The following is a 144,179-nucleotide window of genomic DNA, read 5'->3' as shown; positions in this document are numbered from 1 at the left end:
TCATTCTAATCCAATTGGTTGCGTGTGTGTGTTTGGTAGAGGTGCACAAATCGGTTTTTTTAAAAAAACCGGTTCGGTTATTAACCGGACCGGTTTTTTTCGACCAGGAAAAAAACCGGTTCGGTTAATAATCGGACCGGTTAATAACCGGTTTTTGTGTATGAAAACCATAACCGGTCAAACCGGTTAGGACCGGGTTGGGAACCGGTTAGAACCGGTTAATAAACCGGTTTTTTTATTAACCGGTTTTTTGATAACCGGTCTAACCGGTTAACCGGTTTTTTTTTTTTTTTTTTTTTTAATAACCATTATTTTTTCACAGTATAAACAAACCGGTAACTACAAGGCAAACCGGTAACTACAAGCATTAAATCGTTATCGCATATTCGTAACTCAAAAATACATAACTTTCATTTATAGCTTTTACATTAAAAATACAAACATTAAATCGTTATCGCATATTCGTAACTCAAAAATACAAACATTAAAGAATGCTTAGACACGATTACATTAACAACTTGCTGTTTCTTACTCATTATTTTCATCGCTACCCGATCCCGAGCTATTCCTTAGGTAATCGTCGTACGCGGCTTCTTCATCGGTCATTGGTTGAGTGTGTCCTTGATTGACCTCGTCTTCATACAAGCCCGCCTCATAGTCCATTTCCCCCTCGAGTGAGCGTTGATGTTGTGCCCTATCTAAAGAGTCCAAGTAATCCTTGTAGCAAATAGACATCTCTACAGCTGGTGGAGTGAGTCGAGTCCTCCTAATCGATATAACCCTGCCAGAAACAGAAAAAGCAGACTCCGAAGCTACCGTGGAAGCTTGGACCGTTAGTAAATCTTTGGCCATGGCGGCGAGGATCGGAAACTCATCCTCCTTACCTCTCCACCAAGCCAGCAAATCAAGACTTCTAAATTCATCTGGAGTCATGTGTTTCACAAAGTTGGTACCACCATACCTTCCAAGTTCACTGCTTGGGGTGTTTACCTTTTGACGTTTACCGGCGTCTTCCCAAATCATGTAGTACATCCCCATTTCAAGGTCGGTTTGGGATTGGGATTGGGCAACAGCTCTTAACGAGTCATGAATTTGGGAAGACGACCCGTATTTTGTAAGGTAAACATCATACATGTTAGACAAGGTGGTGTTGAAAGCATTCTTTAAAGTTTGGTTATAATAGGGGTTTTGATCGTCGTTTAACTCTAGCTCATCACAAATTTTTTCTATTAAAGCTTCAACACCACCAACATTTATGCAAGGGTTTAACGCAGCAGCACATGTCAAAACAGCGGGTAGTTGTTGAAAATATTTTCTAAATTTTTCTTTCATTTTTACACCCATATCAAAATAAGGTGCACCCCTACAATGAAGTTCACTCAACTTTGTGCACATGACATCAATTTTTGGTAAAGCAATGGGGCTTGTTGGATAGTAAACCCCGGATAAACTAGTTGTGCAAGATTTAAAAATTTGAAGGACCTCCGTAACGATCTCAATCAATAACCAGTTTCTAGGATCGTACGGTGCACATTTACCCCTACTTGACATTATTTGATGAAACGCAATTAGTGATTCTTTTTGTTGGATGGCTTTCTCAAACATATCACAAGTCGAGTTCCATCTTGTTGGACAATCCCAATTGGGCCCCAACCATTGACAATTAGCTTCATCACAAAATTTTTTGTATCTTGAAAATGTTTTATTGTTGCTAAAAACATCTCGTAACATTCTTTTAAAATTGTTTCTTTGCGTTTCGATCACGTTTAACCCATCTTGCACGGCCAAGTTGATAATATGTGCAATGCATCGGCTATGAAAAAACGCTCCATCACAAATAGGTTTATACTTTAATTTTAAATGGCCAACCGCGGCCGTATTGTTGGACGCGTTATCAAACGAAATTGAAAAGATTTTATCTTCAATCTTGTATTGTCGAATGACTTTATCCAAGAGTTTAAAAATATTTCTACCCGTGTGCGGGTAATCAAACAATTGAAACGCAACGGTTCGTTTCATCATTTGCCACGACCCGGGGTCAACCCAATGAGCCGTCACACAAATGTATGAGTCGGGCGAACCATTAGGTACCGACCACACATCCGTTGTTAAGTTTACACCAGTTTGTAAGTTTGAAAAGTATGAAATTAGTTCGGATTTAGCGTTTTTCCAAGCTTTAAGACAATCTCTTCTAAGGGTCGAACGACTTACGTGTTGGTAGCGTGGTTGAACATACTTTTGCATCATCTCCGTGAATTGAGGGTTGTCGAAGTGGTTGAAAGGAAGTGTATTTTGAATCACAAAGTTTGAAAACTTTTGACGTACCGCTTCAAGGTCGTACGTAAACACCGTTCCTTGATTCGTCATCTCCGGCTGCGAACTACTTCCCGATTCGTCCTTCAAGGCCTTGCAAAAGGGCCTTTGTACATGCTCTCTTAAAGTGGAGTTTGCATCTTTGCCATAAAACTTCAAAAAATGTTTGCATCGAGCTTTTTGGGTACCGTTAGACATTTCGCATAGGTCGAAATGTTGCCAAACATCTTGGTTTCGTTTCGTGGGGATGACCCGAACGACCGTTTCTCCCGTGTTCGAGGCACCCATTTTGACGGATGAAGCAGCACTTTGGGAGGCCATGATAATCGACTACGAAATAAGAGCGTATGGAGTGGTAATGTGGTATAATTGAGCGTGAGATAACAAAATAATCGCGTATGTAATAAACGTTTAGAGCGTTTGGAGTTGTATAATCGAGTGTGATCTAACCAATACCCAACCTAAGCTATATATAGATGTTTGTGGGGGTAAAATGGGGAAAAAAAAAAAACGGTCAAAAATTATAAAAAACGGCTATATGGCCGTTACTCAACGGGAAAAAACCGGTTTTTAACCGGTTAACCGGTTTTTTTATAACGGTCAAAAACCGGTTTATAAAAAAACCGGTTAACCGGTTTTTTAAAAAACCGGTTATTAAAAAAACCGGTTTTTTAATAACCGGTTATTAAAAAAAACCGGTTTTTTTTATAACCGGTTATAAAACCGGTTTTGGCTCCAAATTGTGTAACCGATATATAAACCGCCGGTTTGTAAACCGGTCAAACCGGTTTACAAAAAACCGGTTTTCTTAAAAACCGGTTTCCGGTTTAAACCGGCAAACCGGTTCGAGGACCGGTTTTTTTGACCACCTCTAGTGTTTGGTATGGCTAGACCTTTGTTCGAAACCCATGGTGCACGATTTTGTTATTGTTTTTGGAGGAAAATCTGTTAAAAGAACGAGGATCCAAATTGCATTTATTTAAAAACCACATGGTTGTAAATTGCAAGGGCATTTGTTTTTTTTTTACAGTAAAACTAGCGTTTGACTTGACGGTGGACCCAAATTGAAAAAAATAGGACCACGACAAGGGTCTTATCTACGAAAATGCCACCACGATGTTGAAAGCTACGTTTTGGATTTCACCACAGGGACGATAACCGCAATTAAGTCTTTATTTTATTTTTTGTCGTAAGTGAGTAAGCAAGATAGAATATTGATCAAAAGGAAATATCTTATTTCATAACTGTTCTTCCCAAAGGAGGAACTTCTTGATATTTACATCATTTCCCCTTAAAAGAGATATTACTCAAACACCATTAAGATTACACAAAGAGAAAAGAAATTAACTTTTGGGAGAGAATATGATGCCTCTTTCCCTTCTAGCCCATTACATTATATAAAACAAGAAAAAATGAACCTAAAGTTCTTCTTGTTACGTAAGTGCTTATGTAATTCTTCAATCAATGAACCCATGTGTGGGGTTCAGTTCACGTGTCTTTTATAATTTCATCTATGTAGATGCCATTTTGGCTGCAGTCATCACATGTATGTTTTTCCTATTGTGTGAGCCAGTTCTTGGCAGAATAATTTTTTAGTGGCAGGACCTACATCAACTTTGTTGAAGATGATTTGATGCTTAATAGTCTCTATTGCTTGTTTTACATGAGCTGGAATGGGCGTTCCACTATGACTAATAATTATAAAGTTTTGACCGCAATAATTAACTTTTTTTAAAGCTTTTGATAGTAGTTTGCTGAAGGATGTTTAGGATTTTTAGATATCCATTTACTGTAATGGAGACTCAATGACTGATGTCTTATTATTCTTCCATAATTTTGGAAGATTGAACATTTCTTACCTTAGCTAAACCAATTTCTAGCAAGTGTAAGGCAGGAAATTTTTTTCCTTGATACCAGTTAGGTAATATAAAGGTGCATTTGATACAGATTTTAGCATCTTTTGCGGCTGCAATCTTTTTTCTAAAGGTTTTTATGGCCTTTTCATTCCTTCTGAAAACAAGTTAATTTCTTGTAAATTTGCTGAAGGGTATATGCATTTAGTTAACCCTGCAGAAAATGCTAGAGAAACTAGATTTAGATTAGCTCATTGACAGAAAATGTATAGACTTTTTGTTGCCTTATCTTCTGTAAATACAAATTCGGATTCAAAATCTTCTGGACCAATGGCCCTTGCTTTTGACCAAACTGATCGGAATTCGTCTAGACTGATCAGATCGATTTCTTCTTGCTGAATTTCTATTCTTTTTTCAAATGGAGAATTTGAAAAGGTTACCGGTGAGGGTTTCTTTATTTTTACTACAAGCATCGAAAAGATTGTAAACTTTAGATGTATTTCCTTCTTTCTGAATTTTGTAGAAAACCTTGTGGCTTCTTGTCAGCTTGCAACAATGAACCAGATTTCTTAAAGGGAACTGAAGTATTTTGGACGTATTCTGAAATGATAGCCCGGTCTTCATAAATTCCTCTGTGTTCTCCATAAAAAATAACATAAAATCGTGACTTTTGACTTCCTGGAGATGCTACTTTTTTAGCATAAGTGGATTTAATAGTACGTTTTTGGGAAACTATCAACCATAAAAGGATTTGATTCATCTTTACCGGAGCCGTTTGCTTATAGACTAGAAGATGACCGTGACTCATCTTTTGCCTTGTTTATGCTTTTTCCCAAAGCTTCTGGGATCAATGGACTTGACGTTTCTTTACTTTTAGCCGTTTGTAAAGGAATAGATTTTGTTTTTAAGCTTTTATCTTCTTTTACATAATTTACAATTTTGGCGTTAAGAATTTCATCGTATAACGCAATTTGCTGTTGAACTGCTTGTAATTCTATTAAAAGAGTTTTTTCTTTTAGTAGTAGAGCCTTAATTTTTTTTCTTTTACATCTTCCATCACCTTTCTTTTATATGTGTTTTTTAGAGTGATAAATTTTTAAATGAGACGCATTTCTATTTATAGAAAAAAATTAAGTCATTACTTACGTATTTTGAAAATCTTGTGTAAACTATCAGCTAGTACATAAATTTTTACTTTTAGGAAATATGTAAAGTTTTTATTATCTGTTCTGACAAAAAATTTTACAGAAGTAAGATAAATAGAAAACTTTGAAATATTGTTTTTTACTGCCATTAATTCTTTTTCGTTACTGTGATAATTTTTCTCAGCTGGGTTGAAACTTCCAGAAGAGTATTTACAAAATTTCTCTTCATCAGCTGCTTTTGCTTTTAAGACCCCTCCCCAAAAATCATTTGAGGCATCTGTTTCAGTTATAAGGAAGTCTTTTTCTTTTGGAAGATAAAGTTTTGGAAAACCTGTTAAGTTTTTCTTTATCTTTTTTATATAATATGTATCGAATTTTTTCCAATCCCATACGTAGTCCTTTTTTAGTTTTACCTATAATGATTTTCTGAGCTCCGCTAGCTTCGGAATGTAACTTTCTGCATATGTTAAAACACCTAGACATCTTTGTAGATGTTTCTTATCTTCTAAAGTATCTAGGAACTTATGTACATTTTCCAATAAATGTTTTCGTGGGCAATGAGTTCCTTGATCTGTTTCAAGACCTAAAAAGTTTATCTTTATTTTAAGAAGATTTGCTTTCTTTTTTGACAAAATAATTCCATGTTTTTTAATTGTTTTTAGAACTGATAAAAATGAAAATAGTGGTGGTCTTCAGAGCTAGAAAAGATTATAATATCATCTATATAGACGGTACAATAATCTTCTAACTCTCTTAACGCATTTTACATATGTCTTTGAAATATGCTAGGTGCTTATTTTAGACCAAAAGGAACTACCTTCCATTGTTAATGACTGTCTGGATATGTGAATGCAATTAATAACTGAGATTCTTTATCTAACAATATCTGTTAGAAAACACTTTTGTCTAGACTAGAAAATATAGTTTTACCTCTTAAGAGGGCTAGTAAGTCTTGCATACAAGGAAGATTATGACTATCTCCTATGGTATATGCATTGACTGCTTTATACTTCACAATCATTCACTTTTTTCCTCTTCTTTTTTCAGCCTCATTTTCTACTAAAAAGGCTAGGGACATATGGAGAGATTTACTTGGAACAATTAATTTTAGCTCAAGTAATTTTTTAATTTGTTTACTAAATTCTTCTCTTTCACGTGGACTGTATTTCATTGGTTTTACTCTGATTGCAGGTTTAGAATCTATTAATTTTATTGACCCTCTCATCCAATTTTGGATTTTTCTGAACATACTTTTTCAAGTAGTGCTTCAATTTTTTGATATTTTTGTATTTCAAGAAGATATCTTTCTTCTAGTTTTATAACTTCTTGGGTTAACTTGTACCAGGATTTGTTTCATTTTTGAATCCTTTTTCATTGATTCGAGAAATTCAGGTTTTCCTACTCGAAGCGCTTTAGTTATTTTCTTGGTTAAGGTGAAAGGATATTCAGTCTAGCCATTGTGTAAAAGGACCATATAATTGATAGAAGTTATTTCGAATGAGTAAATCTATTCCAGATTCTTGTTGATAAATAGTAAGAACAGGGAAAGGTTCTCCTGAAAAATAGACTATAAGGTTTCTAAAAACCTTGTTTAATTTTATTGTTTTTTCATTTGCAATTGTTGCTTTGATGTCTTCAGGAATAACATATTTACTTACCAAGCAAAGACTTGCTTATGTGTCAACATAGCAATGTAAAGTTATTGTTTTATATCCTTTCAAGAAAAATTTTCCTTTGATATAAATAGAGTTGGGATTAGTTATATTGGAATAAACCAATTCCTCCTGTTTTAAAAGATTTTGAAAAAAATGTAATTTGTTTGTCTCACTTCTTCACCACTTAAAGGTCATCGTCATTCCGAGCTATCTGAAGTAATATCGGAAGAAGAGTCATATTTAATTGTTATTGAATATTATCAAGGATAATAATGAATACAATCCCACGAATCATGACTAGTCAAAGATGGAGATATTTTCTCCATAAGTTATGCTTACATATAATTGTAATTAAATGTATTTCTAGAATTAGCTTCCAATTCTTGTATATATATATATATGTCTTATTGTAATAGACAAAGTGTGTTTGATTCTATTCTTCTTCTAATATTGTGATTGTTCATATTCTTCATATAATCATGGTTTTATTATATATTCAAAGTTTAATATGGTATCAAAGCTCATATCTCCAACGAGAAGTTCTTGATCCTGTGGCCATCAATCTCATTTCCTCTTTCTCTATTCAAACAATCTCTCCTACTATCACAATATTACTCATTCAAACACCACCACCACCACCACTACCACTATTCCCCTCTACCACTAAAATATTTTTCGGTGACACACTGTTCCGTCGAACCACTGTTCCCTACCACCTCTAAAATACTTCCGACCGACGCACTATTCCGGCGACCCACTGTTCCCCTCCACCAATAAAATATTTTTTGGCGATGCACTGTTCCGTCGACCCACTATTCCCCTCCACCAATAAAATATATTCCAGCGATGCACTGTTCCATCGACCCACTATTCCCCTCCACCAATAAAATATTTCTCAGCGATGCACTATTCCGTCAATTTTCGGCGACGCACTATTCTGCCACTATTCCCCTAAAAAAACCCACGAATCATGTCTTTGCTTCATCAACTTTTCTTACATACCACAACATCTGCTTTTATTCAAGATTGGACTTGTCCTACGGTCGTCCATCTTGCGGGGGCATATCAAAGATAATAATGAATACAATCCCACGAATCATGACTAGTCAAAGATGGAGATATTCTCTCCATAAGTTATGCCTTACATATAATTGTAATTAAATGTATTCTTAGAACTAGCTTCCAATTCTTATATATATATATATGTCTTATTGTAATAGACAAAGTGTGTTTGATTCTACTCTTCTTCTAATATTGTGATTGTTCATATTCTTCATATAATCGTGGTTTTATAATATATTCAAAATGTTAATATATATATATCCTTCTTTTATTGCCTTAAGAATAAGCTTTGCAGTTTCTGAAATTTTTTTTTTCTGTTAGGACATTTGTTGGCATAATGTCCTTCTTCTAAACATATCCAACATCGACATTTCTTTTTTTCTTGCGGACAGATTTTTGGTTTTTCTTTTGAAAAATTTTACAAGGGATAAACTTTCTTTCCTTGGTTTTTCGAAACTTTTTTTTGTTTTGTATTTTCTTTTATATTCCTTTTTAAAATATTTTCTATCTTTAAGTTGATAACGTCCAAAAGATAATTGTGGTGTTTTAGTTAATGTTCTGCAACTGTTTTTATTAAATCTTTTTTAATTGTTTTTGTTTGTTAGAGAAATCACAATAGACTGTTGTTTCTTCTTTGACAATTCTTGTAGCAAATTCGAGAGAATACATGGTTAAATTTGTTCTTTTCTTTATTCCATCTTTCTTTGGCTTTTTCGCCCACAATGGCAATTTTCATTAAGTAGGCTTCTATACAAGAATGATATTCACCTCTGTGCTTAACTTATAAAATTCTGCTCAAAACAAACAAGTAAAATCGTTTAAAATACATATATATCATAATTGAGCTTTTGTAAGACTTTGTCTTGCCTTTTCAAATAATATTTGATTTTTCATGGTCTTTATTTATGAGGAAATCAAGACCTAAGAACATCATATACATGGCATTGATAATTTGTCAAAAAGATCTTCACCATGTAAATCTTCATTCCAGGCTGTGTCTTCTGGATTAGATTGATAATGAGACTAATCTTGGTGTTCACTTATCTATAACTTCTTTTCTTTTTTCAAGATCGAAGATACAATCTATTTTAATGGTGTCAATTGCGGTTGAGCTTATGTGACATTCGTAATATTTCTTTTTTTTCTTTCATTTCTTAAATATTTTAAAATATATTATATTTGACCCTACTTCATTTTTTTTATAAAACTAAGATTAAAACGTAGAAAAAAATGAGCTGATTCCAACCATGTGTTCAAAATTTTATAAAATACTATATATTAGAAGTTATCACTTATTAAGGAAGAACTAGATTTAGGCTAAAACTAATTACAAGAATATAATAATAATAATAATAATAATAATAATAATAATAATAATAATAATAGATATTTACCTTATGTGATTAAACTGAGTATGCATGTACGTGGAACAAATTCAGAAGTCACATGTGCGTGGAGGTCATTTACAATTTGTTGAAACACCTCAACTCTTCAAACTCCTTTTTTTACAGCCACGTTGCAAAGCTATACCTATAATTTCTTTGGAGGATAAGTAAAGTTCCCCTATATGAACACATATGTCATTCATTTTATACACATAATTTAATCAAAAATACAAATGCATAAAAAGGCAATCTAGAAAGAGAGGTAGAGAAACCAAAATTAGCGGTGTTACGACTGAAAGCGGTGACGGTGCTAAGCACGGGTCATAATTGGTCCAGTCTACTTACCAAAAGTTAAAAAAATATATTCAGTAAAGAGGAGCTAAATAACAAGAGTTTTTATACTCCCAAAAAAAATATATTCAGTAAAGAGGAGCTAAATAACAGGAGTTTTTATACCATGTGAGTACATTGACTCAAAAACTAACGCGAAGGAGTTAAGCATTTTACATACGATTTAAAAATCAAACACATAGATTGAATGGTTTCAAAACGTTTGATGCGTAAAGGTAATCTACTAAAAAGCATTCAGGCTATAAGTGCACGTATAGTTGGATTCAAGTTATACATGTATTACGGATGAAAGGCTGTAACATGGCTCGTAAGAGACTCAGTTGTAGGCATACATAAAACTACGGTTAATCTGGGTATAATGCTAGTGTGCTCCGTGGTTGTATACTTGGGTGAAATAGTCCCGCTAAGTGTGTAGATGTAGTGCTCAATTTACGATTAAAAGCGTTTTAGATTCTTGCCAATGATTAAAACTTTTTTCTCTGTTAATGATATGCACCAGCTTTTCGCTGACGTATTATTTTAAAAATGTTTTTAGGTAATCAGTGATAAGTGATGATAGATTAACAAGGAAATAGCTCATGGAAGAATAGGAGAATATGTGGGCTCGTTTTGTTAAAATCCTTGTAATATGAAAACACCGTCATGTAATAATACGGGTATTTTAAGTCCCGAGATTATATATATATATAATATTTTATTAAATCAATTTCCGCTGAAATAAAACGAACTCTGATATATTTTCAATACCGATACCAACTATTGGTCATACGTCTAGGCCTTGAGGCCAGGTGTGACACGTTGGTATCAGAGCCACATGTTTTAGCGAATTAGATATTTGTAAAATATCTAGGCTTTTAACCAAAATTATTACGGATAAGATAGATGTTGGTCGCCTAAATTTTAGACATGGTGATTAACACCTACTTTTTTTTCTTGTCTATAGAATGTCGAAGAAAAGAAATTTGAATATCGAAGTTAATAGTGGACCCTCATGAAATACGAGGGGGAGATTGAAAAGAACCATCAAAAACAATGATACGAATGCTACCCCTCCTGCAAATGATCAGTTTGTCCGAAAAGAAGAGATGCAACATCTTATTGCTAAAGGAATTGCTGAAGCTTTCTCAGCTATGCTCAAGACTATAAGAAAACAAGAATTTTCGGGCAAGAAAGTATCCAACAAGTCAAAGAAAGATAAAGAAGAGCAAGTCAGCTCTAATGCTATCAGTGACTCTGAAGAAGATAAGCCAAAAAAGAAGGCTAAACACCTAGGGTGTACATATCGTGCATTCCAAGGATGTAAACCAACAGAGTTGAGTAGAGATGAAGGTGTGGTGACAACACTACGTTGGATAGAGAAGATTGAGAAGGTATTAGCCATTAGCAAATGTGCTAACGGGGATAAAGTATTGTATGCTTCAAACTTGTTTAAAAATGAAGCGTTAGAGTAGTGGTACTCTGTTATTCAACCCAAAGGCAGCACTGATGCTTATGCTATGGGGTGGAAGGAATTTAGTGGCATGATTACCCGAAAATTTTGCCCTAAGTATGAACAAGAACAGATGAAGGAAAAGTTTCTGAATTTGAAGAAGGAAGGTTCAGACCTGAAAGAATATAACTCCAAGTTCTTCGCATACTCAAGGTTGGTACCTCAGTTGGTAACACCAGAGTCGGAGAAAATTAGTCAATACATCTGGGGTTTGAACAGTAAGATTAGAGATGTGGTGAAGGCAACAATGGAAACCACAATGGATTCAGCTACCGAGTTAGCTGGAGTTCTAACTGAGGGGATGGTTAGAACACGAAAAGGAAAAGAGAAGAAGAAGGTAACCAAGAAGGTTGAAGAAAGTCTAATGGTGTAAAATGAATCAAAGAAGTCTGATATGAGAACGGGAAAGAAGGGATTTCAACCTTCAATCCCATCATGCAAGATTTGCAAGTAAAGGCATTTGGGAAGATGCCGATTTGAGAAATTTTGCAACCATTGCAATATCAGCAGTCATTCAACTGAGGATTGCTACACTAAGAAGAAAGAAGTCACATGCCTTGGTTGTGGGGAAAAGGGACACGTCAAAACTGCAAGTCCGAAGCTGAATCAGACTGGAGGTAGCGGCACTAAAACCCATGGTGGTGCAAGGAAGGGAAACGTGCAGGATTTTGTTCTCAATACCCGTGAAGCAGCAGAAATGCCGGATGTCATTACTGGTACATTTCCTGTAAACAATACGTATGCTAGGGTTTTATTTGATTCTGGCGCAAATCAAAGTTTTATAGATTATAAATTTAGTAGTCTATTAAATAAACCCTTAGTAAAGTTAGACCGATCCTACGAAGTCGTAATGGCAAATGGGAAGCTAGTCAAGATATTCGAAGCATTAGAAGACGGTGAGATTACCTTGGCAGGACATATCATACCTGCTCGATTGTTGCCTATGACACTAGCAGGCTTTGATATAGTACCAGGTATGGACTGGTTAATTGATAATCAGGCCCGTATAATTTGTCATAAGAAGATCATAAAATTCACCCTTTAGAAGGGGAAATAATTCAAGTCGAAGGAGACAAGAGTGCTGGTCATGTTAGTATAATCTCGATGATTAAAGCAAATAAATGTCTGCGTAAAAGATGCTTAGCATTCATCGCATGTGTGACTGAAGAGCCAAAGCAAAAGAAGATCGAAGACGTGCTAGTAGTTGCTGAGTACGCGGATGTATTCCTAGAGGAACTACTAGGAATTCCACCAGATAGAGAAGTGGAGTTCAGAATTGATCTATTACCGGGTACATCTCCGATTGCTAAATCTCCGTACAAGTTAGCTCCAACTGAGATGCAAGAATTAAAGAAACAATTAGATGAACTATTGGAGAAATGATTCATACGACCGAGTTCTTCACCTTGGGGAGCTTCGATCTTATTTGTTAAAAAGAAAGACGGATCCATGAGGATGTGCATTGATTATAGAGAACTGAACAAAGTGACCATCAAGAATAGATATCCGCTTCCAAGGATCGATGATCTATTTGATTAACTACAAGGAACGTGTCATTTTTCAAAAATAGACATTCGTTCAGGTTATCATCAATTGAAGGTTTAGGAGGAAGATATTCATAAACAGCATTCAAGACAAGATACGGTCATTATGAATTTACGGTTATGCCCTTTGGATTGACAAATGCTCCAGCAGCGTTTATGGACATGATGAACCGTATTTGTAAACCGTATTTGGATAAACTTGTTATCGTTTTCATTGACGATATACTTATTTATTCCAAATCTGAGAAAGAGCACAAAGAGCATCTTAGTATTACTTGAACTTCTGAGAAATGAGAAATTGTACGCTAAATTTTCAAAGTGTGAATTTTAGCTTTCAGAAGTACAATTTTTTGGCCATGTCATAAACGCGATTGGTATTCAAGTAGATCCAGCTAAGATAGAAGCTATAGCAAAATGGGAAATCCCAAAATCGCCAGCCGAAGTAAGAAGTTTCTTAGGTTTGGCATGATATTATCGAAAATTCATCAAGGATTTCTCACGTATAGCAGTTCCTTTGACATCATTGACTCGTAAGTCAGTCAAGTTTGAGTGGGGACTAAACAGAATAAAGCATTTGAAACTCTGAAAGAAAAACTAACAAATGCACCTGTTCTGGCCTTACCAGAAGGTATTGAAGAATTTGTTGTCTTCTGTGATGCGTCGTACACCGAAATGGGTAGCGTATTAATGCAAAGAAAGAAAGTTATTGCATATGCGTCATGTCAGTTAAAGACTCATGAAAAGAACTATACGACTCACGATCTGGAGTTAGGCGCCATAATATTTGCACTAAAGTTATGGAGACACTATCTCTATGGAGTCAGATTTATAGTTTACACTGATCATAAAAGCGTAAAGCATATTTTTTTTATCAGAAAGAGCTTAACATGAGACAAAGACGTTGGATGGAAGTCCTAAGTGATTACGATTGTGAAATTATTTATCACGAAGGTAAATCAAATGTTGTGGCCGGCGCTTTAAGCTGGAAAGAGCACGAGAAACCTAAAAGAGTACAAGCTCTAAGGTTAGAACTTCAAGTTGATTTTATTAATCAACTAAGGAAAGCTCAAAAGCAAGTGTTCGAAGAAAACAATATTCAAGCTGAGAAGAAAATGGTACCATTGATCTACTAGTCAAGGGTGATGATGATATTCTCAGAATGGGAAAGAGAACATGAGTGCCGGCTATAGGAAACTTACGAGAAAGAATTCTCGAAGAAGCACATAAATCTAAATATATGATGCACCCAGGTAGTGACAAGATGTACCAGAATCTAAAGAATAATTGCTGGTTGATTGGCATGAAGAAAGATATTGTCATTTATGTTGCAAAGTGTTTAACTTGCTCTAAGGTCAAGGCCGAACATCAAACGCCATCAGGCTTATTGCAACAGTTAGAAGTGCCTGTATGGAAGTGGGAAATGATAACCATGGATTTTATTACCAAGCTTCCACGAACCTCTCGTGGGAACGATACAATTTGGGTTATTATTGACAGATTAACAAAACCTGCGCATTTTCTACCCATGAAAGAATCTTTGAGTATGGATAGATTAGCACACCTATATGTTGATAACATAGTGTCCTTGCACGGTGTGCCATTATCCATTGTATCAGATAGAGATATTTGTTTCACGTCCCAGTTCTGGAAGAGTTTTCAAAATGCAATGGGTACACACTTAAATCTAAGCACAGCCTATCATCCGCAAACAGATGGGCAAAGTGAAAGGACAATTCAAACTCTAGAAGATGTGCTCCGAGCTTGTGTGATCGATTTGGGAGGCAGTTGGGATGACCACCTACTCCTAATAGAATTTTCATACAACAAAAGTTATCACACAAGCATTCAAGCATCGCCGTTTGAAGCATTATACGGTTGTAAATGTAGAACACCGGTATGTTGGTCTGAAATTGGAGAGAATCAGTTATCAGGTCCTGAGATTGTTTAGCAGACAAGTGATAAAGTACATCAGATTATAGAACAATTGAAAACGGCAAGGGATAGACAAAAGAGTTACGCTGATAACGGAAGAAAACTATTAGAGTTTCAATTTGGTGATAAAGTATTACTTAAAGTTTCGCCTTGGAAAGGTGTGGTCCGATTTGGCAAGAAAGGCAAACTAAGTCCACGTTTGTGGGACCATTTGAGGTTAAAGAAAGAATTGGACCAGCAGCTTATCGATTACAACTACCAGAAGAAATGAGTGGAGTACACGCATGTCTCGAATCTGCGTAAATGTTTAGTAGATGAATTTTTAGCTATACCATTGAAGCATGTAGAAGTTAACGAAAACATGAAATTCGTAGAACAACCTTTGCAAATAGAAGATTATAAAATCAAGTTTCTAAAAAGAAGAAGATTGAAACTTGTAAAAGAAAGATGGAACTCTCGACGAGGTCCAGAATATACATGGGAACTGGAGTCAGAGATGAAAAAGAAATATCCACATTTATTCCAATAAATCTCGAGGACGAGATTTTTATAAAGGTGGGGAGGATGTAACATTCGTAATATTTCTTTTTTTTCTTTCATTTCTCAAATATTTTAAAATATATTATATTTAACCCTACTTCGTTTTTTATAAAACTTAAATTAAAACGTAGAGAAAAATGAGCTGATTCCAACCGTGTATTCAAAATTTTTTTATATAAGTTATGAAGGAAGAACTAGATTTAGGCTAAAACTAATTACAACAATATAATAATAATATAATAATAATAGATATTTAACTTATGTGATAAAAATGAGTATGCATGTACGTGGAACAAATTCAGAAGTCATATGTGCGTGGAGGTCGTTTACAATTTGTTGAAACCCCTCAACTCTTCAACCTCCTTTTTTACAGCCACGTTGCAATGCTTTACCTATAATTTCTTTGAGGATAAGTAAAGTTCCCCTATATAAACACATATGTCATTCATTTTATACACACAATTTAATCACAAATACAAATGCATAAAAAGGCAATCTAGAAAGATAGGTAGAGAAACCAAAATTAGCGGTGTTACGAACTGAAAGCGGTGACGGTGCTAAGTACGGGTCATAATTGGTCAAGTCTAGTACGGGTCATAATTGGTCAAGTCTAGTTACCAAAGGTTAAAAAAATATATTCAGTAAAGAGGAGCTAAATAACAAGAGTTTTTATACCAGGTGAGTACATTGACTTTAAAACTAACACGAAGGCGTTAAGCATTTTACATATGATTTAAAAATCAAACACACGGCTTGAATGGTTTCAAAACGTTTGATGCATAAAGGTAATCTACTAAAAAGCATTCAGACCATAAGTGAACGTATAGTGGGATTCAAGTTATACACGTATTACAGATGAAAGGCCGTAACATGGCTAGTAAGAGACTTAGTTGTAGGCATACGTAAAACTACGGTTAATTTGGGTATAATGCTAGTGTGCTTCGTGGTTGTACACTCGGGTGAAATAGTCCCACTGAGTGTGTAGATGTACTACTCAAATTACGATTAAACGCGTTTTAGATTCTTGCCGATGATTAAATTTTTTTTTTGTCTATTAATGATATTCACTTGCTTTTCGCTGATGTATTATTTTAAAAATGTTTTTAGGAAATCAGTGATAAGTGATGATAGATTAATAAGGAAATAGCTCATGGAAGAATAGGAGAATATGTGGGCTCATTTTGTTAAAATCCTTGTAATATGAAAACAACGTTTTGTAATAATAAGGGTATTTAAGTCCCGAGGTTATATATATATATAAATATATATATATATATATATATATATAATATTTTATTAAATCAAATTTCCGCTGAAATAAAACGAACTCTGCTATATTTTCAATACCGATACCAACTTTTGGTCATACGTCTAGGCCATGAGGCCAGGTGTGACAGCTTCCATTATTAGAATTTGGTATACCTTTGTGGTGAGGCATGAAAAATTTTGTATTTACCTTTTTGTAGCTAGTATAGCTAGTGCTGGCACGGTTTGTCATGCTATTGCGAATAGGAGTTTCTTCTTTGAAAGAGTTTTCTTCTTCAGTTTTAGGTTTCGAAGAGTTTTCTTCTTTAGTTTTAGGTTCTTTTATAGTAAAAACCTTTTCTTTATTTCAGGAAAATATTTTCTCTGAAGCTTTTATTTTCAGAAAAATTTTGTTCACATTCTTTATCACTTAAAGACATTAGTTGAACATGCTCATTTATTTGTTGAGCTGAGTATGTTTCAAGTTGATTATCAAAAATTTGCTCTAGTTTTTGAGAAGCAGTACTCATATTTTAGCTTTGTTTAACTCTTGTATTTCTCTTTCAAGACTATGATTTTGTTTTATTAGCTTGGCTATACTTTTTAATTTGTCTCCAGGATGCATGTCCACTCATCGTGAAGAACATTAAGTTTTTTGGATGATGTAACATTTTTTAATTTGAAATTTATTTTTAAACAACTCTTTATTAGTCATTTAATTTGAAAGTTGTTCTTATATGACATTTATTATTCATTAAATACAAAAGGCCATTTTAATGCATTTGGACTCTTAGAGCTTCCTAATGATGGATTTCCTACATTAAAGTTAGGAAATGAATATTTTTGAAATCTTCCTTTTTCGTTAAAGATTTGTTATGCTGTTCTTTCATTTGATGTTTAACGTCATCTATTTTATTGATTTTTTCAGAAACGTCTTTAATAATTTTTGCGGCAATAGCCTATAGATTTTCATTGGTAGATAATTTCTCTATTTTATTAGTTAGTTCTCTAATTAATTCTTTTAATTTAACAAGAGAAGTCATGTTATTGCAATTAGTGTTTTTCTTGCTTTGAGATCAGCGATCCTTTTCCTAGAGGCAATTATCCCCATCTAAAGATATTTATATTATGGGTTTTTATGTTGTTTTTTAACATATAATCTGCTCTTACTTGTACTTTCTAGCTAAATTTGTAAGTACTGAGGCTTCCTCAAAACTGATTGTTTCGTCTAAAGCTCTAACTGCTTCTAAGATTGGTCTTAAAGACATTATAATTCAATAACCTCTTTAAGAATTTCTTCATACTTATCTATTCTTTCGGACATAGATCATATTAATTGTGCTTATGTAGAAGTGGAAGTGAAGAGGTAGGTCCCAGCAGAGCCCAGTTGGACCCGCAAGACTCACCTTTAAGAGGGACGTCTGCGCAGAAACCAACTGGGTCCGCAGGACCCACCATGCTCAGAGACGTGACGTCCTTACGCGCAGTACGCAAGCTGTTCCCGCAAGAAAAGCCTCCCAATGGTGAAGTACTCTGCCTGTTCCCGCAGCTGCGGATACAAGCCATCAGGGAAGGCTACCTGCGCAGCAAAGCTACACGCACAAGGCACTTAACTCTTAAATAATTCAGTAATGTCACCTGAAGGAGTGAGCAAGCCGGGAACACTCCCGCACAAAGCCGGGAGAACTCCCGCCCAAATGAGCCAGTCCGTATGATACTGGAGGATCTTTTGTACTGTACCTGACGAGGTATGGACAAAAGATCTGACCAAGGATACGACAGCTCACTGACAACAGTATGACGAGCAGCACGCTCTTGTACTGTATGTCACTATTAGCCGCTGCCTACTCACCAACCTGTCGGAGGACGTGCATGGCATGGCCTGTAGTTGGTGGAACAGGAATAGTACACAGCCGGCCTGGTCACTATCAGCTGCTGCCTATCCACCAACCACCAGCATGGTATGTGCGTAGCCCACAGTTGGCAGAACAGGAACACTATTCAGCCGGCTGTACCTGCTTGGAAACCTACCTTCGGCTATAAATACTCCAACACCTTGGAATGGTAGGATTATCTTGTATCTTATCTCATATCTCATATCTTGATATATTACTTGATATCTGCTCTAGTCATTCTCTTAATATACACTTATATTCAAGAGCAATCTAGTCTGATTCTCACGCCGGAGGGTGGTCACAAGGAGGTACCCCCCCTTCTCAGTGACGAGCTCACGGTGTCTGTTTTGCAGGTTATCAGAAGAACCATCTTTGCCGGATCTAACCCCTCGTGGGAAACATCTACTTAACCCCCAGATTATCCGTAATATGCCCGGGGTCGGTTAGTGTTTCTTCATTGGCGCCATCCGTGCATAAAAGCTAGAACTTAATTTTTTTTCAGTTTTCTCAAAACTTCTGGAAAGATGGTTAAAGTTACTCCGGTCCCAAAACCAACGAGTGACCAAGAAACCCCGGTAACCACAACCTCAGCTACTGGGGGGAATACCGGCGACTATACAGTTTTTACGAACACTACCCCGGTTACCCAAACCGGGGCAAGTGCAGTAAAATTTACGAACACTACCCCAGTTACCCGAGTTGGGGCAAGTGCAGTAAATAATCTCTCACTGGGATTCACCGATACCCAGTTAGAGAGACAACGGACGAGGCTCCCCCGCCAAACACTCGATGAAGTTAAAGCGTGGGCGGAAGCACGTCAAAAAGAATTCCAAGCTGAGTTGGATGAACGCTTACGTTCACTCCAACAGGCTGATGAATTCGGAGAGTACTTGGACGATGATTCGGAGGAATCCGATAGTGACGCAAACCCTCGTCATAGGGCGAAAGGGAAGCGTAAGGAAACGGACTCCCAACCGAGAAGGCATTTTGGAGAAACCTTCAAACCAAAAAACGCGGGTGGAAACCCACGTGACTTCTCCAAAACATTTAGACCAACTGCTGCAAAGGCGGGAACGTCCAAATTTGCAAGGGACATTGCGGAAGCAATCGCCCCGAAAAGTGCCAAACAGATGTCCAACATCGGCACTTACGATGGTATATCTGATCCAGACGATCATTTGAACAGATTCATAGCGGGGGCAACCGTCAGTAGTTGGACGGAACCTACGTGGTGTTACATGTTCCAAATGACGCTTGTTGGGGCAGCTAGAGCGTGGTTCGATCGTCTACCGGTCCACCACATCTACGATTGGGCAGACTTCCAGCAGAAGTTCAGCCAACACTTCAGCCAACAAAGAAAGTATACCGAAGAGCAATGGACAATCCTCAACTGCATCCGAGAGGAAGATGAGTCTTTACTAGACTTCATCACGCGCTTCAATTCAAAGAAGTTAAGTCTGGGCACTATTAGCGAAGATCTTGTTCGCGCTGCTTTCATCCAGGGCGCGGAAGACCCAGAGCTCATCCGCACCTTAACGGGTAAAGATGGCATGCCGTCCACATGGGATGCCATCATGACAGCAGCTAAACGCTTTGCGGAAACGGAGAAGCAACTGGGTAGAGACCTCCCCAGAGCACAAACCTCTACACCCAGAAAACAAGAGAAGACAACGTCCTTACCGCCAGACTAAACAAAAAGCGGAAGCTAGGCATTTGGCAGTCAAGGGTAAACTTTGACACCTCATCCGGCTTGCAACATCGGTTAGGCGGAAGGGATAACGTACAGTCGAACCAGAACTCCAGATGGACGCCACTCACCAAAAGCGTCACCGAGATATTCGCCACTGAGAAGCTCCCATGGCCAAAGGCTCCAATAATCCGACATCGTCACAATGCTGATCAGAGCAAATACTGTGACTTTCACAGGACAAAAGGACACAACACTGAAGAATGCACAGACGTGAAGGACATCGTAGAAGCATTTGTCAGAGATGGGACGCTCGCGCACCTCGTGGCGTAACGAACGCTGAGCAGGCTGATGCGTGTAGAACCCCAGTTGGGGAAAACACGAATAAAACTGCAGCTTCAATGTTGGAGACTACATACTGCGTAAACAACGAGATTCCGAACCAAGTGCATATCAGCTCGAAAGGCTCGATGACACTCCCAAGAACATGGAAGGGAGCTCAGTTACACAATCTGCATGTAGATCAATTTCAAACTTGTAAAAGAAAAGGCCCAGAGCCACTTCTAATGGAAATGATTCTCCTTATCACATTGACGCTGATGGTCTTACATTTATACTTATGAACTTTCCACACTGATATGCCGGTATTCACCGCATACATAAGTGGGGAAAGAGGTCGTTGCGTGTGGAAGGCGGCAAAAACCCACATAAACACAAAAAACGGCAAACCTTCACGCAGGTCAGTCATAGGTAAAGTTTGGTCATCCCACTAAATGAAAGCGCCGATCTTACCCGCACAAATCATGATAGAGGAAACCGAACTAACCCATTGACAACCACGCGTCGAACGGTTAATTTATTCAACACTGATATGCCGGTTTTCACCGCATAAATAAGGGTAAAGAAATCGTTGCGTGTGGACGGCGGCAAAACCCGCGTAAACACAATAAACGGAAAACCTTCACGCAGGTCAGTTATAGGTAAAGTTTGGTGATCCCACTAAATGAAAGTGCCGGTCCTAACCGCACAAATCATGATAGAAGAAACCGAACAAACCTATTGACAACCGCGCGTCGAACGGTTAACTTATTCAAAATACTTAGAAAATTTCTAACGGAAGGATGAGGAAAACCTCCACGCAGGACAGATATATGTGAAGTTTAGCATCCGACCAAGTGCAAGTGACGGTCTTACCCGCACAATCACGAAGGAGGAAGCAAAACTTCAACCTATTATCTACTACGTTCAAAGGTTAACTTATTCAAAACACTTAGAAAATTTCTAACGAAAAGATGAGGAAAACCTCCACGCAGGTCAGATATAGGTAAAGTTTGGCCATCCTAAGTGCAAGTGACGGTCTTACCCGCACAATCACGAATTAGGAAGCAAAACTTCAACCTATTATCTACCACGTTCAAAGGTTAACTTATTCAGAATACTTGGAAAGTTGCTAATTTAAACTAAAGTATGCATGAGCAAGTCATATAACGTTTATAAAGCAAGTCATCCACTGAAAGTAGCGGTCCTACCCGCACAAAGATTTGTATTCCATAATAATTCAAAGTATTACAAGAATGGCCGGGTAACTACCTGCCTACATGAATATAAATCTATACAATGTAAACCTATCCTAACAGTGGGAAGGGATCTTAAGGTTCAAGCTTCAGGACCACTCCCTCCAAACCCACTTGTACCCGCACCATCAGTTGGCTGTGGCGGTTCAAGGAAGGTCTTTAGAATGGTTAGCCCATCATCAGCAGCAGCAACTTCGTTCACCTTCTCCACCACTGGATGCGGGAAGGCAGCATACTGGTTCACTGCTTGGTCATAAGCAGCTTCAGTATCCACATCATATAAAGGGAAGTTGGAAGGCGGGATGCCCTTCTCAACGAACCCTAGACCAAGCAGAAAGCCAGCCTTTTCCCCATCCTCATGAGAAGCGTTGAGGGCTGCGCTCATGGCATCGTCGTATGATGTGTCCATGAAGACCCGTTGCACAACCTACAAGAAAAAATACAAGTATCAAAACCTTTTCTATGTACAAAGAAAAGCGTAAAGATATTATGAAATTACGCATACCTGAGACAACGCTTCTCGAAGAAGCCATTCCTTGGCAACCAGAGCCTCTTGGAGGGCAGCTTGAGCTTGGTTACGGGCGCGTTCGGCTTCACTTTTGTTAAGGTTGGCAAGAAACACTTCCTTAGCAGCAGCCTCTTCAACGCCCTTTAGCTTCCGCTCAGTGTGGTCAAGCACGCCCCTCTGGTCCAAGATCTCTTGGAGCTTCTTGGCGTCTTCCATAGCCAAGGCATCATGAGCCTGCTGGAGCCTCTCTAGCTTGGCTTTAAGCTCCTCATTCTCAATGCGTAGAGGCTCAGCAACAGCTTCAGCCTTGGTGGCCCTCTCAGTTGCGTTCCGTGCAGTTTCCTTAGCCAGCCGAAGCTGTTCATTAACAGCTTGGGCAGCCTTGGAACGGGCCTCAAGACGGGCCTGAACTTCAAGTTCAAGGGCCTGGAAGGCCTTCTCCTTTTCCGCAGCCACTGCGGCAAGCCTCTTGTTCTCCTCCCGGATGGCCCGCGCCTGAGCCACTTCCAGGCTACGCGCCGTCTTTAACTTGTCATTTTCACGACAAAGTAACTCGACGCGCGGCTGCATCCGGGCAAGGAGAATCCGCAGTTCATTCGACAGCCTACCCTCCTGGTAGCTGGACATGGCTTCCCCCAGCGCACCGGCGGGGGCGGCGTGGCACGCCCACTCGACGCATTCTACAGGCGTCCGAAGGGTTGTTCCTCGGCGGATGTTCCATCGTGGAACATACACTTCATTGGAATCCGACACTGCAAAAGCAAAAAGCAGTTAGGAAAAGATGATAATATATATATATATATATATATATATATATATATATATATATATATATATATATATATATATATATATATATAAAATAAAGGCCAAAATAACCCTACGCACCTGTAGGGTCGACGACAGGCCTGTAGCCGCCAAACCCATCACCCGAACCTAACGGATATCCATCCAAGAGGTCAGGCAGATGGGAAGGAGGCAGAGATTGGCTTGACGCCCCAACCCCGGACATACCTGAAGGACCGGCCGTAGTCGCCGGCGCCGGAGGAGGCATAGCGGAGGCCGCCGCGGTAGAAACCAGCGGAGGTGAACTCACCGGAGGTGAACTCACAACCGCGGCTGCGGAAGAATCCACAGAAACACTCACCGCCGGCTCAGTGAATGAATCAGTAAATATGGCACTGACAGCCGGCGGGGACGTCGTCACAGTTGGAACAGTTGGCTCAACCGGGTGAGCAACTGAACCAACTGAAGCAGGCGCAGTCGCCTGGGTCATCGCCTCAGGTAGGTTGACCAAACCTATCTTCATGGGTCCAGAACTGCTACCTCCCGCTCCACCCTGGAATGCGGTAGCATCCACGCCTGCACAAAGAAGATAAGTATAATGGTGGAAAGCTATGCAGTAAAAAGTAAAGGAAGATTATACTTACGGGTTTTCTTGAGCCTAAAGGTGCGAACAGGCGGGGACGAACCCGATGAAGCCGGCCTCTTCATACCGGTCACCGTCGTCGTCCTGGGCTGCTCGGAGGTGACAGTCGTCTCAGCCTCCGGAGCAGTGGTCTCAACACCACCTGGGTTCCCCGCTACCTCCTCGCTCTCGGTCTCCGAATTTGACCGGTTCCCCGGATCGGCAGTGGAGGCAACCTTCGCCTTCCCCTTCCCGCCGGCAGCCTTCTTTTTCCGCACCAACAAAGGACCATCTGCGGATTCCTCGTCAGAAGATGACAGGATTAGAGGAATTCCCGCAGAGGTTTGAGCATTGAGAGGGCGAGGGTCAAAAAGTTCTTTACCTGGCCGCCTGGCGCTCAGGATCTCGTGGCCTGGCGGGTAGACCTCCACGAACCGATCCGCCGTTTGCTCAAGGATGGGCAACTCGTTCTCATCTAGAGCACGGGTACCCATCCGAGCGGGACCATCACTCTCCCGCGGCTGCAGGAGAGACTGCAAGTCGTTTCCCTCTGTAAACAAAAAGAAAAAACGGTTAGAACAAAAACCCTAAATTAACGGATAATATGAAGCATACCGTAAGGGACAGAGTTCAAACCGTATTCGAGGACGATGGGAATCTGGGACGCCTCCTTCCACACCCGGCTCATCCCGAGCATCACCATCCCGGACTCCGCAAAGCGGTACACCGGAGTCTGGATCCGGGAGATCTTGGCGAACCATCCCGCCTCCTGGTAGTTGAGGGCGTGAAGGGCGGGGAGTGCTCTCCCATTCTTAAACGTCATCGCAAGGGGGACGACGCGAGCGGAGATATAAAAAAACTCCTGCTTCCACGACCGAAGACTGCGCTCGGTAGCGCAGATCTTCAAACCCTTGATCCGATTGACCAAGGTGTACCACCCCTAGATGCACCTCCAGGAATAGAAGGTCATCAACCGATCAACGTGGGGCTCCACGCCCAGAATGAGGCACACCCACTCAAAGTGGCGGATCTTGGCGATCGCCATCGGGTGTACCTCCGTCAGATGCACACCGTGCCTCTCCAAGACACGGTATACAAACTTCGTCAATGGGAACCTGAGATTCCCATAAACGAAAAATGCAGCGTACACCCCTATCTTGCCCTTGGGGGCATCATACACCGTCTGGTGTGGCTCCGGAAACTCAGGCTCGAACGGCTCGAGCATGAACTTCCGGACGACGTACTGATAGAGGTCGGCCGGAAGAGCACACTGGCACTCGCCAGCAGTACTCTTGTCATCCTTATCGGAAGTGGACGACGGATTCTCGACGAACACGTCAGACTCCTCGGCAAAAGAGGACATTCTGGAAGGATGAAAGGCAACGATTTCAGAGAATATTCGCCGGAAATCGCTTAGAAGGAGAAGATAGAAGTGAAAGTGTGGATTACAAAGGACCCTCTCCCCCTCTATATACTCATCGCAATAAATGCGATGAATTTAATGCGGAAGAGAGAGAATTCACAGGTGCAATGAAACTATGACTCGTGGCAAAGACCAAGCTGGCAACAGCTGTCGAAAGGACGCATGCCATAAATTTCGCGGCCACACGCCTGAAAAAGCGTCTGGAATGACCATGTACTGTCACGTCGCCATAACTTCCTGCACGTCCTGACACTGTCAAAAGAAACCGTCGGATGACGTTTCAACAGTTTGGACTGTTCTTATCCTTTCACCAACTCTTCGAATTTCAAAAAGATTCAAAAGTAAGCGGGAATATACCCCTTACCTTGGCAACCAAGTAACTATAAGACAGGTGCGAGTACAGTGTTAAGGCAAAACCCTTCACATACTTAGCACCTGCAGGGAATTGAAGCCAAGAATACCTCGGCAACCAAGTAACCATAAGACGGGTGCGAGTACAGTGTCAAGGCAAACCCTTCACATACTAGGCACCCGCAGTGAATTGAAGCCAGGAATACCTTGGAAGTAAAGTAACTATAAGACGAGTGCGGGTACAGTGTCAAGGCGAAACCCTTCACATACCTAGCACTCCGCAGGGAATTGAAACCAAGAAGGATCTTCTGGGCTATGCTTGCGGAAACGGGAATAACATCCCCGCATAGCGGGAACGTCGAGAACTAGATTGTTTGAAGCTCCAAGATGGAATTGGTTGTTTAAACATAATTGATCACTATATTCATAACTACCAAAACCTCATGGAGAATCTACACAAGTGGAACTCAACCCTCCTGACTTGCGAGGAGGTTACAGACCTACCCGCATCATACCCAAAGATCAAGCAGAAAAGTCGGGAATTTCTGCACGTGACATTAGGACTTCCGCGGGAAGAATCCCCATGGAAAACCTTAAAACTAAACCCTTTTCAAAACCCTTTGCTTAAGTCCAAAAGTTCACCTCACTTATTAAATTCATGAGAAGAACATTGGACTGGGGGGACTTGAAGAGGTAGGTCCCAGCAGAGCCCAGTTGGACCCGCAAGACTCACCTTTAAGAGGGACGTCTGCGCAGAAACCAACTGGGTCCGCAGGACCCACCATGCTCAGAGACGTGACGTCCTTACGCGCAGTACGCAAGCTGTTCCCGCAAGAAAAGCCTCCCAATGGTGAAGTACTCTGCCTGTTCCCGCAGCTGCGGATACAAGCCATCAGGGAAGGCTACCTGCGCAGCAAAGCTACACGCACAAGGCACTTAACTCTTAAATAATTCAGTAATGTCACCTGAAGGAGTGAGCAAGCCGGGAACACACCCGCACAAAGCCGGGAGAACTCCCGCCCAAATGAGCCAGTCCGTATGATACTGGAGGATCTTTTGTACTGTACCTGACGAGGTATGGACAAAAGATCTGACCAAGGATACGACAGCTCACTGACAACAGTATGACGAGCAGCACGCTCTTGTACTGTATGTCACTATTAGCCGCTGCCTACTCACCAACCTGTCGGAGGACGTGCATGGCATGGCCTGCAGTTGGTGGAACAGGAATAGTACACAGCCGGCCTGGTCACTATCAGCCGCTGCCTATCCACCAACCACCAGCATGGCATGTGCGTAGCTCACAGTTGGCAGAACAGGAACACTATTCAGCCGGCTGTACCTGCTTGGAAACCTACCTTCGGCTATAAATACTCCAACACCTTGGAATGGTAGGATTATCTTGTATCTTATCTCATATCTCATATCTTGATATATTACCTGATATCTGCTCTAGTCATTCTCTTAATATACACTTATATTCAAGAGCAATATAGTCTGATTCTCACGTCGGAGGGTGGTCACAAGGAGGTACCCCCCCCTTCTCAGTGACGAGCTCACGGTGTCTGTTTTGCAGGTTATCAGAAGAACCATCTTTGCCGGATCTAACCCCTCGTGGGAAACATCTACTTAACCCCCAGATTATCCGTAATCTGCCCGGGGTCGGTTAGTGTTTCTTCAGAAAGTGAGTTCTCGAATCTTAAAGAATTTCCAGAAAAAGTTATGTCTAGGTTTAGACCCTAAAATTGTTAATTTAGTTTCTTCAACTGTTCCTATATATGAGAATATGTCTTCAATAGTTATACTCTCTTTTTCTTTGTACTCTATTGAATGAGTACTGTTGGTTATGGCATATGAGATTACATAATTAATTGTAAATACTTTATCTACTGGTTCCATAAGATCGATTCTTTCGCACTGATGTATGAAGCACAAAGTTTTATCAAAATCTTTTGATTCACGATGTAAAGCAAATTTAGGATATGTAGTAAACATAAATTTACCATATGCTAAATTTCCTTGTACTGCTCTTAAGAGAGCATCTTGTTTGTTGATAATTCAGTTATCAACAATAGCCATTTTAATAGGAAAATTAATTCCATCCATGAATTATGCCTTTAAAAGGATTTTTACTGCTCCTATATACACCATATTCATAGATCTTCTTAATTCGAGTTTAAGTCAAAAGTCTTTTTGCTATTTCTCCTTTTGTTAAGAGTGACAAAAATACTTTCCCCAATGTATCCTTTATATATACTGAAATTCTTTAGTGTTAAAGCAATAAATTATTTTATTTTTTCTTGAAAAAGTCTTTGAAACTAGACTTTGTAAGCTATTGGGTTGATTAAAAACTCGTCTTGTGTCAAGCTTCAACTTAAGCTTGTTAATTTTAGATAATTGATCAGAATTAATGACTGAAAACCTTTTTCATTTTCGTTAAAGTTTATAACTTCAGTAGTCTGTTGGTATGATTATTATGAATCATCACTGATTAAATTTTTTACTTTTTGTTTTTTAATTAAGCACAAGCTTAATATATTTTTATTTTTAAAAATTTAGCACAAGGCTTTGATACCACAAGTAAAGGTGAGCATAAACTGAGTAAGACCTGCGAGACAAGATGTTATTTATAATATACTAAGTTCAAAGGTCTAAAGAATACCATTAAACGGGCTTGGGTCAAGTCTCAAGGGTCTAAATATCTAACTATTTTATGTTTACACAAATCGAGTAAAACTTGCAAGACCCAAATCAATCCAAACCAGTTATTATTATATAATATAATTTAGAACTTTGGTGTCGCCAAGCCCCTCATTGGGCCACTTGGCGGCACCATATTAGTCAAGCATTTTGTTTTACTTCTGGTACTATAACGAAAACCGACCGATTGAATATTAATGTTTTTATAGTTCTGGTATCGTAATAAACGAGATGGAAGCCGACCGAATTGACGTAGACTCACCGCGTTTTGTTTAGTATGGTATCGTGAAGAATGTAACGAAACCGACCGAATGCCAATTGTATTTGTTTGTTTTAGTTCCGGTACAATAACGACGTGACAGACCGTATTTGAGTAAACACACCGCCTCAACGTTCAGGTTTGACAATGCTCGGGTCTAATAAACGCCTGAGTTTTGCCGACAACGGCGACCCATCGATCCACCTCCATTTTCATATATACTTTTTGGTTTTATTTTTTATTTTAGTTCTGGTATCATAACGCATGTAACCGAAACCATTCAAATTCGCATCAAATAAACGTTTGTGTTTTATCACTGTGCATAGACTGATAACGCTTGTGTTTTATCTCCGTGCGTGTTTTATCTCCGCGCGTGTTTTACCAACCTGCCCGGCGCAACGCACCGGGTTAATGATAAATTTAATTAAAGTAGACTATGATATATATTGTAACTATGAGAGTAATATTAATAACATGTTTTACCACCGGGTTAACACTAGTTAATGATAAATTCAATTTTTGTACCCTTAATAATATTAGCCAATATGATAATGTTTAACTTATATTATATAATTATAAAAAATAAATTTGAATTAAATATAAAAATTTCATGGTTGCAAAAGTCGCTAGGCAGACCCTTGGCGGCCGACTGAAGAGTTGGGTGTACTCGGAATACTCGAGGAGTACTCGGACATTGTAAATATAATAAAAATTAATTTTTATATTAAGTCTATGTCAAATATCATTAGTTTACTAATATTTGTAACAAAATATGTGAATATTAACATAAATAAGAGAAATATATTTTAAATAATAAATTATTCTAAAAATTGCTAATCATTAATTAAAAAAAGTGTATTTGTTCTTTAATATTATAGAAACACGAATTATGTTTTATTTTTAAGTCAAAATCGACATAAGTTCACCAACTATATTTGATTCTGGTTGAGGTTCACCGCCTTTGATATATTTTTAGTAACTAGGCGGAGTAATAGAAACTCTCCTCGGTGACATACATTGTAGCGAGTACAAGAGGAGTACTCGGCCTTACAAACCTACTTTTACAACATTTAAAAATTCAATTAATTATTAAATGAAACATGGAAAATTAATTTATATATTAAATGGACAACAACGTATGTAATGCATTATTTAATGCCATACAATAAATTCTTTAAATAAAGTTACTTGTCAAATTCATCACATAGGGATACACTCTATTTCGATCCAGTGAAAACCTTCACGTAAGGCCAACGCCCGTGACATTTGCATGAAGACATGACAGTGCGGTGAGATAAAATTTGTTCAGTTTAAGGATCAAACTAGTGAACTCCACTTAATCCCTTAGTCTTCCATCATCACGCAGTGAAACTAGATGATGAGGGAATGAATCGAGCATGTATACGTCACATGGTACATCAAGTCCCTCCCTTATCACTTCACCACCAGCGCATTGGCTAAATTACTACTATTAATACTATTCATTGAATTATAAATAAATAGTAGAAAAATATTTATAAAATTTAAGAATAGTGATATGTGCATTTTAACTTTTACATCATTGTAGATGTAATTGGTAATTAATATAGTATATAATTTATTGGAATGGTCGGCCTACCTATTCTTTTCAAGGCCCAATTACACGTCCAATTCTCTAATGGCCAAATAATGCAAATATAAAAATATCACGCCATACTTCATACATAATTACAATACCTAATTCTCCTATTGTTATCTCATCAGAGACATCTATTCAGTGGAGCACCGCCACAGCCGACAACGCTAATTGGCAAACTTTTGGTTGCCATTGTTAGAGGATAACAACCACCATCATCTGAGGTTAGGAATTATATTTGCGTTACTAATTGTCAATTATTGTATCTTGGTTTGAGTTATTTCTGTAATGAGAATTTTGTTTTCATCTTATAATTAACTTTCGATTTTGTTACGAACATGCATACTTATTTCTAATTGGTTTCATCATATAGGGAACTAAGGAACTGGAGATCGTATGTATCAATCATTATAACATGTTGATTATTTATAGCAGTACATCCATGAAAAATTCATATGGTAATATTAAACTTCATAGTACATTATTATGAAATTTATATTCAACTACCTATTAGATTTGTTGCACTATGTCACCACTTAGGATCGATTGTTAGTTCACCTGCTCTCAATTAGAATTCTTGTTTAAGGTTGTGTAATTATTGTTATATTTAAACTCGTATTTAAGTTGCTCTTCACCTAATAAAAATCTATCACATATGAATTTGCTTGTTTTGCATAAAAATCATTTAGTGTATATAAAATGATTTTCTTGTGGGTAATAAAGTTTTTATAATGGCTAGAGAAAGTAAGTTTTATTATTACTTTGAATACTACTATCATATATGAAAATTAGGTTGACTTATGCGTATCAAAATTCAAATCATGTCTTCTAGGGCTAGCTTGTGGATTAAGTACTGAAATTCCCTATCGTTAATGCAGTAAAGTTTATACCGCATTAAAACTGTAACACATTCGATTTTTTAGCTGATTTAGAGTTTTAGTCTAATTATTGTTACAAAATAATAGGGATATGAAACTCGTGTTGGGCCGAAACACGTTTTTAACCGATACTCAATCTCAATCGACCCCGTTCTGATCCGAAACTCGTGCTGAAACCAAATCCGGTCAGAATCCCAATTCAGCCGAATTCGTGCTTATCCGAACCCCGTCCTGACACGAAACCCACTCCGTGCGGAAACTCGTGTTGGCTCGAAACCCTATCTGAACCAAAACCGAAACCAAACACGTTCTGATCCGAAACCTGTCCCACATGGAAATTTGTGCCTGTCTGAAACCAATTTAGAGCCAAATCCCGATCCACACCGACTCATTTGAAATACGATAGGGATCCCGGATTCTTAACCGTTTCCACACCCCTAAACAAAAGTAAACAAATCCTTCCAAGTCCATGTGGCATGTGTTAAGGTTTGTAAACAAGGTTGAATCCCAACACTCAAACTGAGAGAGTGAAGAGAGATGGAAAGTACGGCGTGTTTCCCAACCACCAAAACCCAAATCAAAGACCACCGCTAACTACTCTCATTCCTCCACTTAAATCCAAGATCCACAACTTATTCCGACCACCGTACAACTACCAAACACATCCCTTGAGATTCACCTAACAAAAGTAAGCTTCCAATATTTTATTGTTTTAGAAATTTGATGATTTTGTTTAGGCTGGCTGTTGGGAAGTAATCTCCAAAACAAAACAAAACAAACATTAATTAATTATTATATTAAAATATAATTTAACCCCGAATTTCTTTTCAGGTTTTAATCTTTTAGTTTACTAGTTGTTTCCAGTTATTTTGTTTGCATAATAGGAAACAGGATCAAATACATTTTTTTATTAACATGAAAAGAGTGGGAGAACCAATTTGCTAATTTGCTGTTATCATTAGGCTTATTTTTGTAGGTGTTTGCTGTTATTTTTTGTTCGTATTTGCTAATTTTCAATTATGAGACGTTATAAGTATTTGTTGATTTATATTTTGTTGTTATTATTAGATTTTTTCTTTTGCTGTTATAAGTATTTGCTGTTATTATGCTGTTCTTGATTTTGATTATTTTGTTGTAATTTTTAGGTTTTTTTCTTTGTTATGGTAAATCATTGTTTATGTAGATTGGTATTGTACTTGGTGTTGTTTCTTACGTTCTCTTTTTTTTTTTTTTATAAATTGGTATTATTTCCTATATTCTCATGTTAAGATTAAAATGTACATGAACCTTTCACTGCATAATAGAACCCAAATTTCTCTTTAAATATGGTGGATGTCACAATTGGAAATAGATGTTGAAATAATTTTGAACTATTGGGTTTGAGTTTTAGGAAACAAACAAACAAGCAATGAGGTCCAAGAATGTAGACCAACTTAGCAGCATGCCCGAAGACATTCAATCGCGCATACTGTCTCTAATGCCTACAAAATTTGCGGTGCAAACTTGCGTTTTATCTAAAAGATGGAGGTACCCTTGGATGAGCATCACAAATCTTGACTTTGATGATATACCACCCCTCGGTTTCAGTAACCTGGAGACATTTGTGGATCGGGTACTAGGGTGTTGCAAATCATCTCAAATTGAATCATTACGGTTAAACTTTTCTAGGACCCGTATTCAAGAGTCAAGCGTTTCGAATTGGATTGATAAGGCAATCACGTTAGGCGTTCGTGAGCTTGACATACAATATACGTTATTCGAGTTGCCTTCAAGCCTTTTCACTTGCACGACACTCACAAAGTTAAAAATATGTCTCGGAAATATTTGGGAGTGTGTGCCTGTGGTCAATCTTCCTTGCTTGAAAATTCTTGATGTTGCGGTTTTCACTTCTCCTTTTGCCAGTGCGTTTAAACTCATCGCCGGCTCACCGATGCTTGAAGATTTATCCTTGCAAGTTGTAATGCACTATGGTGAAGAAGATTTCATATTCGATATACCTACCTTGAAAAGATTGAAACTACACTTGTTTCGTTCTGAACATACTAACAAACTTGTTTTACGCACCCCTAAACTTGAGCATCTGCTTTTTGATGGGACACTGTACTCGTTATTCGTAATGGAAGATGTGTCATCTTTGGTTGAGGCATCTTTTTCGTTTGAAGACAAATCATTTAATAATCACATAGTTGAGCTTTTAAAGGGAATTAGTAGAGTTAAGTTACTCTCTCTTAAAAAGGTAAGAGATACGCAGTCTCAAGACTCATCTTTGCTTCTCATATCCGCTTCACCTCTGCCCGTCTTTCCGATTATGGAGCGCTTGAAGTTGAAAGGTTTTTGGCATTTCGAACTAATCTCCACTTTTCTTCAAAGTTCACCCGAGTTGAAAGAAATATATATCGAAAAGGTACTTGATATGTTTGTTTGAAAGATATATATTGATGAGATTGCACTTGTCTAACTTGTTTGTGTTAATGACGAAAGCTTCAAGGTTCTCGTTGGATTGCACCAAAGTCGGTTCCCGCTTGTATGCTAGCGAAACTTACAGCCATTGAGTTTTTGAATTTCAAATGGCGGAAGTGTGATGTACCATTTCTTAAGTTCTTGTTGGGGAATGCAAAGGTGTTGAAGACGGTAACAATCTGCTTGGAAAAGCCAAGCATAGAGGAAGAAACGCGGTTGGATCAACAGTTGCATAATCTTCCTAGGGCTTCGAGGTGTTGCGAGATCCATTTTCATAGAAATTGATTTCCATTTAATGGTTGGTGGCCTTTGTGAAATGAACATCAGTGGTTGATTTATTAGATGGGTGTGTACTGATTACTGTTGTTATTTTGTTGCATGCTTACATGAACAGGTACTGTTTTTAATCATTACATTATCTGCGAATGTGATTAGAATTTAATTATTACTGGTTTTTAACAAATCAATTTATATGTTGATTGAACTTGCTCTTCTTGTATGCTCGAGAAAGTCATGGTTATGTCGGAATTTTTTAACCATTTACACTATTTATAAAATAGTAATGCTCAATGATATGTTTATGTTCGTGTTGAATTTTTAGGGTGTGGTGGTCAATGGTAATGGTCAACAAGATGCTTCTATGGGTGTTGATTTATTTGGGTGCACACGGAATTGTCGTGGGGTGGGGTTGGATAGGGTGTGGTCATCGGGTGGGTTCGGGTAGGATGTGGCCCTGCTGGGAACACCCACACCACCCCATGTGCTTTGCAGTGAAGTGAAAACTCCCTGAACACGGTAGTGACTCCGAGTGGTGTTGATTTATTAGGGTGCACGAAATGGTCACCGGGTGGGGTAAGAGAACACTCCCTGAGCGCGATATGTTCCAACTGTCATAATTTAAAAGAAAAAAACAATTAAAATCCAATCTATAAAAGTAACATGGTTCTTACACAAATCCATCCTAGCTCAATTCTCTACATACGGCCGGCCCATAAACATAAGAAGGTAAAGTTATGGCTTTGGGCCTCAAATTTTTAGGGTACAACCATATAGTATTAGCTCCGGCTCTTTGTGCAAATTAGTTTTTTTTAATTAAATTTTTTTACTAAGGAAACAAACATCCATTAACAAAACCAAAATTATTTTGGTTTTTTATTTACTTGTTTGTTTAAATAGTTGTGAATCAAAGTTGGAGGTGCATATTCCGGTTAACCGATAACCGGTTAATTTTCTAACTGGTTAATTATTTGGCCGGAAATAACCGGTTAGTCGAGTGGGGTACTAACCGGTTTTGAGGCAAGAAACCCCGGATAACCGGTTTCGGGTATAACCGAACTGGTTAACAGGCGAATAACTGAAAAAAAAAACGGTTTTTTCTAAAAATAAAAATAAACGGTTAACCGGTTTGTAACCACTTTCAGAAATCAATAATATAAACCGGTTTCTAACCGGCGGTAGAACCGGGTATAAACCAGTTGGTGGTGGATTGGTTACTAACCGGTTAGGTTTCCGGTTAAAAATCGGTTAACCGGTTAACTTGTGCACTTCTAATCAACGTGAAATAAATTTTTTAAAGCATGAACCAATTTTTTTTTGAAAGGGCCCTTGATTCTTTATTCGTTTTGGTCTACTAAAGTTGTTGGGTCGGCCTTGTCTCAACACTTTAAAAAACATCTTATTTTCTATAAAAATATGGATCCTTCACGCAAGGTTAGAAATGCGGAGATACACAAAGCCGGTAGTTCTTGTGATCCCGAATCAAATCAGTGTTGTCTCAAATGCCGTCTCAATTGGGGTTGGGTAATATGCACATCAAGTATCACCCAACTACCAAAACTTAACTAAACCAATAACAACCCTGACCCACAGTCACCAAACCCGAACCAATCTTTGATATTTTTCACCTTTTGTTGAACTCTATGTTCGACTCCTACAACCCACCCCAATACCAACACCCGCAACAATACCTGCATACGCAGCAACTCTTAACTCCCAAACTATTCTAACTACAGCCAACACCAAGAGTTGGATGAATCCGACAACAACGAAGAGTTGGATAATCCTTATCCGATAAATGAAGAATCCGACGAATCATCGGACCCACCCTTACGAAAAAATAGAAAATAATACTGGGAGAAAGAAGATTAAATCATGGTCGAGTTTTAAGAAGTCACGTTAGCTAGGGGTTGGGCAGCGATATTGGAGGACCTAAAGATGAAAATCAACAAAAACACGACTTATTTTGAAAAGCAATCCTTGAATGGCCACTCAACTTGGTTCAACCATATGTATCGTACATCAAATTAATTCAAAATTGAGTGATTTACAACAAAAAAAGTAAAAAAAAAAAATTAATGGTATCTTCAACAAAAAGGTTAAATTTGGGGGTCAAAAAAGTGGTTAAGACGAGAAGGATATCATCACGGCGTCACTTTTTCGTGTATAGGAAAAAGGATTGCCAAAAAAGGTTTCTTCATATAAAGGCATGGGAGGTTGGTAAGACTCATATTAATAAGGAGCCCCATTCTGGAAAGACCCAATCGTCCAAATGAACAAAGACATCGGCTTCGAATACGTACACAACATCTACGGATGCCAAATATCCAAACATCTGTCAGGATTTGTGAAAACCTAATCTATTCTCTATATAAACTAATGTGATGTAATTGTAAACTTTGCACCTTATCAATGATATAACCTAGTTGCAGCCCGTGGATGTAGGTCCCCCACTGGGACCGAAACACGTAAAATTCTTGTGTCGTTTGTCGTTTATATTTTCTGTTTTATTGCGTGATAATCGTGAGTGCTTGTTCGTGTGTTGTTCTGCTGCGCCACTTTGTTCCTAACAAGTGGTATCAGAGCTAAGGCTCGTTTAACACACGGGATACGACTTAGCATAAGTTTTGGTTCAAACCAGATCTGTGATTAGGGTTCGATTTTGTGGAATTAAATCGTGAAGCTCTTGAGATCGCAGGATATATTTCTAGTTCGTGTTCATCTGTGAGATCGAAGTTTTTTATCGAGTGATTCCGTGAAAACAAAAGGTCAGTCACCTGGTTCAGTTTCTATCGCAATTAGGGTTGGTGGTTGGTGTCGGTAGAACTTGCCAACAAATATCGTCGAGAAATTCTTGGAGTCATCGGATTATCGAGGCATGTAGCAGGTGTGTTGCTTCTTTGCCGCCGAGTTTGAAACCCATTGCCGGTCAAGGCCACAGTGCCGATGTCTTGTAGTTGAAGATTTGGGGTCATCGAGGTTAGTGGTGGTCGTGAGACACGTTTCGAATAAGATTTCCTGGTGGTGTGGTGATTGTAGACGGCTTGTAATTGGGTGATATCAATTTGTGTGGTCAATTTTGGGTTGCCATCAAAAGTAACTTATTTTATGTGGTGATGGTGTTACGTGACATCACTAACAAAAGAAAAAAAGGTGATATCCTATTAATTTATTTGATCTAAGAAAATAAAAAGGTTATTTGTTTTTGTTTGATCAAGATAGTACCAGGTTAAACTTTATGAAGTTGTTGATTAGGGTTTTGTTAAAAACTGTTGGATTCGTCAGGTAAACGGTTAGAGTTTCATGTTTTCAAGTTTGGGTTTTGACATTTATTATCAATCGGAAAATTTGAGGAACCAGGTTTGTGATGTTTCAACATTCGGGTTAGATTCTTCTACAGGAGATGAGTCTGAGGTAACTGTACTTTATAGTTTATTTTTTATTTACTTGATTTATTGGTTATTGTAGGAACAAATCGGTGTAATTTGACAGTGTTCGGAAGAACAGCCGTCAAGTCAGCTCCGTGCCATTGCTGTCTATTCACTGTTTCTGATTTGTTCCCGTTTGTTATTGTCATAACTGAAGATGGGAAAGTTGTGATCGGAATATTTGATGGTTTGGATTTTGGTTGATTGGTTTGTCATGGGAACTTGGATATGGTACTGGTGATGGATAAACCTAGAGAAAGTTGTACCAGTGAGTGCGCTGGTGACGACACAAGTGAAAAAAAGGTTAGTGGCAAGTCATGTGATCTATTGCTCGTTTGGATGATCTTTCAGTTAGGGTTTGCGTTAACTGATCGTGTGTACGGTCATAGAACCCTTGGTACCGTTTGCTTTCTGTTGAAAGCTCGAATGTTGTTAGCTGGTCTGGAACTGTGAAGCTATTCTTGTTCGGTGGTGATCAGTGGTTTGACATTTTAGGAATCTTTATACTGGTACTGAGTGAAGGTTTTCGCTAGGGAAGTACGAGTGGAGATTCGACTCATGAGTGTTGTTTTGGAATTGGTGGGATAACAGAGACAGTGGGAGCTGGGCATAGTTTGACTTAGTGGCGCTACATGAAGGTGTGAGACATTCTTTAGAGTCGATGTCCATAAATGATAAATTCTGCTTATGAGAATGTGTCGGTGGTGATGCATTGGGGCTCTGGAAGGAAGTGAAGACTCTTGGGTTCGAGATTCTGTTTTGCTTCATTTTCTTATTACCTACTTCAATGAAGCATTGGCGAATCTATTATTGAAGACTTTTCTGGAGTTGTAAAAGTCTTGGCTCACTACATCGGGTAGAGCTAAGTGGGTTCATAATGCAAGCATGAATCCTGGAGCCACAAGGATGTTAGCTTGAGCGTATTCGGAGGTTTAAACTTTGACCGGGATTTGGTAACAGTAGGAGCACTGGGGTGTTCAGGTACAGTTACACAGTGACGTTGGGGTTTTGAGACCGGAATTCCGAATGAAAATTCTCTCTTGGGTGCTTGCTGTATTATGAGAGTGTTTCTTTCTTCTGGAAGTCTCTGGAGCCGGTTGTGTGAGTAAGTAGGTGCCGGTTGAGATTGAAGATGAGTCATTGGCTAGTTTTGCCATGAATGGGTCTATGGCGACCGTAATTTGGAGCTGGGTGCTTCAATGTGCCTTTCGGGAAACTGATGCAAAGGCTGGCTGCTGTAACTAGGTGGATTGGATTGTTGAAATATTAGCTTGTTCATGGGGAACTGAAAGCTTGAAGAACTTTTGTTGTTGAAGTTTTAGCTTGTTCTTGAAACTGGAGACTTGGTGGATTTCTGTTGTTAAAGATTACTGGAGTTACTGGATACTTGGTTTGTTTGGAAGGTTGTTGCGGTTGTGCAAAGCCTTCAAGTGGAGATTGTTAGGATTTGTGAAGGCTTTGAGACCTTGGGCCCGGTTATGACCCATGCTAGGTTTCTTGGGGCCCAAGCTGAAAATCTAATCTATTCTCTATATAAACTAATGTGATGTAATTGTAAACTTTGCACCTTATCAATGATATAACCTAGTTGCAGCCCGTGGATGTAGGTCCCCCGCTGGGACCGAAACACGTAAAATTCTTGTGTCATTTGTCGTTTATATTTTCTGTTTTACTGCGTGATAATCGTGTGTGCTTGTTCGTGTGTTGTTACGCTGCACCACTATGTTCCTAACAACATCGACATCAACTTGCGCCTCATTGATGATGAAGACCGGTTCCCGCAAGAGGCAGAAAGACCGGCCCCACAAAGGGAAGATGTGCATCCTCAAGCGGTGATCCAGATTTGATAGAAATCATAACCGACTCATAAGGAAAGAGCTGCCAAGCTTGATCTCAAACAAACTCACGTCACAAGTTATGTTATTTTAATTTGAAAATAATTTAGTTAGATAAATTGAGATGAAAGATTATCATTTCTGCATTTGACAGATGAACTGAGGTGATTTGGGATGTAATGATGGAAAACGTGGCACCTGTGTGGAGGAGAGAGAGAGGGTGAAAGATGGTTCGGGATGGGTTTGCTATAAATAAGTTACTTATTAATACTCGTCAATTACCTTGCAAATTATTCGAATGCTCATATACCATGTTAATAAGTAACTTATTAAGATTAGTCAATTATCTTGCAAATAAGTTACTTGAAAGGAATATCTAAGACGATGTGCTTGTGAAATTTAGAAGTCATCGGTGTTAGCTGCTTGTTTTAGAATGCATAACCACAAAGTCGTTAGTTTCTGATTGGAATAATAAGTAGAAGGCGTAGTATTAATTTTGTACTTTTGTAATGGTACTAGTTATTAAGACACAAGATTAGCATTATTAATTCAAATAAATTTTGAATTAATTCAATCCTTATTTCATGCCTTCTTATATGCATCTATTATCGGTAGATGTTTATATTAATTGCATATTTATTTGTTTTGTAACATTTTCTTGATTTTAGTATTCTACTTTGGTTATATATTGTAAACTAGTATGATAAATAAACAACTCCCTGATTGCAATTGCAAATATACATTTTTATTATGGTATCAAAGAGCATTCGATCAAAACAATAAACGTTGATTTTTTTTTCAACTCCTATCATTGCTACCTCATCCTCCCTTCGACTTTGAAATATTGCCCTCCCTCTATTACCTCATCTCACCGACCATCCATACATACCTACTACCTCACATCTTCCTTTCAAGTCTAAAATATTGCCCTCTCTCCATTACCTACTATGCTCAACACCAACAAAACTGTCACTTTTAGCTACAACGCAACCCCAAACCCAACATCTAATGGTACTCACTCATTCCTTAGAAAATGCCAATGGTGCCATACCAAAGGGCATACACTTAAAAATCACCCCGTGTTCAAGAAATTAATGCCATTGTCCCCATTTACACTCCGAACCCCTTCACCAACACCATGCCACGAGCTAACATGATGACCGTGCCAAACCAATCCATTACCAAATGGCTAATTGATAGTGGTGCAACTCATCATGTCACCAATGACCTAAACGCATTAGCCAACCATGCACTTTACAATAGAACCGAGGAGCTCATAATTGGTGACGGTTCATCTTTTAAAATCACTCATATTGGTTCACTTGTCATAAACACACCAACTACTACTCTTATACTTAAAAACCTTCTTTGTGTTCCTAGTATATCTAGAAACATTATTTTCAATATCTCGTTTATGTGATGACAATTGTGTTCTAGTGCAATTCTTTCAATCTGTTTTTCTTATCAAGGATCCAAAATCGTATCTCTTGCTTCTTAAAGGAAAAGTAGTCATGGGATTTATGAACTTTGTTCAACTTCTCATTCATAACCGTCTACATTCACAATCTAAAAGACTATATCAACATTTTGGCATAATAGATTGGGACAACCTAATACTAAGGTCCTAAAATTTTTATCTTCCTTTGTTCCTTGCATTTCAAATTCTAATAACAATTGCAACTCTTGTCAAATAAACAAGAGTCATAAATTGTCATTTTTCTATATCTACTCTATCCTCAAATGCTCCCCCTGCAATTAATTTTCTTATATGTTTGGACATCTCCAATTACCTCTTTTGATGGTCACAAATATTATATCATTTTTGTAGATCATTATACGAAATACATTTATATCCACTTAAAAACAAGTCCGAATCTTTAACCCCTTAAATTCGTTATCAAAATTTAGTTGAAAATTATTTCAAAACAACTACTAATTAAACAATTATTCTCCGACAATGGCGGTGAATATATAAAACTTTCCTCTCATTTACAATCTCGAGGAATATCTCATCTCACTTCACTACCACATATACCGGGGCACAATGGATATGCCGAGCGTAGACACCGTCACGTAGTTTAAACCGGTTTATCCCTATTAACACATGCAAAATTACCAACAACTTATTGCACCTTTGCTATTTCTACTGCCGCTTATCTTATCCATAGACTTCCCACACCAACTCTTCAAAATGACTCACCATACAACAAACTCTTCAATAAACAACCGAACTACTATAAACTAAGAAGTTTCGATTGTCTTTGTTATTCTTGGTTGAGACCATACTCTTCTCACAAACTTCTTCCTAAAACTAAACCATGCATCTTCGTTGGTTACTCATCTTCTTAAAGTGCTAACTATGCACTCGACCCCACATCTAATAAAATTTATACATCTAGACACGTAAATTTTATTGAATATCAATTCCCTTATGAAGAACTCACAACTACTAAAGTTTCATCTCCTAATGTAGACGAATGGTTACCCCTCACTCTTCAAATTATTTCCAACAATACCACTACAATACTCGAGCCAACATCTCCATCTAATTCCCTAAGCCCAAACGACATAAAAAACCATAATGCCTCTACTGCTTCATCTAGCTCAGACCAATCAACATCCTTACATGTAACCAATGAAACCCATACCCAACCATCATCTATAGCCCAACAACCCACTAATATTCCCTCCTCATATCCAAATCTTCCTGTTGATAACAATTCGACCCATCAATTACCATTTCAATCCCCTGTGACTGAATCAACATCCCAATCTACACCTTCACAACCAGCCGAAACCAAACCCATGGCTCAAAACTGAATACGCAAACCAAACCCCCGCTACCACAATCCATCATTTCAATTATATACTGCTGATATGCGCTATATTGTATATAAATATTATAACTACAATTACTTTTGAGTTGGTTTTATTGAATATTATTTCTTTTTGGTCCATATTTGGTTTTAAGGGTCTTCAAGAATGAACGGACCAAAATTGAGTACTTATATTAAATTTTTTAGTAACGATTTAATGATCGAATACGTGTTATATGCTATTATTATTATTAATTAAAAGTGTATAACTTAAAAGTACAAGTTGTTTTAGCGTTGATTAAATAAAAAGAAAAGAACTATTTTTATTTTGATTTTAGTGTTATACTAATAGTAATAACAAAACTATTGTTTGGTTTGAAAATATGATACGTGACGCAAGGGAAAGCCCACCAATTAAATCATTTGATTATGTATTAACATACTTAATGGTGAAGAGCCCTAGCCCATGTGTAAGACCCCGAATCCCGGAAATCTTACAGTTGGTATTCATCCATAATACTTATAAAAATACTTAAACTTGAAAACAGTTCATTCCATTAAAACAACCAATTCAGAGTATAATTCAGCGGAAAACCATAATTAATAAAACTAGTTCCCAAAACCCGGGAATTATGCCCAAAATCAATTTTAAATTTATTTGATAAAACTTTTAAAAAGAAATATTCAATATTTAAATCTTCCATCTACGTATGCCCTTCACCGTCCAAAGAGCTTCGTGCACGTCCAAGCGGTAAGGCATCCTCCTCCTAACCTGAAACTCACACTAACATGCACACAAAGTCAGCTTGAGCTGAGTGAGTCCAAGTTTTAATAAATAACATCAATAATAATAATCATAACTGTCATTCCAAGGATTTTAAAAACAAAAGGGATACATCAGTTAGGCCATCATCATCAATAAACAATCATCCTTATATATATATATATATATACACATATACATATACATATACATATATATATAAACATCTTTATAAGTACATCCCTATATATATATAAACATCCAAGTACTAACATCAGGGTCGAGCACATTTACAACCCAAACACGTAACATCTCATCCAACGTATGCAAACACAAAGTAGGCATACGTAACATCCTTAGTCGATAACGACTAATAAACATCGCCAATTATTGGCCATACAATAATAAATACAAACATACTATAACATCATCCCAAGGCCTACCCTATACAAGTAAGCCTATATAAAATAGTTTAAACGTTTCATCAAGCAAAGGGGCATCATGAACTCACATGACACAAGGTATGATTTCACCACAAGCTAGAGGAACCCTAAGTAATCCCAAAACTCAAACACCTGTTGGTTTACATTCAAACATTACTAATGACATCAAAAAGGGCTCGTTTATCCTACGAGACTTTCTAACATGGTTCGAGTTACCTAAAGCCTCGACCTCATCAAAATCAATCGTAACAGCCCCCGGGGCCTTACATTCACCAACACGACCCTTAGATACTCCCGGGAATAAAGAATTCCCAATTTACCCCCGGAAGCACTAGGTGACACTAGCACGCGCGTTTAAGAGTCGTTTAGGGAATTAACATCCAACTTAGCCCCGTGTGGACCCAATATGATAATTTCATAGCCAACAAGTCCACACGACGCTACACGAGTCAAACGGATCGGTAACTCGCAAGCAAAACGAATCAACTATACATTAAACGTAATTGCGCGTTGTACCGACCCGTTTGAGTAACTGACAACCAATTCAACCCCATAACTCATAAAAATGACTTTTTAACAACCCGTACACCAATCCAAGTTCACCCGAGTTGAATTGGTTGTTAATCACATCAACCCTCGCGTTAAACGCAACAAATACAATTCTAGTCAACTGAACACTAACATTCAAACTACAACTAGTTGACTAATCAAACGAACACCAATGAACATGATTTTAAAGTATGATATACTAGACATACCTAGGAGGATTTTGGTGCAAAAACCTCAATCAAAACAGTCCCGGAAAGGTTAGAATTGACAGCCACCCGGTAAGCCTACAACACGCAATTTAACGATCAATACGCGTGATATAATGATCAGTTAAGGTGTAAAAGACTTGGGGAATCGTAGAACTAACCTTCAATTGATGTTTTATGCTCAAACCTTGGCTGGAAAGAAAAAAATCGCAGGGGGGGGGGAGCTTCTTTGGTCCGATCGGCTGAAAGGATGGGGAGGGGGTTAGGGTTTTGTGTTTTGTGTTATAACATAAATAGTTTCATCCTAGCCCCTCTAAGTTGAAGGACATGGCAACTTGAAAGAAAAGTAACGTACCGGGATGACGAGAAGGTTTTCGAGAAGTGTCGGTTAAATCCCGAGAATTATACATACTTTACAAGCTTCAAATCTTTGAACTGAAAATTAACGGGTGTTACAAGTCCACCCCCCTTACAATGGGATTCGTCCCTGAATCTCGATGCGACAGGAACAACTGCGGATAGAGTTTCATCATCTCATCTTCGGACTCCCAAGTAGCCTCGGAACCCCTACGGTGCCTCCACTGAACCTTCACCACTTTATTCCTCAAACGCCTTTCCTAACGGTCAAGAATAGCGATAGGTTCTTCAACGTAATTTAATTTACTATTAAGCTCAATGTCATCAAGAGACACATGGCCCTCCTCATCTGCTAAACATTTCCTCAAATGGGACACGTGAAAAGTAGGATGAATCCTCGCGAGCTCCTCGGGCAATTCCAACCTATACGGAACAGACCATCGGACTAAGCTTCCCTCTCTTACGAAAACGAATAATACCCTTCCAAGGAGAAACTTTCAACATAACCCGATCCCCATCCTCAAACACAATAGGTCTTCGCCTTTTATCCGCATAGGACTTTTGACGATCCTGAGCGGCCTTCATATAAGCCTTAATTTTATCGAGTTTCTCAGTCGTAGCCTCAACCAACTCTAAACTACCCAACTGTTTCTGAACAATGGAACCCCAACAGACTGGAGTCCTACACCTTTTACCATATAACATCTCAAATGGTGGCATCCCAATCGTGGCGTGATAACTATTATTATAAGAAAATTCGACCAACGGTAAATGACGATCCCAACTACCACCAAAATCGATAACACAAGCTCGCAACATATCCTCGAGAGTCTGAATGGTCCTCTCGGATTGACCATCCGTCTGCGGGTGATAAGCGGTGCTGATGAGGAGTTTGGTACCCATCTCCTCATGAAACTTCTTCCAAAATCTGAAGGTAAAACGCGTATCCCTATCCGAAACAATAGATACCGGCACCCCGTGCCTAGAAACGATCTCACGAATAAATACATCGGCCAACTGCTCGGAATTAAAAGTTTCTCGGATCGGAAAGAAATGAGCGCTCTTGGTCAGTCTATCAACGATTACCTAAATGGTGTCATAACTACCCCTAAGAGTACGAGGCAGTTTAGTCACAAAATCCATCGTCAGATGCTCCCACATCCACTCAGGTATTTCCAAGGGTTGAAGTTTCCCGAAAGGCTTCTGGTGCTCGGCCTTAACTTGCAGACACGTCAAACACTTACTCACGTATTGAGCCACCTCATACTTCATTGCAGGCCACCAATAATTTTTCTTCAGGTCCTGGTACATCTTGGTCGCACCCGGATGAATGGAATAGTGCGACTTGTGTGCCTCATCCAATATTTTACCCTGAATCCCCCATACCTGGGTACCCATAAACGCCTATCCTTGTACTTCACCCCATCACCGACGTCTTCCAACAAATTTTCTTGTCCCCAAATACGTTCTGACATAATCCATTCCACCTGTAAGGCTTCATTCTGAATGTTGGCTATCTGTTTCAAAATATCGGGTTTAAGAATAAGCTGATAAGATTTCACACAAATAGGTTTCGGTCTCTCCTTCCGGCTCAACGCATCAGCTACCACGTTAGCCTTACCGGGGTGGTACATAATCTCCAGATCATAATCCTTAATCAACTCCAACCATCGACGCTGCCGCATATTCAGTTCCTTTTGTTCGAAGAAATACTTTAGGCTTTATGGTCGGTATAGATAACACAAGGGACACCGTACAAGTAATGCCTCCACAACTTAAGCGCAAACACAACCGCTGCCAGTTCCAAATCGTGAGTAGGATAATTCTCCTCATGAAGCTTTAACTGCCGTGATGCATAAGCGATGACTCAGCCTCGCTGCATCAGAACACACCCAAGCCCCTGGTAAAAGGCATCAGAATAAACAACCAGATCGTCAGTGCCATCGGGTAACGCTAAAATCGGAGCATGCGTCAACCTGTTCTTTAATTCGAGAAAAGCCTCCTCCTGCTCGGTACTCCAAACAAACTTAACACTCTTCTTGGTCAACTTGGTCAATGGCGAAGCAATTTTCGAAAATTTGGGAATGAAGCGGCGGTAATACCCTGCCAAGCCCAGAAAGCTACGGATTTCGGACGGAGACTTAGGAGATTCCCATTCGTTTACGGCTTCCACCTTTGCAGGGTTAACCAAAATACCACTCGGGTTAATAACATGACTCAAGAACTGAACCTCGCGTAACCAAAAAGAACACTTAGAAAATTTCGCATACAACTTGTTCTTTCGCAGAGCTTCGTGAGATGACCGGCGTGATCGGATTCGCTTTTGGAGTACACAAGAATGTCGTCGATGAACACAATAACCGAACGATCGAGCATCGGCCTACACACCCGGTTCATAAGATCCATGAACGCAGCCGGTGCGTTGGTCAAACCGAAAGACATCACGAGGAATTCATAATGCCCATAACGAGTGCGTAAGGCAGTCTTAGGGATATCTTCCTCACGAATTTTTAACTGATGATACTCGGACCTAAGGTCGATCTTCGAGAACCGACTAGCTCCTTGGAGCTGATCAAATAAGTTGTCGATCCTTGGGAGAGGGTACCGATTTTTAACATTGAGATTATTCAATTCCCGGTAGTCAATGCACATCCGCATGCAACCGTGCTTCTTCTTAACGAATAGGACTGGGGCACCCAGATGTGTTGTAAAACACTCGTATTTTCCGCACGTTTTATCTACGTATATTATTATATTTTATATGTTTTAACTCGTTTTAGATAGGTTTTACATACATTTATTAATCTTGTAGGTTTTGGGTAAAAGAAAGGAAGAAACCGGGACTTTTCGAGCATTCTACGAGCATTTTACGCATACGTTTTCAAGTAAACAACTCAAGGCCCAACCCGTATGCATCATGTAGGCCCAAGACCATATTATATTATATTATATAAAAAAAATAAAAACCCTAGGCCAGCAGCAGGTTGCGATCGACAGCAGGAGGGAAGAAAGAAAAAGAGAAAAAGTTTTTGGAGCTAGGGTTTGATCGTGTAGCGGCTAGGGAAGGAAGAAGACACAAGAACCAAGCCTCGGGAAGGTTTTTCATCAGTTGTAGCAGCCAAGAACAGCCCGGAATTCATTCATATCCTTACATCTTTTTCATTGTTCATATACTTTGATTTACTTGTTCAATTGATTAGTAGTTTTGCAATTACTTGGGATATTGATTAGTATTGGTTATTGAATGTTTGAATTGATGTTTAAGATGAGTTTAATGATGCTTTTATTTAATGTTCATGGCTGTCCAAAGATGATTATTGGCTAAACTTGTTAGTTCTACCTAGGAATGATGATTCTTGTTAGTGTTTGATGAGCTTTTTGGATTGTTTGATTGATAGACTTGAATTGCTATTGTAAAGTTTGATTTAGACATGAAATAGGTTGTGTTTAAGGGCTGGAAATTTTGGTGATTCATTGCATAAACCTCGTGTGTTGATTGATTAGTTTTGTATTGATTGATCGGTGCATTGTTTGATTCTAGACTTTGTGTTTAGGGTTTGTTTGCGGTAGGAACAACCGTAGGGTTTTGTTGCGTGATTATTTGGATTAAGTACAGCGGTTAAACACCTTCCTTGAGACCGAGAGGTGATAGGAAGTTAGGGTTGTCTCATTGCCTTTGCATGCTAGAATAAGGATTGCGCGAGAGTGAGTTCGTTTCTTGTCAGGTTTAGGTGTTTGAGCGACTAGTTGATCTATTTTGGTTTAAGTTGAATTGTTTCTCTATCCTTGGTTGTGTAGTATTCATTGCCATTAGGGTCGAGTGTTGGTGAGACCGAGAGGTGATCTAGCATTAGAACACGTTAGCAATTGTTTCCCGGTTTGGTCGTTTTAGCCGATTTTGAGTAGTTTAGGCTTGTTGAGTGAGACCGAGAGGTAATCTAGTGAGCCCGAGCGAATCCTTAGTCGTGTCATCTTTTGGGACCGGTGTCTATATATCATTCAATCCATTAGCTTGTTAGGCCTACAGTTTGATTCAGACCTAGGTAGACGTTTTTCTCCATCCTAAGTTAACTCAGTTAGTTTTCCGTTAAGTTTTCTATTTTTGGTAAGTTTTGTCAGTCAGTCTAGTTAGTTCAGTTAAGTATTTAAAAATCAAAAATCAATATAATTATTATTCTAAGGTAGGTCTTGTCTAGGGTTAGTGATCTTTAGCGTTCTGACGTGTCTACGTGTTCGATACTCGGAATTCCTAAGTCTATACTACTTGCGATCGGTACACTTGCCGGTTGTGTGTGGTTTTAGGATTTTCGTTTTAATATTAAAGCTTAGTTGTGAGGGTCATGTTTATAGGGTTATTAGACACACATCACACCCTAAGGTGAGATGCTCGGTCGAATGAAGCTCTTGTCGAGAAAGTCTTCCAATTGAGCCATAAGTTCTTCCATTTTATTCGGTGCTAGACGGTAAGGGGCTCGAGCAACGGGTTTGGCGCCCGGTACAAGGTCTATCTGGAACTCGACCTCGCGATCCGGCGGCACATATGACAAATCATCTGGAAATACATCCGGGGAATCCCGAACAATAGGAACATCACCGACGGTAGCCACCTCAGTATTCACGTTTATAGCATACGCCAGATACGCCCCGCACCCCCGCTGCATCAACTTTCCCGTCTTAAGCATGGATATGATATGTGGCGTCGCACCATTCCGATCACCGAAGACCGTAATTTGGGTCCCATCCGGGGCCCTTAGACGTACAAGTTTCTGACCACAAACGATCTGAGCATCCCGAGCACCACATCGAAACAGCCAAGCGGCATCAAGTACAATCGCACCGGAAATCTATACCCAGGAAACTCGATGGAACAACCTTGAATAGCCCTATACACGGAAACGGACTTTCCTACGGCGACCTCAACCTCAAACACATCGACTACGCGCTCGGGTGATTTATTCAACGAGGAACATAAAGCGGTAGACACAAAACTTCTACTGGCACCCGAATCAAATAAGACCGATGCCTGCAATTCATCAAGTAAAAAGGTACCTGGGATAATATTACACTACGGCTTAGCTACATGATCATCACATACTATTCCAAAGAAATGAGAAATTATAACGGTGGAATAAAAGATGAATAAGGAAAAAGTACCTGAAACAACGTCCGCATCATCCTTCGCCTCTCTCTTGGAGATGTTGAAGGCCCTCGCTCTGACCTTCGGCTTTTCTTCCACCTTCCCCCTCGAGGAAGTCCCTTGACCGGTCCCCCCCGCCTTGCTAGTTGGACAATTCGATGCCAAGTGGCCGGCACCCTTACAGCGGAAACAGGTCAACTTCGGACACTCAAAATGGGGGTATCCAACCTTATCACATCGGAAACAAGAACCAGACCCACTCTTACATTCCCCCTTGTGCGATCTCCTACACTTCTTGCAATTCCCCCGCATCCCTCTTAAATTCTGAAGGCTCAGTCTTTACTCTTTTCTCGGACGAATTAAAATTGTTTCCCCCCGGGCCGCTTACCATACGAAATTGAGTTCCATGTCTTCCTCGTCTCGGCCGGCGGTAACTTATCCCTCTGATCATACAATGTACCTGCTAGGGTAACCACCGAGTGAAACGAGCTCATGTCGGTGGTCACCACACCCCTACGAACATCCACCGGAAGACCTTTCACATACTTCTTAATCCTCTTAGCTTCAGGAGTAACCAGTTCGGGACATAATCGAGCCATCTTATTAAACTTCGTGGTATACTCCCGATGCTTCATACTACCCGCCTCCAAGGTCAAGAATTCCTGTTCAATATTATCCAATTCATGTGGAGGACAAAACTGATCAAGAACCAATTTCTTCAACTCATCCCACGTCATCCTCCTAATCGAACGATCACCCATGGCCTGTGCCAGATTATCCCACCAACATAGTGCCTCTGAACGAAACGAGGCAGTAGCATAGGTCACCATGTCATCCCCCCTTCACTTGCTAACTCTCCGAACGGCCTCCATCTCCCTCACCCACTGATGTGCTGCTAAAGCATCCTTGGTACCATTAAAAGAAGGATGATCACATTTCTTAAAATCACCATATGAACAACCCCGAGTAGATACACTAATAGCACAAACCTCCTCTTCATCCTCACTCGGTACATAAACCTCTTCCTCCTCGACCTGCGTCTCCTTACCCTTCCTTTCCTTATCCGAACCCTTTCCAACCAAAGACTCCTCCATGTCCCTAACGGCCTCATCAACGATCTCGGGAATAGCGCTATGGAGCACCTGGTAAACCTCATCCGCGATTGCCGCGTGCATAGAAAGATCTAAGGCGGGGTTATCCCCCTCCTCATGAATCGGGTTTTCTTCCTGCTGGGAAGTAGGGATCTCACTCTCGGCTTCGGCACGTGGCTTACGACCACGACCACGAACAATAGGACGGCCTCTCTTAGCTGCACGAGTGTTAACCATGACTTATCCCTACAAAGACAGAATTTTAACACGGTCAAGTACAAGTGGCATTTAGAACATGTAAGGTAAGGGTAAACTGCTAATGACATTGATCAGGTGTAATTAGTCGTTTAGTTTACTCGCCCATCCTAATCACCCCTGCCCCTAACCACATTAGCATTATATCTAACACTTAAACAATTAATCACATACCGGGACTTTAAAATTCAAAGGAATGACTAAACAATTTAAAGTTACCTCTTGGCATGCCGCTACTCGCGGTGGGCATACTAGTCTCTTCTCTTACAGTTCGAGTCCAAGCATTCGGGGATGCTCGGATCACTCGAAACATGGCTCTGATACCAATTTGTAAGATCCCGAATCCCAAGAATCCTACAGTTGGTATTCATCCATAATACTTATAAAAATACTTAAACTTGAAAACAGTTCATTCCATTAAAACAACCAATTCAGAGTATAATTCAGCGGAAAACCATAATTAATAAAACTAGTTCCCAAAACCCGGGAATTATGCCCAAAACCAATTTTAAATTTATTTGATAAAACTTTTAAAAAGAAATATTCAATATTTAAATCTTCTATCTACGTATGCCCTTCACCGTCCAAGTAGCTTCGTGCACATCCAAGCGGTAAGGCATCCTCCTCCTAACCTGAAACTCACACTAACGTTCACACAAAGTCAGCTTGAGCTGAGTGAGTCCAAGTTTTAATAAATAACATCAATAATAATAATAATCATAATAGTCAATCCAAGTATTTTAAAAATAAAAGGGATACATCAGTTAGGCCATCATCATCAATAAACAATCATCCTTATACACACACACACACATATATATATATATAAACATCTTTATAAGTACATCCCTATATATATATATGTATATATATATATAAACATCCAAGTACTAACATCAGGGTCGAGCACACGTACAACCCAAACACGTAACATCTCATCCAACGTATGCAAACACAAAGTAGGCATACGTAACATCCTTAGTCGATAACGACTAATAAACATCATCAATTATTGGCCATACAATAATACATACAAACATACTATAACATCATCCCAAGGCCTACCCTATACAAGTAAGCCTATATAAAATAGTTTAAACGTTTCATCAAGCAAAATCGCTTAGGTGTGCATGCTAGCCCAAAAACATAAAAAGAGTAAAAAGGGGCATCATGAACTCACCTGACACAAGGTACGATTTCACCACAAGCTAGAGGAACCCTAAGTAATCCCAAAACTCAAACACCTGTTGGTTTACATTCAAACATTACTAATGACATCAAAAGGGCTCGTTTATCCTACGAGACTTTCTAACATGGTTCAAGTTACCTAAAGCCTCGACCTCATCAAACTCAATCATAACAGCCCCCGGGGCCTTACATTCACCAACACGACCCTTAGATACTCCCAGGAGTAAAGAATTCCCAATTTACCTCCGGAAGCACTAGGTTACACTAACACGCGGGTTTAAGAGTCGTTTAGGGAATTAACATACAACTCAGCCCCGTGTGGACCCAATATGATAATTTCACAGCCAACAAGTCCACACAACGCTACACGAGTCAAACGGATCGGTAACTCGCAAGCACAACGAACCAACTATTCAATAAACGTAATTGCGCGTTGTACCGATCCGTTTGAGTAACCGACAACCAATTCAGCCCCATAACTCATAAAAATGACTTTTTAACAACCCGTACACCAATCCAAGTTCACCCGAGCTGAATTGGTCGTTAATCACATCAACCCTCGCGTTAAACGCAACAAACTACAATTCTAGTCAACCGAACACTAACATTCAAACTACAACTAGTTGACTAATCAAACGAACATCAATGAACATGATTTTAAAGTATGATATACTAGACATACCTAGGAGGATTTTGGTGCAAAAAACTCAATCAAAACAGTCCCGGAAAGGTTAGAATTGACAGCCACCCGGTAAGCCTACAACACGCAATTTAACGATCAATACGCGTGATATAATGATCAGTTAAGGTGTAAAAGACTTGGGGAATCGTAGAACTAACCTTCAATTGATGTTTTATGCTCAAACCTTGGCTGGAAAGAAAAAAATCGCAGGGGGGGGGGGCTTCTTTGGTCCGATCGGCTGAAAGGATTGGGAGGGGGTTAGGGTTTTGTGTTATAACATAAAAAGTTTCATCCTAGCCCCTCCAAGTTGAAGGATATGGCAACTTGAAAGAAAATTTAAATGGTTTAACGTACCGGGATGACGAGAAGGTTTTCGAGAAGTGTCGGTTAAATCCTGAGAATTATACATACTTTAAAAGATTCAAATCTTTGAACCGAAAATTAACAGGTGTTACACCATGAAAACAAAAGAAGATAAAAAAAGGAACAGGTTGGTGGAATGAGTTGGTGACAGGCTCTAAATAAAAGGTACATAATTATTGGAAATCTGGGGGAAGGAATTATACAATTCAGCCTAATAAAAAGAAGATTCTTGGAGAGTTCAACGAAAACAAAGGGAGGAAAAATTGGGTTTTATTAGTTGACGAGGAGCCTTCCATCGCCAAGAAAGAAAATAATAAAGAAGCAAGCACATCTTGATTTGAGCAGAGAGCGTCCGGGTTTAACACCTACTCATCCAAACATCATTATTATTTGGTTTGAATTTATTGTTTTCGTCATGAATTTATTATATGAACCTTATTTATTAGTTTTGTTCTTGAGTATGGTTGTTTGCTAAACCCCTAAACCACCTAGGTTTATGATGAACTTTTGTTGATATTGGATTTTAGTTTGGACTTTGCTTTTGTTATGGTTTATGATTAAGTAAGATATTTCTTGTTTTTTATTCGATGCATACGTGTGCTTAGGATTGTTTAGTTAATTTTATTGTTTCACAGTTTCCTTGGTGATTCATATAATAGGATTCTGTTAGGTCATTTACTGTTTGTTTTTTACTAGTTTTTGGTTGATTTGCAATAAAACCATAGGAACAATATTAATAAATCAAGTAGACCAAAGTATGTTGTTAATCTAAATAGCTATAAGGTGATAGATTATATGATAAGTCTTGGTTGTTTAAGATTGCTAGATTTAGTTCTTCGCAAGGAGTCCGTATAGGTTTGATTTTTCAGCCTTGTTTATCTAGTCGAGTGAATACTTTAAACTACCTTTGATATCCGCGCTATGAGGTAGGATTTCTTATAGAGGTACTTATCGTAAAATAAATTAGCGACCGTAAGGAAGTCTAATTAAACTGGTGTTTCTAAGAACTTAATAAAAATCCATAGTTGTCTTCTTGAGAAGGGTCAGGGGTCCTGTTTGGGTTTTCTTTAAGTGAATAATTTAAGATCCTGGTTACATAGCATGCATTTTCCAACTAATTAATAATTGATACAGTAGGGAATCTATCCTAGGTGGTTGTTTATCATTACCTGAGTGAAATCCAAGTCACAAGTTAAGTCGTCTTTAGTTTTATTAATTAGTTTTAATATTAGTTTAAATTTACTTTTTAGTAACCCCCCCCCCCCCCCAATAATATAAGTAAATAATCATGTATGTATTTGAGTCTAATTTAGCTAGTTTACGTAATTTAAAGAGTCGCGTGGGTTCGATATCCGGACTTACTTAGCTATACTAGAGTCGACCGGTTCACTTGCCGGTTAGTAGTTTTAGTTAAGTTAACAGTCTAGAATTATTACTTAGTGTCTAGATTAGCGTTTATTTAGTTAATAAATTAATAACTACTTTAGCACATCAACTTAGGGATGAGCTCGGTACCGTACCGATACCGAAAATCCCGATCCCGAAAATCGCAATTTTTGGTACCGGTACCGGTACATAAATGTTCGGTTCGGTACCGGTATTTAAGGTAACATTCAGGAAATACCAGTACTGTACCGTACCGTACCGGTACCGGTACCATACCGATTTTAACTGCCATTAATGATCCCATTACTGAGCCATCCACCATCACTCAAACCTTAAAACACCCTCTTTGGCGAGACGCCATGACGAAAGAGTATGAGGCCTTAATGAGAAATCACACATGGACTCTTATACCTTCCACTCAAGCTTCCAATATTGTCGGCTCTAAATGGGTATTTCGTACAAAGTACAAACCGGGTGGTTCCATTGATCGCCTTAAGGCTCATCTTGTAGTCAAAGATTTCCATCAATGACAGGGATTTGACTATGCCAAAACCTTTAAGTCTGGTTGTCAAACCCGCAACACTCCATCTTATTCTTTCCTTGGCTGTTTCACAAAATTGGAACCTCCGCCAACTTGACATCAACAATCCCTTTTTACAAGGCACGTTGAATGAAAATGTTTACATGGCACAACCACCTGGTTTCGTCAACCCATCCTTCCCGCCTCATATATGCAAGTTAAATAAAGCTATATATGGCCTTCGCCAAGCCTCTTACGCTTGGTACGAAGAATTAAAATCTCATCTTACCTTAAATTGATTCCAACCCAATTGCATGGAGCTCTAAAAGACAACCAAAAATTGCTCATTCTGAAGCGGAATTTCGAGCCGTTGCCTCTACAACAACAGAAATTACATGGATAAATTCCCTCCTAAAAGAACTCAGTTTCACATCAGCTACTATCCCAACTATTTTCTGTGACAATCTAAGTGCCACTTAATACTCCGCAAATCCCGTTTTCACTCCCGCATGAAACATCTAGCAGTTGATTTCCATTTTTTTCGTGAAAAGGTGGCCGATCAATCTATTCCATCTAACACATTTGCTATTTTTGTGCAATTCCAACACTTGTCCCGGAGCTACGTCTGAGTTGGGCATCTCACACGCATAATCGCAATTATGCAACCTTTTCTTTGAAAGGCCGAATCATTAACAAAAAGACAAACAGTAACTAGCAAGCTGCAATTATACAAATTCATAGAATGAATGTGTACTGCACCTATTATAAAATGTATATATTGATCAAGATGATGTACTTTATTGTGGTTGGGGTGTTGGTTTTAAAGTTGAGGGGCAAATAATAATTTGACATCCATTCCGTGAGTTTTATTTTATTTATTTTTTCTTTTTTACGAAATAGGTGTAGGAATGACATCAATAGTCAAAAAATAATATTAATCAATCAAATTTTTGCCTTGCCTTTCGGTTGCTTCGTTAATGGGTTGTGACTGAAAGCTAAAGAAGCCAAGTTATAGGTATGAGTGTTCATTTTCTAGAATAAGAGACCTCCACTAGCCTTTGATAATCATCGTCGTGAACATACAAGGCTAGGATTCCGCAATAGGCGATGCGAATTCATCCACCACAGGTACACAACGACGGTTCATGGGAAATTAGCAGAATATACTACAAACTGATTATATACCCTTTATGATTCGTATAGGTTTTACATTGTATCGGGCTCTATACGGGCTGTTGAAGCCCTACGACTCGTATAAACTGCAAAGAACAGACTCTTTGTTTTCTCCGTACGTACACTAATAAGTCACGCGTGAACCGTATGAGTCACACGGGCTTGTAGAGACACATGGGGTGGTGTTTGTATAACATATATCCCATTTTTAACCTATGGTACGATGGTAATACCATCTGATTTACTTCTAAAAATAAATAAGAAAATGACTATTTAATAAAATCACAACATAAACCACAACTACTATTCTCGGGTATCACCAGGGTTTTGTCTCATACGCATGTAGCTAACCGTAAAGGTTCCCAACTTTCGATATGTTATTGCAAGCCTTATTAATTGTTTTAGGAATTTTACTTTAGTTTGGCCGATTATGTAGGAATCCGGCGACGGCTACATGTCTGTGATTTAAACAAAACAAATATTAATTAAGTTAATGTGATTTAAATCTCAAACCCTGATTTTCTTTCTTGTTATTAACTATTTAACCAGGTTTTTAGCTGTGAATCTACATGTGAGAGTTTTCAGGTATTATGTTTACATAATCAACCCTAATTTTTGCTTAAATATGATGATTTGATTATGCCATATTTTGAAAAAGTATTGAACTGTGATGATGTTTAACTTTTGGGTTTGAATCTTAGGAAACAAAGAAGCTAAACAATGAGCTTCAAGAATGTAGACCGACTTAGGGGCTGTTTGGTTCATTCAGATCTGAATGAGCCAGATCTGAATAAACCTCTGTCCCATCCGGCAACAACATGAGTCTGAATGATTCAGACCCAATTTTAACTATTCAGATGTCTTTTTGTCTGGAACCAAACAGCCTGAAGTCTGAATGAAACAGATGTTTTCATCTGAATGGTTTCATTCAGAATGTAAACAAACAGCCCCTTAGCATCTAGCCTGAAGAGATTCTATCACACATACTCTCTAATGCCTACAAAATTTGCGGTGCAAACTTGCATTTTATCTAAAAGATGGAGCATACTTGGATGTTAATTATAAATCTTGACTTAGATGATGCACCACCCAAATGTTTAAGTAGCATGCAAACATTAGGGGATCAGGTATTAGTGTTTTTCAAAACAACGCAACTTCAATCACTTTTGTTAGACTTATCTAGAAAGTGGTTTCAAAAGTTGAGCATATCAAGTTGGATTTATAAGGCAATTATGTTAAATGTTCGTGAGCTTGACATACAAATGAAAATGCTCGAGATTCCTTCATGCTTTTTCACTTTCACATCTCTCACAAAATTAAGAATATACGTCACACCTAGCTTAGAGCCTAAAAGTGTGACTAATAGTTAGTACGTGTTTTGTAAATATATCATATTTACGGGTTTATTTTAGCAGAGGACTTTTAATTATAAAATATTAATTTACATTGAAAATTTACTCAAGAATTAAATGCAAGTATCTAGTTTACAAAATCTCGTTACATAATATTACAAAGATTTAATTATCAAAATCAAGCCATCTTCATGTTGCGAGCATCTAACTCCATAATGGCTCCGTATCCTTGCTACAGCTGTTTACTTAGTTACCAAAAATGTGAAAAAAATACGTCAGCGATATGCTGGTGAAACGTTTGACTCTAAAATCATTTAACTTATTGTTACAATACAAATATAGTTTTTTTATACAAGCTCAGCGGATCGTCTCTTATTTTCGGTATTTGTACCACTGCCATACACACACAATTCAAAGGTTCTCCGAGCCACCTAACCCATTGGAGAACTGGTTATGACTGACATTAGCATATATATCATGCTGTGGTTAGTTATGTTTGGATCTAGACACATGTGTAATGAGTTGCACTTTTATTTTCTATTTGAATTATAACGTTTTTAGAGATCATGTAATCTTATGTAAACGTTTGACTAACTCTTTAAGACGAACAACCCATTCATCTTATACAGTATAAATCTATTTTGACTGTCTGTAAAGGTTTAACGTGTTCACATGTACCATTGGTGGTTCGTTTGAAAACGCTCTTGAATGAATGATGTTAACCTATATTTAAATAGGTTTATATAAATACCTGGATGGTGTTTCTTGATCTAGCTACAGACCACACTAGCCTGGTTTTGTCGTTAAAACCTCGTTTTATAAAGACTGATTCGGTTTATAGGTTTAAAATTAATTTCCTTTAAAATAATGAATTTCAATATGAGACGGACCGAATCATAATGAGACGGTCTGTATAATCATGACATGCCGTCACAAGTATGAACCTTTGACCCGTATCAAAAGTTGGGATGAGATGGACCGTATAATGATAAGACGGTCCGTATAATCTTACTGTTTGGCCCGTTAAGTCTAAAAATCATTTTGACATCTTTCCAACGATTGTTTAAGTGTTCTATGATCTTATGCATGTATAAAAACACTTATATAACTTTCGTAATCTATTTTGACTAAGGGTTGATTGATAATAGCATGGATACTCGCTTAAATATAATAACCAAACTTAAACGAGTGTCTAATTATGCCTACCTTACTTCCAAGCTAAGTCAGAATCTAGGATTGATTTGTGAATGCTCCTAACACCTTTGGAACACTTGATCAGAACTTGAACTTTACCATAACCTAATCCTTGGATTTTTCTTTCTTCACACACTTGAAACACTTAAACACCAGTTTTACTTGCTTTGAGAGTATGATAATGATTCAAGGAAGTGTTGTGCATGAAATGAATGTTTAAGGGTCTATTTATAGGCCTGCTCGCTTGGATGAGTCAACAATGGGTGTAAGACACGTAGCAAACGATTTTGACATCTCATGTTGTCATATGGGATTAGATGGACCGTATAATTATGAGACGGACCGTCTCATAATTGCATCCCGCCCTGTCTCAACTAGGAAACCTTTGGGTCTGGGTTTGGTATGATGCGGGTTGTCTAATACTGAGATGGTCCGTCTCATTCAACTTTTGCATAATTGCATGTTGGATCCTATACTTTAAGTTTGGAAAAATGACCAAATGGTCCTTTAACTTTGAAAGTTGGCAAAAATGGCATGGAAATTTTAGGATTGTTACATCCTCCCCATCTTTAGAAAAATCTTGTCTTCGAGATTTATTGGAATAGATGTGGGTATTTCTCTTTCATTTCGGATTCGAGTTCCCATGTATACTTGGGACCGCGTCTGAAGTCCAATAAACCTTGACTAACTTGAGTCATTTTCGTTTGAGGAACTTGGTCATACTATCTTCGATTTGAATTTTTTGTTCCACAAATTTGAGATTCTTATTGATTTCAACATCTTTTAAAGGCATTGCAAGACGGTCCGTATAATGATAAGACGATCCGTATAATCTTACTGTTTGGCCCGTTAAGTCTAAAAATCATTTTGACATCTTTCCAACGATTGTTTAAGTGTTCTATGATCTTATGCATGTATAAAAACACTTATATAACTTTCGTAATCTATTTTGACTAAGGGTTGATTGATAATAGCATGGATACTCGCTTAAATATAATAACCAAACTTAAACGAGTGTCTAATTATGCCTACCTTACTTCCAAGCTAAGTCAGAATCTAGGATTGATTTGTGAATGCTCCTAACACCTTTGGAACACTTGATCAGAACTTGAACTTTACCATAACCTAATCCTTGGATTTTTCTTTCTTAACACACTTGAAACACTTAAACACCAGTTTTACTTGCTTTGAGAGTATGATAATGATTCAAGGAAGTGTTGTACATGAAATGAATGTTTAAGGGTCTATTTATAGGCCTGCTCGCTTGGATGAGTCAACAATGGGTGTAAGACACGTAGCAAACGATTTTGACATCTCATGTTGTCATATGGGATTAGATGGACCGTATAATTATGAGACGGACCGTCTCATAATTGCAGCCCGCCCTGTCTCAACTAGGAAACCTTTGGGTCTGGGTTTGGTATGATGCGGGTTGTCTAATACTGAGATGGTCCGTCTCATTCAACTTTTGCATAATTGCATGTTGGATCCTATACTTTAAGTTTGGAAAAATGACCAAATGGTCCTTTAACTTTGAAAGTTGGCAAAAATGGCATGGAAATTTTAGGATTGTTACATCCTCCCCATCTTTAGAAAAATCTTGTCTTCGAGATTTATTGGAATAGATGTGGGTATTTCTCTTTCATTTCGGATTCGAGTTCCCATGTATACTCGGGACCGCGTCTGAAGTCCAATAAACCTTGACTAACTTGAGTCATTTTCGTTTGAGGAACTTGGTCATACAATCTTCGATTTGAATTTTTTGTTCCACAAATTTGAGATTCTTATTGATTTCAACATCTTTTAAAGGCATTGCAAGAGATTCATCAACTAAACATTTGCGTAAGTTTGACACATGAAATACATCATGTATGCCTTTCATTTCTTTTGGTAGTTCTAATCGATAGGCAACTGGTTTGATCTTTTCGAGAATTTTGAAAGGTCTAACGAAACGAGAACCTAGTTTTCCTTTCTTCCAAACTGAACTACACCTTTCCAAGGGGATACTTTAAGTAATGTCGTGTCCCCTTCTTGAAATTCTAATGGTTTGCGGGCGAATGCCAGCATAGCTCTTCTGCCTGTCTTTAACCATTCTCTAACGTGTGTTATTTGGTCAATTGTTCTTTGAACAATCTCAAGTCTTGACAACTGATTGTCTCCAATTCAATACCAACATTGGTGCATTCTGTATTTCCATTCATATAGTTGATGTGCTGAAAGCGGTCTATAAAATATTACCCTAACCTAGACAGTCTAGTTTTAAATTTATAAACCTAGACTATCCTAATGCTAGACCATTAGACAGACAAGTGTACCTATCAACTGCAGTAAAGCCTAATGAAGTCCGGATGTCGAACCCAAAGGACACTAGCGACACCTAAACTAGACCCTGACTAATAACTTAATTAAATAGATTTAATTGTTTTTGTGTTTTTTTTATTTATTAACTATAAACTAAAAAATACTTAAACTAAAATGATACTGACACTAATAGACATTAACTCGATTATCTAGACAAACTCAAAGATCGGAGAAGCACTTCCTAGGTTTAGAATCATACTTATGAATCTTGGATCTCTCTCAGCTATAGAAACTATGACGGAACCGGGATCTTAAAATACGACACCCTTAGACAACCTAGTGGATCCCTGATCATTCTTCGGGTGTCACCTAAAAGGAAACCATAAGGGGTGTTTAAACTTACTGATTAGTTGGATTACCTGTCAGTCTCTCCAACAATACTAAAGTACCCTAAAAGATAGATTACCTATCAGTCTTACTATCTCAATACACCCTAAGGTGCAAGGGGTAACCTAAGAACAATCGATAAGACACGGAATTACAATGAAACTAGGGAAATCTAGGAAACCTCCTGTCAGAGCGTTCTAGCCTAAACGCCTAATCCCAAGGACAACCCGACTATCTATTACCTCTCAGTCTCTAGATAGGTAGAATATAAAATCTTAATAAATCACCAACCAATGTTCCTATGGATTACTACGTCTAGTAAAACCATAAAATAATCACAAACACATAGTAAGCGACCTAAATATGCGTCTATAACTGAAAGACTTTCGACAAAACACATACTTTACAAAGATCAATAATAAATCAAAATTATATATGCAAACACATCAAATCAATTATAAAAAGATTCTCTACTTTAATATTAATCCAACATTAAAATCCGAAGGCCAAGAAAAAACCTCAAATCACAAAGTAGTCATCAAAAACCTAGGTAGCTAAAGGGTTTAGCCAACAACCATACTAAAAAAATAAACCAAAATAAACAAGGTCAAACCGAATGATCATGATTTTTGATGAGTAGATGTAAAACTTGCTTGCTCTTTCTCTCTCTCTCTCTTTTTTAATTCCTTGCGGCTGTTGTGTGCAAATCTTCTATACGAATCCAAACAGGGGAAACCCTGTTGACTGCCTCCTCCCCAAAAAATTCCTTACGTATGCCTCCAAGGGTTTTTCTTCTTTTTAAGCAGCTTGTTCATTAGCCCATTTACACCAATTTGACATGCTAGCCTTGTCGATGGCCCAACCCAGTAGAACTAATAAATGAAATTCGTTTGTTGATGCATGTCCACTTCAATCTTTTGCCTGCCATATTGAAACATAATAATTAAGAAGCATATATTACTTAAATCATTCATTTATTTTATTCAAAACCCATTATTATGTTAAATAATAAAATATAACAATCTTGTATAACACACAGATCAAATGTGACTGAATAAAATAAACTAATCAGTAGCGTTATTATTAATTTGATTTACTAGTTTGAGCTCGTTACCTCTAAAATCCTTAAAAACCCACATATGAACCACATTGGAGTAATATTAAATAAAAACAACCCAAAAGCTACCAAAAGTGTGGAGAATGTTTATTATAGTTTATATATAATTTAGCCCATATCAATAGTGCTTCAAATGGTGCCATTTGAATACTTGCACAATAACTGTTGTTGTAAGAGAATTCCATTAGAGATAGATGAGTGTCCCAACTACTTCCTAAATATATTACACAAGCGCGAAGCATGTCTTTCAAAGTTTGGATGGTTCTTTCACTTTGTCCATCAGTTTGAGGATGATAGGTTGTACTTAAATTTATGCGCGTATCCATAGCTTTTTGAAAAGTTATTCAAAAATTTATTGTGAAACGACTATCTCTACCTGAGATGAGATGATAGATAATGGCACACCATTCAGAGATACTATGTTTTCCATATACTGTGCTAATCTATCCATGTTGTATGATTCTTGAATTGGAACGAAATGGGCAGACTTGGCAAGTCTATCTACAATAACCTAGATTGTATCATAGATGAGAAGTTTTAGGTAACTTCATAATGAAATCCATAGTTATCATATCCCATTTCCATATTGGTATTTCTGGTTGCTATAATAAGTCTAACGGCTTTTGATGTTCTGCTTTTACTTTGGAACATGTTAAACATTAAGCAACATATATAACAATGTCTTTCTTCATAACAATCCACCAGTAATCGCTCTTAAAATCAACCAGTAATCGCTCTTGAGATTATGATAAATCTTGTCACTTCCGAGATGCATCTTATATTTTGATTTGTAAGCTTCTTCAGGAATCCTTTCTCGTAAGTTGCCAATAATTAGTATCCATTTTCTGTTACTCAGTCTGAGTATTTCATAATTACCCTTAAGTAACTGGTCAATGGCACTGTTTTCCTTTCCAGCTTTTATATTTCCTTCTTCCAGTGCTAACTTCTGAGCTTCTTTTATTTGACTAAGCAAGTCAATCTTGAGTTCTAATATAAGAGCATGACCTCTTTTTGGTTTTTCATGTTCTTTTCTGCTTAACGCGTCTGCTACTACGTTGGCTTTTCCTTTACGATATATTATCTCGCAGTCGTAGTCATTAGAAGTTTCCATCCAATGTCTTTGCCTCATATTTAATTCTTTTGGATCGAATATGTGCTTCAAACTTTTGTGATTAGTATAGATTGTGAATTTAAGACCATACAGATAATGCCGGCATAGTTTCAACAAGAAAATTATGGCGCCTAACTCAAGGTCGTGTGTGGTGTAATTCTTCTCATAAACTTTTAATTGTCTAGAATCATAAGCGATAACTTCATTTCGTTGCACTAAGACACATCCCATACCCGGGTGCAAAGCATCACAGTGTATGGTAAAGTTATTTAAACCTTCTAGCAAAGCCAAGATAGGTGCTTTTGTTAGCTTCTGTTTTTAAAGTTTCAAAGGCTTCTTCCTGTTTTGGTCCCCATTAAAATTTGGTTGATATTCTAGTAAGTGAGGTTAAAGGGACAGCTATCCTAGAGAAATTTTGAATAAATCTTCGGTAATACCCAGTTAACCCTAGGAAACTTCTAACTTGATTCGGTGTCTTGGGTCTTTCCCATTTATTAATGGCTTTAATCTTTGCGGGATAAATTTGAATACCACTCGCGTTTACTATGTTTCCAAGAAATTAAACTTATGGTAACCAGAATTTACACTTAGAAAATTTAGCGTATAGTTTCTTGTTTCTATGGATTTCAAGTATAATTCTAAGATGAATCTGGTGATCCTCTTTATATTTTGAATGGATAAGAATTTCATCAATGAATATAATAAAAACCTTGTCTAAATAGGGTTTGCAAATCCGGTTCATCATGTCCATGAATGCTGCTGGAGCATTAGTCAACCCAAATGGCATGACTATGAATTCATAATGTCCATATCTGGTTCGGAATTGTCTTTGGAATATCTTCTTCTTGAACCCTTAACTGAGGATATCGTGTTGGAGCACTAGTCAACCCAGATAATGGTTGACCTTGGCTTTTGTTTATGTTCATCGTGAAACACCGTACATCTTTCCAAATAACCAAAGAATTTAGAATTTCATGTAATTAAGCATGGTAAATGATTTGACCGGATTAAATAAATAACCATTATTGTAGCTTTCCCACATTAAACCCTTGATTTCTTCCCTAAAAAAATATTTACCTAAAATAATCTATTGATTTATATTTAGGGAAGATTGAAAAATTAACATAATCTTTTATTGCTTAACGGGTCAAACAGATAGAGAATTGACCAAAGTGAGTTTTTAATGCATACTCAAAAGTGATTTATTGTATTACTTGGATGATAATTATATTAATATAACTTTGTCATCATATTAAACACGTTATAATTCCTTATGAAATATTTGACAAAAAGTGTTCCAAAGTCAGCCTGACATCTGCTAAAACATTTCAGCCTACTAATGCAATGAACCAATGATTAAAAAACCATACTTTTTACAATAATCAACCTACTGATGCAATGAGCCAATGATGCAACACATGAAATGTCACAGCCCTAGACCTTATACCCCCGGAGGGGAGCCATGAACATCGAGTGGTGGTATCGATATTTATTAATAAAATGTTTAGCAGTGGAAAATTCATCAGGACCGTAGTTAGAAAAATTAATCAGAGTTATAAAAACACCATGATTCTAATTTCATAAACTTGGAGTAAAACCCATATTTATACAAACATAAGTTTTATATTGTTAAACCCTAATTTACAAAACAAATTTCTTTATTCCAATGACAAGCTACTTATTTAAGCTGGAAGCCCGCATGCATCATTCAATTGCCTCTAACAAGTTACCTGAAACATGTTTAAAAACATATGATCAGCAAGAAATACTGATGAGTACATTCATTTGTAAATAACACATTTACAGTTACAGCATTAAGATGTTTTTACATCAGCATGCTTACAAATTACCAAAAGGTACTTGTCACTCGACCGCATCTATGACTGCGGTTGGCTAACACTTGTCCAATAAGTAATGTGTAATAGCCCAGTAGGCAAGCCTAGTATACAAAACCCCAGAATACCAGTAGTAACCATCCTGCAAGTCTACCAAGACTTAATTGCTGTAATGTAATTAAAATATTTTGAAAGCATTTGGACTATCTATCATGAGTTTGATAAGTTTAAAAATCATCATGACAGTATTGGAAAACAAGTTTTCTCACGCAAATGTGAGTTGCACAAAAACTCAAATGGCTCACCTTGCAAGTTTGTAATTAAAGAGCGTTTCTTGGTATTAAGCACAATGTAGTATATCTAGATTAGTATAAACACAATAATAATAACGATAATAACAAGATTAGAAACTTTACAAGATGGCACACTGTCTTATCTTGTTCAGGCAGAGCTTTTGTATTCGCATGTAAAAGTTTCTTTCGATCGGAGAGGGTATCGTTACGACTACTCGAGGGTATTTATACCAATTTCTTAATAAAGCAAAGAGTGAGAGATGTTTGAGAGAACGAGAGAATTTGTATGAAAATGAGCGAGAAATGAAGGCCATGATCCATCCCTTTTACAGTTAATTTTTGGTCCGGTCATGTATCGCGATGGACAAAAACAAAGGTCGTCGCGTAGCACGACGAGCCTATAGCTCTGTCGAATCAGCCCTGGGTAGGTCACGTGGCACGCCATGTGGCAGGCAACGTGCCATGGTTGTGTTGCCTCCACGTCACGAGTGCAAAGTGCGTCATCAAAGCGCCACTTAGCACCCATCGCCCTTCGCCCGAGCCCGTGACCGTGCGCATCGAGTGCTTCACACCCTCCTCTAGGACCACTGAGTGTGTCTTGTCATACAAGAATATTATCAGCTAAGCTCTCTTTCTTATAAAGGGCTTACAAGTTTTGTAATCTAGCGTTGTGGGACAAGAACTTACTTTCTTATTTACACCAAGGTGGAAGCATTCCATTTTTCTTTCTACCACCAATGCGAGATGGAATTCACTTCTTTTATTTTCTCCATTATTTCTTTTTGCTTATATTATGGTTTGTTATATGAAATCTAATCTTTCCCTTTTTAACTTCAAATGTTAATGCACAACTTATTTACTGGAATTATAGGTGAGTATATCTTCAATTAATTTATAGAGATTGAAAGTTAAAATTGATTTTGAGATTTAAAACTAATAATGATAGGTTTCCAGGTTTTATGTAACATTTCGAATTTTCTAAACCGTATTCGTTTGCGTTTAACCCAACCCGAAACATTTTAGATCTTTATTAATAATCAAAATTAAAATAATTTTAAATATTTAAGTTTCTAATATTCACTTTAGGCCCTCGTACTTTAAATAATGTTTAATTCCTATTTATATTATCAAAAGTTCATTAAAATGATCAAAGACCAAACTATAAGGACTAAACTTGTAAAAACTTAAATTCCCTCTTAGAAAAATTTATAAACATTATTTATTTAGTTAAATGCTTCAAACTTTTACACATTATTTTGAATCCCGACTCGTCCTCGAGTCATCACTTGCACAATTCTATTACGCTTCTCGATTATTCCACGTTGACTCATTCCAACAACTTACCCATCATCTTATAAAGCGTCATCTTTGGACCTCATAGAATTTCTTTCCTAGGAATCAATCATCGTAATCAACGTCGTTTACCTACTAGAATCGACAAGGAGTTTGCTGCTGTATTCTGTTAACCAAACGACCGCCAATCTCGACAAAACTAAAATACACCGAACAAGAAATCTTATACTAACTCATATTCGTTAATATATATATATATATATATATATTATTTAAATCATCTTTTCTTATTTATATCCATATTCTCAAACTATAAGTGCATTTAAATCCTTACCCTCAACTTTAATTATAAATATTTTATTACTTCCTATCTTTCCTCAACTTCATGTTAGTTTTCACAACTTACTTTCCATTTTATAAATCTTTATTATTAAAATTCAATTATGGTAAATTTTATTATTATCCTCTAAACTTAATTTTCATTTAAAAAAAATCATCCATTAATTCATTTAACTTTACATTAAATTCACTTTTTGATTAAATCCCCACAGAAATCCATTTAGTCACTAATTTTCGTTATTTAGTTGCAATTAAACGATGGTTCATAAATAGTTCAACTCCCCACTTTGATTTTTAATATAATAAAAATTTTGAACGTTTTAATGATAAATTCGTAGTTGTTAGAATAGTCATGGTGGTTCATACATTTCTAGCCTCACATTTATCTTATTTTATTATATGCTTCACATCTTATTTTTGGTATCACAATTAATTTAAAATTTGTTATTTACTCGAATTTCCATTATCGATAATTCAACTTTCTTATTCCTAATATTTATAACGTTTTTGTGAAAAAAAACCACGAATTCCCAATTTAATCTAATTTAATATCTTCAATTACCTACTTTATATTTTATTTAATTTTAAAGATTTAATTGTAATAGGACTATCTCGGTGATTCGGGAATATCTGCTTCCCAGTTTAATCTATTAACAAATTAATTCAAATACGTATATTTTTGCATTATCATTAATATTTAAATTATTAATTTCTAACTATTATAATATTTTAGAATATCTTAATTGAATTAATCTAATCTCAAAATCACAAACTTGAAAAGCTATGACTTTATATTAACTTCTCTTTAAGTTCTCAAACTAACCAAACTCGACTCATCAAAATTTTTTATGTTTAAACTTATACTATCGATCTTAAAAACTTCATCCCTAAAGAATACGATCTTTAAAGATTCCGCATGCTATTAACTATTTTAAGATTTGTTATAAATTAACTTTTGTGCATTTTATCTCCTGAATAAAATTCCTTTCATCAAGGTAGACTTAGTAGAATCTTGTACATATACCTCAATTCCTTAGTCTCGATTATCATGATTCATAAATAACCTTTATTTCACGAAATTTGTTTCCTTCATAAGCAAAAGATATTTTAGAACTTACCTTATTTTATTAATCAAACTCGAACATTCATTAAATATCTCTTGAATTTAAAAATTTTTCAAAGCGTTTGCTTCTTTCCAAATGATGGTTTTAAATGTTTTATAAACCACATGATGAAACGGATTATGCGGACCCTCCGACGATCTAAATAGTTATGGGTCGACACGTAATTACCAAAATCCTCGCATGGAAATCATGATACGTACAATTATGTGCCATGATTTAGAACCTAAAGTAGCTTGGGTAACGGTACGAATGATGAGATGATAAGGACATGGTGGATACGCCGCTAATACATCCTATATATAAGTGCCCGTATCGGATTGTGTGACAATCGTCAATTTCAGGTTAACTCCGTTAACTCAACTCCGTTAATTCAAACTTAAAGATCATTGGATCTATAACGCACACCTCATTACATTTAAACTAGGATTTAAATGACGCTTGACACTTACTACATGTGTAGTCTTTCGGGATTTGCACCGAAACGCAAACGAGTTGACGCAAACGATTGGTGAATAAACGAAAAACGCCAAAACAATAATTATGTGATAATCATGTGTTAGACTTATGTGTTATGTGATAACATTGTTATAAACGTTAACTAAATGTGCTAGAACTAGTTAATTAAGCTAGAAAAGTAACATTTGAAAGTGGAGGGACCTAGATGTAACATGATTGTTATTAAATAATATTAAGCTAAAACCCTAGCCTCTCTTTCTCTCTCAAAACCGATCGGCCAGCCCCCCTTCTCCCTTGTTCTTGGCTGCCGTCAATCACACACACACATACATACAAGAATCGTTCAAGTTTATTGGAGATTAAGGTGCTAGGAAGGTATAAACATCTATCCTATGCATCCTCTATGCTTAATCTTGATTTTGAATGGGTTAATTATAAACCCTAGGTCCGATTTTTCATATGTATATGTGTTCATAGGTTTTATTTTGATTTGATGATGTATTGATGATGATTTGATGACTAGAATTGATATTGTTACATGTTAATTGTTGTGTCTTTGATTTTGAGATCAAATAAAACCCTAACCATGTATGAATGGTGTAATTGATATGCATGGATAGTGGTTATGTGGTCTAGAATGTTATATGAATGAATTGTGGTCTATAGATGGTTAATATGTTGAGTTTTGTTGCAAACAGTTTCTGGACAGACTGTGTTGTTGATGTTCAATTGACTGTATCGGGGTGTAAATGTGAAAATTGGTTGAGATTATTGATACTACAGTAAACTAGGTTGAGTCTAGTTTCTAAATAATATAAATTTGCAATTTTTGGACGTGTAAAAGTTAACCTTTATGATTTTACAAAAACGTTGTGCAAAGCTGAGTTGTTAGACTTGCTGTTAGGTTGTTTTGTAAATATTATATCTCACGAATTACGAGACCAATTGGGTTGGTTCCACTTCTGGAAGTTGACTTGTTGAGTTAGGAACCTAACCCAAGTGGTCTTGCATTTGTTGGATTTTTCATTTAACGGGAATTTCAAATAAAATTCTGTTGCGCATGAATTTGACTGTTATGAGCTTGCTGTAATGTTTTGATCATTATGAGAAATCTATGTGGAATAAAAATAAAATAAAATATGTTCTGGAAACCTAACACATGAATTCTTTTGTGATGATTTTTGGTAAATTAATTGAGATGCTATGATCGGTGGAATAGTACAATCTTTCAAGTAGAATTTCTGTCTCGGTGAAACTAGCTGCTGAATTTTGTGAAAATGCATGAAACATGATAATTGCTAGTTAATTGTTATGTTTTGACCAAATTGCCCCTGCGGGGAATACTTGCTAAATAGTTGTCGTGTTTTGACCAAATTGCCCTTGCGGGGAATAATTGCTAGTTAATTGTTATGTGTGACCAAATTGCCCTTACCGGGAGTAATTGCTAGTGATGTACATTATTAATACATGACACGTAAATAATTGCTCACACATGTAATGTATCACAAATGTACTTGTTAAAGTCACACACGATTCACAAACGAAACACGAAACATATTGTGTGCATAGGTATTATGTGCCGAGTCTAGAGACTCGATAATAGTTCCGACACTTAGAAAAATCTCTTTGTTGTTTTAGAACGCTAGAGAGAGTTTTTCTGTGACGCGCATCCTTTGGTGATTTAATTTGGGAATTCTTCGCAAACAGTGAGTTTCACTTACCCCTTTAAACTGTTTTAAACGCTTTTCACTTGGGGGAGATAACATACTCCGAAAAACGCATTTAAGATTTTGTTAGTAAATTATATATCACTTGTAAAGGCTAAGTGGCAAACGAAACATTTGAAGTCCTACACATCGAACCGGTTAATATTTGGAATAGCGAGTCACTGTTGAGTAGTACTACTGGGTTTGACAAACCCCACCCAACGCTAAACTCGACTGGAGGTCGAGCGGGTGTAATTTTGGCTAACACGTACCATGGTCTGGATGACCTGGTGACAAGGCACTTGATAAACAGTCAGCTTCGGTGTCGAACACTTAGTAATACTTGTTGTATAGGCTAGCTACCTATCGATATATAATTGATTTAACACTATCTGGTAACGCAAAACGCTGAACGCAAAACGCTAAACGCTTTATTTTATATAAACTTGTGAACTCACCAACCTCGTGTTGACACTTTTAGTATGTTATTCTCAGGTAGTCGAGGCGGGCGCGCGGTATAGGATCATGCATGGTTTTTGAACATTCTGATATGCAAACATGTTTTTAACGATTATTACTTGGGTTTTTAAGTCGTCCTGCGTGACGTAACTTTGGTCTTTTGGTTTTTACGCTTCCGCACTTATTTTCATTTAAACGTTTTTATGGTTTGATTATAACTAATGATTCCGATCCTGTTAGTTCACACCCTCTGACGGTAAAACTCCGTTAGTGGATTTTGAGGGTGTGACAGATTGCCATTTGAAGCGTTGCTTCGGTTATTAGAAGTTCTATGTTATGATATTTTCATTAAAAGTTTAAATTGTTTCCAAAACAATGATGTTTTGGTTTTCCTTAATTTCGGGACGAAATTCCCTAAAGTAGGGGAGACTGTAACAATTCGGATTTTCTAAACACGTATTCGTATGCGTTTAACCCAACCCGAAACATTTTAGATCTTTATTATTAATAAAAAATAAAATAATTTTAAATATTTAAGTTTCTAATATTCACTTTAGGCCCCCGTACTTTATATAATGTTTAATTCCTACTTATATTATCAAAAGTTCATTAAAATGATCAAAGACCAAACTATAAGGACGAAATTTGTAAAAACTGAAATTCCCTCTTATTTGGCCAGAGTACCACGTGGTGGGATGGTCTTCCCCCACCACGCGGCGCCTTGGGGTGTCTGCACAGATCGTTTAACTTATTTTCTTTCCTAGTTCGTTTTTAGCATGTAAATTGCTTATTTTACGCATAAATCAAGTGAATTAAGGTCCAAGAAAAGGATATTAACTAAAATACAAGTCCATACCCTTAGATTACTGATCAAGCACGAAATCTTTTGGTTTATTTTGTAGATATTCTCATTAAAACCGTATCTTGTTACTTAAACGAGTAAAATCTTCCAAATATGGATCGTTTTTGTAATCTCTATATAAACAAGCTTCATTCATCTACCATAAACCTTCACATAAACCCTAAGAATCATTCCCAGCCATCATTAGCCTCTGCCCATCTTGTATCCTCTTGGTTTTTGCTTATTCGTTGAAGACTAGAGATTGTTCGTTTGACTTTGCATGCGTACGGACCTTTGACTCATTGTTTCTATTGATCCTTTCACTTTCCGGGTAAGTTGTAAACATAGGAATCGTTCATATATCTTCCATATTCAATAACCTTCAATCAATTTCGGTGGTTGAAGGGTGTTGACTGGTCAATTCGTTTAAAACTCGTTAAAGAGCAAATCAGTCAACAAGTTTGACTTAACGTTTTCTCATACTTCTGGTTGAATTCAATGTTCGGTCCAGAAGAATTTTATTCTCATAACGTAATTTTAAGGCTACTGACCAAAACCCGACTTTCGACTCGTTGTTCGGATTCTGGTCAGTACCAACTCGCTTAAATCTTAAAACAAACATAACTTGAGTTCTAATCGTCCGTTTGGAGTGATTCCAGCGGAAAAGAGTTCGTTTTTATTTATATTATCATATACTAAGGTCTTAGATTCTGAATTTTTATATCGTTTGACATGTAGTGGACGACTCGCTTATTCCTTAGCTTGCTTATTCGTATTTATATTCATTTGTCGTTAATCTAAGGTGAGTTTATCATTCCCCTATTTTACCAACTTTTCTAAATGTTTTGGGGACATATGCATACCTATCCGTATTTCATACTATATATATATCAAACAAATGCATACGTGTAATTGTGAGTGACTTAATCAAATATACGTGTCACATGCTTACTTGTGTTAATATTCATTCATTCGTATATTGTGTTAATATTCATTCATTCGTATATTCATAGGGGTCTATCATACTCCCATGTATTGGGTGGTCATGCTATTGACCAACGCCCAATTCGCTTGGCAATGGTCTACATACTTGTTTATGGTTTTATTATATTTACCGCTTTTATCACGTTATGCTTATTTATATTGTAATGAAAAATTGGTGAAATTCTCACTCAACTTTATGTTGACAAACTCTGTTTTCTACGCAAATGCAAGTTGATTGTATTAAAGATTGACGTTTTGACGACAAGACCTTAGGATATAATCAAGATAATCATTATTTGAGTTTATATTCATGTATTTAAATTGTTTGTTGTAATTGAATAATGTGTGTATACTTTGAATAAAATAATTAATTAGATATTGTCACTTATATTCATGATAGTATCTTCGAGCTGTGAACAATTGGATCACGCCCCGACATTTCCGGCTTAGGTTGGGGTGTTACATTTTAAGCTTAAAATTTAAACCCGAAGTTGCAGGTTATATTAGGTAAAAGTAATAATGGTTTTAGTACTTAAAATACAGAACGAAGAATTGATTAGACAATGACCCAATTGAACTGGATTGGAACAGAAGTATAAAACCTAACACATACATAAACTCACATTCGGTTAAAATTAAGCAAATACACCTCCATAAAATCGCAAATCAGTTCGATACTTCCAGATCCTTCAAATGAAACAAAGACCTGATTAGACATTTACGCAATTGATTTAGCACACGGAAGAAGAAATTAGAAAATAGATGTATTGGCTTCATGTGAATCCAAGCGAGGTGAATCGAATGTTGGATTAATATGATGGAGGATGATGTGGGTTGCCTGCAATTAATGGAGTGGTAAGTCGCCGGATTTCTTTGCTTCTGGCATGTAAACAATCAGAGAGTAGCCTCGGGTTACCATTCTATTGAAAGAAATTAAAGCTGGTCAGATAAAACATATTGATCCGAAAAAAAACATGTTGGGTCAGGTGATAAGCCAAAAGGGATCCAGAAGAAAACCATTTTTAAACGGTTGGAAAATGGCGAGGGGGCTGAGAGAGCGACAAGTGACAAAAGGAGGTATTCTTTTATTAGGGAGACGGGACACCTCATGGCAAGCTTTGAACCCATATGGTAACATCGCCGCCACCTATGTGGGTATGTATGCTTCAAACCAATGTGGTAAACCTTTGCCACTTAACCAACCTATGTTTATTGGTGTTCACTTTAATTTAAATATAAAAAACAAAAAAGTTCTAAGGTACTAGTACGTGGGTGATGCAAGTGATTTGTTTGGTTTGTGGGTACTTAAGGGTATAAATGAGTTGGTAGTGTCGGATTAGCCAGTGCATGGGTAGTAACAATAAGTGTCCCATCCCCTCTTAGAGTAGTAGATTAACACCCAAAAGTAGGGGTGCTCATTGAATCGAATAACGAATTTTCAAGTTAAATCGAATCGAATAATCCGAATAATTGTTTTCTTTGCTGGTATTCGTATTGGATTAAAAGTTGAACTATTCGACTCGTATTCGTATTATATGCCCAATTCGAAATTCGATTCGAGTTCGTATTTGAAACTCGAATTCGAATCGAATTCAATTTCAATTCGAATAAATACAATCTAATTCAAGTTTAACTATGCCAAAATTTGAAAACCATAATCATAATTGCAAAAGAAACATATAAATTTAAAGTAGCTACAATACCACATGTTAGTAAATTCAAAACTAAACAAATAGTATAAAATTCAAAATATTCAAAACGAGAAGTAAATAACACCCGTATTAGTATAGGCTAAAAGACAATAATATGGCATATTGGGTTTAATAATTTGTAATGGACATTTATTATTTATAGATTTGACACAAATAAAAAAATAATTATATACATATATGTACATATAATTTGAGAGAAAACAAGATCTAAACATGAGGTTAGAGGAGTGGCGAGCAGCTTTAGAAAATAAAGGTTTAAGGATTAGTCGCTCAAAGACCGAGTATCTCCATTGTAACTTTGGTGGGAGAATCAATGATGAGGAGATCTAGATCACCATCGAAGACCAAGTGGTTCTGCGGGTAACTAAGTTCAAATATCTAGGATCGTTTGTCCAGAGTGACGGGGAAATAGATAGTGACGTGGCCCACCGTGTCCAAGTTGGATGGAGTAAATGGAGGGCAGCTACAGGATTTTTGTGCGACAAGAGATTCCCAAATAGGCTAAAGGGTAAATTTTATAGGGTCGCGGTTAGACAGGCAATGTTATATGGAACAGACTGCTGGGCCATCAAGAAGTCACATGCGCGTAAGCTAGAGGTAGCAGAAATGAGAGTGCTAAGGTGGATGTGTGGGCACACACGATTGGACCGAATAAGAAATGATGTTTTTCGAGAGAGATTAGGGGTTGCTAACATTTCAGATAAGATAAGAGAAGGGAGATTGAGATGGTTTAGACATGTGAAGAGAAGAGAGACGACAGATCCTGTCCGATCTATAGAAACTATTAGTATAGAGGGGAGGAGGTATAGAAGACGTCCCAAATTAACTTGGGCTGAGAGGATTAAGCATGATTTGCTAGATTTGCACCTCTCCGAGGACATGGTTGAGGATAGGGATTCTTGGAGACGTAGGATTAAGGCTAAGGAGTTTTAGGAGAAATGTAGAGTTTTGATTATAATTCTTTCATAAGGGGTGTTTCTTTACCTTATTTCGAGTGAAAAATGATATATTACTATAATACCCTATCCTAAAATTAGTATTTATAACACATATTTAGTATTCATTACTAATATCACTATTATTACTGATCTATTTCCATATTTAGTACAACTATTATTACTATAACACATATTTAGTATTTATTACTAATATCACTATTATTAATGTAACACATATTTAGTATTGATCTATTCATTATAATATCACTATTATTGATCTATTCGTTACTAATATCACTATTATCACTATAACACATATTTAGTATTCACTACTAATATAACTGTTATTATTGGTCCCATGCATATGGTTTTCGAGTCGGGGGTCTCTCTGGAAGCAACCTCTCTATCCTTTGGGATGGAGGTACGATTTGCCTACATCCCACCCTCCCCAGACCCTACTTTTACAGCTTTACTATTTGTGGGATTTATACTGGGTATGGTTGTTGTTGTATATATAATTTGAATTCGAATTTCGAATTGAATCGAATAATAAATCATAAATTCATATTCGATTAGTATTCGATTAATATACTCGAATACGAATCAAATCTCTAGGTCCCGAAACCGGATCTGACAACGAACGGTTTTGTTCTTGATAGGTGCTCGAGACGAGTGCGGTATAAACAAATGATCGAACAAATATATAAAGATAATATTGAACGACTCCGTAACTAGTAACAAAAGATTCATAACATAAAACGAACCAATCCCACCCAATGTGAGCTCCCCTTGGGTGGTTGTTTACACAATACAAAACACACATATAAATAAAGACAACAAGTCTCTATTTATAGCTAAACAAAAAACATTCTAGAAGCATTCTCCCGTTGAAGTTAAACGCATGTACCGAAGCTCTCGTCTCGTGTCCAGATTTCTCGCCCATTTTAATTATTAACTTGACCGTAAATATATAACGAGTTTCGTACTTTGATATCACAAGTCACATTTTTGCCCTTACAATCACCCCCTTGACTTGTGTTCTCAAAACATCGTCGAACCGTGTCTTGCATTTTCGCAAATCATCCAGATAACCGAAGCTTCTTCAATCACCCCCTCAAGGTATGATCCACCTAATTCATTCATGAAGAAATTTTCGCTTCTTTATCCATCTCGGATCTTAAGCAATATAGGTTCAGAAGAGCTTGACGAAATACCGCGGACAACGATAAATGGCAAAGCCTATTATTTCAGTGAATGAAATTATTTAAGTAACTCACCCCTAATAAATAAGTATCCTAGATACTCGTATCCCACATTTTCAGGTTGAGAGCTTAAACAATTTAATTCCCTATTAAATCCAAGTTGTTCAAAAATTATCACCTTAATAAATAAGCATCTCGGATGCTCGTAGCCCACGTTTTCAAGATCCAATTCTCGAACGCCTTGAAAATAACATATAAATAATATGCTTTGAACACGGTCCAATAATAACAAAACCCGAACAAATTTGACTTACTTCAGTTTGGTCAACACGAAACATAAACGACTTACTCAGCCAAAAAAAATATCTTGCAAGTATGCGGCTCGGTTCACTATTTCTTATTGTTTTGTATGAGCAGGACCAATTTAAAATTTAATTCTAGTAGCCCAAATTGTAAAGCAGTGGGCTGGACTATTTCTTTATTTGCTTAGGAAGCCCACACATAAGGTCAAAAACAAAAACCCAGCTTTAAGCATTTGATTACCCAGCAGCTAGGGCACAAACAAAACACAAACAGAACAAAAACATATGAATGCAGCCATCATCACCAATTGCCACCGGTGACCAGAAAACTCGTCGGAGTTCCGTTGGTCACCGGAAATCCGATAGCCGGAAAACACTCCGGAGATACAACCGCCGCTGGCCACGTCCATCATCTCTCATTCAAGACTTCATCAATAGCTCGTCACTGCCAAACCGACCGTTTAAACCTCGCCACCATTGAGTTCATCCACCTGCGACTCGTTGGAGTATAACCCAACCACATAACCTTCGTAGCCCTTCTCATTGCCGCCGCCGTATTTCATCATTTCGAACACCACAAATCCGCCGCCGCCGTTAACCAACATCACCGGCTCCACCCTATACCATCGTCTCTCAATAGACGATACACCGAAAAGGGATGTGGCCGTCAAAACCCTAGCCGGAAAGTCGATCCACCAGCACAGCCACCACCAACATACGGCCGAAAAACCGCCGTGTTCACCAACAACCGCCGGCAACTATCACCCTCCTGCTCTTGTCACCATCACCGCTGCCATGGCCACCTCTACCATGGCGCCCTATTACCAAGGCCACCCCCTATCACCACAACCACCGCCTCTGTTCTTCTTGTTTAACTTCTAAATCTCAAGAAAAACCATAAACGAAACTTTAAAGTGGTGGTGAATCTAGATCTGTGAACAATACGAACTTCAAACACCTTTATTTTCTCGGATCTTCAAACTTTTTTTCCAAACTTCTAACTTTATTTTCAAAACTTCAACGGAGTTAACGTCTCGGTTCGGGTAATAGCGGAAATAGAACCCGAATATCAAGAACAAAGTTGAATCAGTTGATTCAAACCCGCTCTGATACCAATTGTAGGTCCTTAAATCGAATCCGACAACGAACGGTTTTGTTCTTGATAAGTGCTCGAGACGGGTGCGGTATAAACAAACGATCGAACAAATATATAAAGATAATATTGAACGACTCCGTAACCGGTAACAAAAGATTCATAACATAAAACGAACCGATCCCACCCAAGGTGAGCTCATCTTGGGTGGTTGTTTACACAATACAAAACACACACATAAATAAAGATAATAAGTCCCTATTTATAGCTAATTAACAAAAAACATTCTAGAAGCATTCTCCCGTTGAAGGTAAACGCGTGCACCGAAGCTCTCGTCTTGTGTCCGGATTTCTCGCTCACTTTAATTATTAACTTGACCGTAAATATATAACGGGTTTTGTACTTTGATATCACAAGTCACATTTTTGGCCTTATAGAATCGAATTCGAATTTTTTAAAATCGAATTCGTATCTTAATAATCGAATTTCGAATGTTTCGAATGCGAATCGAAATCTGAACACCCCTATCCAAAAGACATGTTATGATCTTATAATAATAATAACTATGCCTAGTAAAAATTTCAAAATTGTAACATGTATACAACAAATTATGTATCCTAAGGGAAAAAGAAATTGTTTACAGCTCTAGAAAAAACATGTAATGAGCGTATGTGATGTGTCATTTAGTAAAAGATCTTTTTAACATATTGACAGTGCCAACTGGTAGACTTATCAACTAACATATATATGCCACTAGCATCTAAATAGCATTGTTATGACCTAACATGACTTTAAGGCCTAGTTGATGGACTAATCATCTAACATGTACTATAACGACCTAACATGACTTGTTAGAAAGTAAAACGACACATTAGCACAAAAGTCGAAGTAATTAACTTCTTATCACCTAACGTGGCTTGTTATAATTTAAAGTCTCTATCGATGAACTTGTTAATTAACCTACACTATTAACACCTAAACTTATCGCTATAAACTGATGTGACTTGTTAAACTATAATTACAGTATGATGGTGGTTGTGTTAGATGCTTGCTCCAGTTTAAGGTGGCTAGAGCATTAAGTTGCAGTGATCCTAAAATAAATATGAAACTGGCGCAATCAGATGGTGAAAATATCGTTGACTTTAATGTTTTATAAATATTAAATAACAAATTACTGGTTGCTTGCAAACAACATATGGTGACCAAAAAGATTTGACTTATGAATTATGTTAATATTAATGATGTTCATAGTAGAATCTTTCATATCCATGGAGGCCTACAAAGTTCTCTTTTGTCTCTTCTTCGTTCCTCTTCAGTCTTCAGCAACATCAAATGATTGCTCAACTTCCTACTGTGGCATAAGCTTCATTCAAGTCAAGTTCCCTTTCCTTTTAGAAGACCAGCAACCTGAAAACTGCGGTTTTCTTGGTTTTGATCTGCGTTGTGCTTTCCCAAGCACGCTGCGTATCAACCTCCCGAGCTCTGGTGAGTTTTCGGTCAGGAGTATCGACTACATTTCTCAAACTATCCGAATTTATGACCCCTTTAATTGCCTTCCCGCAAGACTTTTAACATTTGACCTCTCGAATTCGCCTTTCTCGGCTTCTTACTTCCAAAACTTCACTCTTTTGAGTTGTCCAAGTGATGTAAACTTGTCTGGTTTTGAAACCATTGGATGCCTTAGTAATTCTTCGTTTTCTGTTGTTGCTACTGACTCAAAGACGTTTGTCGCATCGATGACAAGTAACCAGACGGGTTGTTTGATCACCAAGAATTTACTGGTGCCGGTAGATCGACCGTATGATGATGGATTTACATCACAGCTTGATAAGGATCTAACTCTAACATGGAGTACACCTGATTGTAAGAAGTGTGAAGCAGTTGGTAGTTCATGTGGTTATGCAAATAACAACACAAAGATAACTACATGTTTCTCAAGCTTCCCCGGTAAGAACACTATACAATTCTGTCCAGTTAGATCGGAAACTGGTTACATAACCTTTACGGTTGAATCTATTTAAACTATTTTCGTCTGAATCTAGTGATGGATCTAGATGAATGCGGACATCCTATTATATGCTCATGTATCATATAAAACGTAGAAAAAGAAAATTTACACTAATTTTGTACTTCGTCATAAATGTCATATCCCGGGCACCCCTTAATACACCTTAGATCCGCCTGTCTGAACCGGTAGAACCAAAGACTTTTATACGTTGTTAGCTTTCAGAATCCCATTTATTTATTTATCTATATTTATTTATTTACTAGGGCGTAATATCCTAAATAAATTAATTTGACCACATTTTGTTTAGATTAGTTATATGTTCACCTTTAAGTTTATAAGCATTTATCATTCATGTTATATAACCGGTGCAACCAATTGACCAATATTCAGACAACTAATTTAATAGTCTAGTTATAAAAAAAATTGAATGCTTGGTCATAGATAATAAGAACACTTTTAGTACTTTCAAAATAGATATCTTAAAACAATTATATATCCGATTTATAGGTGCTCCAGAACCTCCCGGCATATTCAGAATTATAGCTTTTGCCATAGCTATACCAGCCATGACAGCCTCTATTGTGATCGCATGTTTCATGTGCACCAAAGGTAGGCGGAACGAACTCACGACCAGGAGAACCACCATTACCGCTGTGGCCCCAGAAGACACGATTGTACCACCAAACATCGTCGGTCTTGACCAAGAGACAATCGAGTCATACCCGAAAGTTGTTTTGGGTGAAAGCAAGCGGCTCCCGGGACATGAGGATGCTACTTGTCCTATATGCTTAGCCGAGTACCATGTGAAAGAGACAGTGAGGTGTATACCTGAGTGTTGGCATTGCTTCCATGCGGAGTGTATTGACGAGTGGCTTAAGATGAACGGTACTTGTCCGGTTTGTAGGAATTCGCCTTCTCCTGTTCATGTCGAATCGTAGCATGTATGTTTATCATTGTTGTTCTTGATTTTGTTAAGGAATGATGTATATATATACCTTATACTTTTGTTGTAAATATCACACATTAAAATTGTAATGTATGTAAGTTTAATTGAGATATAAGATTCATTCAGAATGATGTGGTTGACTAATACAAAGTCGGAAGGAGGGCAGGTAAAACATTGTGATCAAAGACGTAGAGGTTTGGCTAGATCAAAAGTCAGCTCTATTTCACTTTGTACGAATACTTTTCTCTAACGTGTACAATATGTTATATTGGTTTTATTATATAGGTGTACTATAAAAAATGAAATCAAATTGGCACAATTTCATATGAAAGGATCAAGAGAAAACTCTTATTTAGAGAGAAAACTAAGAAACTCCTAGCTATAGGGTTATATTTGTAAATTGCTCAAATAGAGAGAAAAAAAACATCACTTCCCTGCTCGACATCCTCTTCAGCCTCCCTATACAACAATCTCTATACAAACCTCCTTTCTATAGAAATTAACACTTGCAGATCACAAATCATGACTACTTGATTGTTCCGAACTCTAATCACTGATTAATTCGGTCGTTTAACCCGTCAATTGCAGGTATTTCAAATCGAAATTCTTTTATTTAGTCAACAATTGATTCATAATTTGCTCATTTTATGTATTACTTTGATAGTTTAATCGATGAATCATGAGTTACGACATTATTAGTACATAAATGATTGATAATTATCAGTTATACCAGAAATTAGGAAAGCAGAGTGATTATTTTGACCTAATTGCTGGATTGGGTTTTACGTGGTTTAATATATGTATTACATACGTGTAGTACGCGTATTACGTATGTGTATTAATACATGGACTGCATATATGGATTAGAAAAATGGACAAGCTATGTGATACAAAATACCCAGTATTACACATGTGTACTATCTACTTATTTGCAATAGATGTATAATATATGCAGTTTATTGACTATTCAAACATTGTATTATGCAGTTTTGGAGTTGACTTATGATCATACTACTGATATGTGGTATGTTGGTTGTTATTTGAGCTTTATACGTGTAAAATTTTGTTCCCGGTACAAAAAGTAACCATTACCATCATCCCTTTAGCCGAAGTATTGCACAATATCGCAAATTCTACAATCAAGTAACGAGCGTACATATAAATCGGGTGTTGAAGCAAGCATATTAACCTGATGACAAGACCACGAAATAGGCATGCTCGATTGTTAACGAGGACTACTTTTGTATAAATATTTGTACTAGAAATATACATTGGTTATGAATTCTATTTTCTTTTTCCAACATGTTTTCTTTTTGTTGGTTACTTTAATGTATGATATTCGTCACCTGGATGTAAACTAAACACCTATTGTTTATACGCAATAAAGTAGTATTACATATTTATAATACAATGGTACTGCATATATGTATTATAGTAGTACTATGTGTATGAAATACAGTTAATACAAGCATATTAACACCTATTGTTTATACGAAATAGTGTTACAAAATTATACACATAATGGAAACATGGTAATACTGCATATATGTAGTATGCTTAAACAAATCTTGCATTAACATTATCATCACAATTTTTGTATGTAGTACATATATGCATTACCAATAAATAGAGGTGGTTGCTCTAACATTGTTTGGTTCAAACATATTACACATATGTTGTATAACTAAACATGTACAATTACACTAACAATACTACTTTCAGCACATCAGCCCTGCATATATGTGTTGCGTATACGTAATACATCACTATTGCATATATAATGTATCAGCATTACATATATACATACTACATAAACGTTGCATCTATTAATACATTTTAGTCATAACGTCAGTACAAATTTCATACATCAATTAACACTACCACATAATTATACCATAACATTTATATTAAAATTCCATCACACACTCTAACAACTGATACACAAATCCTATCATAAACAAGATAAACGCACTAAAAACAAGCCCTTTTAACGGGTGCCATTGTTGGATCTTCCATTATGTTTTTTCTTGCATTTTTGGTGTTAAAGAAGACAGACACTGCAAAAAACTAAACTAGAAAAAAATAAGATTACAATTAATGGCTTTGGGAGTCCCGGGACATTTCCCTGAGGACGCTCATCAACAAAAAAAAATCATAAAAAAACCGAACTTGACCAACCTAAACACCACTAACTTAAACAAATTTGACAACTTGCCCCAAATCCAAACAAACATCAAGCCTAAACAAACAATCAAAACCGTAACAAAAACTAAAGAAGGAAACCAACCCACAACATTTATAACAAACCAATACACAAACAAAATGATAATAACCAGACACCAGAACTTGAAATCTTCATGTTGTAGCAGCAAAACATATTCTTTAATACGTCATTTAGCTGCAAATCAAGCAAATGCCAACACAATCCATCTGCAACATCCAATTATCATGCTTCATATCCAACACTTTTGATAAAAATCTTATAAGGATACCAAAACTAATCAGTTTTCTAGGCTTCAAGCAGAACCAAGGGCTATTTTTGCCTGCTAACAATTGAAGCAATTATTACCATTGGGACTTAAACAAACGTAACATCACTCCCAGTAAAAAGAGCTTAACAAAGAGAAACAGCAATCTTTCAACACATAAATCATTACTCAAATCAGAATTTTATGTACTCATGTCATAATTTTGTGCACCCGTGTCAAAAATTTGTGCATATTAGTCAGACTTTTACACACAACCCAACAAGAAATCCAACTGTAAATCTTAATAACAGTCGTCCACCTCATATCAAATCCACATCATACCTCCATAGGACCCAAGCAGCGATCCAGCTAGCTGTAATATCAATTTTGCTGTAGCTATTACAATCACAGGCTGCAATCCAAACAATTATACTACTCACAGCCCATAGTAACCAGTCTTTATATATACCTATTGTTACACCAACACCAAGTAAACTCATTCCAAATACAGCCTACAACAGAATTACATGTGACCATAAAAAGCCCATAGTAGCAATGCATAAATGTAATACAACATATGTCATATGCATGTGATATTTTAGCACTGCATATATGTAATACAAGATAGTTCATATACATGTAATATCTTATAGCTACATATATGTATTACAACATAGAACATTCATATGCATGTAACATCTGATAACTGCATATATGTAATACAACTTATAACAATGCATATATGTAAATAACATAACTCATTTGCATATAATAGCTAATTAATGCATATACGTAAATAAGTATATAACATGTATTGCGTATATGCATTACAACATACATATAATATGTATTGCATATATGTATTATTCGATTAAACATTAGAAAAAAAACAAAAACACGAACTATTGAAGGCAATTTTAGTGTAATACGCATACTCTAGTACTACATTCAACACTACATATACGCACTATAACTAACATATGCAGTAAATTGTCATTTATATACAATAAAAATGAAATGCATCAGAACTACTCTGCATATACGCACAGTACATCAACACCGCATATATGTAATCGTGATAATATATGCATGTAATGTGGTCAAAACTTATATAGAGCATACCATTTAAGGTTGTGTCATCTTCGTCCTCATCTTCTAGTCGAACTCGTATTCCTCATCTGTTCATGTTATCTCTTTCACTTTATGTGGCCATTTTGACCTCTTTCTATTCTTTGTGACCTGACATACATGTAATGTTATTTATACGAATGCATGTAATCACAATAATATATACATAATTTTCAATAATATCTCTAAACTAAACAATAAAAACTGTTATGTCCATTAGCATATCCTAAATCGACCTCATTTTCATTGTCCAATACCCTACCCTGTTTCATTTTTTTGTTTCCTTTTTTGGCCCCTTGTTTTCATGTCTATACCATATATGTAAGTTCGTTAAATAAACATATAATTATGTTTGTACACATATGCAATAAAAATACTGCATATGTGCATTATTAAAATGGGTTACTTTTACCCTACGCAAGTGCACGTAACTAATTCAAATAAAACAATAACAAGACAGTGAGTTAAAACTAAGCGATAAACGCAATACTGATGCGTTAGATTTATGCAATACATACACGATGTATTTTAAAACATATGCTTAGTTGTATATGTAGCATATGTTTATGTTATGTTCCGTATATGTAGCATTGAAAGTAGTAATTTTAATATAAGTGTATATGCTTAGTTGTATTACATATGTGTAATATGTTTGAACCAAATAATGTTGATGTATCCTTGTATATTTTACTACATATTTTTAGTTACAGTGCATAGTCTGTATATTATTAGTTATACTGCATACATGTGGTATTTATATTGCATATGCGTAGTGTTATTACCCGTGCATCAACATTGTTATTACCAAAACGTGTTCAATTAAACATTTCATCAAACAGTTGGAGGGCATACCGAATCAAACGATAATTATGCCTATAATGATCAGTTGCACACAAAAATTGAACAACCATATATGCAATATAACTAAAACAAGTTCATTTACGCATACGTATTATAACTAAACGCATATAATTACATTAATATTACTACGTTTAGCACTACACATGTGTAGTATAATTAAAAATATGCAGTGAAATACATCATTTATGTACTACATATGTGTAATATTTGACTGATAACCACAATATATAAGTTGATATCAACATACGCATTGTTATTGACTTTCTTATGTAATTACTACGTTATATTATTCTTCAATTGAAGGAAAAAAAAATAAAAATTGGGACTATTGGTGTGATTCCCGTGTAATACGCCCAATCGAATAATAGAATGTGTGAAATCAACTATTGCAATCACTTACCTGATGGAGTTCTTAGTCTATGTGCTTGATTTCACAATCAATTTGCTTGATTGTGCAGCCAAATCGACGATCTGCATATGAAACCCTAGATTGAAAGAAAGAGGCGAACGACGAGGGCCAGGAGAGCAAGAATTGAGAGGAAACAGGTGATAATAATGGGACGATTTTACCCTTCTCATTAAAAACCCTCTTTCCTTTCTTTTTTTTCCATTTTTTTTATTTTTATCTATTGATCAAGTAAAATCAATGGTTTTAATGGAGTTTTCTAGTTTTCTTTATAAAATGAGTTTTCTCTTGATCCCACCCCTATATATATATATATATATATATATATATATATATATATATATATATAAGTAACTAGTTTGAGACCCGTGTATTACATGAGAATTCATAAGAATTTTAATATTTAAACATCAAACAAAATACAATAAACAACACAATTATCATATATTGATAATATAATTATAATTTACATTAAAATTACAGGAATTACTAAACATTACACAAATAATTTACAAAAAACAAAAAAAATTCCTTGTACACCGCATTTATGATGTAGTGATCAATAACCTTGTTTATCAAGAATGAATATCTTTAGTCAATGTCTGCTTGTAACTCTTGATAAGACAACGTATAGTTGTCCATGTGAGAACACTGGTTCTTTCAAGTACAAAGCAACCCTAGATTATGATTAACCTTGGATTTTGTTTATAGTTATCGCGAAACACCGTACATCTTTCCAAATAATCAAAGAATTTGGATTTTCAGGTATTTAAGCATGGTAAATGATTTGACCAGATTAAAAAAATTGTGATTACAGCTTTTCCATATTAAAACCATTGATTTCTTCCCTAAAATATATTTACCTAAAATAATCTATTAATTTATATTTTGTTGAATAATTAAAATAATCTCTTATTGCTTAGCAGGTCAAACGAGGAGAAAATCGACCAAAGTGAGTTTTAAATGCATACTCAAAAAGTAATTTACCGTGATAATTGTATTAATATAGCTTCGCCATCATATTAAGCACATTATAATTCCTTTTGAAAAATTTTACAAAAAAATGCTCCAAGGTTAGAAAAAAGATGTACCAACTTCAGATAAATCCAAACGAGATGAATCGAATGTTGGATGAATATGGAGGAGGATGATATGGGCCACGATATATGGAGTGGTATGTCGCCGGATTTCTTTGCTTTTGGCATGTAAACAACTAGAGAGTAACCCAAGGTTACCATTATATTTAAAGAAAAATAAAGCGGGTAAGAGAAAACATATAGATCCGAAAAAACATGTTAGGTCAGGTAATAAGCTAAAAGGAATCCAGAAAAAAACCACATTTTGTAAATGAGTTGGAAAAGAGTGAGGGAGGCTAAGAGAATGACAAGTGGCAAAAGAATGTATTCTTTTATTAGAGTAATAGACTAGCGTTTAAAACTTAAATACTATGCCAAGTATCATACGGAGAGTCCAATGTGGCTGCAGCGCCTAGCTAGAACACAGCAACATCTCTTCTCGCTCCCCACAACATCTCGGACCATTGATTGTAGACCTTGCATTAACGAATAACGAACACAGGGTTTGGAAAAAAAATTAGAGATTGTAAAGCAGCCCATAATCATTTGGTGGGTGATTACTTTTCGTAAATGTTGTATGCATTGACAGACTGTTTAGGCAAAGATTCCGAATGAGCAAACAGCTAATTGCACGTATAGCTGACGACCTGGAGAGAGAGAGAGAGAGAGAGAGAGAGAGAGGCGGTGTTGTTCATATCAACATGGGATGCGAGAACTAGAAGAGGTTTTAAACCTTTATAAAAGCGCACATTTGTGCTTCTTCAAACAGCATATAGTACTTATAGATGAGTATTTGAATGAGAAATCTTCACGAGAAAGTACTTATAGACTTATAGTTGTGTTAGAGGTTTATGCTGAACAACAAGAAGTGTTTGCGTAAACCGGCGAGGAGTGACATCCAACAATTGTATGGGGCGCATGAATGCTCTGCCAGAATGCGACTCTGTGCATTGGGAGTGGTCAAATTGTCCTAATGCATGGCGAGATCAATGTATACCCAACGATAATGTTAGAAGCCTTGGTGCCACATGATTTATGGATTTCGCATGCATTCTTTGGTGTTGTCGGTTCCAATAACAACATCAATGTTCTTGATCAGTTGCCGCGTTTAAATGGCATCATGAATGTAATAGCACCGGAAAAATTAATATTAGAAGTTAGAGAAGTAGAATAAAAACATGGTATTATCTTCTTCTGGAATAGATCCGAAGTATTTTGTAATTGTCTAACAGTTCACATGCTAGAAGATTAAAATGAAAAAAGTGTTCACATTAGCACAAGAAGTGATATAGAGGGCGGTCTATGTTTTAATATGTACAGTGTGATATTAATCATTTAATTATTTTAAAATAGTTTACTTTGTGTATAGTTTGAATGGTAGGTATATGGAGCTAAACAGAGCTTAATGAAAGCTATTGTGATGATACCCAAGAGTTAAAACGAAGATGAAAGAAGCCAATAGATATGGAGGAAAAATGAACCGTAAGTTGCAATGTCAGGGCCTCAATTTGTAGTACTGTCTGGTAAGAAGGGCCGCAAGCCGGTGCACAGGACGAGCAGTTTTGGAAGGAAAGGCCTCAATTTGCAGTCCCTTGGCCGCAACTTGCAGAATAGTTCGTAAAAAGATGCAAAAATTGGATTTTTACCCCATATATAAACCTAACATTTTGGGTTACGAAGGACAACTTCTGCCAGCCTATTTCACCAACCCATGGTCAATTTTTAAGTTTTCAATCACTCATGGCGCCTATTTCTTCATAGTTATCTCAATTCCGTCAACCATTGAAGATTCCACAATGATCATGAGCTGATAATTCTCCCTTGTAAACCATCTATGGGAGTAGGGTTTGTGTTCGTAGTTGGAGTTCAATTGATTTAATACTTTACTCTATATATGGATTTGGTTAATCATTCGATTAGTTGAATCTCTATGTTTGTTTGGGTTGATTAAACAGTTTTTCGCATTTTAGTACTTGTTAATTTCATCAGTTGATTGGTTTGAATCATCACATGTAGGATTAAGTTCTTATCATTAGTGATTTTTTTACCGATAACTATTGAATTGATCATATGATCATATTCATAAAACCAAAAACTGATAATTAAATAGACTGAAATTCAGTTATACCAATTGTTCGGATTAGGTTTTCATAATCAGCCGGACCAAATATTTAGTCTTTGTTTCAACGAGGACACCTGATATACGTCAGATGGATCATTATGCCAAGTCCACCTATCTAGCATATTAGAAATATAAGTCTGATGCAACAATGAAAGATAGGCGGTTAACTCATCAGATTCTTGCAAGGACAAAAAGGGGTTTATCCATCTCCACACAATGTTTTCCCCAATTCTAAAAAAGAAAAAAACAAACTAATAAGACAAGAATTGTCCCTTTCATTTGAAAAGAGGTTTGGAAACAGGATCTTAAGATGTTCCTAAGTGATCATGGGTCGATCTAAAAGTGAGTATTATCTTTCCGACCTCCACTTTGATGAGACTAGGAAGTTTCAAATTAGAGAAGGCGAGATGATTTTCCAAACTTGCAATAAATTTCCAGATACCAAGTTGATTATTCACATGAGGAACAATAGGCCATGATCTATTGACATAATGCATCAACATTATCACCTCTCTCCATAACGCGTTCGGTTCTCTTTTGAATCTACACCACCATTTCGTGAGAAGGGCAATGCCCAAACTTCCCCTCTCTTTTGGCACTATTTAAAGTGATAATATATATATATATATATATACACATACTAGTATTTGTGCCCGCGCGTTGCGGCAGGGACGCAATGAAGATGCGGTCAGTATGAGTTTAGTTTGCGGTGTGGGGGTGATGCAATGACAGTTCAGTCAGTAACTGTCCAGGAGTTGTGACAGGGGCATGCGGGCTTTTGATCGTGGCTAATTAGACTCATGGGCCGTTTAAGTGACCAAATGATTTTATATAGTTGAATAAGAAACGAAACTATTGTGATTAAAATTGAATCTAACAAGTTAACTATAAACAAGTCATAACTCTATGGCGTTATAAAACGTGTGAGTTAGATCAGGTGTCGCAACTGATGTTAGATTAAATTTCGTTATGTACTATCATGCAAGTCATTGTTGGTTTTAAACATTTATTCCGTCCATAAAAAAATAGACATAGTAGTTTAAATATTGCGCCGTATAAGTGTGTGTAATATGTTAATTTCATTTATTATTGGCCCATACGTCAACTATATATGATTTAGTCAGTAGCATAACTGAACAAAAAAATGCATACGACAAGTAATAATAACATGTTATCTTAAAGACGTGTTTTTGCGTTTTGAAATTCACCCGAGTGGAGGTGTAATGGTTGGCTCGTACCAACAACATGAAAAGCTAGGAATCTGAACTATATTGACAGCAGAAAGCACCACACATGCGCATTTTAGTTCTAATATTCTTCGCTTCAGACATGCTCGGATCAAATGTGACTGTGATAACTTTGTAGACCTCAAAGTGTTCACTACATAATAAGACATTAATGTATAAATTAAGAATTTTTGTGAGAATTTATTTGCAGTTGAAGTGACATGAAATACGTATGATATAGATATGTATAGGAATGGAGGCTTACTTTGTTTAAGATGAATCGCTGCGTAAATGACTAGTTATTGTAGCATTTGTATTATTTTCGGTTGGTAAAAGGTTGGTTCTTTATGGTACCGAAATTTGGTATTGCCAAATTTGTAGTCGTTGTGATCTACTACGATACAATAATAACTAAGGTTTAACAATTATAAATTTTTACTCACTATGTAGCGGCGGTACATTTTCTCCATTCATAAGATTTAGCAAGATCACAAGGGCGACAATCCATTCTACTCATAGTTATAATTCAATTAATAAGCAAGAAACTATTAAAACTTGGTATTACAATCACATGAACTCCATTAAGACATAATATTCATCAACATTAAACAAGGAAAAAACTTATCATTTAAAAACAATGATATATAAATTTCATGTGCAGAGCCTTCAACACCATATGCTACATCAAGAGAATCGGTCTTCATTATCTGGTCGAACAACTCTTAATAGTAAATATATGAATGTGACACCAACAACTCTAATAATAAATATATTAGATTGCTTTGGACCTACCAAACGGGAAGTAACTTATGTACTAAGGGAGGCAGGACTGCTTGCGTTTCCAGATACCTCTCCAGCCACCTCCCACTTCCATATTATATCCATTATTTTTAACTTTGTATTAAAGAAATAAATTGAGCTGAAATTAAAAAGAAGTCATTTATAATGGAAAGTGTATTTAACAAATTTACTTATAAGCTAGACATTGACTCATGAAAACCTATAAGCTAGTTTGTGTTTAGGACTCCTTAAGTATACATAGGAATATTAGAAATGAATGATAGTATTTGCATACACACAAACATACATTATTGTATGATACAACTGTTTTAGTACTTCAGATAAATATTAAAAACAACTTAGATGTTCATTGAAAAATGTAGCATCTCATTTAGATAACAAAGTAACAAGCACATTAAAGTATTTTTTTAATAGAAAAAAATGAATTTACTGCTAATGAAAATCATAAATACAATACAACATACCAGATCTTCAACTTCTGATATCCCTGATGTGTCATGTAAACTAGCTCAATTTTGATTATATTATCAACTTAACTTTTCCCCCCTGGTCCAGTAACTTGACACCTAGATGTTGAGCCTTTTGTTTTTTATTTTCACTATTCAAAACAATACTGTCAACAAGCCTCTCTATAATAAAGACCAGTTCGGCAACCTCAGCAGGTTTCTTCTATTCGTCACCTAAAAAATTTATTATAACTCGTTCAAGCCCAATTAACAACTCAAAACAACTCCTTCACTTTTTCAAACTGTTTATGTTCATTGATTGCTTCTTCTATCCCCCCCCCCCCCCCCCCCCTTTAATGTTCAATTGCATATTAATGGGAATTACATATTATTGGGTTGTTCATAACAGAAAATTGATTTAATGGACCCTTGATTACAAAATGATGTAGGAAGGTAACATTCAATTGGTCAGCTTGACTCCTTGTAACAGCCGGCTTGATTGAAGCCTTCAATTTAGCAATTGTCACAAAAACCTTTACCTGAACAAAAAGAAATACATACCAAGAGGATATAAGAATATAACATTACATATTTTATCATTTTTAAAAAAAACAGTAAGGTTATGTTATTTTCGAAATAGAAAAAAAAGTTTCAAGGTATGTGAATCATACATATATCATGAGTATTGATCCTTTATAAATTGGCTAGTATGTAGCTTTAAGCAAAGTACTCGTTAAGTATGAGAATGAAACAGTTAAACAAAACAAAATAAAACCAACTCAGATGTAGATCTGCAGATGATCATAGGCAGAGGCTCAGATACGCCATTGCCACTGTCAACAAAGCATACGGCTCAGAGCCGTGATGGCTACAACTGAGGTTGCTATGACGAGTAGCTGACCATCATAATTGCCGAATTAAATAAATAAAGAAACCGAATGTTGATACGCCACGATTAGCCACATACACAATACCAAAGCAAAAACCACAAACGATAACTTCTAATAAATAAAGAAACCGAATGTTGTCGTTAGGCGACAGTTAGTTGAGCTATCTCTACGACTTGTATCGAATGAGTTGAAATTAGACATGAATAACAGTGTGGAGAAATAAAACCCAAACCAGCTGCAGTATGGTTGGTTGATTCATGGTGATGGGTAAAATTTGCGGGTGGGTCGACAGTTTTCTTACACCAAGGTAAACTCACTGTTCATTAATTTTTTGGGGATTAAACATTATGGATAGTTCATGGTTGAATGGATAGAGGAATGTAAGTATTAAAGTAAATCCTTTGGTGTAGAGTAATACATAATTTAAAAAGGGTGATCAAATCGTATTCGTCTCGACTATGTTGACTATTGTTACAAATGGCTGCGAGCCCCCGACATATAATATGAAAAATAAGATGTCACATACTAAATGATTAACAGCAGAGCGCATCAATGAACTGGAAAACCAGATGGCCCGTTTGACTATATGATAACCTGTTTGAACGGAATCACTTAAAGTGCCTATTTACTACCTGGATTGCTTATCACAAATTCATTATCTTTTGACCCGTTTCATTTTTATACACCATATTTAGGCTCGTTTATATATCAGTTAACTATATTTTGAAGGTTTTCGCTTTAGCTCACTATGTTTTGATGTGTCTCATTATAATACACCAGATTTTGGTGCGTTTCATCTTAAAATTACATATTTTTGCATGTTTTATTTTAATACAACGTATTTTGATCCGTTTAATGTAGTTTCCTCGTATTTTGACCTGCTTATATGTTGGATACATTATAATTAGGTTAAAATTATTCTTGTTACAACTTAAGACCCTACGATATATCAGTTAAGAGTTAAGACTCAGAATTGATCATAATTGATATATGAGAGAGAATGCGCACAACCGAAGTTGTCGATTAATGTTGTTATTTTTGGCATTATAATGTAATATAGAAGAAGAGAGATTTCAATATAAAGAAACAAAATATAGAGTTTCTTATAATGATATTTAAAACCAAATTTAAGTCGTCAACTGATTATAACAGCAGAATGCATTAATGGACTGGAAAACCAGATGGCCGGTTTAACTATATGATGACCTGTTTGAACAGAATCAATTAAAGCGCCTAGTTGGACCTGTGAAATTTTAATTCACTACCTGGATTGCTTATCACCAATTCATTATCTTTTGACCCGTTTCATTTTTATACACCCTATTTCAAGTCGTTTATATATCAGTTAACTATGTTTTGAAGCTTTTCGTTTTAACTCACTATGTTTCGATCGGTCTCATTTTAATACACCAGATTTTGGTGTGTTTCATCTTAAAATTACATATTTTTTCATGTTTTATTTTAATACAACGTATTTTGATCTGTTTAATTTAGTTTATTCGTATTTTGACCCGCTCATATATTGCCCCGTTTCAATTTAATACACCATGTCTGGACTCATTTATATACCAGTTAACTATATTTTGACCATTTTCGTTTTCATTCACTGTGATCTGGCCTGTTTCATTTTAATACACCAGCTTTTGGCCCGTTTCATCCTAAAATGCCATATTTTGGCATGTTTCGTTTGAATACAACATTTTTTGGTTCGTTTAACTTCGTTTCACCATAACTTGACCCGATCATATATCAGCTCACTATTTTTACCTGTTTACTTATCATATCATAATTTTTTTAATAATAATATTTATGTTACATACAAACAAAACTTATGACAGTTATACAAATAATATACAAGCAGACTTAGTTAAATTCCGTGTGTGAAGTTTGAGAGAAGTTCCTTTATTAAATTACTTATGGCTTGTGGACCTCATTAAATTAGTTATGGTTTAGGCGTGACTTTATTCGAGTTTCTAACCACTTGATCTCGAATAAGTTAAAGTGCAACTTGTGCAAGTGGGCTTAGTTAAATTAATTATGTCAAGTTTGAGTGGACCTCATTAAATAAGTTATGGTTTAGGCGTGACTGTATTCGAGTTTCTAACCACTTGATCTCGAATAAGTTAAAGTGCAAATCGAATACTTAATACTCCTTCTGGAAAGCAACTTTTTATGTAACATGTGAGTTTCTATTAAATAAAAACCATGCAAGTTGCTGGTAAACGCCTTTCTATAAGCTAGGTAACAAGCATTTGAAATAAAAAATAACGAAAGATGATAACAGAAGTAGGACCAGCATCTTACGATTTCGTTTTGTAAAACGCAAATGCACAAAGAAATGCTCATCAAGATTGCGTTGAAGATATATCATCCAGCAGGAACTTAGATTCAGCCACATAATCAACCGAGCTAACAATCTTCACAGTAATCCTCTGTCTTTTGTTATTATTGTACTCCCGTGGTGCAACCATCAAACGAAAAATGTGTGGGACCCATGTGGCTTTCTTAAGCTGTGTTTGATAAGCACTTCTATCGTCTTATAAGCAGTTGAAAGGAGAATTATAAACCTGAATGTGGGCCTAATAGTCATCCAAGCATGTGATATGGCGTGATGCAGACGTCACATACTAAATGATTAACAAATAAGATGCTATAGTCACTAATAAAATCTGACTTGCTTGTAATAATTATTAATAAACTGTTTAGAATGATAACAAAATTTGCAAAAGTGATATTGAAACAATATTAATTATTGAAATTACATAACAAGAGGAAAAATAAATAGTGCAGATCTATGCCTTCATCATTTTAGCATATTAATAAATAAAAAATCCAATATAACTATTGAGTATTGTATCATACAAAACTAAACTAACATAAAATCTGAATATTAACGAAATAAGTTTGTGGAAGATCATATTCGTAAATGTTCAAACCGGTTAGCAATATTGATTGCACAATATGTTGTTAAAATAGCCTTTATTTTAGTTTTTTGTAGGATTTACCTTTGACCTCATGTTATCAAGTTCAGCAGCAGAGCAGCCGATTATGGTTTATGCCTCGTCAGCAAAAAGAGACATCCAAGCTTCACCATTGGCGTCTGAGAACTTGGCTGACACAACATACCTGCAATATCAACCATTTATGTACATGTCATGGCCATGATTAGTAGTCGTCAAAATCATTACAGGCGCACACACCTCAAGTTAGAGTCAATTTGTGTGGTTTTGCACATTTCACATGAGTAACCAGAATCAACATTATCAGTAAGTTTTTTGTTGCAAGTTTTGCAGGCGCGATAATACATGGCTTGATCAGTCTTGATGAAACTCATACATGCATGTGTGGTGTAATATACAGGCTACAAGACAAATGTAATTGTTAGGCTAACATAATAAGTCAAAGCTGGTATGATGTTGGATGACATTATTGTTACTTTGTGACACTTTAGGTGATAGGTTGTCGGAAGCTAATACCTTTGCTTCACCCAAAGACGGGTTGTTGGTTATATAGTCAAGTCCCACGCGATCAGAGTACATCGACGGGCCGTCATTTATAAGCCCAGGTTTGAAGGTGGACCCCACATATTCAAATTTCGTGATGCTTCCTTCTGAACCATACCATGTTTTTAGTTTATGTGACTCAGGGCTGTTTGGGTTTATGTTGATGATGGTTTTGGTGATTGTCGACAATGTTATACCTAAAGCAAATAATCAACAACAAATAAGCAAGACGTAATTAAACATGGTAATTTAAAATGTACATAGGTTGGCTTTATGGATTACCTCCAAAATCAGATACTCTTAACGATTTGATTGCCACAATCGGTGAGGCATCAAACATGTCTAGTAGTTTGTCACCGATGCCGGTGGCAAGGGGGGCCCACAAAGATACAGTTACTGACTTCATCCTAAAAGATCAACAAGCAAACCGCACGCACGTATAAAAGGGGATATAAATGGTAAAACAGGTTAAAAAAGTGGTGTTAAGTGTCATCGACTATAGTTATGTCATGTTTTGGAACGATCTCTTTATCAACCTTCCTTCGGATGCTCATAGATGATGATACATGTTGTACGACACCAATAACATCTGCAGTGAATTATTTAAGGAGTCAAAACTGTAAGTAAAGGAACATTTGTACTTAATAAATTAAAGAGTTCAAATTGTAAGTCAATGAAAATACAAAGATATACTAAAAGTTTAATACCAATTAGTTCTTTTTCATGTAGATATCGGCCTAGTTGATCAATTGGGACAAAGTTGAAGTTTGTTTCTGGGATAAAAACTGGTTCGTTAACTGCCTCCTCCACTTGTGAATTTTCATTCAAGGTCATTTCATAATCATTGTCTACACGATTGTATGCTTTGTTAGCCCTTTTTAAGTACCCGCCCGATATGTAGTAAACTTTCCCCAGATCAAATACTTCAAAAAATTTCCTTGCAGCGGTGTTAAACATGGTTGCTTGAATTTGCGTACCCTATAATTATATTTGTTATAATCTCCGTATGTTTGTAATAATATATAATGAGGGTGGAGATAACGGAAACTTACGTCGTCGTCACTTAGCTCGACACTAAAAACATAGCCTTCACCTCGTGTGTTGTTGTAGTGGCGCATGGGACCTTTAGCAGTGACACGAACTTTAATGGTCCAGTTTCCTTGATACGGGTTCAAGGAAGCGAGTGGGTAAACCTTCATTGGTATAGACGTACGTGACATGCTGTAATAGAAAGACCATGAATTATTCTTATATAAAAGATCAAGAGTCAATAATAGAAGTCAATATAACAACTACATGGCATAACAAAAACGCATCACCAGTATAGTATCATGTATTAAAAATAATATATATAAATCACATAAATTTATGTTACAAATATTCAATGATATTGATAAACTTCAAAGTGGTGTATCAATACACATGAGAAGCATGTTTTTAATAGGATAGTATGGAAAAAGAAACTTGAAGCACCAAACAAAGTAATATTACTACCCTTAAATGTTTATCATATCAAGGCTTGAAGTTCAATCATATAATGGCATCTAAAACTATCAATTGAACATCTGTGAAAACATCAAATATAACATAGCATGTTTTGCGTCTAATCAAATGCGGCAACTTAATGGAATTCCAGTAATGGAAAATTAGGAAGTGCTGATAAAGTTTGTGGGAGAAAGGCAGAGTAAAATGATGATAGGCCAATAACATAGTAATTAATTCCATATATGCTTATTCCAATATTCTATAGTATCATGTATTGAAAATAATATATATAAATCACATAAATTTATGCTAAATAGATCATGAATAACAGTTTTGAGAAACAAAGTCCAAACCAGTTGCAGTATGGTTGGTTGATTCATGGTGAAGCTGACCAAATATTGTGTAATTTTAACATCTAAATGTCTTTAAAGTGGAGCTCTCTGCATAAATGTTATGGTACCCGAGGTAATGTGGTGCAATGTTAACTTGCAAATCTATTGTCAAACCTAATTATCAACCAATAAACCACAATGAAACCAAATTTAAAGGTGAATCGGCTAATATGTTCAAAACAGAATGAAATCAAAAGGGTAATGAATAGAAATAATCAACAATCATGGGAATTGAGAATACATAATACAAAGGAAGAGTATAACATACCTAATACCAATAAACCACAACCAAACCCTGGTGATGATGATGATGAATTTCGTGTGGCTGTTTGGCTGTTTTTATAGCATAGAAAGTAGCAATCAGGATAGAAACTGACATGAATTAAAATAAATTGATTGAGGAATTGATTGATTGTTGAAGAAGAAATTGATTGAGGAATTGTTGTATGAGGTGTAACGTATACAGAGAGAGAAGGAGAGGAATTAAAACAAAGTATTGAGGTTGATTGTTGGATTGAAATCGCCGGCAGGGGGTTCTGGATTGAAATCGCCAGAAGGTAGGGTTGGAAGCCGGAGGTGGAATTTTCAGGCAAAGGCAATTAATTCAATGGCGTCTGATGGAGGAGAGTTAAGGAAATTGAAAGGTTGCCTGTATGTTTTATAATATAGATATAGATATAGATATAGATATTATATATATATATATATATATATATAGGGAGAGGATCAAGAGAAAACTCATCTTTAGAGAGAAAACTTAAAAACTTCTAAAAAATTATTTTTAATTAAAAATACAAAAATATTTTCAAATTTCTGTTTTTGCCATTATTCTTATATTTTCTTACCCTTTGCTCGAAAAAAATATAAAAAAAATAAAACAATAAAAATAAATAAAAAAACCCGCTGTAATGCACATACGTATTACTGTGCGATACCGTTGTATTACACATGTGTATTACTATGTATTTTTAAGATTAATAGTGTTTAATTGCATATATTCAATATTTGTGTATTATATATGTGTAGTAGTGTTGTATTATATGGAAAAAAAATAATAACAAAATAAAAGTCGATGTAGTACACATGTGCGTTAATGTTGTATTACACATACGTAGTAATGTGTATTTGATGTGCGTATTAGTCTTATATTGCATATATACAATAGTGTGTATCAAATATGTGTAATAGTGTTGTATTCTAAGCAATACAAACACTTTTGCATATATGCAATGCACACTATTACACATGTGCACTATACCGACAAGGTTTTTTTTTTTTTTTTTGACCAACAACAACATATAAGAATAATGGAAAAAAAAGAAACTTAAAAAAAAATTTTAAAAGTAGTTTTTTAAGAGTTTTTAGGTGTTTTTAAGTTTTCTCTTTAAGAGTAGTTTTCACTAGATCCCACCCCATATATATATATGTATGTATGTATATTACTAATTTTATAACACATGCACACCACGCTTGTCATAAATAAAGATGTAATAACACTTAGTCTTTCGTTTTACATAACCTAGAGGTATCATCTACATGGTCTTTTCTTAAACAAGTCAACTAGTTGTACTTATAGCATGCATAAAAATATATGTCATCCGAGAAATAGTTGGTGAATAAACATAAGTTTTTGTAATAATATATATGTGATGTAAAATCAACCAATCACATGTTAATGCGCCAATATGAGCAACATGAGTACGTAAAAAGAGCAAGTAGTAAGTATAGTGTGGCCCACATGTCGTCTCCACGTACATGAGTAGGTGTAAGATCTTACTCGAGCTTGATGCAATACACAATGAGAAACTGAGCCAATACTTTGAGATATTGCGCAAACAACAAACAGTATAACAGAACATATGCAAACATGTGTACACGTATTAACATGAGCGTGAGTGGTGTTTGTGATAAGCGTGTTATAAGGTATGTATGCTACCCCCAAAATATAAAATAAGAAAATAGGGTATGAATACTCACATGATGAGTATCGCAATTGAAAGATGAAAAATACACTTAAACCAATGCACCGGACAAGTTCAGTTCAACGAGCGATCATAGAAAATATAAAAGATTCTAGGTTCAATGAAAGGTTTAAGTAAAATAAAAGTAACAAAAAAAGAAATGAACGGTTCGGTTCATCATTTAGGGTTTTAAGTAGAAAAATTAAGCTTTTTGGAAAAATATATATTTCACTATAATTTTCTAGATTTTTTTGTCGTAAAAGTTATTTCCTTTGTTTTTAGTTTATAGACTTAACTGCATGGTTGGTCCCTGAGGTTTCCAAATATCGCACGCTTGATCCCAAACTTCACTAATAACAAACTTGATCCTTATAGTTATAAACTTATCACTAAGGTGGTCTAGATATATGAATTTTGTAACTACGGTGGTCCATGCTGCATCGTTAAATTTTTTAGTTAAGTACGTGTAAAATGACCAAACTAGCCCTACCCTTCTTCTTCTCCACCCACCCTTCTTGTTAACAGCCACCATCACCACCACCGCCCTTCAGTTACCATCCTTACCAGCCAATCTCTTTCTCCTCAAGATAAATCTCTAACCAAACCCTAATTTCAACTAACTTTACCTCCAGATATATGTCGACTCTTCATTCAAACCCCAAAGAACCATTTCAGAGTTGAATATGGATATGGAGCAATTTGAAATGGAGATGTATGTGTGGCAGTTTATCGCCGTAAAATCGGTGTTCCAAGTACAAATGGTTTTTATTGGTAATTCCAAACCAGAAAATCGGTGTATCAGAAATATCAATCTCAAAGGGGCATTTTACATCTCCAAGGGTTTTGATTGGTAGGTCCAAACGTTTCGATTTGTAGATTCAAACGAGAATCAGCGACGGAGTGGTATGGTCGACGGGACGTGGCCGAGCGACGGGAGGAAGAGTGGTGTTGTATGGTCAGACCAAAGAGTGTGGTGGTGATAACGGGTAAGGACAACTGTAGTTACAAAATTCACACATCTGGACCACCTTAGTGATTAGTTTATAACTACAATTTTGTTATTAATTAGTGAAGTTTGTGGATCAAACATATGATATTTGCAAACCCAGTGACCACCCATGCAGTTAATTCTAATTTATAAGAAGGATTATGTTATGATAAGTATTAATCAATTTAATTTGCTTGATTTGTTTCATGAGAAGGACAAAACATGCCTAAAAAGTAAGAAAATAAGTTTAGCGAGTCGTTCGTTTATGGCAAGACACAAACTCAACTTTATATCGGTTTAGGTTCCGACACGTTAAGAATGTTGAAAAGATGTTAATAAGATGAAATAATTAATTTATAAAAGTTGAATATCCCAAAAGTCCTAAACTTGACTGAAAAGAACATAAGCGAACTGAGTTCTTTTTTGTTGAACTAACACCTTTGTCAAATATATTTCAACACGGCATTGGCTCTAAACTGTGAAATATAACATAACATGGCATGACATACTCGATGAATGAACAAAGAAAATAAGAAACTTGAAAGACTTGAAACTAGATTTGACTTACAAAAGTCAAAGTTGCAAGAATCACTAATAGAGACGTGTTTGCATGAATTTGAGGTGTGTTTGCATGAATTTGAGGTGAAATATAAATGTGGCAATTTGGTATGGGAGATGAAAGGGCCAATTTATAGTGAAAATTGTCTAAAAGATACTTCAAATTGTTTAATTGGTAATTAAGGTCATAAAATAGTTATAAAGGTTAATAATTATGTAATTCTAACCAATTGAATGAGGATAAAGACTTGGAATGTGATCAAGAGAGTTTATGATCATCATAACTAGTCCAAATGAAATAGAATCAGATTGAATTGGCCATGAATCAGATTAATTGCTTGAATTTACACAAAACGCGTAACAAATGGGTCTATCGCGTATCGCGAAGAACCAAGTCCTTGGTCTTCGATTAAATGAAATAAAAACACAAAATACCTGAAATGGAACTTGCAATCGAATTGTAATAAATAAAATTAACATAATAAACATAATCACCGTAAATCATTCAGAACCACATAATTAACATAAACAAATCCAACATTTATTAATAAATGCGGATCCGAACTATATCGAAAGTCTAAAACGATTCAGGTGTTAGGTTTGAAAATTAACGAATGTCACACCCAACATATTTTGTTTTTCTCTTCATTTCTCCCTAAAAACAATTACGTTTTTTTTGCATTAAGTTGGTATATGATTTCATAAGGGGCTTTGTAAAGCTAGAAAAGGTATGTCGGTATGGTTTCCATAATTTATTTTAAAAATGTTACTCCGCCACCTGATGATAAAATACAAGATTTCCATAGACACGGTGTTTTTTCTAAGCCTTAGGCTTGTTAACGAACCGAATGTTTAGCAAATTGTATAACCCGTTCAGCAGGAAGCTCGTTTATGTTCATTTATTTAATAAACAAACGAACATGATCAAAAATTTAGCGTTTGTTTAATTAAAGGAATGAACATTAACTCATGTTTCGTTCGTTCACTTATGTCTGTGAACTTCATTTATACTCGTTTATGTCTGTTTATTGATGTTTGTTTACATACTGATAGAAAATAATTAAATATTATTTGGATGAGTCATCTACTTAAATGATATTATATTTGTTTGTTTGTGTTCATTTAAGGGTGTCATTTATGTTCGTTTACCTTTGTTTGTGTTCATTTACATTTGTTCATATATCTTCATTTATCGATATTGTTCAGTTATGTTCGTTTATATTCATAAACTATTCGTTTAGATTTTAAACAAACGAATATGAACATTTTCATTTTTTAAATAAACGAACATGAACAAGAAAATTTGTTCGATTAAGTGTCCGTGTTCGTTTAAAGTTAAATGAACGAACATGAGCATGTCCTTGTTCATGTTCATTCAGTTCGTTTATAGACCTCAAGCATCGGATTCCAATTCCATACTCGGTTAATATTTGCTCCAATCACTAATCCAAGGTGTGAACATGGCAAAGATCCGGTTTTGCACCCGATCATATTAACAAAAGCTTCGGCCTCCTCCCGGTAAGTCGTAACCCCAAAAAGGGTTGATTTTGAGTAATTAATTCGCAACCCCGAAACAAGATGGAAACATCATGTAACACCCCAGCTAAAGCGGAAACGCCTGAGTGTGACGTAAAGAATGCTCAAACACACGTGACACTATTAGGTGACCATAATAACATTATTTCATTAAAATCTTCATGTAACACAAGTTTATCAAATAATACAAGTTGTAACAAATAAATAATCAAAAGATAAGTTGTTCTTTGAATATCCTATAGGCATGCCATGTGTCTTCTAACTCTCATTTTTGTATCTTTACACTTGAAACATATGTATAAAATAAAGTTAGCTATGAACATAGCTGGTGAGAATCTCACAGTTTGATATAATACGTAAAAACCATACAATTCCATGAAACTTATGAAATGAGCACATAAGGGTTCTTTACACTCGATGCAATGGACCTGAGTGTAAAGAACAAACGAAGGTCCTTTCCAGTTGGGGCTACCAACGTACTCGGATATGAGGTCCCTTTTCCACTCGATACAAACGGACCTGTGTGCAAAGGGGGCGTATGATCGTACTTATTGAGGCAACCACTTGAAATCCACGTATATAACAAATAAGCAATAAAGCACGCAAGTCCATGATATGAATTGTAGTTTGTAAGCGAAATTGTAATACTTTGAATTTGTAATAAGATACATATGCCACCCCAAAATTTGAAAACGTTTAAAAGGGGTTGTGAGAAACTCACCTCGAAATCGAAGATAGCTTGAAATATAAACCGAAGTACAATAATGAAACCGGAGCAATCCGAACATCTCGAACTATGAATAAAATTAATACGAAAGTTTAACAACTAAATAACGGGATTATTAAAGTTAATTATTGATTTGGTTTTAGGAATATTGCATTATTTTAATATATTTTATTAACATTTTATGGCTTCTTATATTATAATATTATACTTAAACTTTTAATGGAAATTTAATGATTTAAAATTATTTTAATATTATAACTAAGTTATTGAATTAAAAGATAACGAGTTTTAAAGTTTACGATTTTGAGATTAACTAACAAGCGAATTATGGTTAACGAATGACAAGTTACTAATTTTAAAGTTAACGGGCTACGGTTGACGAAATATATGTTAACGAATTAAGCAAATGATTTAAAGCTTAAAAAAATTGAACGAAATTATATTAACGGGTTAATAATTTATTAATATTTTAATTATATTTTAGCGACAAGGTTAATGCTAAGCTTAAATATTATAACGTTCACGAAATCTTTGGCGTTACCGATGTTCTTTATTTTGAAAACGAAAGTGCTAACAAGTTATAAAGTTTGACGAACGATAAATAAATATATAGATGTTAAACGGGTTTAAAACGAAGTTGACGGGTTTTTAAGTGAACATGATAGCTATAGATTTATCATTGATTTTAAGTACTTAAAAGTAATTTTATTTGATTTAAAAATGATTTATAAATATATATTTGGTTTAATATAAATGGCTTGAAAAAAATAATAAAGGACATGCAATGACCCGGGTTCATACCCGGGTCCTCACGAACAGGCTCAACCACTGGACCAACTTGCTTGTTCTTACTTTAACGAAAAAAATATAATTATAAACACATAAGCTTGTTCATCTTCTCCATTAACAAACCCTAGATTTCAGTTAGTTCATTGGTTCCATGTTTGCTTAAATTGAGTTGGGGGTTTTGTTCTTCGGCTCAAGACGAATCAAACGAATGTATTACTTACCTGGTTTTGAAATGATTTGACGGTGAACGAAGGATCACCGGAATACGAACTTGCCGGATAAATTCGAGGTTACCAAGATTTTGTTATGTTATTTGATGATTGCAACAATTTTATTTGGTGTCTAGGATCCTATTTATAATAGCAATTGGAGTGTAGGACGCAAAACCATTGTTAATGGGATTCTGGCCGTTAGCGGCGGTTTCGCATATAATAATGGCCTAAATTACACACACATTGATTGTTAAAACACGTTATTATTGACGATTTAGTATATACGTTATGGTCTAGGAGCGTTACGGGATTTTAATTGGATTTTAAAGGGTGTTTAATGGCTTTATTTGATGACCGGAACCGTTTCTCGGCTTGCCGGAAATACGGTCTGAAAAACGACGGAGATGGGGTGTTACGGGACTGGTTATAATAAATTATATTGATTTGAAAAAGTTACAGAATGGCCCCTCAACTTTCTTAATTTTTAAAATTCAAAATCAATTCAAGAAATTTAAATCGCATTATATGTTTCTAGTAACCTAACATTCTAACCATCTAGTCTTCAATCCTCAAATTAATCTTCTACCTGCAGCACGTTTAAAATAATATATTCTTGTCAACACACATGTTGGTGAAATTTCATAAGTTGATACATAAATAATATAAAAGTGATTGTTGATTCACATGTCACAATGTAATATATATCCAATCATAAAGTAAATGGAATGCAACAAAAAATAATGCCCCATAACAAGCGGAATAATTCCACCATTCATTTCAACCGAAGTTGAAGAATAAGTAGCGCAGATACGTCCCGTTGACCCTCCCACTTTGTGTTTTAGTTTGCGAATAATCACCATAAAATCAAAAACAACGTTTCACATAGCCACGTATAGTCATCATAAACAATATGAAAGAAATATTATGAACATGCGTGACATCATTGTAAATCAGTTGGTAAACAAAAAGTATGAATTAATAAGAAAACATAGTAACGTGCTACATCCCAAATATTAATAAAACATGAAAAAGGGTTATGAAACTCACCTCGAAAATGAGGCCGGGAGTTTTAACGATTCAAACAAACGAGGCAGAGAATCACGGTTGTTTATCCTAAACAAGTAAATATGTATGCTACATTTTTACGAGTCTAAACAGAAAGGAAACTATGACAAATTGGGACTTAGAATTTTTTGATTTAAAATAAGTTTAACTAAAATGAACTAAAGTTTAAATAAATCATTTGATATTTATTAGTTGAAGAATGGTTTGTAAATGAATAATTACAACTTATTAATATAAGCTTAAATAACAACATTAAGTAACATAATTAATTAATGTATTAATTAATTAATTTAAGGTTTTTAAATGAATTATTTTAAACAAATTATACATATTAGTTTATGTTGAAAAAAATAAACAATTAATTTACTTAATTAATTATATAAAGATATAAAGTATATTAGTTATATTATAAGAAAATATTTAAATTAAACAATTTTGTATAAATCATCTTATTTTAAAAAAAGTGTATAAGTTTTTAATGATCAACGGATCATAAGATTTTTCTAAATATTTACGCTTGTTCTTGCAAAATAACTAGGTTTGATCCAATATTTAGAAAATCAAAGGGTTTGTCTTGGATATCCATATTCATTACGATTCTAAAAACCCAAATATAATATTTTTATTATAAAAGTACTGTGATCATGAAGAACAACTTATGAACAAGTATGAACATTTAAGGTAAAATTAAAGCAAAAGCTATAAAATGCATGAAATCGTAAAACTTACTTTTTGGTGCTCTCAAGCTTAAGAAAAGAATGCATTGAAGTGTAAAAATGACGGAGGATTAGTCTTCTTGTTATAGTGTAATTGTAAAGTTGTTATATTTATATAATTTATGGAGTTTAATCTTGTTTAATATAATCTATATCTATATTTATATTATATTATATTATTAAGGAAGAGTGATGGACGAAAAAGTAAATTCACAATTAGAGGACGAGAATAGAAAACGTAATTTCATAATAGGGCAGAAAAAGTAATTTGCCATTACTTAATTTCGTACTTCAAGCGTATCGTACAAGTTTATGAAGCGTCATGTTTAGCCTCCTGTAAGCGTCATGTTTTGTGTTTTTACTCTTGTATCCTTGTGGCTTATCCTTTATTTTATGATGATGATCATTCACTTAATATAATTAATAACATATATGTATTTATTACTATTGTGGCCTACAGCTTACAGGAGGCTAAACACCCATTCATTCAATTAATAATCTTTAATAAAATATATATTTATTACTAAGTTTACGGTTTATACGTTATATAATTATATATATATATATATATATTGTTTAGAGGCCATTATTATTTATTAATTAGGGTTTATTATTATAACTGCCGGCCATGAACATGGAGGAATTGAAAGAACATTTGCTGGTCGGCTGTTACAAGGAATAACCCTCCAATGAATTGGTAATTGAATGTTATTCAATGCCCAAAGTGAGCCATCTGCTATAAGTAAGTATGACCTATGTTTGCAGTGGTGAGTTTCATCCCTCCAACCATAGCATCACGAAAGCAGGTACTGTAATTTTTATCTTTCACCCTAATGTTCTGCTTGAATGTACTATAATTGAGAAATTTGTGGGTCATTTGTGCTTTCTCACTTTATATTCATTGCATTCATCTGTTTTATTTCAGTTATATTGATTAACTTGCTTCGCGATTGTGAAATCATAGAATTCATGACTTCTTGTTGTTATGGATCCCCATAAAATGCTTAAAAAAGAGCCATTTGTCAGATACATCTCCATATGGTTATGTTTGAATATATAACAAATTTATTTTAAAGCCAACAACCGCATCATAACAATGGGTCGTACTTCACAAATTGCAGTATACTAAGTGTGACTATCATGATAAGCGACTCCGTGCTATGCATCAACGTAAACTGGTCTCCCTTGGAGGTACGTACATCTCAATAACTTACACTTTTATCTTTTACCACCTCGTTTTATATAGTACACTCTTTTAAATTTCGACTTGATCACTCGTTGTCTCTCTGATTCTAATAACACCTGTGCATGCTGAAACGTATATGGGAAATGAACTCGTTACCTTAAGGACTTTGTTAGAGCTTATCTGCTATTGCATCTCTGATTACTTGAAGATATTTTTTAACCGCATCAGTTTATAAATACTAAAGCTTCGGCCTCCTCCCGGTAAGTCGTAACCCCAAAAAGGGTTGATTTTGAATAATTAATTCGCAGCCCCGAAACAAGATGGAAACATCATGTAACACCCCGGCTAAAGCGGAAACGCCTGAGTGTGACGTAAAGAATGCTCAAACACACGTGACACTATTAGGTGACCATAATAACATTATTCCATTAAAATCTTCATGTAACACAAGTTTATCAAATAATACAAGTTGTAACAAATAAATAATCAAAAGATAAGTTGTTCTTTGAATATCCTATAGACATGCTATGTGTCTTCTAACTCTCATCCTTGTATCTTTAAACCTGAAACATATGTATAAAATAAAGTCAGCTATGAATATAGCTGGTGAGAATCTCACGGTTTGATATAATACGTAAAAACCATACAATTCCATGAAACTTGTGAAATGAACACATAAGGGTTCTTTACACTCGATGCAATGGACCTGAGTGTAAAGAACAAACGAAGGTCCTTTCCAGTTGGGGCTACCAACGTACTCGGATATGAGGTCCCTTTTCCACTCGATACAAACGGACCTGTGTGCAAAGGGGGCGTATGATCATACTTATTAAGGCAACCACTTGAAATCCACGTATATAACAAATAAGCAAGTAAGCACGCAAGTCCATGATATGAATTGTAGTTTGTAAGCGAAATTGTAATACTTTGAATTTGTAATAAGATACATATGCCACCCCAAAATATGAAAACGTTTAAAAGGGGTTGTGAGAAACTCACCTCGAAATCGAAGAAAGCTTGAAATATAAACCGAAGTACAATAATGAAACCGGAGCAATCCGAACATCTCGTACTATGAATAAAATTAATACGGAAGTTTTGTCAACTAAATAACGGGATTATTAAAGTTAATTATTGATTTGGTTTTAGGAATATTGCATTATTTTATTATATTTTATTAACATTTTATGGCTTCTTATATTATAATATTACATTAAACTTTTAATGGAAATTTAATGATTTAAAATTATTTTAATATTATAACTAAGTTATTGAATTAAAAGATACGAGTTTTATAGTTTACGATTTTGAGATTAACTAACAAGCGAATTATAGTTAACGAATGATAAGTTACTAATTTTAAAGTTAACGGGCTACGGTTGACGAAATATATGTTAACGAATTAAGCAAATGATTTAAAGCTTTAAAAAATTGAACGAAATTATATTAACGGGTTAATGATTTATTAATATTTTAATTATATATTAACGACAAGGTTAATGCTAAGCTTAAATATTATAACGTTCATGAAATCTTTGGCGTTACCGGTGTTCTTTATTTTGAAAACAAAAGTGCTAACAAGTTATAAAGTTTGACGAACGATAAATAAATATATAGATGTTAAACGGGTTTAAAACGAAGTTGACGGGTTTTGAAAGTTTGGTTTTTAAGTGAACATGATAGCTATAGATTTATCATTGATTTTAAGTACTTAAAGTAATTTTATTTGATTTAAAAATGATTTATAAATATATATATTTGGTTTAATATAAATGGTTTGAAAAAAATAATAAAGGACATGCAATGACCCGGGTTCATACCCGGGTCCTCATGAACGCAATGAACAGGCTCAACCACTGGACCAACTTGATTATTCTTACTTTAACGAAAAAAATATAATTATAAACACATAAGCTTGTTCATCTTCTCCATTAACAAACCCTAGATTTCAGTTAGTTCATTGGTTCCATGTTTGCTTAAATTGAGTTGGGGGTTTTGTTCTTCGGCTCAAGACGAATCAAACGAATGTATTACTTACCTGGTTTTGAAATGATTTGACGGTGAACGAAGGATCGCCGGAATACGAACTTGCCGGATAAATTCGAGGTTACCAAGATTTTGTTATGTTATTTGATGATTGCAGCAATTTTATTTGGTGTCTAGGATCCTATTTATAATAGCAATTGGAGTGTAGGACGCAAAATCATTGTTAATGGGATTCTGGCCGTTAGTGGCGGTTTCGCATATAATTATGGCCTAAATTACACACACATTGATTGTTAAAACACGTTATTATTGACGATTTAGTATATACGTTATGGTCTAGGAATGTTACGGATTTTAATTGGATTTTAAAGGGTGTTTAATGGCTTTATTTGATGACCGGAACCGTTTCTCGGCTTGCTGGAAAAACGGCCTGAAACAAATCTTGAGAGCTATATATATATATATACATATATATATATATATATGTCTACTTATAAACAACACCGAAAATTTAAAACGGGTCGGATTTTCGGGTTTGAAAAATAACGAATGTTACAAGATTCACAACTTTTAGAAATTTCGTCCCGAAATTAAAATAAAAGTAAAAATTTAAAAGAAAAAAAGCTAATATGAAGAGTTGTTAAGAAAAGTTTTAACAATTTTATATGAACATAATTAAATAAAAACAATAACGTCGATCTTTGAATTACCCAAAAGACGCCACAAATGAGAATATGGCAAGAACACTTATATATAGGATGTACCAGCGGCGTATCCACCATGCCCTTATCATACTACATTTGTCCCGTCTTTCAAAATCATTCTAGGTTTAGAGTTATTGCACACAACGTACTTATTATGTCTTCCATGCGAGGACTTGGATAATTACGTGTTGACCCATAATTACCTTTATCGTCGGATGGTCCACATAATCTGTCCCATTGTGTGGGTTTAAAATATATATATAATAAATACAATAAGTTCTTATGCAAAACTTTGGAAAACAGGAGTAATGAACTATACAAATCAAAATTCACAAAATATATAAACAAAATTTTGAGGTCAGGATAAACAAAAACATTATGTCAAATTGAAATCATTGATGTAACGTCCATTAATTTTCGATAAAAAGGTTTAACCTTGTAGTGTTGTGTACACCTTCCGGGCTTGACCCGGCAATCTCCCGTGAGCTCCTTGCCACCATCGTAAACGTATCTTACTTAACTTTCTTACAAGTTCACCCATTGTTAAAGTAGAGCGACTAGGATGTAATATCGTTATTATATTATACAAAAAATAAATAAATAAACCTAAACCCTAACCCAACCCCTTAGACCGATCGATGCCCCCTCCCCCTCTCTTCTCGATTTCCGTGCAAGACCAGCCCGTTTCTGGCCATCCAAACTTCAATTCCAGGTCGGTTCTATCTTAGTATAACTCTTTTTCACCATTAAACCCTTTGTTGAACACGTTAGGGTGAGTTTTGATTATAACAATTTCTGACAGATTCGTACTCGTTTATTGCTCGGTCTGTAACTCAATGAAAATATATTGTTTTTGATCGATTCTTGTTTCTATGATGTTCTACTTTGAGTCTAGTTTATAAGATCGAGTGTCAAAGCTGATGCGGGATGACGGATTCTGTTTTGTCTTCCCGACATCATAACCCTTTTTCGACAAGTCTAAATTGGTTGGTTCCACTTCTGAAAGTTAATATTTTGAGTTAGGAACCAAACCCAATTGGAATCGTTTAATTTGGCTGGGTAATGAATTTTATAAAAATAAAACCATTTTGTTGTGCACTGAAATAGCTGCACATACCTTTCTGTGTTGGAGGAATTTTTATGATTTTTGTGTCCACTAGAAAAATATAATAAAAATATTTTTATAAACTTAAGATATTTATGCAACTTTGGTAAAAATTTAATAATTTAATTCCATGGTTTTCCTATGTAATAAAATACATCTTTGCATGCTAAAATCTGCATGTTATATTCGTTATTGATCGATAAGTTCGTTTTAGGCTTAACCTGTGGCTGCCCTTTCTCGCATCTTTCGGGGCTCTTAAAATTGAAGTTCGTGCTCCGTCATCTTCTTAGGCATGTCTAGTGTAATATTTAGTATCATGATTTTTGGCATTCGTTAGATTGGTCAACTGTTGATGAAGTGAAAACTAGGTTTCGGTTGTCTAGTTTGTCAATTGTTGCGTCTAATGCGTTGTGTGAGGGAATTAACAACCAATCGGATTTTGTAGCCTCGGTATGATTTTTGGCTGTGAAAAACTATATTTTTATGTTATTGGAGCTGAATTGGTCGTCGGTTACTCAAACGGGTCTGTACGGCAAATTCGCGTTTATTGGTAATTTGTGCATCGTGCTTGCGAATTACCGACCCATCCAACTCGTGTAGCGTCGTGTGGACTTGTTGGCTGTGATTTTACTAAATTTGGTCCACACGGGGCTGAGTCGGTATCTAAGTGCATAAACAACCCGTTAACGCGCGTATTCGATAAAGTCAACAACTTTCGGGGGTAAATTGGGAACCCTTTGTCCCCGGGATTAACTAAGGGTGGTTTTGGTAAATACATGGCCTCGGGGGCTGATGTAATTGAATTTGGTAATGTCAAGGCTTTAGGTCAATCAAATCATGTTAGAATGTCTCGTAGGCTTGTAAACTGTGTGCAATCCGACAGGCTTGTAAACTGTGGATTGGCTTTGAAGTTCTCAAACTCTTTGGTGTTTGTGTGGCTCGTTTCAGGTGAGTTCATGATGCCCCTTTTAAATCTTTTTACGTTTTGGGCTAGCATACACACCGTAATACAATTTTACACGATTTTAGTCATTACAACTATTTGGATGGTATTACATAGCTTTGCTTTTATTTGTGCATTTATAAAACTATGAGTGGACTATATTATATGCCTTCGGATATTTTAGACTCGTCATGGTCATATATTCCTTAAGGTTATATACCTGATTATGGTCTAGACTCGATGATGTTAATAGGCTTGGTAGTAATTGAATACAAGTAGACCTATTTACTTAGTTCATGTATTGGACTGATTATTATATATTACCTTATGGCCCATAGGCTTACTTGTAATTTGGAATGTCTTGGGATGATATATATATATATATGTATGTATGTATGTATGTATGGAGGTATATATGTATGTATGAGTATGTGTTACCTTATAGCCTACGGTTGTGTGATAATATTTAGTTCCTCGTGACTAAGAATGATGTGAGTAGGCTTACTGATGTGTGTGTGCATGGTGATCACGGCTGGGTCAAATATATTACTCGGGTTTTAAAATCCAGTGGTGAAGAGGCCCGTTGTATGTTGAGCCGTGATCGGGTCAAATATATTACTCGGGTTGTACCCGTGGTGGAGAGGCCCGTATCACGTGCTTGGATGTGTAAGCTGTGACCGAGTCAAATATATTACTCGGGTTTGACCCGTGGTGGAGAGGCTCGTGTCGCATGCTTAGGTCTTACCGCGTCCGGGTCAAATATATTACTCGAGTCATGACTCGTGGTGGAGAGGCCCGTGTACGTGTGTTCGATGATGAATGTATTATTTGGTGAATTATATTAATTATTTTATTATTATCCTCTCTATTGTTTAGAATTATAAGTTTTGAAATAAAGTATGAAATATTGTTTATGAAAACCTGAACTCACTCAGCTCTAGCTGACTTTGTGTGTTTGTTAGTTTGACTTTCAGGTTAAGAATTGGAGGTTATCGCTTGGACGTGCTGGAGACTACTCGGAAGGTTGAAGACATTTCTGGCCAAGGATTTCAAATAAAACGGATATTTTATTTACATTCGATTTTGGACACTTGTACCCGTGTTTGGGACTTTTAACACTTAAACCTTTTTCTGCTGTTATTTACTCTGAACTGGTTTTAAATACAAAGAATTGTTTGGTTTTATATTTTTTGTGAATTTTTGGATATGATGACCAACTGTAGGATTCCCGGGTTTCGGGGTCTTACAATTGAAATTTAAACGAGGTAAACGATGCTATTGAAGTTTACACGAAATAAGTGTAACTTGAAAAATAATGAGTGAAACATCAAGGTCATACACATCATTGTAATTAAACAAAACATTAGATTCGAGAATAGCAGAATGTATCAATGTGGCATTGAGCCAACAAATACAAACACATAAGTCGATAAGCATTGGGTCCGAGAATAAGATATAATAACAAAAATTTAATAAAAGAATCAAGTAAGTTCATGGAGTCAATAATGACTCGATAAACAAATGAAAATTTTAAATAAAGAAAATATCAACACAATATTTGGGATTAATAGAAATAAATAATTGCAACTTCAAGGTTAGAGTAAAACATTGATTCAAATTGATAAAACATTGAGGACAAAATAATCGAACTTCAAGATCGAATTATGATATTGGTCTCAATTTGGCAAAACATTGGGATTTATAAAAAAATCAAATGATTCAAACAAAACATTGAACCGAAATGACCAAACAATTTGTGTAACCAAAATTAACTTAACATGTGTGTAAAAATGTTCATAGTCTCCAACTTCCACTAAACAATTATGTTTATGGGAAGTCGGTTATAAATCACGATATTGAAATAACAAAGTAAACCGATTCAAAATGCAACTGTGAATGAAAATAGTTCACTAGTTAATGAATAACCAAACTCAATTCGTAAACAATCTTTGAAAGAAATCGATACATAAAAATTATTTCGATCATGTCCAAACGGAGTAATTTATATAAGAATATGTCTATATGAAGAGGTAGGGAAGGGGAAAAAAAAGTTAGCTTGCAATGCTTATCTTCTCGAAGATGGGTAGCCATATGAAAATTATTATAGGGGCGGTAGTATGATTTCTTAATCCAAACTCGTTGGCATTGGCAAAGAAAGGGAAAGAAATGATCGTTTTTTATTCGTTCAAGTTTGTGAAAATCGATTGTAAAAAAAACGTGATGCTTTTGTAACTCAAGAAAAAATAATGATTTGCCAGAACATTTAGTAAGTACTAAAGTTTAGTATGAAGAAGCTGATTATTGAGTGAAAGGTGATAAGAGTAATTTATAATAAATTTTATCTAACATAAAATGATCTTATTTTAAAGATCTTTTTGGAATAATAGTAATAATAATAATAATAACAGTAATGATAATAATAATAATAATAATAATAATACTAATAATGATAGTAATAATAATGATTGTACAGGTAGTAATAAAAATAATATTTGGGATAACCCATTTGGTTAAAATGAGATTTCTTTTAGAAACGTATCTTGATTATACTTTGTGTAACGAAATATTTTTGTGAATATATATATATATGGATTTATATATATTTGTTAATTGACTATTTAAAATAATCAATATTTGATTTTTTTTTTACGTAAAAGGTGTTTATAAGAGAAATAAAAGCAAAAGATATGCATGGCAAAGTTATTTATTTATTTATTTTTTTAAAAAAAATTTAAGCATAGTGGGTGACTTTGAAAAGATAAAGCATTGATGCTGAAAAAATAAACTTTGAAGATGACAAGGAACACGGTAAGTTATGGCATAGCGGAAACGAGTTAGGTTTTTCAGCGTCTTACAGGTGTGCTGGAGTTTCTATAATAGTAACAGGCTTGCAGTACGAGCATAAGGTAAGACAGAAGGGTGGGATGAATGGTTGGGTAACAGGTCGTGGGAATAAATATGTAGCGTTGAATATGTATAGTTATGAGGCAAAAGTTGACGAGTTGGCCGAACTTAACACTATTTGGGACATTTTAACATCGCGGTAGCGGAGTGGGAGAATCGTCCATGTTATACAAAGAGTGGGTTCTCGCATAAATACCTCGGTTGGGTTGGGTTTGAGTATCCAAGTGTCAGGTTGGGTTTAGATTTACTTAGGTATGGCTTTGAGTTTTAAATGTATTGTTGTGGTTGGTAATGAATCTTGGTTTGTCATGGTCGGGATTGCGACGGTCAATTGCTTGTTGGTTTAGGTTGTCTTTTTGTGGGTTGAGTTTCGAGGGCAATGTCGAGGAAAATGAGAAGAGATGCTACGAAATGCGAAGAATTTACGTGACACGGAACGCAAATATGAAATTCGTATCAAAAATCAAAAGAAACTTCACTTAAAAGATTCCTAGAATCGGAATCTATGAATATGTAAATAAATAAATAAGTAAAATCGAATGAAACAAAATTTGAAATCAAAATCGAAGTGCTCACGAGTCATTACTGATCTCGTAAATTTTTGAATAAAAATACATCAATTTTTTTTTTGAAACAAAAACACGGAATTAATACAATTCTAATACGAGTAATGAAATCGAATTGAAAATCAAGTGTTTATGTACCACCATAACTTTTCGAACTAAAATAAACGAATTATTTAAAGAAAACGAATTGAAGTTCAATAATTCATTTATACCATGACTTTTCGAATCCTTAATTTTAAAATACAGGAGAAAATGAGTATTGGAAATCGACTATCCATGTATCACCATGACTTTTCGAATTTTCAATTAAAACCATTATAATAAACGGATTATATAAAGAAAACGAATTGAAAATCATCAATTCATGCATCACCATGACTTTTAAAACCGCAATATAAACAATTGAGTCTTCGGAATCACACGTTGTATAATTCATCATAACTTGTATGTTCAAATAAAAATAAAATGTGTAATCAAATCGAACCGAAAGTTGGGTATTCGTGTATCCTCACGACTTGACAGCCTTTCAGTTAAAACGCGTAAATCAAAATGCGTAATCAAATCAAACCAAAATCTGGTTATTCGTGTATCACCACGACTTGTCAGACTTTTAGTTAAAACATATTGTAAGACATTGAGGGTTGGATCACACGTCGCATGAACCACCATTACTTGTGTGACAACCTAAGGTGTGTAACCATATCCTTATAACAAGGGAACATGGTCTTTAAGAAGATAAAATATCAGAACACCGAATTTGAAAATTGCTTGAAATTGCTTTTGAGAAAACGTGTTTTAGGCCTAATCCTTGGACTTGTGTGTGTGTGTACTTGTGTTCATGAGGCGTCAATGAAAACAGCAGTAAAGTAATACCGTAATAGTAAGTGCATTTAAAAAATCAAGCAAAGGCTCACATAATTCTATCATGCAACCCAAGCAAATAAACAAATAAGCTACTTAGAACACTACGTCTAATGTCCTATCTTATAGCCAAGGCTCTGATACCAATCTGTAACACCCCGGCTAAAGCGGAAACGCCTGAGTGTGACGTACAGATTGCTCAAACAAACGTGACACTATTAGGTGACCATAATAACATTATTTCATTTAAATCTTCAAGTAACACAAGTTTATCAAATAATACAAGTTGTAACAAATAAATAATCAAAAGATAAGTTATTCTTTGAATATCCTATAGGCATGCTATGTGTCTTCTAACTCTCATTTTTGTATCTTTACACCTGTAACATATGTATAAAATAAAGTCAGCTATGAACATAGCTGGTGAGAATCTCACGGTTTGATATAATACGTAAAAACCATACAATTCCATGAAACTTGTGAAATGAGCACATAAGGGTTCTTTACACTCGATGCAATGGACCTGAGTGTAAAGAACAAACGAAGGTCCTTTCCAGTTGGGGCTACCAACGTACTCGGATATAAGGTCCCTTTTCCACTCGATACAAACGGACATGTGTGCAAAGGGGGGCGTATGATCATACTTATTGGGGCAACCACTTGAAATCCACGTATATAACAAATAAGCAAGTAAGCACGCAAGTCCATGATATGAATTGTAGTTTGTAAGCGAAATTGTAATACTTTGAATTTGTAATAAGATACATATGCCACCCCAAAATATGAAAACGTTTAAAAAGGGGTTGTGAGAAACTCACCTCGAAATCGAAGATAGCTTGAAATATAAACCGAAGTACAATAATGAAACCGGAGCAATCCGAACATCTCGAACTATGAATAAAATTAATACGAAAGTTTAACAACTAAATAACGGGATTATTAAAGTTAATTATTGATTTGGTTTTAGGAATATTGCATTATTTTAGTATATTTTATTAACATTTTATGGCTTCTTATATTATAATATTATATTTAAACTTTTAATGGAAATTTAATGATTTAAAATTATTTTAATATTATAACTAAGTTATTGAATTAAAAGATAACGAGTTTTAAAGTTTACGATTTTGAGATTAACTAACAAGCGAATTATGGTTAACGAATGATAAGTTACTAATTTTAAAGTTAACGGGCTACGGTTGACGAAATATATGTTAACGAATTAAGCAAATGATTTAAAGCTTAAAAAAATTGAACGTAATTATATTAACGGGTTAATGATTTATTAATATTTTAATTATATTTTAACGACAAGGTTAATGCTAAGCTTAAATATTATAACGTTCACGAAATCTTTGGCGTTACCGGTGTTCTTTATTTTGAAAACGAAAGTGCTAACAAGTTATAAAGTTTGACGAACGATAAATAAATATATAGATGTTAAACGGGTTTAAAACGAAGTTGACGGGTTTTGAAAGTTTTATTTTTAAGTGAACATGATAGCTATAGATTTATCATTGATTTTAAGTACTTAAAAGTAATTTTATTTGATTTAAAAATGATTTATAAATATATATTTGGTTTAATATAAATGGTTTGAAAAAAATAATAAAGGACATGCAATGACCCGGGTTCGTACCCGGGTCCTCATGACCGCAATGAACAGGCTCAACCACTGGACCAACTTGATTATTCTTACTTTAACGAAAAAATATAATTATAAACACATAACTTTTTCATCTTCTTCATTAACAAACCCTAGATTTCAGTTAGTTCATTGGTTCCATGTTTGCTTAAATTGAGTTGGGGGTTTTGTTCTACCGCTCAAGACGAATAAAACAAATGTATTACGTACCTGGTTTTGAAATGATTTGACGGTGAACGAAGGATCGCCGAAATACGAACTTGCCGGATAAATTCGAGGTTACCGAGATTTTATTATGTTATTTGATGATTGCAGCAAGTTTGTTTGGTGTCTAGGATCCTATTTATAATAGCAATTGGAGTGTAGGACGCAAAATCATTGTTAATGGGATTCTGGCCGTTAGCGGCGGTTTTGCATATAATTACGGCCTAAATTACCCACGGATTGATTGTTAAAACACGTTATTATTGACGATTTAGTATATACGTTATGGTCTAGGAGCGTTACGGGATTTTAATTGGATTTTAAAGGGTGTTTAATGGCTTTATTTGATGACGGAACCGCTTCCCGGCTTGCCGGAAAAACAGCCGGAAAAACGATTTAGATATGTATATATATATATATCTATATATATATGTATATATATATATATAAATATATATATACAACATTGTCGTACGTTAAAGATTGTTTTAATTGCTTGTAGACACTATTAAAGTGACAATAATAATTATTTTATTTTATTTAAACACAAGTACACAATTTGTCATAAATCAGATACCAATTCAAGAAATTTAAATCGCATTATATGTTTCTAGTAACCTAAAATTCCAACCATCTAGTCTTCAATCCTCAAATTAATCTTCAACCTGCAGCACGTTTAAAATAATATATTCTTGTCAACACACATGTTGGTGAAATTTCATAAGTTGATACATAAATAATATAAAAATGATTGTTGATTCACATGTCACAATGTAATATATATCCAATCATAAAGTAAATGGAATGCAACAAAAAATAATGCCCCATAACAAGCGGAATAATAATGATTCCACCATTCATTTCAACCGAAGTTGAAGAATAAGTAGCGCAGATACGTCCCGTTGACCCTCCCACTTTGTGTTTGAGTTTGCGAATAATCACCATAAAATCAAAAAACACGTTTCACATAGACACGTATAGTCATCATAAACAATATGAAAGAAATATTATGAACATGCGTGACATCATTGTAAATCAGTTGGTAAACAAAGAGTATGAATTAATGAGAAAACATAATAACGTGCTACATCCCAAATATTAATAAAACATGAAAAAGGGTTATGAAACTCACCTTGAAAATGAGGCCGGTAGTTTTAACGATCCAAACAAACGAGGCAGAGAATCACGGTTGTTTATCCTAAACAAGTAAATATGTATGCTACATTTTAACGAGTCTAAACGGAAAGGAAACTATGACAAATTAGGACTTAGAATTTTTCGATTTAAAATGAATTTAACTAAAATGAACTAAAGTTTAAATAAATCATTTGATATTTATTAGTTGAAGAATGGTTTGTAAATGAATAATTACAACTTATTAATATAAGCTTAAATAACAACATCAAAAATAATTTATGATTAAACGTTTCGTTTTCGAGTAACATAATTAATTAATGTACTAATTAATTAATTTAAAGGTTTTTAAATGAATTATTTTAAACAAATTATACATATTAGTTTATGTTGAACAAAAATAAATAATTAATTTACTTAATTAATTATATTAAGATATAAAGTATATTAGTTATATTATAAGAAAATATTTAAATTAAACAATTTTGTATAAATCATCTTATTTTAAAAAAAGTTTATAAGTTTTTAATGATCAACGGATCATAAGATTTTGCTAAATATTTACGCTTGTTCTTGCAAAATAACTAGGTTTGATCCAATATTTAGAAAATCAAAGGGTTTGTCTTGGATATCCATATTCATTACGATTCTAAAAACCCAAATATAAGATTTTTATTATAAAAGTACTGTGTTCATGAAGAACAACTTATGAACAAGTATGAACATTCAAGGTAAAATTAAAGCAAAGCTATAAAATGCATGAAATCGTAAAACTTACTTTTTGGTGCTCTCAAGCTTAAGAAAAGAATGCATTGAAGGGTAAAAATGACGGAGAATTAGTCTTCTTGTTATAGTGTAATTGTAAAGTTGTTATATTTATATAATTTATGGAGTTTAATCTTGTTTAATATAATCTATATCTATATTTATATTATATTATATTATTAAGGAAGAGTGATGGACGAAAAAGTAAATTCACAATTAGAGGACGAGAATAGAAAACGTAATTTCATAATAGGGCAGAAAAAGTAATTTGCCATTACTTAATTTCGTACTTCAAGCGTATCGTACAAGTTTATGAAGCGTCATGTTTAGCCTCCTGTAAGCGTCATGTTTTGTGTTTTTACTCTTGTATCCTTGTGGCTTATCCTTTATGTTATGATGATGATCATTCAATTAATATAATTAATAACATATATGTATTTATTACTATTGTGGCCTACAGCTTACAGGAGGCTAAACACCCATTCATTCAATTAATAATCTTTAATAAAATATATATTTATTACTAAGTTTACGGTTTATACGTTATATAATTATATATATATATATATATATATATATATATATATATATATATTGTTTAGAGGCCATTATTATTTATTAATTAGGGTTTATTATTATAACTGCCGGCCATGAACATGGAGGAATTGAAAGAACATTTGCTGGTCGGCTGTTACAAGGAATAACCCTCCAATGAATTGGTAATTGAATGTTATTCAATGCCCAAAGTGAGCCATCTGCTATAAGTAAGTATGACCTATGTTTGCAGTGGTGAGTTTCATCCCTCCAACCATAGCATCACGAAAGCAGGTACTGTAATTTTTATCTTTCACCCTAATGTTCTGCTTGAATGTACTATAATTGAGAAATTTGTGGGTCATTTGTGCTTTCTCACTTTATATTCATTGCATTCATCTGTTTTATTTCAGTTATATTGATTAACTTACTTCGCGATTGTGAAATCATAGAATTCATGACTTCTTGTTGTTATGGATCCCCATAAAATGCTTAAAAAAGAGCCATTTGTCAGATACATCTCCATATGGTTATGTTTGAATATATAACAAATTTATTTTAAAGCCAACAACCGCATCATAACAATGGGTCGTACTTCACAAATTGCAGTATACTAAGTGTGACTATCATGATAAGCGACTCCGTGCTATGCATCAACGTAAACTGGTCTCCCTTGGAGGTACGTACATCTCAATAACTTACACTTTTATCTTTTACCACCTCGTTTTATATAGTACACTCTTTTAAATTTCGACTTGATCACTCGTTGTCTCTCTGATTCTAATAACACCTGTGCATGCTGAAACGTATATGGGAAATGAACTCGTTACCTTAAGGACTTTGTTAGAGCTTATCTGCTATTGCATCTTTGATTACTTGAAGATATTTTTTAACCGCATCAGTTTATGAATACTAGTATTCAAAGTACTCTATTGCTATGACATTTTTGTTGACTTTAATGCATAAAATGTCTGTTTGGTGTAGTTTGTAGGATTATCGGATTAGTGAAGGATATTAATAAGAAACCATTCAAGTAATATTAAAAGAATGATGTTTCAGGTTAGTTTTGAAATCAATTTGGATCTGGAATTGGTGTTTTGTGACAGTTTTTCATTTTTGATTGATCGATGCATCTATGACTCTTATCTTGGGATGATTTACATATATGTTTGATTTACATGATATTTTTTCTGTTTGAGTGTAGTCTAACGATGAAGAACAAGGTCAATTAGGTTTCAAATTGTAGGTAATATAGTCTTTTTATGTAATATTTTTCTAACTTCTGCAGGGTTATTAAAAATCACGACATGATGCGTGATAAATTTGGTATTTTGCTTCGATTTGGCGATGATAATTAATTTAAAAAACTGTTAGGCCGGAACTTATGAGCTAGAAGATCAAGATAAACATGAACACTGTTAGTGCTAATAGTGTTTGGATTTTCTTATCAGCAAGTTTCCTTTAGGGGATGTTTTTGTTGGTAGACTACTAAATAATTAATTACCTTCAAATCCTCAATTGCTTAAGGTAACTTACATATCTTGGCACCTTTTTGCTTGATGTTTTTCTAATAATCGTAATGTATGGGGACAGAAAAGTGTTTTGTTCCTAAGTTTTAATTTGTTGAAGAAACATTGTTCATAATTGAGAGTTCTCCACTAGATGGTATTGTCAATTGGTACCACCTTTTCACCTTTGTGGAATGCTAAGCCTTGAGCTTTTGTAAATAGTTGCATATTCAAAAACTCTAATCCTCAGTTTTATCTTAATTTGTTAATCTGATGTGCATCATGAAGTTAACTTCTTGATTTTGTTAACTCCATGTAATATTCATATTTACAGTTATTTTGGTAAGCTACAACTCAATTCTGCAACTCTTGTTCAGCTCATGTGTTAATAATTTGGGTTATGATTTATTATCCTATAACTTGAAAAAATTGTTAAGTTGTGTTGGGCAGGGTAACGGGTCTGAACGGGTTTTAAAAAGTGGTCCGGTTCGAGTCAAAGCAGATCATTTTTTTTAAAAAATGGCCGTTTTGGCGCGCACATCACGTATGCAATGCACTTTAAAAAAAAATATATTAAAGTGTAATAACACTATGCTACAAGTCAAAACAAATTCATAGTTTTGCTGAAACATCGGTTTGAGTCATTCGACCCGTTCCCCGTTTAGCTTAATTTTTTTAAATAATTTGGACCTATTTGAGATAAAACAGAACGCAAAACGACCCATTATTCTTACAAAATTATTTTGATGCAGGTGGGAAAAATAGACCCGAAAGGATGAACCGAAAAGGGAGCACATAAATATAGAAGATTATGATGGAAAAATGGGGAGAGCCTGTTCATAAATATTACAAGTACCAAAATTTGTCGTGTATGCAATCCATAGTGTCTGGCTATAGTATTTGTATATGCAACCAATAGTGTCAACTGACAACGCTATAGTATGGGCTAATTTGTTATTGTAGTTTGAGAATTTTTAATAGCATGTATGAGGTATGTGATTTTCAGAAACTTTATACAATAAACTTTATGGAACACCAACCAGTGGTATCTATCAAGGTTACATGCATCTAGGGATGTTAATCGTGTCGGGTTGGCGGGCTAACAAGTTGAAATGTGCACTCCGAACCTGACCCATATTATTATTCGTGTCAAAGATGTCAACCCTGACCCGCATACATAAATATGGGTCGACCCGAAAACGACCTGTTTAATCCATAATTTTTACACAAGTTAATTTATAAAATCAGACATACAAATAATAAAACAAAAAAAAACCATAGATTGCAAAAGTCAAATAAAATTTAAGCATCCGAGTCGATTTAGATATAAATGGATTTTTTGACGATTTATTCATCCGGGTCATGTTAACCGACCCAAAAACTGTTTTTTTCGTGTCAGGTTTAGATCGTGTTTTGGTTCGTGTCAAGAATTGACACCCCTTACTTGCACCTAAGGGTTCAATAGACGTTGTCATTTTGGCTCATAATTTATTTTAATAGTAATTTAAGTATTTGAAGAAAATGAATATAAAGTAGGGGGCTTTTATTTAGTGAATGACGCAAACCTATTACTTAAGTGACCAAATACCCTTTATTTGAATATGCTATGTTTTATTAATTATCTATATACCATATCATAAAACATTTAACAAAGTTTAAGAGTTTATATCATTTAATGTATAAAATACGACAATTTATGCCTTTTAGTTTAAATAATAAAATTTTTTTAACGGGTAAAATGGTTAAATATTAAAAGACTTTTACTTCCGATTAAATAAGAAACTTATCTATTTCTTATCCAAACCTTTAGTAACCTCTAATAATTATTTAAGCACACTAAATGTATTAAAAGGATTGTAATAATAAATTAATTGTTGAATTTATCGATACCGTCTATATACTTGCTATTAAAAAACGTGGATAGAATGGACAAGATGGTAAACTCATGAAAAAAATAAGACGCTATAAAATAAGACATTGCCACACCAAGCTATATGACTTATCATATTTAGATTCCTATAACCAATAGTGATGTGATCATATTTTAACCCCGTTGCGAAGCGCGGACGGAACACACCCACCTTTATATTTCCATCAATTGTTTTCCTTTCTTTTCTTTCCTTGAGTCGAACTCAGGAACACATTGTTGAGGCTTTGCAAGCAATTCAAAAGGGAGTCGGCTACAACACATAAGGAGGTCAAAAAATTCATTGGAGACTATTCACAAAAGGCAACACACGAAATTAACAGGAGAAGGGGGCACGCCACTTTTGGAAGAAGAGAATGTTCAAGGCTCAACATCTACTCAACCAAACATCATTGTTTCCGGTTTGAATTTATTATTATCCTTATGAATTCAATTTTTCATGTTAGAATGTTAGAGAAGGAATAGAAAGAGCTTAGAAATCTGAATGCCACTTTGGTTGCCCTCCAAGATCCAACATGTTAATTAGGTATGAATTTAGGTCACAAATAAGATAGAAAAAATGATCATAGGAATAACCATGGCTCAATACCAGCAGTTTATGGATTTCTTGGGAAATAAAGACGGTGTAGACAAAGTGCACCAGTAGTAAACATGGTAGGTGACATCAGTAAGGAAGGTAAATGGGTTGTTAATTTAGGTGAAATTGAGCACATAATATATGATGATGCCATGCTTAAAAATAAAACAAAAAGAAAATATGAACGCACGTTACTGTACCAAATGGTGAAACCTTTCTGGTCGAATGTAGAGGGGATTACACTTTACCTAACAGAATGATGGTCAAAGATGTCCTTTATGTTCCAAATTTTAAGTGCCGTCTTTTGCCCGTTAGTACACTATCTCAAGATTTACAATGTGCCATTACTTTCTTTCTTGATATTTACGTTATGCAAGGCTTATGTTCATTTTGAAGGAATTATTATCTAAGTCAAACTGTCAATTACAGGGAACGATATCAACGTTCAAGGATGTATGGGCATACTTTTATTTTGCAACCTAACAAGGCTACCAGCAAAGGCCGTCACAACATGTATGGTACTCTGCAAAGAATATATTTTAAGTGCAGTTTTTTGTTCGTTAGTAGACTATCTCAAGATTCACAATGTTCCATAACTTTCTTTCCTGATTTTTATGTTATGCAAGGCTTATGTTCATTCTGAAGAATTATTATCTAAGTCGAACTGTCAATTACATGGAACGATATCAAAGTTCAAAGCTGTATGGGCATACTTGTATTTTGCATCCTAACAAGGCTACTAGCAAAGGCTGTTACGATATGTAAGTAGTCTGCAAAGAATGGTGTTGCATGATATTCACAACTGAATTTGAAGAGGAACACCCATTAACTTCTTTAGTTGAAAGCACCTAAAAATTGTTAGTGGTTGGTAGGATGGGATGGAATGTTTATCCCATTGACAATGAAACGACTGCTTACGGGCCTCCTACAAGGATTGCATTCCCTATCCAACCATTCAACATGCTCATCGTAAACATGGCACACTTGAATGGCATGTTATGCGCGTCTCTGCTAGAAACCAAGAATTGGTACTTTGGAACTCGACAATCATGGCATATAAATGACTGCTTGCAAATGATTCTCATGGCCTTTATATCCCAATCAAAGACATTTTTCGATTATACAATACCCCTTCAAATGACTACAGAATTTTTCATGTTAGACGTAACACAGGTTCCATTACCAGTCACATCTACTCAAGAAAAATGGTCACTTGGAGACAAATACCCTTCCACACCAAACCCAAATACGCAAGAACGACTACAATTTGGTCGAATGGAACTCAATTTCAATGTGGTTTATACTTCATCATTTTGGAAAGTTGGTTTGTAATTACGCCTGTTATTATTAAATTCGACACTCAAAAGGAACATGTTACCAAGCTAACCTTCCCACTAGTTCCATCAAAGCCCATTTTTAGGATGGGCTTAGGAAACATTCACAACTCCCTAAATATGCTGCTAACTCTTGTAAGGAAGAACATATCAAGCAGCCTATGGTCTCTACAGGGAGATCAGTGGGTCCCCATGTTCTCGATGCCTGCAATGCCACCAATATCGCTAGGATCGTGGATACCAATTACCCCAATGCATTACAAATGACTCATTGTTTGCTATGAGCAGCACAAGATAGCTACATGAAATTTCCAAGGTCAGCAAACATTTAGATCCTGCATACCACATGAATTAGTTTCGCATCGGCCAAGGCGTCGTGGTCAGTGAGACGGTTGTCTCGCCCGCCCTATAAGTCATTTTACATATTATGATTGTCCTATCTTTTCCTCTACATTTTATGATTGCTAAATTAATAACATTGTCCTTTCAGATTTTTGTTTCTTTATGTGTTTCATTGTGTTTATTTATTATACTACAATTATTCCATTTATAAAGGGCCCACATATATGCAAATTTTTTGCCATGCTCCGGTCGGACATGTTTTTTATTTATGCGTGTATGTGTGCTTCATTGTTCGTATAAAAATTTATAAACAATAGCCACGACAAAGCAGACACACCCGTGGTAATACCATGTATAATACACCACAATTGACATAGACACAACACAAAGACTAACAACAACTACAGGCCGACAAAACATGTGACCAAAGGGTTCCTATGTATTTCTTTACATGATTCTTTATAGAAATAATGGAATAAATTGTTGGTTGCATATGTAGTTTATGGGCCGAGTATGCATAGGCGGAGTATGGTTAGTATACTCGTCTACAATTCTGCAACACCAATGTCTAGCCTCCCTTATTTGGCCCCAATTATTTTCATCCCCTGATTAAATTTCAATTCGAACAAACCACCAATTAACACACATTCAATCCATTATGTCGATTAAAAATCATAAAACCCATAAACCTACTTTATTAACAAATATTTCACAAAACGCAATGTATCCAACATATATGCATACGCCAACAACATTTTAATGTGCATCCCCATGCAAAAACAACATCCAACAAACCATATGCGCATACAACAACGCGCTCACACTGATAACCCATTACACACCACATCAAACAATACAAGCCAATACCAGACGATAATTTGTGCGAACCAGCATAAAGAGGTTTTCAAAGTGTTTAACTCTTTCAGTAAACTTTATGTAATTAAAACATTCATTATTTTTTTATTAGTTAAATACAACATATGAAAAGATGGTATAACAACAACAACAACAATAATAATAATAATAATCCAAGAATAATTCTAGTGATTTGCATGGAAAACGTTCATGAATAAATTATCATGATTATGGATGTTTTAAATGTGCATGCAATACTACAAGGGTGATGAAAAATTAAATTGTATAGAAATGATCACGGGATTGCAAAGGCAACGCAAAATATCAAAAACAAATGAAATGATAAATAAAAGACCAATTTCATTAAAGATCAAAACGGGTCGATTTCAGAAACGATTTTGACGAATGTCACACCCTCTTCCCCACTTAAACTAAATAGCGTCCTTTATGCCCCTAAATTAATCAAAAATCTAATTTCTGTTCATTGTCTTACTACCAATAATTAGATATCCATTGAGTTTGATCCTTTTGGTTTTCTTCTAAAGGATTACAAGACTCAGGTTCCTATAATGCAGTGCAATAGCAATGGTGATCTTTATCACCTTCTACCGTTCATTCGTTCCGACACCAAGAAACATTCAACCTTCGCTGCTATAACTCAAGACATTTGGCATCATCATCTCAGACACCCAGGACATGATTTACTAAATAACTTGAAAACATCTAGTTCTATTTCTTATGTTAAACAAAATAAAAATCTTTGTCAATCATGTGTTTTTGGCAAAATAGTAACACTACCATTTTATGATTCCAGTACTTGTACTTTTCTACCATTAGGCATTATCCATAGTGATCTATATATAGGACATCTCACATTGTTAGTGCGGTCGGTCACTATTACTATATATTATTTTTTGATGATTATACTAATTTTTTGTGTACTTACCCATTATCTCACAAATCCCAAGTATTCACTATCTTTGTCAATTTCAATAAACAAATTGAAACTCAATTTTAACGCAAAATCAAATCTCTTCAATGTGACAATGGCATCAAATATGTTAATAACACATTCAAACACTTTTGTGCTTAAAACGGCATGTTATTCCATTTGTCGTGTCCACATACGTCATCCCGAAATGACAAGGCGGAACACAAAATCCGCTCCATCAATAATATCATGCACACCCTCTTAACCCATGCTTCCCTCCCTCCTAACCTATGGCACCATGCCCTCAACATGGCAACCTACATTCTCAACATTCTACCTAGTAAACTTCATAAATTTCAAACTCCTCCTCGCATTCTCTACAACCGTTCACTTGTTTATGATCATCTACGTGTCTTCGGATGCCTATGCTATCCACTAATACCCTCTACTAACCTTCATAAACTCGATAATTGTTCCACCCCATGTGTCTTTCTTGGATACCCATCAAACCACCGCATGTATAAAATGTCTAAATCTTCACATCAATCAAATCCTTCTATCTTGGCATAGTATTTTTAATGAAACAATCTTCCCATTTGCCAACACTACTTCTAATCCCCTCCATGCATACAACTTTCAAGATAATACGTTAAACCCCATACTTAGGCCACACCTTGTCTAGCCCATTCACGCATCACAACAACATCATATACATTTACGTCCCACACAACCTATATCACTCTCCCAGCCCACGTCTCCACCATCACCTCTCAGCCCAGATTCTAAACCCAGGCCCCATCTACCACTCGGCCCAATCACAAACATCTTCCCCACCCATTAATCTTATACCTTCTACCACTCCACAAACACCCCCCTCCCCACGCCACCTACTATTTCCTTCAACAACCCATCCCCGTCGCCCCCACCACCCATACAACCTACCTTACAATGCGTATTCGCTCCATGGATGGCATATCCAAACCACCCAAATAACTCTTTAATATACATTCCACTACTGTCATCACCGTTTCCAAAAATCTTATCCATGCCTTATCCATACCGGAATGGTCCACAACCATTGCTAATGAGTTTAATGCGCTTATTAAAAATTTAAGACTTGGGAATTAGTTCCGTGACACCCTACCATGAATATAATACGGAGAAGTGGTTATTTAAGCTTAAATATAACTCGAATGGTATGTTAGAACGGTATAACGCACGTTAGTATGTGATGGTAAATTACAACAGGTTAGGGTTGATTGTGGGGACACATTTAGCCCTGTTGTTAAACCAGCTACAATTCGGATAGTTCTAACTTTGTCTGTCTGTCAGTCTTGGCTGATTCACCAATTGGATATCACCCATGCCTTTTTACATGGCAAACTTAACCAGATAGTTTATATGTACCAGCCAATGGGAATAGGTTTTCGCAACAAAGCTTATCCGGATCATGTATGCGTACTTAAAAAGTCCTTATATTGACTAAAAAAAGCACCTCAAACTTGGTATCAACGGTTTACAAACTATGTCCTCATATTGGGCTTTACACAAAGTAAGTGTGACAACTCGCTTTGTACACTACATCATAATAATCACACCGCCTACTTGCTCCTTTAAATGGATGACATTCTCCCGGTCACATCCACCGATAGCCTTCGGGAAAATCTAATGACAGGTCTTACCAACGAGTTCACTATCAAAGACCTTGGCCCACTCAATTAGTTTTCGTGGATTCACGTTTCTCGTTTGCAAGACTCGATGTTCTTATCCCAACACGCATATGCCTTGGAAATTATAAAAAGATCCGAATGTAATCGTGCAAACCATTTGCAACTCCGGTCGATGCTAATCCCAAACTCAGGGCTAGGTATGGGGAACTATTTAGTGATCCGACTTTGTATAAAAGCCTCTCCAGTGCTTTGCAATACTTAACATTTACTAGACCTAGCATCACCTATGCGGTGCAACAAATATGCATGCACATGCAAGCGCCACGAACCGACCATTGGGATGCTTTAAAAGAAATGTTCAGTATTTTCAGGACACCGCCAACTTTGGCATCAGAGAGTAAACACGAATCCCTTTCTATGGTTGCATAAATGGACATCGACTGGGTACAGCATATATTTCGGTACAGTGTATATTTCGGTAACAATATCATTTCTTGGTCATCTAAACGGCAACTCACTATTCCTCGTTCAAGTGCCGAAGCTGAATACTATGGGATAGCTAATATGGTTGCAGAAATTTTCTGGTTACGTAATCTTCTCCTAGAACTCCGACGTCCCTTGTCACGTGCTACTCTCGTCTAATGTGACAACGTCAGTGTCATTTATCTATCTAGCAACCCGGTTCGTAACCAACACACAAAATATATTGAACTTGATATTCACTTTGTCAGTGAGCAAGTTCAACGGGGTTACGTTAGCATTCTTCACATGCCTACACGATTCCATATCCGCAGAAATATTTACCAAAGGCTTACCTTGTGCTCTTTTTGAAGACTTTCGGTACAGTCTCAGCATACGCTCACCTCCTGCTTCGACCTGCGGGGTATAATAGAATATAATACATGCATAGAATGATTTTACAATATTTTAAGTTTGATAGAAATATTGTTTCCTAAGTTAATGATTTCCTTGTAATTATATACCTTGGTGAATAATGAGAAAAGGGGGAAACAATTTTGATTAGTAGCCACAATTCTATAATTCTACAATTGGTGCAACAAATACGCATGCGCCACGAACCGATCATTGGGATGCTTTAAAAGAATTCTTCGGTATGCTCAGGGCACCACCAACTATGGAATCATACCGAGTAAACAAAACTCCCTTTTTTGGTTGCAAATATTGACGGCGGCCGGGCAGGATGTCCAAACACCCATCTCTCCACCTCCGAGTACAACGTATATTTTGGTAACTATCTCATTTCTTGGTCATCTAAATGACAACCCACTATTTCTCGTTCAAGTGCCAAAGCTGAATACTGTGGAGTAGCTAATATGGTTGTAAAAATTTGTTGGTTACATAATATTCTCCTAGAACTCCGACGTCCCTGTCATGTGCTACTCTCGTTTACTGTGACAAAGTCAGTGCCATTAATCTATCTAGCAACCCGGTTCAGCACCAACACACAAAACATATTGAACTTGACATTCACTTTGTCTGCGAGCAAGTTCAACGCGGTTGCGTTCGCATTCTTCACATGCCTACACGATACCAGATCGCAAACATATTTACCAAAGGTTTACCTCGTGCTCTTTTTGAAGACTTTTGGTCCAGTCTCAGCATACACTCACTTCCCGCTTCAACCTGTGGAGGTATAACAGAATATAATTCATGCATAGAATAATTTTGCAATATTGTATAGTTTGATAGAAATATTGTTTCCTAAGTTAATTATTTCCTTGTAATCATATACCATGGTGAATGTTTTTGACTAGTAGCCACAATTCTATAATTATACAATTGGCGCAACAAATATGTATACGCCATGAACCGACCATTGGGATGCTTTAAAAAGAATTGTTTGGTACGTTTAGGGCACTACAACTATGGCATCACACTGAGTAAACACGGCTCCCTTTCTTTGGTTGCATATATGGACACCGCCTGGGCAGGATGTCCAAATACCCGTCTCTCCAACTCCGGGTACGGCGTATATTTCGGTACCTATCTCGTTTCTTGGTCATCTAAATGGCAACCCACTATTTCTCGTTCAAGTGCCGAAGCTGAATACTGTGGGGTAGCTAATATAGTTGCAGAAATTTGCTGACTCCGGTGTCCCCTTTACGTGCTTCTCTAGTTTACTGTGACAATGTCAGTGCAATTTATCTATTCAGCAACCTGGTTCAGCATCAACGCACAAAACATATTGAACTTGACATTCACTTTGTCCACGGGCAAGTTTAACAAGATTGCGTTCGCTTTCTTAAGATACTAGATCGTAGGCATATTTACCAGAGACTTACCTCGTGCTCTTTTTTTGGAAACTTTCGGTCTAGTCTCAGCATACACTCACCACCCGCTTCAACTGAGGGGGTATAATAGAATATAATTCATGTATAGAATGATTTGGCAATATTGTATAGTTTGATAGAAATATTGTTTCCTAAGTTAATGATTTCTTTGTAATTATACACCTTGGTGAATAATGAGGAAGAGGGGAAAACGATTTTGGTAAGTAGCCATAATTCTATAATTTTACTATCTCCGTAAAGAAGATGAGAGATACCTGATCCATTGTTTGGCAGATATAGCCCGCGAAAAATACCCTCTTCATTGACCTTCTTAAACAAGCAAGAAAAGGCCTCCATTTTTAAAATGAATAAGAAATGCGAGATTAGTTCGCCTTTTCTCACTCCTCTCTGAAATTGAAATTTAAAAGATGGCTAAGCATTAACCAAGGCCCGGTTCTGGCCAATAACAAGACTCCCAATATCTGTTTGTGCCATTAGAGCGGGAAAATCATTTGCTCCTGTATAGAGCCTAAAAACAACAAGTCGATACAATCGAAAGCTTTTTCGAAGTCGAATTTGAACAACAGTTTGGATTCATGTTTCTTAGTCCAGACCAAGGTTTCGTTCACAATTAGTGGGTCGTCGATAATGTTCAAGTCCTTTAGAAAAGCGGGTTGTGTATCCGAGATTACCGGCGTTATCACCGTTTTAAGTCTGCTCGATAGCACCAAAGAATGGCTTTAGTAATATACCCAATTAGGTTAATAGGTCTAAAATTGTTAAATCCTAAAGGATCGACAACTTTAGGAAAAATGTAGATGAACGACAAACTACACCCGTAAGAAATCATCCACAAATTATAGAAATTGTTAAGAACCGCTATAAAATCAAGCCCTATGAAACCCCAGTATCGTCTGATAAAGCGGAAATTGAATGCATTCGGGCCAGAGCTCTATCATCACCACATTCCCAAAGAACCGGTTTAATTTCACCCATGAAGTTTAATAATTATTATTTTTTAAACGATTTACATTTTTATCTCGAAATTTAATAGAGTTATTAGCGTATAATTTTTTTTCTAACAAATATTTTTTTTGTTTTATATTCTTATTTATACTTTTCTAATTATTTTTTTACTTAATATAATTGAAGTTAACTTTTAACTCCTTACATGTTTAGTTAATCACGTGACTTGTTTCTTTTTACCATCGTTAAGGTTAAAAACTACATGTTTTATATTATTACACCGATATGTCATGTAATAAAAAATACATTATCACCTGAACCCTCCTACCAACCCGCCATTAAGCACAGGCTCCGATGCTAATTATGAATATTTTTAACAGCAAGTTAAGAATGTTAAGTGAAATAATAAAAGAAGACGAACCAAATCTAATCTAAGATAAATAAAAATTTTATATCGATAGTATCTTAATCTTAAATATATATAAACGAAACATTTAAAAGTTCTCTGGTTGCTCCACACCTCCTCTTAGGCCACCAGATTGTTTTATTTGTAAATAAAAACTTCTCATGCATTTGACCCAAATTCATGAGTATGGATCTCATCAAACCTAGTTAGCTTTTAAACGGGTTATGACGTCTCATTAATTAAAAATTAATTTCACCAAATATTTGATATGAAAATCCTATAAAATAGGGATAATTATTTGTTTAAAAGATGTTATTATAATTAAGAAACAATTTTATAGTAAAAAATAAGCGGGTCATGTGTCTCACAAAACCCAGATAGCTTTTAAACCAGATTATAATATCTCATTTATTTGTGAAACTCTTTCATCATCAAACTCTAAGTATATTATTAACTTTCTTACACTAAATAAAATTATAATCCAAAAAGATATTTAAATATTAGAAACGGATAATGTAAAACAACCCCCGTAATAGATAATACGGGGATAAAAATTATTTGTTTGATTTTTCTCTTCATAACTTTCATAAGCGCCTTTTTAATATAGGGAATATATCTCATAGAATACTAACCAACATTCAAAAGTGTTTCAATTAGGTCACTCTTGTAATATTTTCCCAAATCGGGTCACTAAATCTTCAAATCGAGTTTTATCGATTTTTTTGTGCGTCAAGAAAGAAATGAAGGATAAGACGTGGGGGTTCGAATTTGCAATATAGGTATTTAAATTTAAAAATTTTATAAAACGTTAATTATATTAAAATTTAAAAATAAAAAATAAATTCACGCCATCACTCAATTTTAACATAAAAAAAAAGATTTCCTACTTAAAACAAAAAATAAAAAGGCTAAAAAGGCGTGTTAAAACCTTTAATTTAATAAAATATGAAAGTTGAATAACTTAATTGAAACAATTTTTAAAGTTGACTGACCTAATTAAAACACTTTTGAAACTTGCTTACCCCTTTAATATATATATATATATATATATAGGGGTGGGTTCTAGTGAAAACACCTCTTAAAGAGAAAACTTGAAAACTTCTAAAAAAACTATTTTTAACTTTTTAAAAAAAAAAAAAATTGAAGTTTCTTTTTTTTTCCATTATTCTTATATGTTGTTATTGGTTCCAAAAAAAAAACTTGTCGGTAACCTTGTCGGTATAGTGCGCATGTGTAATAGTGTGCATTACATATATGCAAAAGTGTTTGTATTGCATAGAATACAACACTATTACACATTTTTATACACACAATTGAATATATGCAATATAAGACTAATACACACATCGAATACACATTAGTACATATGTGTAATACAACATTAACGCACATGTGCACCACATCGACTTTTATTTTATTATTATTTTTTTTCCATATAATACAACACTATCACACATATACAATACACAAATATTGAATATATGCAATAAAACGCTATTAAACTCAAAAATACATAGTAATACACATGTGTAATACAACGGTATCGCACAGTAATACGTATGTGCATTACAGCGGTTTTTTTTGTTTTTTTTTATTTTTTTTATTTTGTTTATATTTTTCGAGTGAAATATAAGAAAATATAAGAATAATGGCTAAAACAGAATTTTGAAAATATTTTTTTATTTTTAATTAAAAATAATTCTTTAGGAGTTTTTAAGTTTCCTCTCTAAAGGTGAGTTTTCTCTTGATTCTCTCCCTATATATATATATATATATATATATATATATATATATAAAATATATGTACTAGATTTTATCCTCCGTATTACGGAGGTTGTTTTACATTATTAGTTTTTAATATATATATATATATATGTATATTTGGATTTTAATTTTATTTATTATAAGAAAATTAATAATTAATATACTTGAGGTTTGATGATTGTTTTGGTCAAAAATTAACAAATGTGATTTTACAACCAAATTAGTAAAATGGGACTAGGTGCTAGTAAATATGGCTTGAACACAGAGATTTGTAATGCGAGTGCTAGTAAGTCTCGTGTGTCTAGAGTGTGTGTTGTTTGATCGAAGTTCATTGCTCTATTTATACAAAAATAAAGCTAACAATATGGCCTATAATTTAGGAAACTTTTAGACTAAATCCAATTAGCCGTTAATCCCCTTAATTAGCATGTTTCCTTTCCTGCCATGATCTATTAACTAAAAGTGCGAGTCTTCGGGAGATCACAGCAACGGTCTTTGACCTGGTAAACAAGGAAAGTTTGCGAACAAATTGTTAGTTAAATAACATATTTAAGATACCTGTTACCTTGGAGGATATCGCATCCTGGAGTTGTTCTGAATATAATGTTTGCTGAGGATACTGAAAATCCGAGCCCTAACAATTGTCCCAAAATTTAACAGCAGTAGATATGGGTTACATCTGTAAAATTTTCAAATTTTGAATTTTGAATTCCTGCATGTGCGGCGGATTCTTGCTACACGTGTCAGTCGTCCGTGACCCCTGAATGTTTATATTTATCCAAGATAAATATTTCTTATCTCATTCATCCGTCTTCATAGGTAATCTTTCTGATCTCTCTTATTCTTCATCTTCTTAAATCATGAGTCCGAAACCTTGTCCTTCCGGTATTGAGGATTTTGTGTCTCAGAAACTCCTCGCTAGTCCTGCGAATGAGATATACATTTTTGGTAACGCCGATATTGCGAACCTTCAATCTCGAGGTTGTTTTCCTTCTGGAACTGTTTTTAGACCATTTGATACCGCGCTTTCTTCCGATCTTGTTCCAAAAACCTAGATTTGCTTTCTGTTTTTGTCGTTTAAAATCGGCTTTTCTTACCCATTTCCTGCTTTTACCACCGAGTTCTTTATCAGAACCGGTCTCAGTTTTTCCCAAACCGTGCCCATGGTTTGGAGGACCTTGTTCGTTTTGGAGAGATTAATCGCCAACCATGCTCTTGATTTCACCCTTTCTGAGCTTGCTTCCGTGTATGACCTACGAAGTCACGGTTCCTTCAGATACCATCTCAAGACTAGATCCGGTCGTACCCCACTTGTTTCCAAAAATACCCAAAATAACGATCAGTGGAAGAGACAGTTCTTCTTTGTCAGGAGAGATAGTCTCCCTCATCCTGAGGATCTTCCGTATTTTTGGGTTGCCAAAAGTAGGATACATTATCTTGAAAATGTATGCCGATAATCTTTATGACCGATATGTTTTTTGTTTTTTGCAGCTTTGAAGTTCTTCGAGATTGCCCCTCCCACCAAAGAGACAGAGACCAAGCTTAGCTCTTTCTTTCTCATTGACGAGGAGGAAAGGACGTTATATTTTCAGCCAAGCCTCCAAGAAGTATCGCATCAGCAGGCTCCGTTATATCTGGTAAGGAATATTTGAAATATTAGTACAAATATTTTAAGGATTATGGATACTGACCTGTCTTCAAGAAGCATCGCCATCATAGGTTAATCTGCCTCGGTCTTCGCTTTGGACGATATTGACAGCATGGTCTCTACTCGTAGTACCAAGAAAAAAGAAGCCGCTCCTGCTTCCCTACCAAAACCTGAGTGCAGTCGTGCCAAGGGCTCCAAAAAGAGGAAGACCCAGTAAGTATGATTCTTCTCCGACCTACAACCTAGAGTTTAACAAGGTATGCCTCACGATAGTATCCTCGTATTTTGAAGATAACATATGCTGAGGAAAGTTTATTTTGGACAGGGACTGGAACAGCTATCCTCTTGCTTCAACGATTTGCATTATGAACTTCTTGATGCCAACACACGCATAGCCGAGATGCTGAGGATTGCCACTACCAAAACCAATCTCCTTGACAAGAAGACCAAGGAAATTGAATATTTGAAGCAGGAACTCTCGATGGCCAAGAAGGAGCTCGTCCACCAAGAAGCGGATCGTTTAGTGAAGATCCAAGAGGTTACTGAGGGGGCGACGAGGTCTGCTGCTATTTTCATCTTCCAGTCTCGGCACAAGATGGCTAAGGAGGCCAAAGATGCTAGTGTTGACACTTCCTTCTGGGATGTGGCTGCTTGGGAGAAAGTTTTGGCTGAGCTTAATGGTGAAAGTGTGGAGGATGTTGGTCGAGTGGAGCGGAGAAGGCTGCGGAGGAGGCTGTGGAGGTGGCTATCAAGGATGCAGTTAAGGCAGTCGGTGGCGAGGTGCAATTGGGCGATGATAGCGGTAAAGAAAAGGCTTGAGCCCAATTTTTTATTGGTCTAATGTTGGGTTGTAATGATTGTTGAAGAATTTTTATTTTCCTGTCTTGAACAATATTATGCTTAGGATATTAGGATACATGGGTGGAGGGATCTTTACTTTTCAAAATGAAACCCGGGTGTTGCCTTTTTAATTTCCTTCACTTATGATTAGTAATAATATAATCTTTTGGCCTTAAGCATTGTGTTCAGTAACTTGTAAGTTTTAGTTGGAATATTAAATGTCTTTAATATTCTGAAATAAGTTACTTTAAGGATAATGTATCCTGAAAACATGCTTCTTAAATATTTATAGTTCCAAAAAATATATCTTTAAGAATTTTCATTAAAATATCCTGAGGATCATATATCTTGAACATAAGTTATATTAAAGATTATATATTTTTAGAAAACATAATCAAAAGACTTATTAGGAATTGAAATAAAATATCTTAAGGATAATATATCCTTATGCCTTGTGTGAGTTATCACAATCAAACCAAAAGATCATATCTTGAAATATAAATTGTATGATAAAACTAAGTGTAAAGAATACCTTTATGGAGATCATTTATAAATCTAGTTAGCTTACATATGATGTCCCCAACTGTTGATCTTTTTAGGTATTATGCTTTCTGGAATTTTGCTAAGTTAAAAACAACTTTGCAATATCTCTACATTTTGCGATTTGTTCAATCTTCGATCTGTCAAAACAAAGTTAGATAATCCTGGCGATAAAGCCCATTTACTGGCGACAAAGCCTTTGTACTAGCGATAAATCCTTTTCACCGGTGACTAGGCCTTTACTTGGGAGACATGAAAATGTCTAAGCTTGAGATAATACTGGGGAACGACCCAAACGTACGGGCATGTAAATGCCAAAACTTGAGATAACATGGAAAGGTTATAAACCTTAGATAACATGAAAATGTTATAAACCATATGTGTGACACGTCTGCCACTTATCTTAAGGATTCGGTATATATCCAACAACAAACGGATTATCAGCTGGTCTGGTCCGCCTGCCTCGAACTATATCCGAATCATCGTGCACTCCAGGCGGCGTAAGAAAGGTGAAGACCTTTAAACCATAGAAGATATCTAGGATATCTTATTCGTGCGCTCCAGGTGTTCGTTGGAAAGGTGAAGACCTATAAACCTTAGGAGATATCAGGGATATCATATTCGTGTGTGAGGTGATCAGCCTCTGACTGTTGTGAAGATAACATATCCTTGGGATAACTGCAAAACACTAAGCTCTTGATGAGGGGTGGGTGTTAGCCTGGCTAACACCCCTCCGATGCTTAAGTCAGTAAACTTGATTTAGAGATAATAAAGTTCAAAAATGTAAAAATAGATGAGAGAACATACCTTTATTCTGAGGATACGAACATACCAGTCAAGGATACTAGCAAAAATATGCCTTAAGATGGATAGCATTCCAGGCTCTTGGTATAGGAACACCTTCCATAGTGATTAACCTGCAGGCCCCTTTACCAGCTTCTGAATCAATCAAGTACGGACCATCCCACTTTGGATCTAGCTTTCCATCTGCTGGGTTAGTGGTATTCTGGAATGCCTTTCTTAACACCATATCTCCTACTTGGAATCTTCGAATCCTGATATTCTTGTTGTAGGACTTGCTATTCTTTGTTGGTATGCTGCCAATCTGATCCTGGCGAGATCTCTGAGTTCATCGATGGTATCCAGGTCTTCATTAAGGCTTTGGTTGTTGGACTCAGTATCTTGGAAGCTGGTTCTTGCTTTGGGGTTCCACCATCTCTGTAGGGATAACAGCTTCGGCCCCAAACACCAAGGAGAAAGGTGTTTGTCCCGTTGCATTTTTTGAAGTGGTTCTATCAGCCCAAAGAACAAATGGTAGTTCTTCAGCCCATTTTCCCTTCTTGGATCCCAATTTCTTCTTCAAATTGTTGATGATGATCTTGTTACTAGACTCTGCTTGACCATTGCTTGAGGATGTACTGGAGTTGAAGTTACCATCTTGATTCCCCAACTTTCACAAAAGTTGGTTGTTCTACTACCGATGAACTGTGATCCATTGTCACAGACAATCTCTATCGGGATACCAAATCTTGTCAGGATATTGTGTTTGATGAATGAGATCACATCCTTTTCTTTAACTTGGACAAATGCCTCTGCTTCGATCCACTTGGAGAAGTAATCTGTCATGGCCAGCATAAAGACCTTTCCACCAGGAGCCTTGGGCAGCTTTCCCACAATATCCATTCCCCATTTCATAAATGGCCATGGGGATATGATAGAATATAATAGTTCGGCTGGTTGATGCAAGATGTTGCTGTGTCTTTGGCAAGCATCACACTTCTTGGAGAAATTCATTGCGTCTTTCTTCATTGTTGGCCAGAAGTATTCTGTCCTCAGTATCTTGGATACTAAGGCTCTGCCCCCAGTATGGTTTCCATAATCACCTTCATGTATGTCTTTGAGAACTTCTTGTGCTTCATGATGTTCTAAGGATCTCAAGTTGGACCTTCAAGTGATTATCTATACAAAATATTATTTAGGATAATATACTGGGTTACCTTCATTCGGAAAGCTCTCGGGTTTCTCCTTCTGCTATCTCGTTATCCTGAAGATACTGCGTTATGGGATGGGTCCAGGATACTGGATTATCCGTTGGCTTTAAAGTCTCAAGACTTCGTGGTTCTCCTTTATTGCTGGAGTCAAGATATGTATGATGGGTATCTTGATGTCATCAGGTATCTTGAGAGCTGTTGCTAAATTTGCCAAAGCATCTGCTTCAGTGTTTTCTTCTCTTGGTACCTGTACTATATCAAATGTTTCGAAATACATAGCTAATTTCTTAACTATTTCTAAATATTTCCCTAAGTTTTCTGCATTTACTGCATAAGAGCCATTAAAATGGTTAGCTAGTAACAAAGAATCAACATAAACTTGAAGATACCTGACCTTCATATCCTTAGCTAATTGCAAACCAGCTATTAAGGCTTCATATTCAGTCTTATTATTAGTAGTCTGAAATTCACAAGATATAGATCGAGGTATTATGTCCCCCTGTAGTAATTTTAGCAGGATACCTAGACCTGTTCCTCTTATATTGGAGGCACCATCGGTATGCAAAGTCCAAATCTCCTTAATCTCCAACTGTTGAACTTCCTTTTCTACTTCCTCAAGTATATCCTGGCTAAAATCAGCCACAAAGTCGGTAAGTGCCTGAGATTTGATGGTTGTCCTTGGTTCATACAAGATATCGTATGCACTAAGTTTCACAGCCCACTTTGCCATCCTACCTGACATTTCTGGTTTTCTCAAAACAGCTTTAATAGGATAGTTAGTTTTTACATGAATAACATGAGTTTCAAAATAATGTCTTAATTTAGTAGAAGCCATTATAAGTGCTAAAATCAACTTTTCAAGATAAGAAAACCTGGATTCAGCATCTAGTAGACTTTTACTTACATAATATATTGGATGTTGTTGACCTTCATGATCTTTGACTAAGACAGCACTTATTGCACTTCCGGAAACAGCTTAGTACAAGGATAATGGTTCACCATCAACTGGCTTCATCAGGAGTGGTGTTGAGGATAAGTATTCCTTCAAGGATACCAATGCCCTTTCTTACTTTTCTCCCCATTCGAATTTTTGATTATTCCTCAGGATATCATAGAAGTCTTTACACTTCTCTGAAGATCTTGAGATGAATCTGTTGAGAGCTGCTATTCTTCCAGTCAATCTTTGGACGTTTTTAACATTTCTTGGTGACTTGATGTCCAGGATGGCCTTGATCTGCTCAAGGCTGGCTTCTATTCCTCTCTTGGTGACCATGTATCCAAGAAACTTTCCTGCTTTGACACCAAAATGACACTTGGCTGGGTTCAGCTTCATGTTATACTCGTCCAGGATGTCAAATGTTGTCGCCAAGTCTTTGAGATGATCTTCAGTCTTTCTTGATTTTACCACCATGTCGTCTATGTAGACTTCCATCGTGTCCCCCAGTTGGTCTTTGAACATCATGTTGACTAGCCTCTGGTATGTTGCACCTGCATTTTTTAATCCAAAAGGCATTGCAGTATAACAGTATATACATGTGGGAGTCATGAAGGCTCCATTTGAATTTGTTGAAATCCTAAGGATGCATCCATGAAGGTTAGCAGCTTGTGGCCAGCAGTTGCATCCACCATTGAGTCAATGTGTAGGAGTGGAAATGGGTCTTTTGGATAGGCCTTATTCAGGTGTGTGAAATCCACACACACTCTTCACTTTCCATTTTTCTTCTGGACAACAACTAGATTGGCCAACCATTTAGGATAGTGGACCTCTCTTATCATCTTCGTCTTGAGCAGCTTCTGCACTTCTTCTTATATGATAGTATTTCTCTCAGGAGTAAACTTCCTTCGCTTTTGATCTACCGGCTGAAAGATTTATCTATACCAAGTTTATGAGTAATTATAGATTTAGAGATACCTGTCATATCTTCATGTTTCCAGGTGAAGATAGAAGCTCTTTTCTTTAGGAAGGATATCAACTCCGTCTCAATATCCTCAGGAATACTTGATCCTAACAATACTTTGATCTCAGTATCCTGAGGATCCAAAGATACTTCCTTTACATCCTGTTCTCTTGCTTGCAAGACCTTCCTTGGCTGTTTCTGTAATTGCTATGCTTGAGTAGGCTTTGTAGTCCACTTCATGGATGAAGCATAACATTCCTTGGCATCTTGCTGATCACTTTTAATTTTGATGACTCCCCAAGGACTTGGGAGTTTCACACATTGATGATAAGTTGAAGGTACTGCCTTCATGCTGTGGATCCATGGCCTGCCTAATATCACATTACAACAAGATAATGAGTCAATAACACAAAATTTTTGCAGAGAGTTAGTTCCCTCACTATATATTGGAAGTTTGATTTCTCCCAAGATATAATTGGTCTTGCCACTGAACCCTACGAGAACCGAGGATTTCGGGATAATCTCCGTTTCCGGGATATCCTTCTTCTTCAAAGCATCCATTTGGATAATGTTCATAGAGCTTCCTCCATCAACGAGTATCATGCGCACAAAACAATTAGCTATACATAAAGTGATTACCAAACCATCATGCTTGGGATCCACAAGATCACGTCGATCCTCCTCATCGAAGGATATGATTCTTTGAGTTGTCAGAGTGGAAGTGCGGAGAGGTCTTTCTCCGTTGTCCATCTTTGTTTCCTTGGAACGCTTCTTAGCTGTTGAATATGAGGTTCCACAGATGTCGGATCCTCCTGATATAAAGGATACAACCTTAACTCCTGGTGGAGGAGAAGGTGCCCTTTCAGGTATCTTGATAGGATCCTGACTGTTGCTCTTGTTTCTTCCAAACAGTTCCTTCATGTATCCTTTGCTGAGAAGGAATCCTATTTCTTTCCGAAGTGCTATGCAATCTTCAGTGCGATGGCCAAAGTCTTCATGGAATGCACACAATTTGGACTTGTCTTTGATGGATCTGGGCTTTTCATTTTTTTTAGGCCATCTGGCCTTGTCACCTACATCCTGCATGGCACGTATCACACCACTAATATCAATATTAAAACAATATTTAGAGATTTTAGGATACTCTTCATCTTCTGCCACGGCATTTATCATGGGATTATCCTGCTTGGAAAAAGGCTTGGGCCTAGAAAATTTCTGTGGAGAGTCTGATTTTCTGTTGGTGGACTCATACTTCGGGATAACCGAGTTTCCATGAGCCTTCTTGTCATCTTCTAGCCGAATGTATCTTAACGCCCTTTTTCTGACTTCATCAAGATTCCTGCATGGAGTCATGACAAGATCATCATAGAAAGGAGAATCCTTCCTTAATCCCATCTTGAAGGCTTCAACAGCAGCTGCCATGTCAAGGTTAGGGATTTCCAAAGCCTCCATACTAAATCTGGTTATGTAATCCCTTAAGGATTCATTATTACGCTGAACAATTCTATATAAATCACCTGTCATTTTCTCAAAAGATCTACTACAAGAAAATTGATTATTGAACAAATTAATAAAATGAGAAAATAAGGTATAGTGTTGGAAGGAATACTAAATAACCATTTGAGGGCTGGCCCCGTCAATGTCGAACCGAATCCCTTGCATAGGCAAGCTTCTTTGAAGTCAATAGGGATGGGGTTGATCTCCATCCTTTCTCTATGTTGAGATACGTGTTCCTCAGGATCCGTAGTGCCGTCGTACAGCTTCATGCTGGGAGTTTGGAACTTCTTGGGGATTTCTACGTTGCATATAGGCCAAGTAAACCTGGATAACTTATGGCTACCTGCGGGCACTTCAACTATGGGACGTATTATTCCTGGGATACTGGAAATCATATCCTTCATTTTCTGTAGTTCCCTAGCTATCTCGAGGGATATTCCCTTATCCTTCACAGATCCACGATTAGTGAATAAATTTGCGTTAAAAGAATTGTTAACGAGATCGTGGCTGGGCCTTTGGTATCCTGAGCCTTGGCGACCAGTTCCTCCATCAAGGTTGTCCTCAGGAT

General features: G+C 35.9%; 3 protein-coding genes and 1 pseudogene across 3 annotated transcripts; 2 read left to right on the top strand and 2 right to left on the bottom strand.

Moving 5' to 3' along the window:
• Window positions 1–32,207: 32,207 nt before the first annotated feature.
• Window positions 32,208–33,084, top strand: LOC143548476 (F-box/LRR-repeat protein At4g14103-like; the record flags this gene model as incomplete). The annotated part of the gene is made up of 1 exon (XM_077039635.1): window positions 32,208–33,084. A coding segment is annotated over exon 1 (864 nt), but the record flags the coding sequence as incomplete, so codon positions are not given.
• A 29,695-nt stretch (window positions 33,085–62,779) lies between these two features.
• Window positions 62,780–63,220, bottom strand: LOC143548475 (uncharacterized). Its single transcript, XM_077039634.1, has one exon. The coding sequence runs from the start codon at window positions 63,218–63,220 to the stop codon at window positions 62,780–62,782; it is 441 nt and encodes a 146-aa protein (XP_076895749.1).
• A 15,827-nt stretch (window positions 63,221–79,047) lies between these two features.
• LOC143548478 (putative RING-H2 finger protein ATL21A) lies at window positions 79,048–80,736 on the top strand. Its single transcript, XM_077039636.1, has 2 exons — window positions 79,048–79,726; window positions 80,295–80,736. The coding sequence occupies exons 1-2, from the start codon at window positions 79,048–79,050 to the stop codon at window positions 80,723–80,725; spliced, it is 1,110 nt and encodes a 369-aa protein (XP_076895751.1). The 3' UTR covers window positions 80,726–80,736.
• Window positions 80,737–94,502: 13,766 nt separating this feature from the next.
• On the bottom strand, window positions 94,503–132,418 carry LOC143548474 (replication protein A 70 kDa DNA-binding subunit B-like; annotated as a pseudogene).
• Between the last annotated feature and the right edge of the window lie 11,761 nt (window positions 132,419–144,179).

This window comes from Bidens hawaiensis, unplaced genomic scaffold (genome assembly GCF_021521415.1).
Source record: "Bidens hawaiensis isolate Kalapana, Puna unplaced genomic scaffold, B.hawaiensis_p1.1 tig00015187_1, whole genome shotgun sequence".
Classification (NCBI taxonomy): Eukaryota; Viridiplantae; Streptophyta; class Magnoliopsida; order Asterales; family Asteraceae; genus Bidens; species Bidens hawaiensis.
The sequence above is the reverse complement of the archived record's forward strand: the minus strand, read 5'-3'. Positions and strand labels throughout refer to the sequence as shown.

Coding starts and splice junctions, on each gene's coding strand:
- LOC143548475 (XM_077039634.1), bottom strand. CDS start 63,220: ATGAGGCAAAGACATTGGATGGAAACTTCTAATGACTACGACTGCGAG.
- LOC143548478 (XM_077039636.1), top strand. CDS start 79,048: ATGGAGGCCTACAAAGTTCTCTTTTGTCTCTTCTTCGTTCCTCTTCAG. Junction 79,727..80,294: donor ATGTTTCTCAAGCTTCCCCG/GTAAGAACACTA, acceptor TCCGATTTATAG/GTGCTCCAGAACCTCCCGGC.